Consider the following 144,179-nt stretch of genomic DNA (forward strand, 5'->3'; position numbering starts at 1 on the left):
TACATACCCTAATATCACGTTTCTCAATTAATTAGGTAATATTTGTATAAAAATTAATAAAGATAATTTTAGTAAATAAAATGAAAAATTGGTTAAAATTTGTATATATAAATGAAAATATATTAATTAGTTTTAATATAGTAATTAAAAATAATATTATAATGAATTATGTAAAAACCCCTAATATTTATTTAAATAAAAAATTTGTTCTTAATTTTAACAATGCAACCGAAAAGATATTACTCTTATTATTATATATTAGAAAAGAACTTACTTTAATATATTTGACTTTTCTTCTTCTTCTTCCATGGGAGAGAGCAAGTTTTATTGTACGGAGCAACATTACATTGAATTAACCCATATTTTTTTTAATATTTTGAAGAACTATATAATTAATAACATTGCAAGCAAATTAATAGTGGTAAAAGTGTATTTTATCAAATAAAAAATTTGCATTTTTTTCTTTTACTTTCTCCTTCATTCAACACATCTTTATTGTTGGAAAATTCTATAATGGAGCAAGTAGTTTTTTTTGTTGGCTAAATGTTCATTTGGTACCCTGTGTTTGATCGAAATACAAATTTTGTATCATCTGTTTATGATAATTATCAATCGATATCATTTATTTGAAAAAACTGCATAGTTTGGTACCCTCCGTGTGTTTACATTTTTAATATTCCAATAGTATACCTCATTTTAGTGATTTATTTGATTTATTATTTTTAAATGATTTTAATATATTTTCAAAATTCATGAAATAATATAAATGTTTAATTAAAACTTTAAAATAATTTTAATAAAAAACTATTTTAAAAATAAATTTAATTAATTAAAAAATTAATTAAATAAAATCTTATTAATTAACTTTAAACAAATCTAAATTTTAATTTAATTAATGAAAAAAATCCTTATTTTACCCAATCTCCCCCTCACCATCTCAGTTCCCCACCCTCACAATCTCACTCTAATTTTAATGATCTATTTGATTTTCATTTGTTTTATTATTTTTAAATTATTTAAATATATTTTCAGAGTTTATAAAATAAAATAAATGTTTAATTAAAAATTTAAAATAATTTTAATAAAAAAAATTATTTTAAAAATAAATTTAATTAATTAAAATATTGGAATTAAAAAACTAATTAAAATCTTATTAATTAACTTTAAACAAATATATATTTCACCCAATTTTACCATCACCATCTCAGTTCCTCACCCTCCCAATCTCACTCATAATTTTTTGTTTCAAAGTTAGATTGATTTGTTAATTAAATTAAATTTTAAGTTTATTTAATGTTAATTAATAAGATTTTAGTTAGTTTTTAATTTTTTTTAATTAATTAAAATAATTTTAAAAATAATTTTGTTTATTAAAATTATTTTAATGTTTTAATTAACTATTTATTTTATTTTATGAATTCTGAAAAATATATTTAAATCATTTAAAAATAATAAAACAATTGAAATCAAGTAAATCATTAAAATAAGGGGTAATATGGGAATATCAAAATTTTAAACGCACAGAGGGTACCAAACTATGTAGTTTTTGCAAACAGAATGTATCAATTACTAATTATCATAAATAAATGATACCAAATTTGTATTTCGATGAAACACAAAATACTAAATAAGCATTTAACAAATCAACATGTACTAAATATATTACATATGTCTTTTACCAATAAAAATATGGAACTTTTTGCCGAAGGTATTCTAATTTGATTGAGTGCATTTTTCATTGAAAAAAATTATCCTTTGTTTTTGAGACCTCTCAACAAAGAAGCTTAGATATATATTAATAACAAAAGCTAACAAGAGCTTAGACCAAACAAATAGACAACCAAACGTAAACAAATAAAAACAAAACACTTGCTACTGAACAATCATAAGCAGGACTTAGAGAAAGACCAAAGCCAATAACACAATAAAAATCTTCATAAAGGCTTTTTAACTCGAATAAATTAATCACAAAATTAAATAAGAAGCCAAAAGAAAGATAGAAGGTTGACTTCATGAAAAAATTGCATTTAATTTTTCCTTTTACTTTCTTGTTCGTTACAAGAAGATTATAAATTTTTTGTATTATGTAGAAAAATTTGAGAATAAAGCAAAATGAAATAATTTTGCTTTCTAAAAGACGATAAATAAAGTGGTTAGCTTTTAGGTTCTGATAAAAAACGATTTATTTGTGCATTTCTTATTTTTTTTAAAATAAAAACTTAGGGAATTTGAGGGTTGAAGACGATGCTGACAGGTAAAGTTGAAATTTACAAGAGATTTCTTTCTTTAATAAAATATTTTAATTTAAATTCCCTACTAAGAGTGGGACCCATACACTGATATGTTTTATTTTAAAATAAAATGCTCCACCTGGCCCGAGATAAAATTCAATCACCTGGGTCGGGATGTTTAGCATTTTTCTATACTATAATATGTTATAGTGATTACGTTTTTTTTATATGTGTTATTAACATCTGTAATTAAATATCAAAATTCTTGTAGTGGTCCCGTATATTTATGGAGTTAGATATGTTAAGTCACAACTCAAATATAGAAAAATCTAAGAAAAATATGATTTTTACCCTAAGCTATGGAAAATTTAGTTTTCATCACCCCATCTAGATTTTATTTACACATACACCTCATCAATCACCATCTCAAGTTTATAACAGATTAAAAATCTCAGATTCCTTTTAAAAAAAATATTACAGACAACTTAACAACATATCACTTTTCTAATAAAAACTCAAATTCCTCAAAATTATACCCTTTTGAAAGTCTTAAGCTTGGATGGGTATCTTTAGAACCTAATAGTCCTTATTTGATCAATTTCAATTCTTCCACATACAAGCTAAAGCTAGTTCTACATCGTAGCTTAACCAAGAAGAAAGAGTAAATGAAAGAAAAGAGTTGAGAGAAACAATACTGAATTCATTACTCTTGCATATGTTCTTACATTACTTCTAATACTTAGATATCTGAAATATCAAGAAATTCAAGAGATTCTCCTATGAAGAAAAAATTGGAGTAGATGATTGTTGGGTGTTCGGCCCACAGGTGGAAGAGAGTCCTAAGAGAATTCTTCTTGCCCATCTTTCTATTCCTCTCTTACTTATTCCTATAAAGTTCTGTAAAGAAAATAAGATGAAGAAGAAATATGTATTGTATTATATATCTCCTTAGAGGAAACATTTTACAAAAGAATGGTTATATAGTACAATATTGGTAAGCAAAACTAACCCTAAACGATTACACAAAGGACAAACTAATCTAATAGAATATAAGTACAGAATTAGCTAAAAACTAAATATACAGGTGTACAAATTAATCAAGGATTAGTTGGCTTAACATCCCCCCTCAAGCACATTGTTCTGGTGAGAACAGTGAGCTCAGTTCAAAGAGAAATGAAAAGTTGAGTAGGCAGGGGTTTAGTTAAGTAGTCCGCAAGTTGATCGTCTGAAGGAAGGAACTGAACTAGGAGAGTCTTCTTCACCACACGTTCACGCACAAAATGAAAATCAATCTCAACATGCTTGGTACGAGCATGAATGATGGGATTAGCTGTAAGGTAGGTGGTACTCAGGTTGTCACATAAGAGCAAGGGAGCACGAGAGGGCAGAACACGTAATTCAGAGAGAAAATATTCAAGCCACGTTAACTCAGATGTTCCATTTGCAATACTTCGATATTCAGCCTCTGTTGAAGAGCAAGAAACCACCTTTTGTTTAGAAGAAGACCATGAAACAAGACTGCTGCCAAGAAAGATACAATAGGCACTGGTGCTGCGACGATCATCGGGGCAGGAGGCCCAATCAGCATCAGTATAAGTAGTAAGGGTCAGATTTGTCGAAGCAGTAAGCAGTGAACCAAAGTGTAATGTGCCTTTTAAATAACGAAGAACACGTTTGACAATATTCCAATGGACATCAATGGGGCTGTGCATAAATTGACACAACTTATTGACAACAAATGACAAATCAGGCCTAGTGAGGGTGCATTATTGCAAAGCACCAACCACACTGCTATATTCAGTATTGTAATGACCCAACTATTTCTAAGACCTTGGACCGTTAAAACTACTAGACATAACTACTATTTTGGGAAACATACATTATAAATAACATAACTTTATTTAAAACCCAAAATATTGTACCAATAAAAAATAAGGTAAAAATATAAAATAAAATGTGATATGGTATGGGATTTCATTGTTTATAAAACATAAAACATAAACTTTAATTGTTTAAATACTAATTGCAGAAATAAATCAAAACATAATTTAAAAGACTAAAAATAAACATCATCCTCGATCGTCACGCAGTCCATTCAATCCATTCATCCTTAACACACAAGCCAAGCTGGCATAAATCTTTCCGCCTTCCATATTCATTTTTTTGCATCAAGCTAAAAATAAAGGAATGGGCACAATGCCTAGCAAGGAAAATCTACTAACAACATATGTCATAAATCATAAACATAAGACTATATCATAAATATATACTATAAACCATATAACTATAAAAATGTATATCATATAGGACTACAATATTAATAGCCATTAACTCATTAACATGGCATGTGATAAAAACATCTATGTCCTCTGTCTACTAATCGAGGTAGGTTAGATCACATGGTAGTAATGATAACCCATCTAGGTCCTCTGTCTATTAATCAAGGTAGGGTAAATCATAACTCTAAGTCATGAAAATGATAAAAATTCTTGGGGCTTGCTATCTAAGCACGTCATATGCCTAAGCGACTATAAAACATATTCTTGGGGCTTGTTATCTAAACAAGTCATATGCCCAAGGACTATAAAACATATATATACATATACATATTATAGCATAAAACATATCATAACATAAACATAAAAGCACATATAATCTATCCTATTTTCCTTACCAAAAACTGCTATATGGAGACAAGAACGGGATTGGAACACTCCTAAAAACCAATAGCAAAACCATGAGTATTTCTAAAGAATGAAGATGAAAATAGAACTAAACTATCAAGAAGAAAGTTACCGAAAAGAACCTTAAGTTTCAAGAAACTTAAACACCTAACCAAGAATCATAAACAAGAGTTAGGATCTAAAAGAAAGAAAATAAAGAAAACTAAATAACCATGAAGATCTGAACTTAAGGATAAGAATACCTTGAATGATCTTATGAATTGATCTAAACATCGATATTGAAATCTCTCTATATCTCACTTCCTAAGTGTTTAGAAAAGCTTAGAATGATAAATCTTTTAAACCAAAACCCAAGTGTTTCTCTCTATAGTAACCTTAGCAACTTAGAGGCTCTGAAGTCTGCTTGAAGAATGAAGAAAATGGCTGAGTACTAGGTCTTGTTTATAGAGTTCAAGGAGTAAAACTAACCCATTTTAATTTGAATAAATAAATGAATATAAAATGAAATAGATTTGAATTTTCGTTCAACAAACACCCAGAACTCGGTCAAAATCGTTCAAAGGCAGGTCTAAGTGGTTAAGGCTATTTTTAAAATTAAAATCACAAACTTTCAAAAAAATGAGAGTTGGAGCCGATATATCCCCCCCCCCCCCCCCCCTATAGGCGATATATCGCCTCCCCCATATTCTCGAGCCCCGTTCAATCGTTCGTGCAAAGTCAATGTGTTTTCCGTATCTTCTGTAGGCAATATATCGTCCCCTATAGTTGCGATCTATCAACATACGTTGATATATCAAACACGTATTTGCACTTTTTCAGCATATTTTGAATTGATAAAACAGCTTTGACTAATTCTAAACGTGATCCTAACAGTTTCTGGAAGGTTCTAGAGCTTCTAGATCTTTCTTTTAATTAAACTATTCATCAAAAATACTTAAATCCTTAATAAACATGATTATGACAAGTGTCATGCCCTTATTAATTCAATCTAAACCTTGGGTTAAAATTACTAATATTTCTAGAACCAGCAATATTAATCAATATTGTTACAAACTACTACTAACTACGACTACTTTTACCTAGCTAAGTAAAATTCTGGGACACTACAACTACCATCCTCAAGAGGCACCCCATCATGGATAGAAAGAAGTGAACCAGAGCACATAGGTGTGGCAAAAGGTTTACTATCAGACATGGAAACATGATCTAAGAGGTTAGTAATAGCAAATAGTTTGACTCAAATGAAAATCGGACATGGTGTGGGTGACTTCGATGCCTAAGAAGTAATGAAGGAGACCAAGATCAATAATAGCAAATAGTGTGTGCTGAGCTGGGAAATGAGGGAAGTGATATGTGAGGAATGAGACACAGTGACAATAATGTCATCTGCATGGACAAGGACAATAAGAGTAGGGTGAGTGGGATGCAAAGTATACATAGAGGTGTCTGCCTGAGAAGAATGAAAACTAAGCGAAATCAAGGCAGAACTAAGCTTATGTAACCAAGCACGGGGAGATTGCTTGAGACCATACAATGCCTTTTTGAGTAAAAACACACGAGAAGGACACGAGGGATCCTCAAAGCCTTGAGGTTTGGACATGTAGACACACTTAGAAAGATCTCCATGAAGAAAGGAATTTTAAACACCAAGTTGATGAATCGGCCAAGAATAAGAAAGATCAAGAGTGAGAACAACCCGAATGATGGCAGCCTTAACCACAAGGCTGAATGTCTCAAAATAGTCAAGGCTAGGAGTTTGATGAAAACCCTCCGTAACTAGCCGGTCTTTGTATCGATTAATGGATCCATCGGGGTGAAGTTTAAGGCAAAAAACCTACTTACAGCCAATAACTTTAGCATAAGAAGGAGCAGGGACAATAATCTACATCTTTTTTTTTTTTTTTTGTAAGGCAGTGAATTTAGAAGACATGGGTTGCTTCCATTCAGCAGAGGTAGCAACTTGTTTGTAAGAATGTGGTTCAGCATGGGTATCGTGGAAGGCACTAAGATAGGGTTTAGGCTTAAAGATGCTAGCCTTAGAACGAGTAGTCATAGGATATATATTAAGTGTGGAAGGAGGGGAAATAGAAGGAGTAGGGGTGAGAGGCAAGTGAAATAATGGAGCAGGTGGAGAGGATGAGGAAGAAGGAGAGGAAAGGGAAGGAGAAGGAGGTAAGGGAGAAGGGGAAGAAGAGGAAGGTTGAGAAGATATAGGAGAAGAAAGAGAATGAGGTTGCGGAAGAAAAGAAAGAACTAGGAGGAGGTGGGCAGAATGGAGGTAGGGAGAAAGACACTAGAGGGAGGTGGATTAGAGGAATAAGATGAAAGGGTGGCAAAGGAAAATTACGTTCATTGAACACAACATGACAAGAAATGTAAACTTTGTTGGATTGAGGATCAAGACAGAGATAGCCTTTGTGGCTAGAAGAGTAACTAAGAAAGACACACTCCTTAGGACGAAATCGGAGTTTGTGTTTAGTGTAAGGACGTAGGAAAGGAAAAGCAGAGCAACAAAAGACGTGAAGGTGGTCATAGGAGGGAAGTTTTTCATAGAGAATAGTGTAGGGTACCTTGTGAGCGAGCAAAGGAGAGGGCATACGGTTAATAAGATGCAATGTAGTTTGTCAAGCAAAGGACCAAAAAGTTAGCGGCATGGAAGAGTGAGCAAGGAGAGCAAGGGTTGTTTCAATAACATGTCTGTTTTTGCATTCAACTCGCCCATTTTGTGGGGTTATGTAAGGATAAGAGAATTGGTGGTGATTACCATTGTTAAGCAAAAAGGTTTTGAGAGGTAAAAATTTAGTACCATGGTCAGTTTGAACTTTTTTAATAGATGTATGGAATTGAGTTTTAACCATGGCATAAAACTGAGGAAAATTATTAGCACATTCATCCTTAGATTTTAACAATTACATCTAAGAAAAATGAGAGAACCATCAATGAGAAAAAGAAAGTATTTGTAACCATTAATCGAAACCACGGGAGAAGCCCCCTAAAGGTCTATGTTTACAAGGTGGAAAGGTTTTACACCATGAGACCAAGAAATAGAAAAAGGAAGGCGACTTGGCCATTTGACAGTGAGTACAGAAATGTAAATGAGAATTTGAAACAAGGGAAATGTGGCAGCTACGCAGCACTTGATTTGTGATGAGTGGTGAAGGGTGACCGAGACGAGTGTGCCAAATAGACACATCATTGGTTCGAGCAAGAAACTACTGAGGAGTGACAGAACTGGAAAGTGGTGGAGAGGAGACTGGTGAGGTAGGGAGAGACACTCGATAAATACCATCAACTAGGTGGTCGTGAAGAAGAACCTGCTGTGTATCCTGATGTTTGGCACGAAAAAAGGAAGGATAAAACTCAACGAAAGCATGATTATCTTTGCATAAATGAGCAACACTAATGATATTATGGGAAATAGAAAGAGCATGTAAGAAATTGGACAATGTAGAAAAGGAATGAAAACTATGTATGATGACTGTTGAATACAAATTTGGCCAATGACGAGTAGACTTCAAAACTACAATAAACCTTTAAGAGAAAAATACGACACAGATAATTTTATAGTGGTTCAACCCCAATCCACTTGGTAATAGCCTAATCCACTTGGAGTTGTGATATATATCTTATACTTAAGATCAGATGAACTTGAGCCAACTGAATTTCTTAAGTGCAAGTAGAAAAATACAGAGTTTTTCTCTCAGAAAATGCCCCAAGAATGCCCCAAGTAACAGTCCCAAAGTCTCCAAACTAGAGAGTTTTTCTCAGTCTAGAAAGATCAGATCCCCCCAAATGATGCCATGAACCCTTTATTTATAGGCTCATGGATCGTACATTAAATATCTCCCTTTTACCGGGTCCTTAGTTCTTCCAACAGACTTTAATAAAATATAAATGAACTTAAATTACAATAATATAGCTATTATTCCGGGATATTTGAGAGATTCCCGCGGCAGTTGAGAATGATTCGGGTTGAAGCTGTTACTGAGGACATAGGCAAGCACTTCTCGTCGGTAAAGCACACCTCTAGCACACCTCTGGTCAGTATAGGCAAAGCACTCCTCTAGCACACCTCTGGTCTAGCAAAACACTTTACTGGTCGGGCAAAACAAATGACTTGTCGGACAAAACAACTGACTGGTCGGCCATGCACTCCACCGGTTGGCCAAATACTTCACTGGTCGGCCAAACACTTCACTGGTCGGGCAAACACCTCACTGATCGGCCAAACACTCCACTGGTCGGCCAAGATAGGTGACTGGTCTAGCAAAACACTTCTCTGGTCTAACATGACACATCTCTGGTCTAGCATGACACTTCTCTGGTCTAGCAAAACATTTGACTGCCCCAGTCAAAAATCTTTACCGGTCGGACAGAAATTCTATCAGGTCGGTCAGATCACGTTATCACAACTCCGAAGAGCCAATACATTTATTGACTATCAATGTGTCATTTATTGACCATGAATTGCCACTTGTCACTTCTGATTGCCACGTCATCGAACTGAAATTTTAGGGATAACATTTGCCCCCCAAGTTTATTATATGATTTACTTGTATGATAAACTTTTTCTCTAACAAAATGTTTTTGAGGTCATCCAAAAGCTTCCATCCGGTCAGTAACCTTCACTTTTGTAGTAAACCCACGTCTTGACTTTTCTGTCCATAAAAACGGTAGTTATCAGTTTCCCATTTCCATTGCTCTTTCGGGCTCATGGGTATAGGATAATCATTGATATTATCTTGAAGTTTGTTGAACCCTTGAAATTCAACTTTTTTATCTTGTTTGCATAGTTCAAAATTAAGAAAATAGGTTCCCCTTTTAGCCCATCAAACCCATAACCTTGGCCATTCCTAGCCGATCGGACTATTCGACTGCATGCCCTTGCTCCTCAGACATCACTACTCGGTCATGCCAGCCTCTCGGACGTGCTGCTCCTCGGACACACCATCTCCTCGGACGCCCTGCCCAGCAGCTTATTTGGACACGCTACTTCTCGAATGCACTTGCCCCTCGGATGCCCAGCTATTCGGACACCCAGCCCTTCAAATGCGCATCTCCTTGGATGGCCAACTCTTCAGACACGAATCCCCCAGGCGTGCCCCTCGAGCCACTCGGACACGCGGTTCCTCCAGCCGTTCGGCCATGCACCCCAATTTCTCCGGCGTGCATCTCCTCGGATGCGCATCCCCTCGGATGCGCATCCCCTCGGATGCACACATGCCAGCCTCAGCTGCTCGGACGCAGTCCACACCCACTCGTACGCAGTCCCAGATGCTCGGACACAGCCCACACCCGATCGGACGCAGCCCCAGCTGCTTAGACACAACCCACACCCGCTCGGACACAGCCTCGGCTGCTCGGACACCAACCTTCGGACGTGCGCGCGGGCCTGCTCGGGCACACTCGGCATCCGTTCAGCCTGCTTGGGCATATGGCATAGCTATTTAAGCACATGCCTAAAACTTATCCCTCCAACCACCATCAAAACACCTTGTTCGAATATCTCAAAAGTGTTTTGAGAGATTGATTTCTCTCAATCAATCTTGGGGAAAATTGACTTCTCTTCTCAAAAACATTTTTCCACTATGTAGTATTTACTTTGCAATCATTTGTTCGTGTTTGTTTGATTCACTCCAGGGACCCATCGCTGTTAGTCATGCTTAACAACAGAGTTTCCTACTCGACCAATGATATATGCTCAACCGACCAGGGAAGTTGTATCTGCTCTCCTAACCAGGAAAACTTTGCACCTGATCAGCTAAACTTTGTACCTGGCTAGTAGTTTACTCTTTTTTCTTGTGAAGACAATTGTTGCTTAGCAGCTTTGATATTTTTCTCGTACAGCCGAGCTGTTGGCATTTATACTTTACTTTTCTTTACTAACTTGAAACATTCTAAGTCTTTTTAGACTTAAAAAGTTATAAGTTTTTTGCGAATAGTAAAGTCACTCTGATGTATGCCTTATATTTTCGCATGAGTACTTAGTTTTCTAACTTAGAAATTCTAGACATTTCATAAGTCCATACTAAGTATATTTTCTCACACTCTTATTGCTCTAACATTTTATGAGCATAATGCTTATTGTCGCACGAATATTTGCTTTTAACTTGAAATTTTGAAAAATTCTAAGTTACTTAAGCTTTGTCAAACAAGTTAGCTTAATGGCCTTTTTTTACTTCAAAATTTTACAAGTCAGCCTAAAAACAAATATGTTTACTCATGCTCTTATTGCCTGTGTTAAATTATATACCAGTATATCCCATGTGCCCCCCAAGTTTTCGAGGGTTGAAAGATCCTTAGTCACTTGCTACTTGACCGCATCTGTTCGAGCAGTTAATTACTCGTGAAACACATAGAATATATGGAAAATATTCGAGCAGTTGAATACTGCTTGAATGTATCAACCAATTGAAAAGTGTCCGATTTTACCGACCAGTTGAATACTATTCAGATAATTAACACACATGCATAGAATCGACCACACTGCACAGTCTATTTTATTACTCGTAAAAAAGAAGGACAAAACGAGTCTTAAACAACAAAAATTGTTCAAAAATAAAATGACTGGTTAGCAAATAACCAACTCATAAACCAAACTTAAATAACAAGTCAAACAACTTGAAATCAAGCTACCACTCTGAAAGCGGTATTTAGAAATAATATATCCACAGACGCTCGCCACTCTAGTGGTCCCTGATCAGGCTCCGTTCACCAAATCTGATCCTAGCACTCTCGCTCATGTCGAAGTGTCTAGGCATACCTCTCCCTTGGTTTGCTACTATCCTCAGCCAAGTGTGGACCTCCACATATAGTGTCTAAGGTAAAGTCCACAGGCCCGGGTTGCAAGGGTGGAGATCTCTGTCGTTTGAACCCAGGATTGATGCTGCCTCCTTTTCCTTAGGGTGTCTCTGCCCGGTACTTCCTCAACTTGCCCGACTTGAGAAGAAATTCTATCTCGTCCTTGAATTTCCCAACATGTCTAATGGGATCTGCCTTTTCTGTATATATTGGCAGAACCGGTGCTTTATATTTTTTCGGCGACTGGGCTACTCTAATTCGGGCATAAAATGGGCTGCCACTCCGGTGGTCTATTGCCTCCATCTCGGAAGGCCGTTTTGACAAACCTTGCACTACAGCCATTAGTATGTCAAGCTGGGCTTGGATGGATGGTGCAACTGACGAAGTTCCAAGGTCGTGACCGCCTAGTCGGGCATTACCATCTGGTGCACTGTCGTCAAGTATTTCTACTTGACTGGCAGGGCAGTTCAGATTTTGCCCTTCGACTGGGACAGTCCTCCTCTTGTTGGTGATAACGTCCCTTAGATCCTTTTGATAAGCATGCTCTCCTGCCCAATCGAACACCGTCTTTTCGATTTTTCAGAGGGCTTACTACGCGGGACTAGCTCTTTCCCACTCGTTGCTGGCCGGGGTGCAGTGGAGGCTTTTCGGTACGTCCCGGGTAATCTTTTCCTCCTTGTTGGTCATTGCCCTCCTTTTCCTTTGACTGGTCATTGTGCTAACTATCAGCCTCATCATAACCATGCCCATCTTTGAATTGTGAAGTCCTCTTATCTCGAGGAGTCTTGGTCTGATCCTGTCTGGGTAGAGTCTTTTTACTGCCCGATCGATGACTCTCTGATCTAGAAGTTTCTAATCGGTGGCTCCTCGAGGGGGTTCTAGAGTGCTCCCTTTGTGTTGATGTAGTTCTAGAGCAGACTCCGTCATCTACCCGGCCAATTTGATTGCTTTGACTCCGGTCAGGTCCCCGAGAGTCTATCCTTCCAGCAGGGGACTTCCGACTAGCGTTTTCCTTTCGTGTTCTTTGTATGGCTACTTGTGCCGCAGCTTAAGCATTGTATTGGGCCAGTTGGGTGGCCCCTTCTAGAGAAAGTGCTGCTTCACGATGTCTCCGGTCGACTTCCTCCTGTCGTTGTCTGAGCTCTTCGCTTCTGGCCTCCATATCGCGCCTTTGCTGCTCTAATGCAGCTCTCTGGCTGGCCATCTCTTCAGCGAAAGACTTCTGGCGAGCATTGAATTGCATCATCTCCTCTTGGAAAGTGCCTATTGCTTCCCGAAGTTGTTCAACTACTGGAGTGGTCTCCTCGAGAAAGACCCTGGGCTCAGTCTCTGGGTTCTGCGGTCCAGGACCTTCTGATCTAGTAGGCTCTTTTGACGTGCCTGAATTTTTGGAGGCCGCATTGGTGTTCTTGGGCGCCATAACAATATGGTACTCGCGTGACTTTCTCTTCAGGCTCTCAACGAAAACACCAAAATGTTGACCACGAATTTGGCCTATGACGAGTAGACGTCAAAACTACACTAAACCTTTAAGAGAAAAATACGACACAGATAATTTTATAGTGGTTCAGCCCCAATTTATTGGTAATAGCCTAATCCACTTAGAGTTGTGATATATATCCTACACTTAAGATCAGATGAACTTGAGCCAACTGAGTTTCTTAAGTGCAAGTACAAAAATACAAAGTTTCTCTCTCTAAACTCTCTCAGAAAATGCCCCAAGAATGCCCTAAGTAATAACAGTCCCAAAGTCTCCAAACTAGAGAGTTTTTCTTAGTCTAAAAAGATCAGATCCCCCCAAATGATGCCACGAGCCCTTTATTTATAGGCTCATGGATCGTACATTAAATATCTCCTTTTTACTGGGTCCTTAGTTCTTCCAACAGACTTTAATAAAATATAAATGAACTTAAATTACAATAATATAGCTATTATTCTGGGATATCTGAGAGATTCCCACGGCAGTTGAGAATGATTCGGGTTGAAGCTGTTACTTAGGACATAGGCAAGCACTTCTCGTCGGTAAAGCACACCTCTAGCACACCTCTGGTCAGTATAGGCAAAGCACTCCTCTAGCACACCTCTGGTCTAGCAAAACACTTTACTGGTCGGGCAAAACAAATGACTTGTCGGACAAAACAGCTGACTGGTCGGCCATGCACTCCACCGGTTGGCCAAATACTTCACTGGTCGGCCAAACACTTCACTGGTCGGGCAAACACCTCACTGATCGGCCAAACACTCCACTGGTCGGCCAAGATAGGTGACTGGTCTAGCAAAACACTTCTTTGGTCTAACATGACACATCTCTGGTCTAGCATGACACTTCTCTGGTCTAGCAAAACATTTGACTAATCAGTCAAAAATCTTTACCGGTCAGACAGAAATTCTATCAAGTTGATCATATCACTTTATCACAACTCCGAAGAGCCAATACATTTATTGACTATTAATGTGCCATTTACTGACCATGATTTGCCACTTGTCACTTCTGATTTCCACGTCATCGAACTGAAATTTTGGGGATAACAATGACCAACATGAAAATTAGGGAGAGACTTACCATCACCTACATACACTTATTCCTGTCCATAATAGGGAGCGTGAGAATCCAATTGAGAACTTTTAGGCGTGAAGTGGTGTGTAGCACCATTATCCATGTACGAACTGGGGTCAGCAACTGTGCTAGGAGTGACAGTAGTAGTATATGCCATAGGAGGAGGTAGATTATAATCCACCGAGGGAGGAGCAGAGGTGTTCGAGTTACTTGGAGGAAGTGGTTGATAGTGCAAATTTGCATGGTGATAGCACAAGGCAGCAATGTGACTAAGTTTGCCACAAATTTGGCATTGGGATTTGGCACCAGGTGGAAGAGTCACAAAAGAGGGAAGCCAAGGTGTGAAAGCTGGTTTTCCTGGTGGTTTACCAAGGGCTCCAAATTGGGTATTGGTGGGAAAACAGTTTGGTGCTGGAGGAGGTTGGGGTCAATTATTGTTGTAAGGTTTTCTGGTTTTGGGGTAAGGCAGCTGGGCTAGCTTAGCTTGAAGAAAGGAAATATGACCGACAGCATTTTGTCACTCAAGATGAAAGTTATAGGTTAAGAGGATACTATCAATCTCCTCAGGGGTAGGTTTATCAGGTCAACTAAGTAGGGAAAATACTAAGGCATTATAGTCACAATTGAGTCCACCAAGCAAATAGATAAGATGATCTTTGTTAGAAATTGGCTCACATGTAGCGGCAAGTTGATTGCAGAGGCCTTTGAATCGTTGAAGATACTCCAACATGCTTAGTCCACCCTTCTTGAAGTTCTGAATAGAGGTACGAAGCTTTGAAATTCTTGACATTGTAGAGGAGGAATAGTGTCTCAAGCACTGTCCAGATCTCGTGAGCAGTAGTGTACGAGACAATTTGTGTGAGCATTCCACCCATAAGAGATGCATAAAACCAACTCATGAGTAGTCGATTGTAACGTCGCGAGAGAGTATAATTTGAGTTTGGTAAAGTGGAGTCAAGGAGAAATCAAGTGGGATAGGGTTTTGTACCGTCGAGGTACTCGTCAAGGCCATTGGTGACAATAACGTTTAGAAGCTGGTTTTTCCATATGAGGTAGTTGGTGATGTCTAGTTTAATAGTGAGGGTTTGGGTTACAAAGGGTATGATCGGAAAAGAGGATGAAGAATTGGGGGTCTGAGGTTGAACCAAAGTAGGATTGGGATTGAAGGGAGCTGGGGTGGTTGAGGTAGATGAGGAGTCATTGGTGGCCACCATGGGCTCAGATACCATGTAAAGAAAAGAAAATGAAGAAAAAATTTATATTGTATTATATTTCTCCTTAGAGGAAACACTGTACAAAAGAATGGTTGTATAGTACAATATTGGTAAGCAAAACTAACCCTAAACGGTTACACGAAGGACAAACTAATTTAATAGAATATAAGTACAGAATTAACTAAAAATTAAATATACAGGTGTGCAAATTAATCAAGGATTAGTTGGCTTAACAAGTTCCCTAGCCAAGAGGTCACCGACCTCTCAAATATTAATAATTCAGCTAAAAGAAAAATTATGTGGTTAGATGTCACTCCAAAGTCCACCAAAAATATTACTCTTCCATACTAATGGCATTAACTATCCATAATTGGACATCTAAGGCCCTTAGAGCATCTTTAACGGTGGTGGCCAAAGAGAGTGCTCATGTTGAGATGGCTGCCAAAGTCAACAAAAGAGGGTATATTCAACTTAAAATTTTGGCAACGTTGCCCACTGTTGGCAACGTTGCCTTCTTTTTCTTTTGTTAATTTTAATAAACAATTATATTAATTAAATAAAATATTAAAATTTGTATTTTTTTCAATGTAGCCAACCATTTGGGCATTGGAGATGCTCTTAGGTAGCATGCTATACTCAAGTCAAACTGCCCTAATTTCATTCCTTAATAATCATACACTTAATTTCATCATTTCACCTATTTAAAAGATCGGTAGTTTGACTTAATGAATTGACCAATTTAATTTCATCACTTCATCATGATTTTATATTGAATTCATGTATTTTTTTTTTTTTTGCTGAATTAATGTATTTTGAATACATCAAGTCGGGTGGCATTTTTTCACAAAAATAATACCACTTTATACATATTAAGTGTTATATATCCAAAAAGGTAATTGTCTTCCAAATGAAAATTCTCAAATCAAGAATTTCCTTTAAAACTTTTAATTCCTTCATGTTAATCATTTATATTTTAATGCCCAAAATTAAATCTTGCCATAATTTTAAATGTCTTAACAAATTTTGAAATCCTTTCCAATGGGAATTTCAGTTCACACACTTCCTTCCAAATTTCCATTTTATTTTCAGTTAAGAATATTTTACACCCATATTATTGGTATTAATATCTATCCATCACAAATTCCCCATTAAATTAATCTCAGAAAATATTTAATATATTTATTTTAATATTTTGATACTATACAATAAAAGCCTTTTAATTTTTCCGTTGTACTATAATTAAATTGAAAATGGAGGATTAATTAATGCGATCCCCGATTATTTTTATCCTGGGTCATCTACACAATTTTTGACTTTTTTCATGGGTCACCTACACAATTTTTGACTTTTTATTTTTTTAAAGGAAACGCGTCATAGTACATCTCTCTCTCTCAATTGACCTAAGGGAAAAGGAAATAGAAATTTATTATTGCGTTCATTAAAATTGAAATAGTTATATAACGACTCATTCAATTCAAAAGAGAGAAATATTTAATTCTAATTTTCTCTATATATATTTATTCAATTCAAATAACTTGGAAAAACTTGTAATACAAGTAACTAAAATTTTTAAAAAATTAATCATTTCTGGAAGAACGAAGAATAATATTGAAGATAAGCATGCTCAATTTTCTGTCGTATAACAAAAGAAAACAAATAAGTTATAGTTTTTTCTAGACTTTTTTTTAAGAGAAATTGGTGGAAATAGACCCCATTTATAGTGCATTTTGCACAATAACCTACTTTCAAAACATTTTAGCTAAATGACATCTTTTATTAATGAATTTTTTGTATTACCCATCTTACCCTTAAAATAAAATAATAATAAATTAAAATTAAAAACTCTAAACTATCATCTTCCTCCTCTCATCCATCCACCCACACCCATCCACAACCACCCACTATCATCCCCCGCCGCCACCGCCACCACCGGCGACCACCAGCCCTTACCGCCGGCGAACACTGCTCATCACCGGCTGCCACCATTTCTCCACAAATCTGGTCACTGGTTTATAAAGCTTTTTTTTATTTTTATAAAATATGAGATTTTTTATATTGTTTTTGTAGATTTAAAATGCAAAATGATTGTTTTAGTATGTTGAAAGTATAAGTAAGAATTTAGGTTTATTTCTGGAGTTTTATGGAGTTTAAACCTTGAAAATCTGAAAAAATTAATGGTGGTTTCAGTTATTTTCGAGATAGAAAAATCCAGAATTTTTTGACAGCTTGTCTAATTTTTCGACAAGGAGTCTAAATTTTAGACCAGTAGTCGTATTTTTTCGACCACCTGTCTAAATTTTAGATAGGTGGTCGAAAATTTAGACAGGTGGTCGAAAAAATACGACTACTGGTCTAAAATTTAGACAACTGGTCTAAAGTTTAGACTCCTTGTCGAAAAATTAGACAAGCTGTCAAAAAATTCTGGATTTTTCAATCTCGAAAATAACCGAAACCACCATTAATTTTTTCAGATTTTCAAGGTTTAACCTCCATAAAACTCAAGAAATAAACCTAAATTCTTACTTATACTTTCAACATACTAAAACAATCATTTTGCATTTTAAATATACAAAAACAATATAAAAAATCTCATATTTTATAAAAATAAAAAAAGCTTTATAAACCAATATTTTGAATGAGTGGTGGCCGGATTTGCGGAGAAATGGTGGCAGCCGGTGATGAGCGGTGTTCGCTGGCGGTAGGGGGCGGTGGTCGCCGGTGGTGGTGGTGGTGGTGGCGGTGGGGGATGATAGTGGGTAGTTGTGGATGGGTGTGGGTGGATGGGTGAGAGGAAGAAGATGATAGTTATTATTAGGATTTTTGTTTTTAATTTATTATTATTTTATTTTAAGGGTAAAATGGGTAATATAAAAAATTCATTAATAAAAGAGACTATTTAGCTAAAAACTATTGAAACTAGGCCATAGTGCAAATTGCACTATAAAAATAGGCCATTTTGCCAAGGACCCCTTTTTTTAATATAATCACCTCTTAAATTAATATGGTTTTTGAATTTCAAAAACATTAACTACAATTAAGTCATTATAGTTAATATCTTCTATTACAATTCTAAATTTTTAATAGATTTGTTTTTGCATTTTTTTTTTAATATTATACAATTCTAAACATTTTTACACATCATAATGTATAAAAAATATATGCAAAAAAAAGAACATTTAAAAATAAAATAAATTTGTGAAAAATATAATCAATAAAAAACTTAATTGCTAAAAAAAGTATAAATTTCCAAACGAAATAAAATTCAAACTATCTGTATATTTATGGAAGGAAATATTATTGTTATACAAAACTCCTACTTAAAAAGTATTGCCAAGAGCATGTTAAGGAATTAAGACTAACGAATTAATAATAGGGTTGTTTGGTAACTCTTAAAAAAATAGTTATTTATTTAATTAATTAAAAATTTGAAAATCAAATATAAAATGTGTTTGATAATTCTATTTTTATTTATTATTTTTTTAAATTTTAACTAAAATTTATTAAATTTTGAAAATAAAAAATTTTCACTTTCAAAAATTTTTTAAACAGTTTTTTCTTCTCTTCTTCAAATCAACACCTTATTTTGTTAAACAAAAAATAAAAATAAAAGTTATCAAATACGTTTATTATTTTTTGTTTTTAAAAACAAAAATAGTTACCAAACATGTTTTTATTTTTTAAAAATAAAAAAACAAAAATAAAATAATATTTTCATTTTTGTTGTGTTTAAAAATTTCAAAAACAAAAATTTTACTAAACATAACACATTGATACAAATTTAATAATTAGTTTTAAATTAGTATATGTGCGACCGGATTTTAGTTTTCTCCAGTCAAATATGAGTTGTCAAATAGGAATGAACAGGCGGCTACGTACGTGCTCTTAAAGTAAGACGACATTTTTAAAATGAAATTGAGTTTATAATTATTACGAGAGGGAAAAAAACTACTTAAGTACCCCACAGTAACGTTGATTTAGCTTCAAGATTCAATACTCGTTGCAAATTGTATTCAAGAAAACAAACATATATACGTATATATTTTCTATCTCAAAAACAGTGAAATCACAAATGGCGCCATTATTCTTGCTTATACTACTGTCACTAAGTTTTCATCATCAACAACTGCAAGTTCTTGCTCTGGCCAATCGTTCTCAGCATGGTAAGTATATATATCTGAACTCAATCAATATAATATGTTTCCCCTAAAAACTGAACTTGTTGATTTATTGGCAGATTTTGGTTACATGAAATCAGTATATGATGCAAATGAAATGCCATTAAAGGGACAATATGACTATATAGTAATCGGAGGAGGCACAGCAGGGTGCCCTTTAGGGGCGACTTTATCAGAAAAGTACTCAGTCCTTGTCCTTGAAAGGGGCGATGCCCCTAATGCACATCCAAGCGTCTTCACGACAAGTGGATTCTTCGCTAATCTCAACAGAGAAGACGACGGTACTACACCGGCGCAGAGGTTCACGTCTGAGGACGGCGTTCAAAGCTTAAGAGGGAGAGTTCTAGGTGGGTCAAGCATGCTTAACGCCGGCTTCTATTCGAGGGCTGACGACGAATTCCTCGCCCAGTCCGGCATAGAATGGGATGTCGATTTGATGGAGAGAGCGTATGAATGGGTTGAAGAGACTATAGTTTACCGTCCAAGAGTGGATGTTTGGCAATCTTCTGTGAGAGAATCTCTTTTGGAAGTTGGCTTAGTTCCGGACAATGGCTTTACTGTTCGTCACAAGATTGGGACCAAAACCTCTGGCTCCACTTTTGACCCATTTGGGACGAGGCATGGGGCCGTCGAGCTTCTCAATCGAGCAAATTTGGAAAACTTGAGAGTTGCTGTGAATGCCACAGTGAACAGAATCATTTTCTCCACCAAAGCCTCAAGTAAGCTTTACATAACTTATTAAAAATTATTAATACATATATATTGATAGATGTGATGTACCTTAATTAATACATGCCAATTATACTCATTCATACATAAAATTTTATTGGCCTGTAAATTATTATATATAGAAAGTCCAAAGAATTTCAAATCTTATCAATCACATAAAATACGCTTATATGTACTATAAAATGACTTTGAACTATTAACTTTAATGACTTTTCCCCAAAAAAAATTTCTTTCCTATGTAAAAAAATTACTTAAACAACTTAATTAGCTAGCTAGATATATGCACCATCCTAATTAGAGCTGTAAATACGACACGAAAAAGTATGGGCTTGGGCCAGGCACGACACGAATTGAAAATTGGCACAGCACAGCATGACACGACACGGCACGACACGAAAGCACGAACAAACAAGTCTGAAAGCACGACATAATAAAAAGCCCGATATTTTAACATTAATAATAATAATAAATTTTTATTTGTCAATTCTCTATAAATTATAATTATAATAAAAGTCTATTATTTTTCTCAATTTTATATTTTTATAATTATATTAATTTATTTTAAGATTTGTGAGTTAAAATTTTTAGTATTTATTATTAAGTACTTAAATTCTAATAATTATCTTTGATATAATTTTGTGCAAAATATTGTTAAAATGTATATAAAATTATCTAAAATTATAATTTTAATAAAGAAATGTATTTGGATTGGTGGTTAGTTGATTGATTGTGAAAGAGAAAATGGGAAAAGAATCTCACATTTTTATCTATATACCCACCAAATCTATTTAATGACTATGTTACTATATTCGGCCACGCTTTGTGATAACTACTACTTCCCCCAGATCGACATTATTTATTTTAAGCTCAACTAATATTTTGTTTTATTTACAAGTGTTAATATTTTTCTAGAAGAACTTGTCTCTACAGTTATAATATTTGATGAGTTTGATGATTGTATTCGACAGCACCAGCTGCAATTGGAGTCATATACACTGATTCAAAAGGGAAGTCACACGTGGCACTGGTACGCCGGAAAGGGGAAATTATTTTGAGTGCAGGTGCCATTGGGAGCCCTCAACTTTTGCTCCTTAGCGGAATCGGTCCACGTTCTTACTTGTCTTCACTCCATATTAATCCCATACTCCATTCACAGCCCAACGTTGGAAAATTCATGGCCGATAATCCTGGTGTCACCATCAACCTCATACTCCCAAACTCAACGGAGCGTTTACCAACAAAAATTACAGGAATTACTAGTGATTATATAATTCAGACCACAACCTCTTCTGTTCAACCAAATGTCACTACAAATTTGAGTTTAGGTCTCATTTCTGAAAAAATCCCCGGACCCTTGTCAAGTGGCTCCTTGCGATTGGCTTCTTCGAACAACGTAAAAGTTGCACCGCGTGTTCGATTCAACTACTTCGCCAATCCGATTGACCTCTCGCGTTGTGTTATGGCTATGAAAAAAGTTGGTGACATGTTGAAAAGTAATGCATTGGACCGATTTAAGCACAAGGGTAGTGATGGTAAGAGAGAGTTCTTGTTCTATGGACCATCTTTGCCGATGAATAATCATTCAAATGATGATTCGTTAATTGAATCCTTTTGTCGAACAAGAGTGAGTACATTTTGGCATTATCATGGGGGATGTGTTGTGGGGAAGGTTGTTGATAGTGATTTTAGAGTGAAGGGAATTACTTCACTTCGAGTTGTGGATGGTTCAACTTTCAACATCTCTCCTGGGACCAATCCTCAGGCCACTCTTATGATGTTGGGACGGTAAGTTAATTAGTTATACATCATAATGTTTGTATGACGATATATATGTGTACCTTTCATATCCATGCAAACTCTCATTGATTTCGTTTACTTCGATTTAATTACTTATATGCAATATGTGTACCTTTCATTGAGCAGGTATGTAGGGCTTAACATGATGAGAAAAAGGACAGAATCAAGCTAGAGATTGAGCAATGTGTACAAAGAAGTGGCTAAGTGCAAATATTTATATGTATATATACATATATATATATTTGATAAGAATTGTATTAAAACAGGTTAGCTGATTATTTGTAAGTCTCTAATGGTTCTTGTTTCTATTATTGCCGTTAATTATTTGGTTCTCTTGTATCCTTGATTATAAATAAAGCTGAATAAACTCCTGATGAGTTTTGCAAATCCATATCCTTTTGTAGGATATTTAATAATATGTCTTAATATCCTTTTATAAAATAGTATTTTCAACAACACTTAATATATGTTTTTTTGTACTACGTACTGCAAAGATTTCGTTTTCAGAGCTATGAAATGAAAAGAGGTGAAATATATAAAAGGATATCATTCGCTTGTTGAGCTTGAAGGTTATAGGCTCTATCCAATGGAGGAAGTTAGGATGACAATAAAAGTAATCAAAGAAATTACAATTTGTAGAGAGAGTTGAGTAAATGTAAAGAGGAAGAGAGTACAAACCTTGAAAGTTAGTTTACTACTGCTACTCATTCACCCATTTAATTTATCAAACAAAATGCAGATTTGGTTCAAGTTTTAGTGCAAGAAAAAAAAATGACATAATTATTTGTACATGGTTCAGCCATGATTTTTCACAACCTACTACATAGGACATAGTCCGGAGGTAAAGCAAATCTACTAAAATATAATCAGAGTTATTACAAGTATACATAGCTCTAAATGAAATTAAATCTTCCTTTTAAAATGTTTTACAAACAAGCAATTAACTTCCTATTTTGTGAAAATCATCAAGCAACCAGCCTTTCATTGCTTTTGAAATTTGCTGGACTCCCTCGAGTTACTACTCAAGCTCCCCTTGAGACTTAGCTTGAACTTTCTTCAAGCTTTGTACCAAAAATCACAAGAATGGTAAAGAATCACCAAAATGCCATGGGCAATGCACAATGAAGCACTAAATGCTTCAGACCTTTTGTAGAGAATGTTTCTTGGAGAATACAATTTTTAGCTGCTAAAAAATGTAAGGTAAACACGAAAAGAACAGATATATATATATATATATGCTAGGGTAGAAAAGGGGAAAACCAACTAAGTAAGTCATGTGCTGAAATATAAATCGCATACTACTGGATTTCATTGTTATAACATGAAACAATGTTTAAATATTTAGATTATATTATTATATATTTTTTAGAATATGGAAAAGAAGATTTTTTTTTAAAATGAGCATAAGTTAATAAAAAAAATATATTTTTTTAATCTTTTGCTTCTCGTTTTCTTCTATTATTCTTTAAATTTTCTTTTCGTCTCTTCTTCTTTAAAAAATTATTTTTCTTATCATCTAAGCTGCAATTAGGAAACTCTCCTCCTCCTCCTCTTCTTTGCTAAATATAGCTAAAGAAAAAAAATATCTTACTGGAAGGCCCCATTGAAGACAATGACGGTGCTTGAGCAATGGAGTATCACTACAAAAAATAAGGCCTATACCGAGAACAAATGTCGTCGGTATAAGCCAAAATGTTCTCGACAGTAAGTCCTCGGTACAGCCGCGTCGGTAGAGGTAAACTTCTACTGAGGACACTCAATCTGTCCTCAGTATAAGAGGACAATATCATCAGTATAGAGTGGACAATTTTCTCGGCATAACCAGTCTAATTTTGTCATATGGATGGGCTATACTGAGGACACTAAACCGATATTTTTTTTATATTTGTATTTGTAATGTTTATTCACTTATTTATTTATTGATTTAATTTGAATTAAATATAAAATAATAGAATAAAATTAAAACATTTATATTAAACATATAAATAAAAACATAAGAGTACATTTGCTGAATCAAAATAAAGAGTTGTCCTAAACATGAAAATGTAATATACTACAAGAAAAAGGCTCTACAGCGACGACATCTATTGCGACGACTTTAGAGTCGTTGCTGTACGTAGGCAAGATCCATGAAAAATTATTTTCTCTTAATTTATGAAAAAATAAGCTACAGCGATGACATGTCGTCGTTGTAGGGTCGTCAACAACACACGATCTGGTCTCCAAAATTCCTGGTACGCTACAGCGACGACATGTCGTTGCTGTTGGGTTCTAGGAATTTTGGAGGGAACAGGATCCAGGTATTCTTGGGAAAAAAAAAGGGAAATATCATTGTCTATAGCGACGACATGTGGTCGTTGTAGGATGCTCAGGGAACTCAACCGCCAAAAGGTGGCTACCTATTTTGCACAGCCTATAGCGACGACATGTCGTCGCTGTAGAGTCCAATATATCAATTGGTCAGTTATTTTTTAACTCTACAGCGACGACATGTCGTCACAATAGGGTCAAAAAAAAAAACATCGGAATGTAAACCACCAAAAAATTTAAGTCAAATTTCACTTCCTACAGCGATGACATGTCGTCACTATAGAGTGCAAATATAGCACACGAGAGTATTCGTGTACTATTCACTACCCTACAACGACGACATGCCGTCGCTGTAGGATCTCATCATTTGAGTTAAACGGTGCGTTTGATATCAGCGACGATATTCATGTACCCATGTCGTCGCTATCAGATCATGCCATAAATCCCCCAACCCGAGCCTTCTTCTTCATTTTTTCCTCTGAATTTTCTGGAAAACCAGAGCTCCTCCGCCTCCCAACGCCGCCCAACCCCTCCCAGCGCCGCCTAGAGCCATTTTTGGCCCCCTTTTGTTAACGTATTATTAAACCTTAATGCTTTAGTTTTTTCTTTTAAATTTAGTGTTTTTATGATTTTTTATGAGTTTGTTAAATTTTCTATTGTTTTTTTATTTCAGATTGTACTGGAACATCTAGAGCATCTCAAGCTTTTGGGTATTGTTTTTAATTTTAATTTTTTTTTGTTTTGTGATTAATAGTGTGTAGATAATTTTTAAATTAAATTAAATTCTAGTAGTTTTTAAAATAAATTTGTATGTTTTGTTAATTTTATTGTGAATTTGATATTAATTGTATTGTATGAAAAATAGATATGTTAAAAAAAATTGAATTGTATATTTATGTTAGGTTAAATAAAATTAGTGTTTTGAATTATATATATATAAGGTTAAATAATATGTTTTGAATTTGTATGTTTTTTTTGTTTATTTGTGAAGTAAAGATTGTATTAAATTTATGTATGTTATGTGACTGATTTATATGTATTTATGCAGATTTTAAATTTTGGGATAGGCTAGATTACAGCCGTTATGCTGCCGAAATTTTAGTAGATTTAGAAATATTAAATTTTAAAAAATAATTTTAAAGTTAGTGTGATTAAATTTTTTAATTAATTTTAAAGTAACTAATAAAAATTTATAAAAAAAAAATCATAAATTGGAAATTTAAAAAAATTTACAATTATAAAACTTTATTGTTATTTTTGAAAAAATAAAAATTGAAAATTAAAATAATAATTTGATAATTATGAAAGAAATTAATAACAATTATTAATAAATTTATAATTAAATATTTGTATATATAATGAAATTTTATAATAAATTCATAAAATTTGATAATATATGCTGAATCAGAAACTGGATGTGGTGGAGGCTCACATACACAGATATAGGTTTCTGCAGCGATACGTGAAGTGGAACTACCACGATGAAGTTGATATGCCTCCAGTAACGGACGACGGGGCTCCAGTGACTGATGAGATGATTGACATCATCAATGATGTTATTGGTGAACAAGACACTAACGAAGAAGGCATAAATGAAGGAATTTCAGATGGTGGTGGCAATAGTGCGGAGAATCAATTTGATGACCTGTTTCAAGAGGTCGAAACTGAGTTATACCCTGGTTGTACCTGGTTGTCTTCCTTGAATTTCTTGGCGAAGATGATACACATGAAGGTTATGAATAAATGGACAAATAGTTCCTTTGATGAACTTTTGAAGTTTATGAAATTTGCAATCCCGAAGGAGAATAAGATTCCGATTTCATTCTATGAGTCTAAGAAAAAAAATGAGGAAGTTAGGGTTAGGTTATCAATCAATTCATTATTGCAAGTACGACTGTTGTTTGTTCTGGAAGGAGAATTCCCAAAAACAGATTTGTCTTGTATGTAGTGAGAGCTGATGGGTTGACAAAGACACAAAGGGGAAAAAAGTTACCCACAAAGTGTTGCGGTATTTCCCTTTGACTCCTAGAGGAAAAAAATTTACATATAAAAATATTATCATCATATTACAGTACGACTAAAGATACTTAATCACAAGTCACAACAAATCATTAAATATAAAAAGGATAAGATATAGCTTCTCTTTATAGATGTAATGAGAAATTTTTGTGAATATGTGAAGATGAAAATAACATGTAATTTTTTGACATAATAATGTGAAAATGAAATTATTATTTGTATGTATGGGATCGATCCCTTTTTTATTTTGTAATAAACAAAGACATCATCCAAAGTTTTCTATGTATTTATTTTTCAATTATGTGAAAAACCAATCAAAACTTAGCTATATTTCAATCCAATGCCATCATTTTCAACCCATCTTACTAATTAATCCTAAAAGATAATAACATACACATCATTGATTTGTTCTAACTACACTACAAAAAATCTTATATTTAGTCACAACAAAATTTATGATTAAAATAAAAAAAAAAATTGTAGTACATTATCACCGGCATACATATATTATTATTAAAAAGTATGATTAATAGTAATAGTCATAAAAATTATAATTTGTTGTGATTGAATATGTTTTCAGTCACAATAAATTTTATTAATTTATATAATTGATTACGACTAAAAATATATTAGTAAAAACTTGTAACTAAATATTATTTTTTATTCATAAGAAAATTTTCTTATATTAAAAGTCACGGTTAGTCACAAAAAATTATGTATATTAATTTTTGAGATTTTTTCTTAAATACACATTTGTTTTGTTTTTTTATTACTTTTTTAATGTTTCTATAATTTAAAAAAAAGTATGCACTCAAGTTTTCAAAAATACGATTATTAAAGTTTCATATAATTATGAAAATACTGTATTTTGGAAAAACAACTAAAAAATAACATGTAAACAACTCACTGGACCAAAAAAAAACTAAAAAATAACATATATTATAACAACTAAACATCACCAAAAAAAAACTAAAAACAACATGAAAATAACTTGAAAACAACAACAACAACAAAAAGGACAAAACCGTAAAAATGTAAAAAATTCCTTAAAATCATAAAATTTGAAAAAAAAAAATGTTTAACCATAAAAACGAAATATTTTAACGAAAATTAGTATTTTATGTAAAGATCTCTTAATTTTTTGTAGTGCTAAAATGCACGTACGTGAGTATCATATAACGTAAGCGCACAAAAGAAAAATAGATTCAATATAGTCTTTTGGTTCTGAGTTTAATCTTCGTCTTTCTTTTTCTTTTTCATTTTCTAAATAAACTAGAAGAATATAGGTTTAGAATAAATAAAGATATATTGATCTTGTTGCCCAATAATAAAAATTTACATGCATTACTTATCCCTCCTAATTGAATATTAATTTATTTTTCTTTCTTACGGGAGCAATAAAAAAAAGGATTAAATGCGATCCCGGATGACTGTTTTCTTTGGTCACCTACTCGTCATAATAAGACTGATCTAATTCTCTAGTCTATTGACCCAGTGGAAAATAAAATAGAAATTTAATTATTACACATACACATGAATAAAGAGATAGTTATAAAGATTCATTCACTTCTAAAGAGAGAAAAGTCCAAACGGGCAAGCCAAGTTTACTTTTGTTTTCCAAATCAAAATAAGATGAAAAGACTTATTATCATGCAAGTAGTAATTAAGTAAACAGTTTGAAAGAATTATGAATCACAAATTCGGAAAGAAAGAAGATTAAAGTTACGTACTTTTCTCTTTCTTAACGTAAGAAAACAAATAAGTTGTAGTTTTCCTAATGATAGTGTTATCCCAAAAATTTGAAAAGAATGACGTGGCGGTGAAATGGACACGTGGCATGAGTTAGTAGGGTGATCTGGCTTAGTAATGGCCTAATACATTAGTTAAGGAATGGGACAGAGGGTCAAGCCAAATACGCCCAATCGAAGAGAGTATTTAGACTGGGGGTTGCTTGGCTCAGACCTCAGTTTAAAGACCCATATAATTAAATTGGTGCCAAGACCAAGAAAGTGAAAGGGAGGTATGAATTTTGGTTCAAGATATAAAAGCAGTAGGTCCGATCGGACCTAAGCTTAGGAGACCTCTTGTTAAGCTTGGTTCGAATAAGTTCAAAAAGAATAAGGCTCAAGTTTTACTCAAGGGGAAAGCCACATAGTGGCCGATCGGGTATGATATGGAAGAAGTGAACTTGGGCTTGAATGAAGTGAGGAGTAGAAATGGTGGTGTCCGATCGGACATGATGCGTGTGGATACTTTGGACCATTTTGGTCCAAAGGGATGACTATGACCGATCGAACATACACATAGGAGGTACCTTGGACCATTCAGGTCAAGGAGAAGTAGATGGTGGCTCGGACCACCTTGGTCCGAGGAGAAAAGCCTAATGCCCGATCGAGCATTTGGTTGAGCGAAGAGGTTCGAACCTTGTTGGCCCAAGGAGAAGGATGTGTGCCCGATCGGACGTGGTACTTATGAGTACCTTGGACCATTTTGATAAAGGAAAGGTGGTGGCTCAGACCACCTAGGTCCGAAGAGAGAGGACCAAGGTCCGATCGGACCTTGGTTAAGCAAAGGAAGCTTGGACCATTTAGGTCCAAGGGGCATTATGCCCGATCGCATAAGACCTCCCCCGATCGCACATGACCTCCCCCGATCGCGCAAGACACCTGCAGGAGCGCTTGGACCATGTTGGTCCGAGGATATGCTAGGAAGAAGATGGCTCGGACCATGTTGGTCCGAGGAGCAAAGTGTAAGGTCATATTGGACCTTGATTGAAGGAGTCAAATAAGGTGGTTTGAACCACCTTAAGCCAAAGAAGACAACCATTGTGTCCGATCGGACACAATGGAGGAGTATACCTCGAGTGTAGTTGGCCTTTGGTCCAAGGATAGCCATGCGTATGCCACCTTTGACCTACGTAAAGCTTGAAGAATAGCCAACATGCATGAGAAGTTACGTCAAACTGCCCAAAACTACTTCAGTGAGAATCGGTCCAAGCATCCGGGAATCACTCAATCCTCACTCGAAATTAGGGATCAGTTATATTTTGAATGTTTATTTTGTAATATAAATATTAGGTAAATAATAGAATATCCCTATCAAAAGGGGATATCAGTTGAGAACCCAGGTCTATAAATAGGGACTTGGGACGATCGTAAAAGGACTTTTGGCAAAATCAAGAGTGAATCTGCATTCTAGAGAGAGAAAGTGTGTTGTTCTTGAGATAAACCCATTTTTGCGTTCTAGAATATCTCACACTGAAGAAACTCAGTTGACACGGTTCATCTGATCTTGAGTGCGAATACAGTAATAAAATCTCTAAGTGGATTAGGCTATTACCGATCATCGGGGCTGAACCACTATAAAAACCTCGTGTTATTTACTTTCGTTCATAAAAAACTGTCTGTTGTCGTTTATAATTCTCTTGAAGGTTGTCGTAGTTGACGTTCTCACGTCGTTGGCTAAATTCACAGTCAACATTTTGGTGCTTTCATTGAGAGCCTGAAGAGAAAACAGACAGTCCCTAAAGCGATATGGCGCCTAAGAACACCACCGCGGCCTCCAAGAGGGCAAGCACCTCCAGGGAGCATGCTAGATCGGAAAATCCTAACGTTCAAGATCGTGAGAATGAGCCTAGGGTCGTGCTTGAGGATGTAGCTCCTGAAGTTGAGGAGCTCCAGGAGACCATGAGCGCGTTCCAGGATGAGTTGGCCCAGTTCAATGCTAGGCAGGAGGCCTTTGCTGAGGAAATGGCCAAGCAGAGACAAGAGATGGACGCTAGGAGCGAGGAGATCCGTCGACAGCAGGAAGAGGCCGACAGGCGACACCGCGAAGCTGCACTTGCTCTGGAGGCAGCTGCGCAGTTGACCCGAGCCAATGCTCAAGCTATGCCTGGGGTGATACCCACTCAAGAAGCAAGGACCATAGAGGCTGGTCAAAAGAAAGCTGATAGACCAGCAAGAGGTGGTGGTAACCCGCCTGGTCATGAGGAGGAGGGAGTACGATCACGCACTGCCTCTACCCAAAGGGGGAATTCTAAGACCCCCTCAAGGAGCCATAGATCAGAGACTTCCAGGTCAGGAAGTCATAAGTCTGGCAGTAAGAAAACACCTTCTGAGCAGGGGCATAACAAAGCCCCTCGTGGCAAGGAAACTTCACACTTCAAAGATGGACATGGGCGTGATGAAGGTGACAGTTACCACACCAACCAGTCGAAAGAGAAGAATAATAACCGACGAGGGGGAGATAATCAACCAGCTCAAACGGGGAAGCCACCACGACATCCCAACCAGCGTAATGGCAAGGAGCACGCTCCACCTAATAGACCCTCCGAAAAGACTCGGAGTACGGTGTTCGACCGGTTGGGAAAGAACACTGCTCAGAAGGACCTAAGGGACATCATTGATGACAGAAGGAGGACCGCTCCGGTCGAAGGGCATGAGCCAATCCGTCCTACTAGTCGAGTAGAAATACTTGACGTGGATACGCTGGATAGGAGTGCCCGACCTAGCGGTCCCGAAAGTGCATCCCCAGCAGTGGCCCCAGCCATCCAAGCCCAGCTTGATGCTTTGACGGCGGCAGTACAAGGTTTATCCAAACAACCAGTTATTGATCCAGTAGACCACAGAAGTGGTAGCCCTTTTTGTGCTAGAATAAGAGCAGCCCAACCACCAAGGAAATACAAGGCGCCGGTATTGCCAGTTTATACAGAAAAGGCAGACCCGGTGAGACACGTTGGAAAGTTCGAAGATCAGATGGAGCTGCTTGGGGTGAGTGACGATTACCGCTGTAGAGTCTTCCCCACCACCTTGTCAGACACTGCCCAAGAGTGGTACTGGAAGTTCAAACCCGACTCCATCACCTCTTGGGAGAGCTTTAGGAAGGAGTTCTGCAGGCAGTTTAGCACTGCCCGAACCCCTCCAGTTTATGCCAACCACTTGGTGGATATTAGGCAAGGCAAAGATGAATCTCTCAAGAACTACATACAGAGGTTTATGAGAGAAGCCAATCGGGCTACCGCTGTTGGAGATGAAGGGAAGATGGTTGCGATCTCCTCGGGTATTATTTATCGAAGTCCTTTGTGGGACAGCATTCACCGCCATCCAATTTCAACTTTACAACAGTTCTTGGACCGTGCAGATAAGTACATGAAGTTGGACGATGCCATTGAGAAAGGAGAGAACGGGTTGAACAACCCAAGTGGATCGGGGGATACTCCAAAGGATAGCGGAAATGATCAAGGCGGTAGTAAGAAACGTGGGAATAACGGGTCTGACCACCGCAGTGAGAAGAAAGCTAAGTCTGGGTCGAATGACAAACCTACGAAGTATGAACCTCGATTCACCAACTACACTACTCTTTCGGCAACCCGAGCGGAGATCTATCTAGCCAGCCATCAGGAGGTCCCTTACCGAAGGCCCCCTCCAATCAAGAAGGAAATGAGTAAGAGGGATAAGAACAAGTTCTGTCGTTTCCATGGAGACTATGGTCATGACACGAACGAGTGTAACCACCTTAAGGATGAGATAGAGTTTCTCCTCCGTTCGGGGAAACTAAAAAAATATAAGGCAGAGAAAACCCAGGGAGAGGGAAGCAACAATAATCCTGGGTTCAAGCGACAACGGTCCCCACCTTTGCAACCTGAACCTGTGGACTTCACACTAGATACAATATGTGGAGGACCACATCTTGCGGGTGATAGCAGCAAGGCGAGGGAAAGATATGCTCGCACCCTTCGTCATGAGTTGGAGGCAGCGTCCACATCCGAGGTTATGACGATGGAGGAGAGACCATCAAAGAACCCAAGGTATGAAAGTGAGTCCCTCACCTTCACTGAGGAGGATGCCAAACACGTGAGGTATCCTCACAATGACCCTCTCGTAGTGACAGTTCAAATAGCTAACATGAAGGTGAAAAGATGTCTGGTTGATACGGGAAGTTCCGTAAACATTATTTATAAGTCCTCTTTTGAAAAAATGAAGCTATCCATCAATGACTTGAAACCATGCTCTCACGTCATTTACGGGTTTACTGGAGAGGGACTATCACCAGCTGGAACAATAAAGTTACCAGTCACCACAGGGGAAGCTCCCAAGCATGAAACCGTGATGACTGAATTTTTGATTGTTAACTGCCCGTCTGCCTACAATGTGGTTATTGGTCGACCACTACTCACCAACTTGCATGCGGTAGTTTCAATTTGGCACCTTTCTATGAAGTTCCCGACCAGCGCTGGCGTAGGCTACGTCCAAGGAGACCAAAGGGAAGCTAGAGAGTGTTATAATGCCTCCATAGCTAAGGCAAAGAAAGGTGCCAAGGAAAACAACATGATTGTGTGTGTTGAAGGAGGGGAAGTGGATGAGATGGACGTAGACCAGAGTCTTGTCGTAGTAAACGATGAAGAGGTGTTGAAGGAGTGTGACCAGGAGAGCACTCCCAGTTTGAAAGAGCAGAAGACCCCATCAGGTGATGAAGTCACCAAATAGGGCGTTGCCCAAAGCGAGGAAAGAGATATTGATCCTCGCTTTGGGGATTATGAGAGTGATGTGGGACCGTCCGAGGAGTTAGAGGAGGTCCTTATAGATGAGAATGACCCGACAAGAGGGGTCAAGATTGGGAAGAAATTGAAAGCTGAGGTGAGAGCACAGCTGATAGAGTTCTTGCGAAGGAATCAGGATGTCTTCGCCTGGTCTCACAAGGATATGGTGGGTATCTCACCAACTGTGATCAGCCATGTGCTCAACGTAGATGAAAGGTATCCAGCGGTACAGCAGAAGAGGAGGTTACTTGACAAGGATCGAGCAAAGGCTCTTAAGGAGGAAGTAGAGCGGTTGAAGGAGAACGGGTTTATTAGAGAGGCATACTACCCAGCTTGGGTTTCAAACCCAGTCTTGGTGCCTAAACCCAATGGAAAGTGGAGGACTTGTGTAGATTTTACTGATCTAAACAAAGCATGCCCGAAGGATTGTTTCCCTTTACCGAGAATAGACCAGTTGGTGGATGCAACCTCTGGTCACGAGACCTTGTCCTTCATGGACGCATATTCGGGATACAACCAAATCAGCATGCATCCTCCTGATGAAGAACATACCAGCTTCCGAACGGATATAGGGCTCTATTGCTATAGAGTGATGCCCTTCGGGTTAAAGAATGCAGGAGCTACCTACCAGCGCCTGGTGAATGGCATGTTTCGTGACTTAATCGGCAAAAGCATGGAGGTATACGTAGATGATATGCTGGTGAAGTCGAAAGAAGCTGGGGGGCACGTGGGAGACTTAGAGGATTGCTTTGCAATCTTGAGGAAGTATAACATGAAATTAAACCCCCTCAAATGTTCGTTTGGAGTGGGTTCTGGGAAATTCCTTGGGTTTATTGTCAACTCCCGAGGAAGAGAAGCAAACCCTGAAAAGATCAAGGCTCTCATAGAGATGAAGTCTCCCACAAGAATAAAGGATGTGCAAAGCTTGACTGGGCGGATTGCGGCTCTAAGCAGGTTCGTCTCAAAATCAACGGACAAGTGCGTCCCGTTTTTTAACCTGCTTAAAGGAGGCAAGAAGTTCGAGTGGACCGCAGAGTGTGAACAAGCTTTCCAGGCGATAAAGGAACATTTGGCTCAACCTCCTGTTCTTTCTAAACCAGTTGATGGAGAGGACCTACTTGTATATCTAGCAGTCACGGAACACGCTGTTAGCGCTGCTTTAGTACGTGAGGAGGATAAGGTGCAGCACCCAGTGTATTACGTTAGCAAGCGTTTGATAGGAGCGGAGTCCCGATACCCCATGATTGAGAAGTTGGCTTACTGCTTGGTACTTGCATCACGAAAGTTGAGGCCGTATTTCCAAGCACACCCCATCAAGGTCCTCACTGACCAGCCTCTTCGCCAAGTTTTGCAAAAACCGGAGTCGTCTGGTCGGCTACTTAAATGGGCGGTCGAGCTAGGCCAGTTTGAAATCAAGTACCAACCAAGGACTGCTATTAAGGGTCAAGCCTTGGCGGATTTCATCGCTGAGTGTACCGGAATCGTTGAGGTCCCTAACCAACAGGAGAGTGTTACTGGGTTAAAAGAAGAAGTTCCTGCTTGGCAACTTTTCGTTGATGGATCGTCGAACGAGCACCATTCAGGAGCTGGGATTATACTAGTCACACCAGAGAAGCACCGAATTCATTGTGCACTGAGGTTCGGATTCAATGCTTCTAATAACGAAGCAGAGTATGAGGCCCTCTTAGCAGGCTTGCGACTGGCTAGAGATGTACGTGCCCGGTCGGTGGAGATAAACAGTGATTCCCAATTGGTGGTTTATCAAGTATTAGGGGAGTACCAGGCGAGGGGCCTACGCATGGTGGCATACTTAAACAAAACTAAAGATTTACTAGCCCAGTTCGAGGAGTATACCATTAAGCTAGTACCAAGGGAGCAGAATTCCAATGCTGATGCTCTGGCAAAGCTTGCAAGTGCGAAAGATGCCGAAACACTGAATATAGTTCCAGTAGAGTACTTGGCAGAGCCAAGTATTGATAGAGAAGAGGCCATGCCGATTACGATAGTCGACACCTGGATGACTCCCATCATTGCTTACCTTGAACATGGGACGCTCCCAGATGGTCGTAATGAAGCAAGGAAAGTTATGAGGCAAGCTGCTAGGTACACCATGGTGGATGGAGTGTTATATAGGAGAGGATACTCCTTACCTCTCCTCAGGTGCATAACCCCCGACCAGTCAAAGAACTTATTAGCTGAAGTGCATGAGGGGTTTTGTGGAGATCATGCTGGGGGGCAGAGTCTATCTAAAAAAATCTTGAGGCAAGGATTTTTCTGGCCTACTATGAACGAAGACTCTATGGAATATGTGAAAAGGTGTGACAAGTGCCAAAGATTTTCTAAGGTACCCAGAGCACCACCAAATCTTTTGAGGCAAATGCAAAGTCCGTGGCCTTTTGCAGTATGGGGCATTGATTTGATCGGGAAGTTACCCAAAGGAAAGGGAGGAGTGCAATTCGCTGTGGTCGCAGTAGATTATTTTACTAAATGGACTGAGGCCGAACCATTAGCCACGATTACATCGAAGAAAGTGTTGGACTTTGTTGTTAAAAATATAATATGTCGCTATGGTCTACCTAAAAAGATAGTGTCTGACAATGGCACCCAGTTTGACAGCGACATATTTACCGATTTTTGCACTCGGCATGGCATCACCAAAAGTTTCTCCTCGGTGGCCCATCCTCAGGCCAATGGGCAGGTTGAAGCAGTGAACAAAACATTGAAGGACACTTTGAAGAAGCGCCTGGAACAAGCTAAGGGTGCTTGGGCAGATAAGTTACCAGAAGTCCTTTGGTCGTATAGGACTACCGCTCGGACGGCAACTGGCCATACCCCATTCTCTTTAGCATATGGGTATGAAGCCATGTTACCTGTGGAGATAGATCCACCCTCTCATAGAAGGACCGTTTACAACCAAGAGGAGAACCATCAGTTGTTGGCAGAATCATTGGACTTCCTCGAAGAGAGAAGAGAGGAGGCAAGCCTCAGAGTAGCAGCTCATCAGCAAAAAGTGGCACGCTACTTCAATTCCAGAGTGCGAGATCGAAAGTTCCAGGTCGGAGATTTAGTCCTAAGGAAGGTGTTTGTTAGAGACCCAGCAGCTGGTGTGCTAGGACCGAACTGGGAAGGACCATATCAAATTGAACAGGTCTTACCGCCCGGCACTTACAAGCTTGCTCGATTGAATGGGGAGCTGATCAGAAACTACTGGAATGGCGAGCACTTGAGAAAATATTATCAATAAATACTACTTGCAGAGTAGTAGCTTTGTATCAAGTGCTTAACTTGTTATTTAAGTTTTTTGTTTGTGAACTGGTTATTTGCTACCCAGTCGCATTATTTTGAACAATGTTATTTTGTTTGGAACTCGTTGTTAGACACGTTTTGTCATTTATTATTACGAGTAATAAAAGAGACCACACGCATTGTGGTCGTACCTTGCTACAAACTTTGCATATGTGTTGATTATTTTTGTTGGGCAGTGTTCAACTGTCATAATAATTTAAACAAAACAGGTCTTTTAAAAACTAATGTACTGGACAGTGTTCAACTGGTCGGTATCATAATATGGAGGACCAACGTTTAGATAATATTTATGTAGTGGTCAACTACTGATATATTTTCGTATATTTCATGTGTTTCACGAGTAGTAACTACTCGAACAAATCCGATCAAGTAGTAAGTGATCAAGGATTTATCCACCCTCAATCACTTGGGGGGCACATAGGGTATACTGGTATGTATTTCAACACAGGCAATAAGAGCACGAGCAAATATGTTTGTTTTTGGGCTGACTTGTAAGTTTAGGAGTCTAAAATAGCCGTTAAGCTAACTTGTTTTACAAAGCCCGTTAAGCTAACTTGTTTTACAAAGCTTAAGTAACTTAGAATTTTTCAAATTCTAAGTTAAAAACTGATATTCGTGTAACAAGACATTTACGCTCATAAAAAGTTAGAGCAATAAGAGCATGAGGAAGTATATTTGGTGTGAACTTATGGAATGGTAAAAATTTCTAAGTTAAAAAACTAAATTCTCATGTGAAATTAAAGGCATCCAAAAACTTTGCTATGCACAATAAAAACTTAGAAGTTTGAAATTGTCAGCAAGGAAAGAGTAAAGTGCTAAATGTCAAAATAGCTCACTAGTTCGAGCAACAAAATACAAAGTAAAGTAGACTGTGATGAACTATGAGAGGGAGTCACAGGCGAGCTCCTCTAGAGGGTTGATCGACTCCCTCCTCTGCATCAGCTGCTCCTCTCGCTCGAAATGATATAGCAGAGCAGGTTGGGGCGAGTGCAGGAGGGTTGGCAGCTTCTTCAGCGGCTCTTGCTTCACATCTGGCAAGATCCTCTGCTTGGGCCTCCTTGGGGAAACAATCAAGATTAAGAGGCTTGTTCAGCTTCCAGACCTTATAGAAGCAGTCAAAACTGGCCTCCTCAAAGCGAATCAAGTCAAGCTCTTTTTCTTGCTTCAGCTCTTCGTTCTCGCTAATCAACCTCTCATTGTCTCGAACTAACTCTTTAATATCAAGGGATTGCTTCTCCAATTGAGTTGTCAAGGAAGCATTGTTTTGAGCCTGCTTTTTGAGAGACTCGTCCCGTTCAGCTATAGTTCTCTCTGCTTGCTCCAGCTTGGACCTGGCCTCCACCAGTTGATCGTCCTGCACCTTGATCAGCTCCTTGTAATCTACGGCTCGAAGCTGAGCATGACCAATGGTGACAAGTGACTGCATGGAAGACAAAAAGTTAATACAAGTAAAAATACTAATAACAAAGTATCTCGAGGAAAAATGCTTACCTTCATCAATTGAGCGAGTCCTCTCTTCAAGACAACTTCGACACTAAGTCGAGGGTAGGAGTCTAGGCTTTGAAGCGTCGATGCATCACGGCCAATATCCTCAAGAAGCCCCTTGCCCAGGTCGCTAACAGCACGAAAGAGCTCACTCGAACTACCCTGGTGAGTAGGAGTTAGGCTCGCAGAAGGAGGAAGGGAAGAGGGGGTCAATGGCGGAAGTGTAGTCGGTCCCCCAGGTTGCCTCCCTTGACTTGGCGGTACTACCTTCTGAATCTTCTGTGGAGGCATAGAGCCACTTCCATCACCAGTTTTCCTCTTTGAAGCAACGCAATCTCTGAACATGTCTGAATCTGCCAAGGATGAAAAAACAAGATTGTTAAAGAAATAAACATAATGAAATATATGCAAGTGTATACTACAATTGTGATACTCTCTAATTACCAATTATAAAAAATATGCCTATTTTCACTAAGCATGTGTTACCTGCGTTGAAGATCTGATCAAGGAACTCATCCTCGTCGTCCGAGGATGAGCTAAGTTCCCCTTCAACCTGGATAGCTTTTCCTTTCCCAGGTTGAGCGGGAATAGTAGATCTACGCTGAGGATCAGGCTCTCTAATGACTAAGTCGCCAGGTCTACGGGAAAGCGGAGAAGGCCCAGGAGAATGCCGATCAGTCATTTGCTCTGTGCCCTCGGTAGACTGACCAGGCGTGTCGTTCTCCCCGGTGGTACTTTCCACCACCAGATCCTGCTCACATGGCACCAGACTCACCATCTGAAGAAGGTCCAGCGTGACCAACTTTTTTACATCCTTCTCTTTAAGACTCATGTTAGCCAATTTCTTGGCCCGCCTAAACATCCCTTCAGTAGGCAATGGTCGCTCAAACGGACCCGAGCGCGTAAAAGCCAAGTTGTTGGCCTCAATATCCAATGTGAGGAAGTATTCCTTATGATATTTCCCGGCGTTTGACTTATGGGAGATGCCATTGAGATATGTAACCCCCCTATGCCTGTGATAGAAATGGAAGAAACCTGAGTTGTTGTGAGAAGGGTTGGTCCGAAGATCAAACAGGTAATGCACCTCATGAGGGGTGGGCTCGTCCCAACCATTCAGAAAATAAAGAATATACAGCGCAGAGAGTGCCTGTATCCCATTCGGCGTGATCTGAAATGGGGAGATGTTGAAGTAGTCTGCTACGGACCGGAAATAGATGTGCAGCGGGAGTGTTGCTCCAGCTTGTACATGGTGCCTGGACCAGGCACAGTACCTTCCACCGGGCCTATTGGCTCTTTGATGCGAGCCCGGACACGTCACGTTTGCCCCACTCAAGCCTAAAGCTTCAATGTGTTTCTGGAATAGAGCGGGATTAAGTTTTGAGGCTTCGGCAACGAACCAGGAGGGTTCTTCTTCTCCCTCATCACGTGGCTTCTGAACAGCCAAATCCTGGATCGCAGTAGCAAATTTCAGAGAAGGCTTTCTTGAAGCTGTGGTAGTGCAGGTTTGATTGCGCTTTACCACCTTCTGTACTGCTCTGCGGGCAACCTGCGGATCGTGTTCCTGAGGGAGCCTGTTAGATTGCTTCACCCTCATCGTCGACTGAGAAGCCTGTCGAAGAAATTGTTCCTCGTGAAGAAGATATAAGGCTGAGCGAGGGAGGATCTGCTTGAAGCGGCGAAGACGATCCTCTGGAGTGTAACCAGTAGACGAGCCTGGTGAGGAATCGCTATTCAAGGGAGTCTCGATTGTTTGCGGGGCGGATGATTCGGAGTTCGTATGATTGTCACCTCCCCTATAGTCAGAGCGATTCATCTACAAAAATGAATAAAAAATGGGGAGGTGAGTAACCATACAGAAAAAATTCATCAAAAATAAGAATTATTTATATACTTGGAAAATTTTGTCCAAGTTATAAAAATATAACACATATGGAAAATATAATTTTAATGCTCAAAAGTGCCTAAAAGTACTTAAAGTATTGAACTTATTAAAGCTTATAAAAGGAGGCATTTTTGGGGTTTTCCTATAAGGCTAAGTTCCTTATGTGTGTAGTAACATACAGAGGTTGGTTATACATTTGGAAGGAAAAGAAGCCAAGGTCTAAGGAGTTAGGTGTGGTCCGATCGGACCACATTTTAGGCTCAAAGGAATGGTTTTATACCTCCGATCGGATGCCTAGAGGCACTAAGTGGACATGACCACAAAGGTGTATAAACCAAGGAAAATTGAAAATGGTCTGATCGGACCGTGTGCTTACTCTAGGGGATAACTTAGCATATTGCAATCGATCGACTGCCAAAATGTGTTGGATACTCATTACCAAAGGGGTGTTCAGAGCAGATGGGAAATGACGTGGCGGTGAAATGGACACGTGGCATGAGTTAGTAGGGTGATCTGGCTTAGTAATGGCCTAATACATTAGTTAAGGAATGGGACAGAGGGTCAAGCCAAATACGCCCAATCGAAGAGAGTATTTAGACTGGGGGTTGCTTGGCTCAGACCTCAGTTTAAAGACCCATATAATTAAATTGGTGCCAAGACCAAGAAAGTGAAAGGGAGGTATGAATTTTGGTTCAAGATATAAAAGCAGTAGGTCCGATCGGACCTAAGCTTAGGAGACCTCTTGTTAAGCTTGGTTCGAATAAGTTCAAAAAGAATAAGGCTCAAGTTTTACTCAAGGGGAAAGCCACATAGTGGCCGATCGGGTATGATATGGAAGAAGTGAACTTGGGCTTGAATGAAGTGAGGAGTAGAAATGGTGGTGTCCGATCGGACATGATGCGTGTGGATACTTTGGACCATTTTGGTCCAAAGGGATGACTATGACCGATCGAACATACACATAGGAGGTACCTTGGACCATTCAGGTCAAGGAGAAGTAGATGGTGGCTCGGACCACCTTGGTCCGAGGAGAAAAGCCTAATGCCCGATCGAGCATTTGGTTGAGCGAAGAGGTTCGAACCTTGTTGGCCCAAGGAGAAGGATGTGTGCCCGATCGGACGTGGTACTTATGAGTACCTTGGACCATTTTGATAAAGGAAAGGTGGTGGCTCAGACCACCTAGGTCCGAAGAGAGAGGACCAAGGTCCGATCGGACCTTGGTTAAGCAAAGGAAGCTTGGACCATTTAGGTCCAAGGGGCATTATGCCCGATCGCATAAGACCTCCCCCGATCGCACATGACCTCCCCCGATCGCGCAAGACACCTGCAGGAGCGCTTGGACCATGTTGGTCCGAGGATATGCTAGGAAGAAGATGGCTCGGACCATGTTGGTCCGAGGAGCAAAGTGTAAGGTCATATTGGACCTTGATTGAAGGAGTCAAATAAGGTGGTTTGAACCACCTTAAGCCAAAGAAGACAACCATTGTGTCCGATCGGACACAATGGAGGAGTATACCTCGAGTGTAGTTGGCCTTTGGTCCAAGGATAGCCATGCGTATGCCACCTTTGACCTACGTAAAGCTTGAAGAATAGCCAACATGCATGAGAAGTTACGTCAAACTGCCCAAAACTACTTCAGTGAGAATCGGTCCAAGCATCCGGGAATCACTCAATCCTCACTCGAAATTAGGGATCAGTTATATTTTGAATGTTTATTTTGTAATATAAATATTAGGTAAATAATAGAATATCCCTATCAAAAGGGGATATCAGTTGAGAACCCAGGTCTATAAATAGGGACTTGGGACGATCGTAAAAGGACTTTTGGCAAAATCAAGAGTGAATCTGCATTCTAGAGAGAGAAAGTGTGTTGTTCTTGAGATAAACCCATTTTTGCGTTCTAGAATATCTCACACTGAAGAAACTCAGTTGACACGGTTCATCTGATCTTGAGTGCGAATACAGTAATAAAATCTCTAAGTGGATTAGGCTATTACCGATCATCGGGGCTGAACCACTATAAAAACCTCGTGTTATTTACTTTCGTTCATAAAAAACTGTCTGTTGTCGTTTATAATTCTCTTGAAGGTTGTCGTAGTTGACGTTCTCACGTCGTTGGCTAAATTCACAGTCAACAGATAGTATATTGAGTTTATACTTTTTTGGACCCGTATTTTTTCCCATTATTTATTTGGACGTTGTGTTTTGACAAATTACTTTTTGGACCATATATTTTGTAAAATGGTTAAAATAAAATCCTAAACCCGATTTTGATCAATGTTTTTTCAACTAAAATCACAAATAATTTACCAAACTAATAATTCAGAACAAAAATAAAATTATTCTGCTTAAAAAATGTGTTGTTATATTTAAATTTTTTCTTCATCAAAATTGAGTTTAGGGTTCTATTTTAATCATTTTATAAAACATAGGGTCCAAAAAATAATTTGTCAAAACACAGGGTCCAAACAGGTAATGAGACAAAACACAGGGTCCAAAAAAGTATAAACCCTAGTATATTTACATAAACGGGTTTCTACTTATTTATGGTACAATATGACCCTGCTAACTAAAAGAATAAATAACATTTTTGCCCCAGAACTATAATCACTATATGTCATACCCTCCAAATAATTCGCAATGTTAAAAATTTCTCTCGAATTATGCACGGTACTGAAATATGAGACTAATGTTAGATTTCACTCCAGGTGCCTAATAAATTGATGATGTGATATTTTTTATGTTGATATGACACTGTCATGTAGAAAAGTTAGCAATTCCCCCATTTTTGTTCTAAAATTAATAATTCAATCCTTAATAAATTAAAATTTTAATTAATACCAAATAAATCTTCTTCTACTTTTATTTTTTCTTTCCTTTAACAATATAAAATAAATCTATTTTATAATGAAATTTTAAAATAAATATTAAAACAAAGAAAAAAAAACATTTAATTAAAGAGGATGATGAATGATGAAAGACTTAAATAAAAAAAAAAACTTTTAATTTAAAAGAAGGAGGAAGAAAGGGAACAAACTTTGTTCTAGGATTTATTTTCAATTTTTATTTTAAGAGATATTTATTTTATATTGTAAAAGAAAAGAAAAAGTAAAAAAAAAGTATTTGTTATTAATTAGATTTTTAATTTTTGAGTATTTGAAAATTTATTTAGTTAATTTGAAACTTTTAATATTGTTTATTTTCTTAATATTTTAAAATGTTTTTTTTTAATTTTTAAGGACATAATTATTATTTTTAAGAAAAAAATTAAATTAGTTTTAATAAAAATCGCACAATATGGTAATAGTCAAAGTTTGCGTAGCGATAGGCAAAATTGTTAATTATTCTACATATTACAATGTTACATCAACAGAAAAAATGTCACATTAATAATATTTGTTAGCCACTTACAACAAAATCTAACAGAAGTGTCATATTTCAGTAATGTGCATAGTTTAGAAAGAATTTTGAATATCGCGAATCATTCAGATGGCACAATCATATAATTGTCATAATTCAAGGCCAAAAATGCTATTTATTCTAATTAAAAACATGCATGCGATTTTCTGTGAGGAAAGTTAAGTCCCTACGGAAACAAAAGCTGCCTACTATTGGAATTAAGATAACCTTTTCTAAATGAAATTGAGTTTATAAATATATTTATTACGAGAGAAGATATACTTAATAAGTATAACGTTGAGTTAGGTTCAAGATTCATTTTTCTATAAAGCTCACTGCAAATTGTGTATTTGTATTCGTTCAAGAAAAACAGACACTCATAGCTCAAACACAGTGACATTATAAATGGCGCCATTCTTGCTTATGCTATTGTCATTAAGTTTTCATCACCAACTGCAAGTTCTTGCTCTGCCTAATCGTTTTCAAGATGGTAAGTGTGTATATATATATATATTATAATTAAAGGAAATTTGAAATATATCCATAAATTAATTATATATATATAAGTATTGGGTAGAGGAATTCAATATTTTTACCCTAATGATATTAAGATTATTACCCTAAAAATTTAAAAGTCGCCATGTTGATTTTACTAGCTAATTAGTAATTAATTGTAACATGAGATGTAAGTAAATAAAAAAAATTGTGTGTCTGGTTTAGTTTTCATTATTAATAAATTTATGTGTATATATTTATAAATTTGTGATTGTATATGTAATGCAAGTTTGCTTAATTATATATTTAGAATTATATATTATACATGCATGGTAATTCTAGTTTTAAAATTAAATATTTTCTCTAATTTTCTTTTAAAAACATTTTTCAATATAATAAAAAAATTTGAATTAAAATTTGCATTTAAAAAGTTTATTTGATCAAATTTTACTCATTTAATTTATAAAAAGTTAAAGTCAACAAAAAATTATATATATATATATATTATATAATTAATAGTTTGTAAAATTAAAATAAGTATCTCATTAAAAAAAAACTAAACAACAAAATAAAAAATATGTATATTTATGTCGTATGACACAATTACATATATGTTTGGATAAACAAAACCCATTAAATGACAAATAAATAATTAATAAAATAAATAAAAGAATAATTTTAAGCACATAAATATTTTTTTATTATAGTTTTGAAAACATAATTAATATACTTTAATATTAAATTTTAAAATATATAATGAGAAATTATTATTACTCATTTATTACATGTATAATATATATATATAAGATTAACCAACCTATTTCTATTATTTTTCACTCTATGTAAAATAACCACTGCTTTCCCTAGCCATAATTTTTTTTCCAAAAACAATTACTAATAATTAATAAACATATGCAAAATATTAAGACAGTCAAATTAACATTTTGTATTCAATGTTCTAATTAATATAGTTAAGGTAATCATCATAATTTAGCTAGGAAGCATAATTATAATTAATGATGATGAAAAATAAAATTTTAAAAATTCTAAAAATGGAGGGTGCTATATTAATTTGTTTCTTAAAAGCATTTGACTATATATCAAAAATAAAATCTTTTGTGCTGAAATACTTCATTTATTGACAGATTTTAGGTACATGAAATCAGTATACAATGCAACTGAAATGCCACCAAAGGAAGAGTATGACTATATAGTTATCGGAGGAGGCACAGCAGGCTGCCCAATAGCGGCGACTTTATCAGAAAAGTACTCCGTCCTCGTCCTCGAAAGGGGTGATGCCCCTAATGCACATCCAAGCGTCTTCACCGCAAGTGGATTCTTCGCTAATATCATGCAAGAGGACGACGGTGCCACACCGGCACAGAGGTTCACGTCGGAAGACGGAGTTGAAAACTTAAGAGGACGAGTTCTAGGTGGCTCAAGCATGATTAACGGCGGCTTCTATTCGAGAGCCGACGACGAATTCCTCGCCAACTCCGGCGTAGAATGGGATGTGGATTTGATGGAGAGATCATATGAGTGGGTTGAAGAGAGCATAGTTTACCGTCCAAGATTGGATGTTTGGCAATCTTCTACGAGAGAAGCTCTTTTGGAAGCTGGTGTAGTCCCAGACAACGGCTTTACTTTGACTCACAAGGTTGGTACCAAATCGTCTGGCTCAATTTTTGACCAATCTGGGAGAAGGCATGGAGCTGTGGAGCTTCTCAACCGAGGAAACTTGGAAAACTTGCGAGTTGTTGTGCAGGCCACTGTTCAGAGAATCATCTTTTCTACCAAAGCCTCAAGTATGTATTATATAGCTAAAAAATTTATATTTATATATATGTGTGTGATTAATGTTCGAAAGTACTTAATATGGTTGATTTAATCAAGCTCCAACTACTATTGGACATCATCACCACAAATAAAAAAAAATACTCACCAGCTTAAAGTTATATATCTTCTTACACGATAGTTACTCATTCATACATAAAATTTTGTCGGAAAAATTTGTACCTATAAAATTAAATTTGGTGCATATATACACTTCTTCATCTTATAATTCATCTAGGTTCTAATACCTTCATGTGTACTTTGATAAGATTGTTGTCCAAACATGTCCTAGTAAAATTTCATTATCTCAAAAACAGTTTCTACGAGTTTATGATTTATTCTCATAATGCTCACAAACATGCAACACTTAACCTTATTATTAGAATACATCCACACGTCATATTTATTCCAAATATTTTTCGGAGCATTAGCAAATTTATAGTTCTAATAGATTAACATCAAACTTAGGATTCGATTTTCACTTTATAAAATTATTGCCATTAAAGTAAAACAGTAATAGGATTGTCACCGTTCAACATTATTAAAAGAAATAAAATACAAAAATATTATAATTTGAAAATATTAATTATTTGGAAATTTTAAACTATTATATAAAGTCTTATTTCACGATCTTCTAGTCAAATTTAAATATATATATAACTTTTCACTATTTAATTTTTTTTTACATGAACTATTAAAGCTAACAACAGATGATGAATAGTATTAATATATATATACATGTAAGCAAGTGGAAATTTTATTAATTTTTTGAAAAATTTAACCAGAGTTACTGTGATCAGTAATTTTATTATTAACAAATTAAGCTTGTTATTAATTTTCTTAATTAATAGAACTTTTGTCTAGTCTATATATTGATAGATTAATTTGATGTGATTGTATCTGACAGCACCCTCTGCAATTGGAGTCATATACACCGATTCAAAAGGAAAGTCTCACAAGGCATTGGTACGCCATGAAGGGGAAATTATATTGAGTGCAGGTGCTATTGGAAGCCCTCAACTTTTGCTACTTAGCGGAATCGGTCCACATTCACACCCCAACGTTGGAAAATTCATGGCTGACAATCCTGGCGCAACCATCAACCTCATATTGCCAAATCCAATGGAGCTTTCCACAGTAAAAGTTGTGGGAATTACTAGTGATTATATCATAGAGACCGCTGTCTCTTACATTCAACCAAATACGTCTACAAATTTGAGTTTAGGTCTCATTTTTGAAAAAATCCCAGGGCCTTTGTCAAGAGGCTCCTTGTGGTTGGCTTCTTCGACTGATGTAAGAGCCACACCACGCGTTCGATTCAACTACTTTTCCGACCCGATTGACCTCTCACGTTGCGTTATGGCAATAAAAAAAATTGGTGATATGTTGAAAACTGATGTAATGGATCGATTTAAGCACAAGGGTAGTGATGGTGAGAGAGAGTTCTTGTTCTATGGACCATCTTTGCCGATGAATAATCATTCAAATGATGATTCGTTAATTGAATCCTTTTGTCGAACAAGAGTGAGTACATTTTGGCATTATCATGGCGGATGTGTTGTGGGGAAGGTGGTTGACAGTGATTTTAAAGTGATGGGAATTACTTCACTTCGAGTTGTGGATGGTTCGACTTTCAATATCTCTCCTGGGACCAATCCTCAGGCCACTCTTATGATGTTAGGCCGGTAAGTTAGTTAATGCATTATTCAAGAATTCTTTAGCGTTAGCTTTCCATGCATGCATTATTTTCATTAAATTCTTTAGTTTGGATTTGATTAATAATACTATGTCTCCTTTAATTGAGCAGGTACGTCGGGCTTAAGATGTTGGAAAAAAGAAGAGGACAATCAAGCTAGAGATATGTATAGTAAATATATATTCCCTATAGGAAAATTAAAATAAAATAAAATATTTAAATGGGAACATAATACTATATATGTAATATCCTAATAAAATTGGCATCTTTTTGAGAAAATAGATTCAAGAATTATCGACCTGCTGATTAAGCAACTTGAAACGCACGCATCTTCATTTTTCCTAAATCTAGGATTTGTTAAGTGATTAGTCCTGTACTGTACGCCAGTCATTATCATTAAATGCAGATCTGATTCTAGTATCTCTTTGATAATAAACCTGAATGGATTTCTGTTCTAAGTTCAGTATCTGGTTTGATTAAGCTGATCAGATAGACTGATATTTCGAGCTAACAAGATCATTCTTAATAATGTGGAAGTTTTGTCATGCGTATCTATCTTAGTTATAGGAGTAATTAACCAGCTGTGGACATTTCAAGTATCTCAGAACTCTTTGACTAGTGTTGGAGCCTTAAGAAACTATCACTTCTATAAATATATGTTTTTTCTACACTTTTTTTCGACTTTAAAGAAAAAACGCAAAAAAAAATGTTTGAAAGAGTTTAAAGTATTACATTTAATTTAATACTTGCGCCTTATTTTATTACATTTAATACGGATCTCTAGAATATTGGAAAAATAATTATATATAATTGTGTCCAGTGGCAGATCCAAAAACTTTGTTTATTGGGGGCAAAAAAATTTAAAAATATTTTAGAGTTGCATAAATATCAAAATATAATAAAAAAAAATTGTAAAATTTAGAAGACATAAATATCAAAATTTACATAAAAGTACTAAATTTTCAAGTTTAGAAAAATTTTATATAAAATGACTAAATTGTAAAAGGATAATTATGTAAACCCTCAGTTAATATTGAAGAATGCAAAACCTCAAATGCATGTGAGCCCTTGGATTTGTGGAGAAATTACATTTTTGGTATCCAACGGTGGGTACATGTATATATATCTAAAAGCAAGGGTAGGATATTTCCTTTAAACTAGTAACCATTTTACATTAAAATAATGGATTAAAGAATTGGTAAGGTAAAATGTACATTTCTTCCATAAATTGAAGAAGAGTTGGGTTGGCCTATAGTTTCGACGACAACGTGTAAATAATTTATAAAAAGGTTGTGGAGGGAGAAAGTGTCAATACAAAGGTTGTTTATAGCTGTAAAATTTCTCAAAAAATTGTGTGAAAAAATATAAAATTAAAAAGAAAGAAGGTGAATCGATTTTTGGTAGTTGTTGGATTGATGGAGAGAGTAGATTATTGGGAGATAGAATAGAGTTGCTGAAGAGTAAATAAGAAGCTTTCCAGTAAAAGCGAGAAAAGCGAGAAGAAAATGAACATTCATCAAATTAACACATAAGAGCAAATTAACACATAAGAGCATGAGTAGTGCAAGTAACTTTGAGTGTTGCCAAATGTACATAAATATTATTAATTTTCCAAAAAAAAAAACAAAAAAAAAAAAAAAGACAACGTTATCTGACAGCAACTTTTCTGACTACAACAAGTGAAAATCTCACTTAGCAATGACAATATGGCATTTTGTCGGACAAATATAGTCAAATCACCTCCGAGGCTACAAGCTTTGGGATGCTCTAATAATCCACCTACACAATACACTAATAATAACAGTCTTACAGCTTTTAAAGACCAGTAGTCTATAGTGTAGATGTACAGCCACATTTCTTATAGCACCAAACCCATACTACCAACTTATACAGAAAATGAAACACCAGCAAGTGATGGACAAAATACTTCATCACACCAACCAATGTCGATATACAAACCATGATATTTCTTATTCTGTATTACAAAATAAAAAATGAAGGGCCAATATCTCACCATGACTTCAGTGGAGCTTTGTCTTCTTTCCCTCTTCTTGGGTACCCACGCCACGATAGATGCTTCGAATGCATGTGACACCATTATTTATTATATGAAAATTCTGCATAAAACCGATTATGGGAACAACTAAGTAAGACCAAAAAATTATGGATATCTTTATTTCAAAAGGCTGATTCAACAAGATCGATTAAAATCAAAATTAATGCAACAACTCTAGATTTACCACATATGCGTTTTTTATTCCACAATATTTCTAGTCAAATAAAGATGATTTAATAAGTAAAATATTGCACACTCCACCTCTTACCTATTCTAAACTCCCTCATATGTTAACTCAGAGCACACACTACAAGAAAAAGCATTTTTAGAGGCGGAAATATTACAGGGTATTAGCGGTGGAGTACTGGGTCCGCCACTAATAATGGGGAAATCAAAATAAAAAATTAATTTTTTTTATTAGCGGCGGACTTGCCCATTATTAGTGACAGATTGTCCGCCGCTAATACAATGCCTGGGAACAGTTTCAAATTTATTAGCAGCAGGTATTTTTCATAATTATCGGTGGAATACCCACCGCTAATAACATTAACGGCGGGTCTATATCTGCCGGTAATGACATTAGCAGCGGAGATATTACCGGCGGGTTATGGTGAAAGTGTATTACCGGCATGTGAATATTAATACCGGTGGATCCCTGCCGGTAACAATGTTATATAATGGTTTTTATTCTTATAGACGGAGTAAAAAATTCGATTGGGATACGAGTCCCTTAGCCGCAGACGTTGAATGGAAACAAATTGCAGAACCTGTGATGAAATTGTATACAAAAGCAACTGAAGGATCTTATATAGAGCCCAAGGAGAGTGCCTTGGTATGGCACCATCAAGATGGTGATCCTTATTTTGGATCTTGCCAGGCTATGGAACTGTTAGATCATCTCGAAAATGTCCTTGCAAATGAACCTGTAGTTGTTAAGAGGGGACAGCAGATAGTTGAAGTAAAGCCACAGGTTCGAACGAGCTCTTTCTCATCATATTTTTCTCTTTGAGTACTTCTTTATTCCATGGCCATGGGGGTCTTACTTCTCTCTCTTTATGAAAATGCAGGGAATTACTAAAGGACTCGTTGCAGACAAAGTTCTTTCTACGATGATCAATGAAGGGAAGCCAGTAGACTTTGTGATGTGCATTGGTGATGATAGATCCGATGAGGACATGTTCGAAAGCATATCAAGCATAGCTTCCAACTCATCTCTCCCTGTAGTTCCCGAGGTATTTGCCTGCACTGTTGGCCAAAAACAGTAAATGAAAAAAAGCCCCAAGCCCATAAATGAAAAATAACCCTATCATCTTTCTCTTGATCTCAAAGCTGACGACCCTTCTATTGTTTATTTCTCAATCCCTCTCGCTCAATCATGCTCAATATGTACATAAAAGTTACCATGTCCACCTGAAGCCAATGAATTAATAATAAGCAGCCATACTGTATTTATTGGAAAATATTGTCTATACAAGCAACCCTGTCCATTAAAGTAATTAGAATATTAATACTTCATCCAATTCCTCAATAACTAAATACTAATTCACATTAAACTATTTACAACCAAAAAACAAGATTTCAAACGTTAAATGACCCCTCCAACAGCACCTAACAAATATTATAAGATTCATTCAAATAAATAATCAAACACACAGTGCTCAATAAAAAAAGATCCAATATACACTCAAAACACTACAAACCCATCAAACAAATCTTATAACAATTAATCAAACACTTAGTGCTCAATAAAGAAATACAGATACACTCAAAACACTACACAACCTTTATTTTCCTCACCAAACATTAACAGAATAAAGATACAAAATAAGGCTGAAATCAATCATTTATATACTCTTCTACCACCACCTATCCCAACACTAAATTAAACTTAAAAATTACATTAATAAAACTGTAATAAACCACTTACGTACCATAATCACACGAAAAACATCCAACGACTACCACCGTCGATCCCAACCCATCACAGCCTCAATGTATTAACATCGATTTTAATTGATTCACCTGCTTTTCTCTGTGCTCTAAAATAGATCATCAAAATACTATTTTATTTATTTTACTTCTGATTTTTACATTACACCATACATCAATTTCTCTATTTTTTCTCTATATGATTTAAATATATATTTTTTAATATTTTTTTATTCATTTTAAAAAAATTTGTCTCATTATCAATAGTATATTTATTAACGAGAAACGAGAGAAAGATTGAAGAATTGAAAACTTTCTTTATTATTGAATATGATGAAAACCAAAACTAATTTACAAGGTCGTATATATAGCTAAAGCTAATTAACCGAAACTAACAACTAACCCAGATTGCCAATCTAACTTTGAATAAAATAACAAACTTAATATAAAGCTGAACAAACAAACAGAAAGCTAAGACAAATAACCAGTAAACAGAAGCCTAATATAACTACCCTTTAATACCCCCCCACCCCCCCCCCCCCCCCCTCTCAAGATGGAGTGTAGATGTTGTATACACACATCTTGCTAATATGTGATTGGAGGACTGGAGAAGTCAGAGGCTTTGTGAATGCATCTGCTAACTGGAGTGAGCTGGGAACATGAGCAAGTCTGACAATAGAACTGTTGATTTTGTCCCTGACAAAATGGCAATCAAGTTCTATGTGTTTGGTGCGTTCATGGAATGTGGGATTGTTAGCGATGTGGATGGCTGATTGGTTGTCACAGTAAATGAAGGATGGAGTTGTTTGTGGAATTTGAAGATCAAGAAGAAGGTATCTAATCCAAGTTATCTCACTGGTGGTGGCTGCCAATGCTCTATACTCAGCTTCAGCTGAACCTTTGGATATGGTTGGCTGCTTTTTGGTGCGCCAAGAGATGAGAGAATCGCCTAAAAATATGCAGAAAGCAGTGATTGATCGACGAGAGATGGGACATGATGCCCAATCTGAGTCCAAGAAGCCCCTCAAGTTCAATCTTGATTTTGATGAATAAAGGAGTCCTTGTCCAGGATTGCCCTTGAGATAGCGTAGGAGGTGGTGTGCAGCTTGTAAATGGGGTGTCCAAGGAGAAGCCATGAATTGACTCAAAGTGTTGACAGCAAAGGTTATGTCTGGTCTGGAATGTGTCAAATAAAGTAAGCGGCCAACTAGTTGTCTGTAGGCAGATGGATTGTCGACTGGTTCTCCTTGTTCATTGTCGAGCCTTAGCTTAGGATCCATAGGCGTCTTGATGGGTTTGCTGCCTAGGAAACCAGTGTCTTCCAGTAGTTCAAGAGTGTATTTGCGCTGAGATAGGAAAATGCCATATGTGGCTCGTGCTAGCTCAAAGCCGAGGAAGTATTTGAGGGTACCAAGCGCCTTGAGTTTGAATTGTTGGTGCAGAGAGGATTGAAGGTCATGTAGAATGGAGATGGTGGGGCCTGTTATGATTATGTCGTCGACATAAACAAGCAGAGCAATGAAGGTGTCGTTGGTTCCTCTTGTGAATAGGGTGTAGTCAGCTTGAGATTGATGGAATCCTTCTCTTAAGAGAGCATCAGAAAGTTTCCTGTACCATTGCCTAGATGACTGCTTTAGACCATATATTGACTTGCGTAATCTGCAAACAAGGTTAGGTTCTGCAGAAAGAGAGGAAGGAAGTGTTAGTCCTTTTGGTAGGGTCATGTAGACCTCTTCATTGAGGTCTCCATTTAGAAAAGCATTATTAATATCTATTTGTAAAGTATGCCAATTGTTAATAGATGAAACAGCCAATAATAATTTAAAGGTAACCATTTTAGCAACGGGAGAAAAAGTGTCAAAGAAATCAAGCCCTTCTTGTTGCGTGTACCCTTGAGCAACAAGACGAGCTTTGTACCGTTCAATAGTGCCATCACTATTGTATTTAATCTTGTATACCCAACGACATCCTATGGCATGTTTGTTGGGTGGTAGGGGTACAATAGTCCATGTTCTATTTGTGATGAGAGCTTGGAGTTCATTCTGCATAGCATTGTTCCAATCTTTGTTTTGAATGGCATGCTGATAGCTTGGAGGTTCTTTGTTAGAGGAAACTGCAAGAACAAAAGCTTCGTGAGTGTCCGAAAGAGATGAATAAGAAATGAATTTATTGAGGGAATGTGGAGTAGAGGATGAATCCTGTATTGCAGAGTAACATTCGAAATCTTTTAAATGGCTGGGAGGTCTTGAAATTCTTGTAGATCTTCGTGGAACAATAGAAGGAGGTTCATGTAGTTGAGAATCATCGACATGAACTGGTTCCTGTACATCATCTATGTCAGGAACAATTTCTTGTACCTGTGAGTCAGTAAGAGGAGTACAAATATTGTCTGATGGATAATCAGAGACATTAGTATGAGTAACAATATGATTTGGAAATACAATATGAGAAAAAGGGTCAATATTAGACTGTTCTGTGTTCAGATTATGAAAAGGAAAGACATTCTCATGGAATATAACATTTCTTGAATTGAAAAACTGATGACTATTAAGATCATAAAGACGATAACCTTTGACACCGTTTAGGAATCCCATGAGTACACAAGGTCGTGCTCGGGTGAGAATTTAGTCCTGTGAGCAGTTAAAGTAGTAGCAAAAACAAGGCATCCAAATGATCGCAAGTGATCATACTGAGGTATTTTATTGAACAGCAGTTCATATGGAGACTTATTATGTAAAAGTGGTGTTGGAATCCTATTAATTAAATATGTAGCTGTTAAAATACACTCAGTCCAAAACTTAATAGGGGTTTTAGCCTGAAAAAATAGTGCCCGAGCCACATTTAATAAATGCTGGTGTTTTCTCTCAGCCACAGCATTTTGTGGTGGTGTTTCAACACAAGAAAAATCATGCAGAATACCATGCTTAGCAAACAGATTTTTAAAAACTAATTCTGGTGCATTATCAGACCTGAATTTTCGAAAAATACAGCCAAATTGGATTTGGATATAAGCAAGAAATTGAGGTATAATCATAAGAGCATCAGATTTATGGTGAAGTAAATAAATCTAGGTAAATCTGGAATGATCATCAACAAGGGTCAAAAAATATTTGTGATTGGAGTGTGAAGCAATATGGTATGGCCCCCAAATGTCACAGTGAATAAGATCAAAATTATGTTCAGAAAAAGTAGTATTATTAGGAAAAGGGAGTTTCCTTTGTTTAGCCAAAGGACAAACATAACAAGGAATATTATGTAAAGAAGAAGTTTTACAATGTAAGACATCTTTGAGTAAAGCTAATCGGGTATGTGAAAGGCGTCCTAGCTGTGAATGCCATGTCTCAGCAGTGACATTACCAATGTGAGGAGGATCAGGTGTGGTGTCCAGAATGTAAAGGTCATTAATGGTTCGGCCTCTTCCAATCGTCCTCTTGGTGGTATTGTCCTGGATTGTAAAAACATCAGAGTTAAAGATTATAGAAACAGATGCTTGCTGAGATAGAGAACTTACTGAGATTATATTATACTTGAAGTTTGGTGCATATAGGACATCATTTATAACAATGTTGTTATTAACTTTAACAGTTCCACTTTGATGCACAAAAAGATGGTCATTATTTGGTAAAATGAGTTTGGTTGGGGGTATCTTACATATACATTGGAATAAGTTGATGTTAGAACATATGTGTCGAGTCGCTCCAGAGTCAATGATCCAGGAATCATTCAAAGGAAAACTAGAGAAATGAGAGAGAATGATACCTGCATTACCTATCGAGGTGCTAGGTTCTGAAGGTGGCATACCAGAATGTTGGGAAGCAAGTAGATTGAGCAGTTGTTGATACTGTAAGGTTGTCAGTTGGGGAAGCGTGGCATGATTGTCATCTGTGTTACAATTCCCTTCTTCACTGGCTTGGACATGATATGTACTGACATCCTTAGGTTTGTTGTTTTTGATAAAACCAGGAGGATAACCATGGATTTTAAAACATTTTTCAACTGTATGTCCTAAGACATTACAGTGAGTACAAAATGGTCTGTTTCGTTTTGGAAAATGGGTTCGTGGGGGCTGGCTGTCATTCTTCTGATTGGTGTGTCTATCACCTTGGAAAGAAAATGCCATAGCTGGAGTGGAATCATTGCTGAATGAGGCTGAGCTCCTTTGATTTTCTTCCTGTGTTACTAGGTGAAAGACACGGCTAATTTCAGGTAAAGGGTCCATAAGCAGAATGTTACACGGATTGGGGAATATGAGTCAGAGAGACCCATAAGAAAAGAGATAATATACTCCATATGGTAGTGATCTTGGAGTTTCTTGACTCCTCCACAGGTGCATCCATTGCACGTACATGAGGGTCTATAGGTGTTCAATTCTTCCCAAATAGTTTTCAGTTTAGTGAAATACAGGCTAATGGATTGATTTTCTTGTTTAAGGTTCATGAGATCTTTCCTAAGATTGAAAATGTATGGGCCATTTCTTTGATGAAAACGGGTTTTAAGGTCATTCCATATAGCAGAAGCAGATTCATCATAAAGAATGCTAGATGAAATTTCTTTGGAAACAGAGTTCAAAATCCACGATATAACAATGTTATTATTTCTTAGCCAGACATTATAAAGAATCGAATCAGAAGGGGAAGGTTTAGAAATTGAACAGTCTAGAAATCCAAGCTTGTTCTTGACTGAAATCGCAAGCTGCATCGCCCTGCTCCATGTGATATAGTTATCCTGTCCAGTGAGAAGTTGAGAGACAAGAGTGTTGCCTGGGTTGTCACCGTGATGAAGATAATATGGGTTTTATGGGTCTTCGATTGGGCTTCTTGATGCCAGAACTTGCATGTGTTGATCGGTTCGAGTAGATGAGATCTGTGGTTCGTCAATGGCAGTCGGAATTGACGATTGGGTCTGTGTTTCGCGCTCTTGATCGTCTGAAGACATCGCAGTTTCTTACAAGAATTTTGGGAAAGAAAAAGCGAGAAGAAGAGGATCACGAGGAAGAGAAGAACGATATGCGGAAGTCGAGAGTTGCACAACCTTGTCTGGAGAACAAAGACAGGTTGGAAAGAAAAACCAGAATCAAACAGGAAAGCTCAACTTTCCTGCTCTGATACCATAACGAGAAACGAGAGAAAGATTGAAGAATTGAAAACTTTCTTTATTATTGAATCTGATGAAAACCAAAACTAATTTACAAGGTCGTATATATAGCTAAAGGTAATTAACCGAAACTAACAACTAACCCAACTAACAATAACAACTAACCCAGATTGCCAAACTAACTTTGAATAAAATAACAAACTTAATATAAAGCTGAACAAACAAACAGAAAGCTAAGACAAATAACCAGTAAACAGAAGCCTAATATAACTACCCTTTAATATTTATATCTTTTAATATTTATGATATTTATCCATATATATAATATCAAAATATAATTATACTTTATTTAAATTATTTCAAAATAAATAAAATATAAATTAATACAGAATTTAAAAATAATTTTCAATATAATTATTATAACATTATATAAAATGATAATATGTATATAAGTTTAAAAAAATTACTAAAACTATATAATATTATTCCTAATATCAAACATATATAGAAAAGTTAGAAAAAAATAAAAAATATTTATAAATGAGTGAATAGTTGTCTCTACATATAAATAGTGAATAGTGTATTAAGTTAAAAAAAAATTAGAGTAGCTAATTTTATGGAGAACCATTTTATCACATTTGAGCTATAATTGTAGAATATAGCTATTTTAAAGGAGTCATTCGGAATGCTCTAACATGACTGGGTTCCCCAACAATTGCATCAAAAGGTTATGTACAAGGGATTTTTGTTGGGTTTCTTTTTAATAATTAGGGTTTATACTTTTTTAACATTTATTTTATCTCATTATTTGTTTTGACTTTATATTTTAACAAATTATTTTTTGAACTCTGTTTTATAATATAGTTCAAATAAAATCCTAAATCTAATTTTGATCAAAATTTTCTCAACTAAAATTACCAATAATTCACCAAACTAACAAATTCAAAACAAAAATAAAATCATTTTGCTTAAAAATTGTATTGTTATATTTAATTTTTTATTCATCAAAATTAAATTTAATTGCCTATGAAACTATTTTATAAAATATAAGATTCAAAAATATTTTTTTTAAGAATCCATATAATAATGGTAATCAGAAAAAACTCTGAATTCAAAAAATTATAAAACCTAATAAATATTGTACAATATAAATTGCAACTGTTTAAAATCTGCCATGCCCATATTAAAGTTAAAACACCTATAAAAGTACTGACACGTTTTTTTTTGTTACAAAAGTAAGTTTTGAAATATAAATATATTATTAAAAATCTCTTCTGAGGCACTTGTACTGCGCCTGCGAAAGTACGTTGGCTATTATTTTAATTTTATAAATAATAATTTCATATTAATATATATATATAGTGCCTTGAAATTATAATTTAATAAATATTACAGTTAGATAAAATTGTAGATAAAAAATTCATATAATTTTACAAATATTAATTTAAAGATCCATACACCAAATACTACACCAACTAAAAATGTTACCACAACACTTGGGGTATTTAACTCAATAAAAAAAATGGACTAAAAGGTCTTCACTTTCCCTTATGTACAAGTATCTCGTACATTTTGGATCAAGAATGATTGCCTTTTGTAAAATCTCCAAATGTGTTTAAATATACCTCTGCAATAACAAGTTCAAGTTAAGCTTTAGGAGAAATAAACTAACAAAACTTCATGCAGTGTTTAATTTATAAACCAAATAGTTGAGGAAGAAAATAATGGCTTACCTCACACTCGGTATTGAAAGGGCTTGGAATCTCAAAGATTCTTAATTAGTTCATTCCTAAAAACAGCAAGCATATGAATAATAATGTTTTGAGTGACTAGAGAAATCAAACATAATGCTAACATAAGGCATATTATTTCTCAAGTTCATAGTATAAAAATGATGACAATTTAAGAATACATTCCTACTAAATCCCTTAAAGCAGGGTGATAATAAACAAAATCATCTACAATTAACAGACAGCAGAAAGATCTTTCCTGCAACTTGGCTAATGTGAGAAACACACAGATTCTTAATTCCAATGTAAGTGCAAACGTATTGTGTTGTGTTAATATCCCCTGCAAAATCAGATTAGAGACACACAGAACATAACAAACAATATCAAATGACAAGGCAGCTAATAGGAATTTATTCAAACACCAGAAAACACTAGTTTACTTGGTTCGGACTTAACCAAATCGTGTTAATCCTACATCCATTGACAAAGATGAGATTACATACTCAAGACACTCAAGAAAGTCTCTTCAACCTCTACCTCAGTCACTTACAATACAAGCACATACAATGATGAGAAGTTTTCTATCAACCCTACAATGATCAGGCCTAAAGGTATATAGAGAGACTTAGGCAGAACTGACCTAATTACTTCAGGAAAACAGAACAAAAAGTTGACTTGGCAATTGCAATCATATTCCACATATTACATTTGGTTTAAATAGAAATTATAACATTAAAGCTCTTACATTTGACAATGAGTAATTAATAATTGCAATGCCACTGCAAGAAAGTAGAAACCATCAACATACCTCTTCATTCAACATGATTGTATTGTCTCTTCATTCCTTTTTCTAAAATCACAGCTAGCTGCAAACCAACCAAAAAGAAAAACTTTAGTTAATATATAAATTTAATTATAGAAACTAAAGCAGAAAGTCAATCCTCAAATTAATACATGATGATACAACAACTAAAAATAGAAAAAACCTCTTGCCCCTAGCATTGACCAAAAGATAATCATTTTTCTCATAGTAGTCAATTGAACTCAGTCAAGTTTCCTAGTTCAAATGATAGGAAAACACGCCATTCTCTAAGATTAAACAAAGACTAATCGTTGTTCATTTTATACATTACTCTTATAGATAAAAGAAATGTATAATGACTCTTTTGTATCAAACAAAATGCAGAGCAATATACAATGACTGAAAGAAACATTCTACCCGTATAAATGATTAACAACATTGCATAGCCAATCCTCAAAATGATAAACAAGTAATCAATTTAAACAACAAAAAAAAAAGATAAAAAGACTGTCTAGACATACCGCAAAGAGACTGTGTGAGAGAAAAGGACGAATCCTGCAAGAAAGAAATGGTTGCGAAAGAGAGAAGGTCAGTCATGGAGGCAAAATCTAGATTTCCTCCTAAAACTAAAACCCCAAATTACAACATTAAATACCTAGAAAATATTTTTATGAAATGAATTAAGAAATTGGAAAGATTACTAGAAGATTCAAAGGAATGGACCTTACAAGGACTTGGAAGCAAGAGCAAAACAGAATTCACCCAAAAAAACGAACACCACGGAGGAGATCGGAGAAAGCGGAGGAGAGGAGACGCCGGCGGAGCAAGGGCGAGATTCAGAGAGAGACGAAAATGAGATGTTATCTCTGTGTGAGGTTCTGGATCTCTCTTGCAAAGCTTTTATCAAATTAAAAATGATTTTAGTTTTTGGAAACTTGTTGGACTACGCGCCCATTAATGGTGCTGCTATTTTTTTTTCCTTCCAAATACATAATTAACAACTTAACTTTTTTTTATTTTATATCAAATTTTTACATTACTCCAAATATAAATATTTAGCTATATATTTTTTTCCATCATTCAACATTTTATTATTTAAAATAAATAAAAAACTAATAAATTTGGAAAAAAAATAAAGAAAAGTAAACAAAAAAAAATCGAAAAAATACTTAAAGGAGATCTAAAAAATTCTATAAATGTAAAGAAAGATATAAAGAAATTCTATTTTAGATCTTAAGTTTAAAGGAGCTGCTGCAATGCTGTAAGAATATTTAATTCTAATTTTTCAAATTTTTAAAGAAGCAGGTCCTTTAAAGGAATAAAAATCTACTGTCACCAAACTTTGTTTTTTCATTAAAAAATAATGAAAAATGAAAAAAGAAGAAGAGAAAGGGCAAATGGTTTGTAACGGAAAAGTTAACAATAGTTTTTAATCTTAATCCATGTTAGTTAATAATAGTTTTTAATCTTAGACCTTTATTAGTTAACGTGTCAAACTAAGTGATGTGTCAATATTTAAGTAGTGGGACAGGATTGGGCCATAGAAACAGGAACAGGAGATTTTTGTTCCCTTTAAAAGTGCTCTGAGTGCTCTAACTCTTTTTTCGGTTTCTTTAATTAATTAGACATAATTATATGAGAATTGCTAAGTGAGAGAGCAATTCTCAAAATTGATTACACATAATTACCCGAGAATTACTAAGGGGCACATAGGTGCCAAGTGGCATACTATTATCTCTTTAACCAATTAGAGGGTAACACCTCTTGTGGTGTTAGAGACCTTAAGATGTCAAATAACAATATTATATTGAGTAATTTTTTACGTACTTAATCAAACTTTCAAAGCATATATTATTATAAAAATCACGTAAAAGTGAAAAATTAATAAACTTGTAAATATTGGGTCCCTCACTCTCCTTTCATTGTTTTAAAATCAACACATCTTATCTTATCTGAATATATATATATATATATAGTAGGTGTGGGTCTGCTATATTTTAATATTTAATACAGTAGAATTATTGGTGGTGGGACTAGGAGTCTCTTTCTTTGTTTGTCAAAATATAGTAAAGAAATCATCCATTATTGCATTTATTTTGGACTTGTGAGGATTTAATAGTGAAATATGATTAAATTAACAAAACAAAAAAGTGAGAAAACAAATCGGGTCTCATTCACTTTTCAGCAAATAACTCAATCCAATCGAAGTAGGTTATCCAAAACCAATGGATTCCATTTGGATGGCTATACATGAATAAGAGTTAAGAAAATTAGATAAAATGCCAAAGAATCAAATTTAACCTTAAATCATTTTCGTGGTGACTTTTTATTTTTATATATTTTATGTGTCCTAGGGTGTTGAATTGCCTAATTGCTTACGAAAGAAGGTAAATTATTATACTAAAAGCGTTCTTTGAAAAAAATAAAATAGATAACAATAATGTGATAGCTTTCCTATATATGTGTGGTATATGTATACATCCCGAATTACAAATAATTCAAGGAAACAAATTATATTTTGTAACCTTTGCTTACAAAAATGGAACCTATTGCTTATATATTAACCCTGTTTTTAATTTTATTTGTTTATAATTTTCATCACCAACTGCAGGTTCTCGCATTGGCTACCTCTGGATCCGATCATGGTATGTATTTAGGTCTTAATTCCAAAATTATTTTCTACTTAATAAGTAATTATAAATGTTACAGTAGTATTTAAAAAAACACACACACACACACACAAAGTTCTTTGCATAAATAGAATTATATGACATTTTTTTTCATACAATTTGGGACTTATTCAGTATCGTAGGGTTGAGTACCATATATATTTAGAAGTTAATATACATGTGCAATCTTAGCCATGAGACATTATATAATTTAATTACAAGAGTGTCGTTGTTTTTAAATGTTAAAGATTTTAGGTACATGGAATCTGTGTACGACGCCACCGAGATGTCGTCGGAGGAAGAATATTACGACTACATCATAATCGGAGGTGGCACAGCAGGGTGTCCCTTGGCCGCAACCCTTTCCCAAAACTACTCAGTTCTTGTCCTTGAGAGAGGCAGTGTCCCCAAATCTCACCCAAACGTCTTGCACCTAAGCGGCTTTTTCGCCAATCTCATGGAAGAAGAGGGAGACGACAACGGCGGCGTTACGCCGGCGCAGAGGTTCACGTCGGAGGATGGGGTTGAGAACGTGAGAGGTAGGGTTTTGGGAGGAACAAGCATGCTTAACGCCGGCTTCTTTTCGCGAGGTGACGAGGGCTTCTTTTCTCAGTCCGGCGTGAAATGGGAAATGGATATAGTTGAGAAGGCGTATGAGTGGGTGGAAGAGAGCATAGTGTTCCGGCCAAGGTTGCCCGTTTGGCAATCTGCAGTGAAAGATGGTTTGTTAGAGGCTGGTGTGGGTCCTGACAATGAGTTTCTATTGAAGCATCAGCTTGGCACCAAAGCTTCTGGTTCCACTTTTGATGAAGTTGGGAGAAGGCATGGTGCTGTGGAGCTTCTTAATAAGGCAAACTTGAAGAACTTGCGAGTCGCTGTTCGTGCCACTGTGGAGAGAATCATCTTCTCCACGAAAGAATCAAGTAATAATATATTTGTTTATTATTACTCATAGACAGTCTTATTTTTTAATGAGATTTCTTGGATTTTACTTAATGGGTTTTCTCTATTTTTTTTGTTTTTGTTTTGCTAAATTATAAACTAACACATGACTTCTTCTGAGACAGGAAATTATCAATCTGGCGATGACAGTGATAGCTCTCCACGTACGTAAGCAAGTTTAATTAATTTTAACTTTTTGGAAGCAACAAAGAAATGTCATTTAGTTTTGCATTTTAAGCTCTTCTTTTCTATTTTGACTAATAATATCTATTTTTTTTTATATATATTTCCTCAGAACCGAATGCAATTGGAGCCATATACAGTGATTCAAATGGAAAGTCTCACACAGTATTAATTCGACACAAAGGAGAAGTTATTCTAAGTGCAGGTGCAATTGGAACCCCTCAGCTTTTGCTACTTAGTGGAATCGGACCACATTCCTACCTCTCATCACTTAGTATCCCCATAGTCCACTCCCAACCTAACGTAGGAGATTTTCTAGCCGATAATCCTCGTAACAACGTTAATCTCATAATCCCATCTCCAACTGAGCCTTCCTCAGTCCAAGTCGTAGGAATCACAAGCCATTATTTCATCGAAACTATCTCTGCCAATCTTCCTATTGCCCCAACTCCGCCAGCTTTCGGCCTTTACCCAAAGTCCTCTACTGCGGATTTGAGTATGACCATCATTTGCGAAAAGCTAAGGCAACCCTTGTCAAGTGGCTCACTATGGTTGGCTTCGCCAACCGACGTGAGAGTCAGTCCACATGTGCGCTTCAACTACTTTGCTCACCCGGAAGACCTTTCCCATTGTGTTACTGCAATGAGGAAGATTGGGGAGGTGTTAAAGGCCAAGTCCCTGGAACGATTTAAGATGGTGGATTCTGAAGGAGAAAGAGATTTTATGTATTTTGGACCATCTTTGCCAGCGAATCAGTCGGATGAGTCGGCGATGGAAGAGTTTTGTCGAAGCACGGTGACCACCATTTGGCATTACCACGGCGGAAGCGCTGTTGGGAAAGTTGTTAACGGTAATTTTCAGGTTATGGGGGTTAGCTCGCTTCGTGTTGTGGATGGTTCAACTTTTCGTCTCTCTCCCGGGACCAATCCTCAGGCCACTGTCATGATGTTAGGCCGGTGAGTTAGTTAAATTATATTTATAAGTGATTTTGTATTTTGTTGTGCGTTTTGATAATTTTTTTCAAAATTGATTCTGTTTAAAATTCGAGCATATTTTAAATAGATGTCTAAAATTTTTGACTGATTTGTTTGAATTTTTTTTTTACTATTTATCTAAATTTTTTATTAAGTGACTAAATTATAAAAGATAATTTTAAAAAAAAAATTATTAAGACTAGGGGTAAGTTTATAAAAAATGCTATTAATATGCAAAACTAACAATATCTATATATTTATAAAAAAGAAAGAGTTTTTAATAGTCATGGTGATAATTAATTATTATTATTTTGTAAATAAACTATTAAATTGATCACGATAATTTAATAATGATTTAATAATTAAAATCCTATCTATGTATGATTTATATATAAAAAAAGCAATTAATAAAAAGATATTTTTTTAAAAAAAATTATAAATTCTTTTTATTTTGAGTTGGGATTCGATGAAATAATTTTAGTTTGTGCTTCTATTAAATAGGCTTGGCCTAAAACAAGTTTTACATATATTTCGACAATCTTGACATAACAAAACATTCATTTTCTTCATAATTATTGTCTTTTTGTTTGCTTACTTTGAGCAGGTATGTGGGGCTTAAGATGTTGCAGGAAAGAGAAGCTGAAGCAAATGCAGAGTATTATTAGATCATTAAATTGTAGCATCGAAGTTTTATATATCTAAAAACAATCTTATATATATATATATATAAATAAATAGAATAAATAGCGTTTTTGTCCTCCGAACTATGACCATTGTATGATCGTGCTCCCTGAATAATTCGCGATGTTAAAAATTTGCCCAAACTATGCACGTTACTAAAATATGAGACTTCTGTTAGATTTCGTCTTATGTGGCTAACAGATTGATGACATAGCATATTATCTGTTGATGTGGCAGTGCCATGTGTAGAATAATTATCAATTTTGCCCCCCAACTTTGAACATTACCAAATTATATCTCTTTTATAAAAAATATATATATATGTTTTTCTTCAAAATAATAATTAATTCCTTAATAAATAAAAAAATTTAATTATCAACAAATAACTTTTTTTTACTTTTTCTTAAACAATATTAATTAAAACTATTTTAGAATGAATATTTAAAATAAATACTAAAATAAAGAAAAAACTTTTAATTAAAGAGGTGGACAAAAGACTTAAATAAATAAATACAAATTTTAATTTAAGTGGAGGACAAAGGAAAAAAAACTTAAAAGAAAAGAAAAAGTAAAAAAAATTTGCTATTAATTAGATTTTTATTTTTTGAGTATTTGAATTTTATTTAATTAATTTGAAACTTTTAGTATTGATTATTTTCTTAAATCTTTTAAAATGTTTTTTTAAATTTTTAAGGATTTAATTATCAATTTTTTTAAAAATAAATTAGTCTTAATAAAAATGGCACAATTTGGTAGTGGTCACATTCGGAGAGCAAAATTTCTAATTATTCTACACATGGCACTGCCACATCAAGAGACAAATGTTACATCATCAATCCGTTAGCCACCTAAGACGAAATCTAACAGAAGTCTCATATTTCAGTAACGTGCATAGTTCGGGAAAAAATTTTAACATCGCAAATTATTCGAGGGGCACAATCATACCGTGATCATAGTTCGGGGACAAAAATCCTATTTATTCAAATAAATATATTGTAAATCATTGATCATTATTGAACTATCTTCATCGATTAATTTAATTTGTCTCTTATGTCAAGTTACATAATTACATCCTAACACAGCACATGTTAAACGAAATAATGACAACTTTGTTATAAATTTTTTAATATATCTACATTCTAATATTATATAATTAACAAATAACAATCTTTTAGTGGAGAGAAGGAGGTATTACATCAAGCAATATAGCCCCCTGATGCCCACAAGGGATGTAATATGCACCATTGACTTTAAAAAGAAAAAGGACAAAAAAATCTCAACAAGAAAATTATACATGCCACACACATGCACGCGAAAAAAATAATAAATGATAAAAAAAAATTAAAAATGAATAATTATAAATATCTATGTTTTGGTATAATTTGGTGCAACTATTTATTCTGCTATTAAGTTCGCTCATGTGTGTAGACATTACTTAATGGTCGAAATACACAATTAAATCAAACTGAACAAAAACATCACTACCAAAAAAATAATTTAATTAGTTAAGTGTTACAAACGTAATAACTCGATATTTTTACCAGAAATATCCTTATTTTATTTGAGAAAAATTGGTAACAAAATTTCATATTCTTTTTGTGTGGACAATATCCCAATAAGAATCTTTGGCGGCTAAAAAGACCCTACTATTTATGTTTTTGTAAAGTTGTTGTTGTTTAACCATTAAGTTTGACAAACAATACTATATATGTCTTGTCTACTATTTGTTATAATTAACACTCAAACATATTCTACTGCATCAAATGTTACATTTTAATACCTAATTTTTTTTGGTAATAATACTTAAATTTTCAATTTTTGTATGTTAGTACTCACCTTTAATGGTCTATTAAGTATCCACGTAACACATTTTTATACTCGTAAATTTAGGTAATAAAGTGTAACTTTTGAAACGATTTGGATATTATCACTGCCAATATCCCTAAATTCTTTAAATACCATAAAAATTATTTAAAAATCAATTTAAATTTTAAAAATCTAAAAAATTATTAAAATCTAATTAATAAAGCTAAAATTTAAAAATTCGAAACAACCCAAATTAAAATTTAAACTTAAAATCATCTCAAAATCCATATTATTAATTAGTTTTTAATAATATTTTAGATTTTTTAAATTTTAAAATGATTCTTATAATATTTTTAAAAAAATTAATAATTTAGTCTAAAATCATCCCCAATATATATGTATCACGTAGATACTTAAAGAGCAATTAAGGGTGAGTGCTAATAATTACACCAATATTGTAGATTTAGGTAATACCACAAAAAAAAATTGGGTATTAAAATGTAACCTGTGAAAAAATATGGGTATTGTTATCCAAAAAACAGACATGGATGACATGGCGGACATTTAATACACGTAGCTGACATCTGGCAGAATTCATGCTCGACCATCGACCAGGAAGATATCTATTGGTGCAACGTTCAATCCATACATACGACTAGCCTGGTCGTATACTCGCTATATTTGGAAAATATCTTATGCAGTTATAACCATATCCGAAATTATCTCCCATGATTTCCTGAGTATCCGATTATTTAGGAAAGAATATATGAAACAAATTAATGTAAATCTTCCTTGAGCCTATAAATAGAGAAAGATAACTCAAGGAATGGGGACTTTTTGGCTTTCTAAAGAACTGAGATTAGAGTTATTCTATTTGATATATTGTTTTGTTCTTCAGAGGTTGGTGAAACTCATTGAACCCTAGTTCTTTGATCACTCCTTTGGATCCTATATCAATAACAGTTTAAGTGGACGTAGGTTGTTACCAGATTCTGGGGCCGAACCACTATAAACTCTTGTGTTCTCTATTGTTTTTGTCATCACATTCATTTCAACGCATTTGTCCACATTAAGCATATTTGACTCCATGTCAGTTGGCTAAAATCAGGGTCAACATTCTGGTGCTTTCATTGAGAGCTTGATACAGTATCGTTGAAAGATCAATGGCGAAAACTACCAGGAAAACTGGACAGGTGGCCGGCGTTGCACCATCTCACCCGCTTCATCCTCCTCCAAACGTGACTAAGGATGAGCCACATTTGGAATTTGATGAGGAAGAAATGGATTCTGAGATGCTGAAGAATACCCTAGGGGTATTGCAAGATGAATTGGCCAATCTGAGGGCCAGCCAGGAAAGTGTTGCCGAGGTTATGGCGCGACAACAGCAAGAGATTGAACAACAACGCCTAGAACTGAGTGAGAGGCAGGCGGAGATGGACCGCCGTCAGAGGGAGGCCATGGCAGCCCTCGAAGCAGCTTTACAGTTGGCTAGGAGTCAGGCTGTACCTGTTTCACAACCTGATCAGGCTACAAATGGACCGCCCTAAAGGGGTCCTAATCCTAGCCCGCCTATCCAGCCCTCGAGCCCACAAAGGCCCGAGCAGCCTACAATGCCTCAGGATGATCTCCCACCAAGGGATCCTGAAGCACAGCCTATTTCCCAGGCTGGTCGCGGTAATCCCCCGCGGTCAAGGCAGAATAGGGTCAGGCAGCAGCCCCGCAGTCCTAGACGCCATAGGGGCGAAGAACCAAATCCACCGAGCAGAGGGCAACGTCCTTCTGAAAACAGAAGGAACTCAGAGACAGGCTCCGCGGTCTGGGGCCCCCACGGCATGATAATGCACGGGGACCTACCGACCAACGCAGGCCACCCTCTAACGCTCGGGAAGTTCCAGCCCGGGAAGGCAACCGGGGGAACAGTCGATCCCATCGTAGCCAATCGAGGTTTAGAAATGGCCACGATTATAATGAAGCCGACTCAGGCAGAGGTAACGCCGGTTGGAGGAATGAAGAGAGAGGTGGGGGTAGAAGCCCATCACCTAGGGACGACCACCCTGAAAGACGCGATGCTGGGGGCAGCCCAGACATAATAACGTCTTTGACCGGCTCGAAGCTAGCGAGCAAAGGAAAAGAGACGAAGATTTACGAGATGTACTCAACGATCGTCGGGAGCGGCACGATGAGTACATTCCCCCAGCAACAGCGGAGGCCCCGACAGTTCCTAGCGTCGTGCAAGCCCAAATAGATGCCATCAACCATGCAGTGCAACAACTGGTCGAGGGAAGAACATCTTATATCGACCACGATAGGAGAAAGGGCACTCCTTTCATCCAGAGGATAGCCATGGCAGAAACTCCTAGCAAGTTCAAAATGCCTACGCTTTCGAACTTTGACGGGTATGGTGACCCGGTATCTCACGTCAACAAATTTGAGATACAAATGGACATTTAGAAAGTGTCCAAAGACGCTCGGTGCATGATCTTCCCTGCAACATTTTCTGATGCTGTACAGGAGTGGTTTTTCAAATTCCCTCCTACAAGTATAGTTTCCTGGGAAATGTTCGTGAAGGAATTCTACGGACAATTCTATACGGGTCGTGTGCACCCTACTGAGGCAAATCAGCTGGTCGAAATACGCCAGCAAGACAGAGAATCACTGAAAGATTACGTCCAGCGTTTCATGCGAGCAGCTGCTGGAGCGAAAACAGTGGGAGATGAAGGCAAAGTGATGGCCATAACAGCAAGAGTTAAGCGCCACACGCCTCTCTGGGGGAGCCTCAGAAAGCATGGGGTTAGAACAACCCAGGAATTTTTAGATCGAGCTGATCGCTATATCAAGCTCGAGGACGCCATTGCCAATGAGGGGAAGCCCCCAGGTAAAGATAAGGGGACAGCCGAGCCCGCCAAAGCCGCCAATGGGTTAAAACCCAACGGCAAAGGCAACGGGAACGGCAATGGCAATGGCAAGAATGGTGGGAAAGAGCCACACAATGAGCCTTCCACCTCTGGCAATAAAAGAACCAAGGGTAATCGTTGTGAACCTCGGTTCACTAACTATACTGCCCTTATTGAGTCTCGGGGAGAGGTGTATCAGCCCACGAGTTCCAGTGTGCCTTATAAGAAACCTGCCCCCATTCGAAAGGATATTTCGAGAAGAGACACTACCAAGTTCTGTCGTTATCATAATGATTACGGACATGATACCAATGAATGCAACCAGCTGAAGGATGAGATCGAGTTCCTTATTAGACAAGGACACTTGAGAAGGTATATACGGGCCTCGGGAAATTCCCAACAAGAAGCTCCAGGTGGCAATGAGCAAGCGCCCACGCGCCAACGCTCGCCACCTTTGCAGCCTGATCTCGTAACTGACACATTATTAACCATCTGTGGAGGTCCGCACCTCGCGGGAAACAGTGGAAAGGCCAGGGAACGATACGCTCGGACTCTGCGCCACGACCAGGACATCGAGATGATGACTGTGGAGGACCGCACACCGAAAAAGGCTCGGTCAGAGGAGGGTGAAATAACCTTCTCTGATGGCGACGCTCAGCATGTCCGGTTCTCACATTCCGACCCGCTAGTCGTAGATATCCAAATGGCCAATATGATGGTGAAAAGAGTGCTAGTCGACACAAGAAGGTCAGTGAACATCCTGTATAAATCTTCTCTGGAACGCATGAATTTGTCCGTTAAGGACTTAGAGCCCTGCAACCAAACAATATACGGCTTCTCTGGTGAGGGACTCGCCCCAGCAGGGTCAATCAGACTTCCAGTGACAGCAGGTACATCACCTGCTGCCAGGACATTACTCGCTACTTTCATAGTAGTCGATTGTCCCTCGGCGTACAATGCGGTCATTGGAAGGCCTATACTAGTTAACCTTCAAGCCGTCACCTCAGTATGGCACTTAGCCATGAAATTCCCAACAGACGCAGGGGTAGGACGCGTGTTGGGAAATCAAAGGGAAGCCAGGGAGTGCTACAACGCCTCAGCCACGAAGGCGAGGAAGGGAACGTCAAAGAGCACCCCCCCCAGATAGGTTGCAGATGGCTATTGATGTACAAGCCCAATCCGGTGATGGAGTCACCAAATAGGGTGTTGCCCAAAGTGAGGATAGGGATTTAGATCCTTGCTTTGGGGATTTTGAGGAAAATGTGGGACCCGTCGAGGACCTGGAAGAGGTCCAACTTGACGAAAAAGACCCGACCAGAGTCGTGAAGGTCGGGAAAAACTTAGAACCAACCACGAAGGATGCACTGGTGGAGTTCTTGCGGATGAACTAGGAAGTCTTTGCCTGGTTGCACAAAGACATGGTTGGGATAGATCCTGCAGTTATCAGCCATGTTCTGAATATAGACAAGAGTTTTCCTCCTGTGCAGCAAAAAAGAAGGCTGCTCGATAAGGATCGGTCAAGAGCCTTAAAAGAAGAAGTTGAAAGATTAAAGGAGAATGGGTTCATCAAAGTGGCGTTTTATCCGTTGTGGGTCTCTAATCCACTGCTGGTTCCCAAGCCCAATGGCAAATGGTAAACCTGTGTGGATTTCACAGACCTCAATAAAGTCTGCCCGAAAGATTGCTTCCCACTCCCGAGGATCGACCAGCTGGTCGATGCGACTGCAGGACATGAGATCCTCTCCTTCATGGATGCATACTCAGGTTACAATCATATTAGTATGCATCCCCCTAACGAAGATCACACCAGCTTTCGGACCGATACGGGATTATACTATTATAAAGTGATGCCCTTCGGACTGAAGAACGCAGGTGCGACTTACCAGCGATTGGTTAACCACATGTTTAAGGAGTTGATCGGAGTAAACATGGAGGTATACGTAGACGATATGCTGGTAAAGTCGCAAAAAGCAGAAGGACATGTGAAGGATTTACAAGAATGTTTCGATGTATTGAACAAGTATCGGATGAAGCTAAATCCTCTCAAATGTTCCTTCGGAGTCGGGTCAAGCAAATTTTTGGGGTTCATCGTTAATTCAAGAGGAATCGAGGCCAACCCCGACAAGATAAAGGCCCTGATCGACATGAAATCTCCAGAAAAGATCAAGGATGTACAAAATTTAACTGGAAGAATTGCCGCCCTAAGCAGATTCATTTCCAAGTCGACGGATAAGTGCGTCCCTTTCTTCAATCTACTTAGGGGCAACAAGAAGTTTGAATGGAAAAGAGACTGCGAGCAGGCTTTTCAAGCCTTAAAAACCCGAATGGCACAACCTCCTATTTTTTCAAAGCCTATCGAAGGAGAAACTTTGTTCATCTACCTGGTAATCACCAAAGTTGCTGCTAGCGCGGTACTTGTACGAGAGGAAGAAGGCGTACAAAAGGCGGTGTACTATGTAAGCAAGAGGCTAATCGGAGCAGAGTTGAGATACCCTCCCATTGAAAGGTTAGCTTATTGTTTAATCTTGGCCTCGAGGAAGCTACGTCCTTACTTCCAAGCCCATCCTATTACAGTCTTAACTGACCGGCCCCTTCAGCAAGTCCTCCAAAAGCCAGAGGCGGCTGGGCGTTTATTGAAATAGGCAGTCGAACTAGGGCAGTTCGATATCACATATTCACCGCGAGTAACAGTAAAGGGACAAATCTTGGCTGATCTTATTGCAGAATTCACTGAGCTCCCAGATGACGAGCAGTGCGAAAAACCTAGTGCGCCTGAGCCCCAAGATGAAGCTCCTTCATGGAAATTATTCACAGATGGATCGTCTAACAAATTTCACGCAGGAGCGGGAGTGATTTTGGTAACGCCAGAAGGGCATCGATTTCACTGCGCCATTAGGTTCGACTTTGTAGCGTCGAATAATGAAGCTGAATACGAAACACTCCTCGCTGGATTGAGATTGGCAAAAGACATGAGTATAAAGGTGCTCGATATTTATAGTGATTCACAGCTGGTAGTGAATCAAGTTCTAGGGGAATATCAAGCACGGGGCCTCAAAATGGTGGCCTACTTGAACAAAACTAGAGACTTGTTGGCTCAGTTCAAGAAGTATACCCGCCAGCAAATACCTCGGGATCAGAATTCGAACGCAGATGCTTTAGCCAAACTCGCAAGCGTGAAAGATGCTGACACTCTGAATATTGTGCCCGTAGAAAGATTGTACGAGCCAAGCATATGAGCAGATGAAACCAGTATGGAAATCCGGATGGGGGATACGTGGATGGCACCTTACTTGGAATACCTTACAAATGGTGTATTACCAGCAGATAGAAGTAAAGTCAGAACCCTCCAAAGGCAGGCTGCTAGGTACATACTGGTCGATGGTGCTCTTTACCGAAGAAGATTTTCCATGCCACTGCTCAGATGTATTACACGGGAAAAAGCTAAGGAGTTGATGAAGGAGGTACATGAAGGCTTCTGCGGGGACCATGCTGGGGGGCAGAGCTTGTCAAAAAAGATTCTGAGGCAAGGATATTTCTGGCCGACTATGAATGAAGACTCAATGGAGTTTGTGCGAAAGTGCGATAAGTGTCAGAGATTTTCCAAAATCCCACGAGCAGCTCCAAATGAGTTAAAACAGATGCAGAGTCCTTGGCCTTTCGCAGTATGGGGTATAGACTTGATTGGATCCCTGCCAACGGGAAGAGGTGGAGTAAAGTATGCAGTTGTAGCGATCGACTACTTCACCAAATGGGCCGAAGCTGAGCCACTCGCTACCATAACGACCAAGAAAGTTCTTGACTTTGTCATCAAGAACATTATTTGCCGATATGGTTTGCCTCAAAAGATTGTCTCAGACAACGGCACCCAGTTTGACAGTGACTTATTCGCAGACTTCTGCGAAAGACATGGAATCGTCAAAAGCTTTTCTTCAGTTGCACATCCACAAGCAAATGGGAAAGTTGAAGCGGTGAATAAAATGCTTAAGGACACCCTGAAGAAAAGACTTGAAGATGCTAAAGGAGTATGGCCAGAATAGTTGCCCGAAGTACTCTGGTCATATAGAACTTCTCATCGAACTGCGACAAGTCATACCCCTTTTTCCTTAACATACGGATATGAAGCTATGTTACCTGTCGAGTTAGATCCGCCTCGCACCGACGCATTACGTACGACCAGGACCAAAACAGCCAACTAATAATGGAGTCCCTAGACTCAATTGAGGAGAGGCGAGAAAGAGCCCAACTCCGAGTGGCTGCGTACCAGCAAAAGGTCGCCCGGTATTTTAACTCAAAAGTGAAAGAAAGAAAATTCAACGTCGGAGATCTAGTACTACGACGAGTTTTCTTAAACACCCGCGACCCAACTGTTGGAGTGCTCGGTCCAAACTGGGAAGGACCTTACCAGATTGAAGAAGTCCTTCATCCAGGCATCTACAAGCTTGCATGCTTAAATGGAGATCTCGTTCCACGCTACTGGAACGAAGAACACCTACGCAAGTATTACCAATGAACAGCCCTTTTTAAAGGACTGGCTTGTATTAATTTTACTTTTTACAAGTTTTGAAAAAGGGTTAGCCACGTTGTATGGCTAATCGCTTATAAGTGTAAGATCTTTTTAAGATCACTCGTAAAGACATGTTTAGTCCATTTTTAATATGAGATTATAAGGGACTGTGCGCAGCCAGTCATTCTTGCCAACCTTTGTAAATTTATTTTTACAATTATTTGTTCATTGCGTGTGTTGTTTTGCTGTACTATAAGTGTTGAATTTCCTAACGAGCAGTAATGTTCGCACAAGTCGTGGTCAAGGCAAGTGACCAAGGACCTAAAGCTCCTCGATCACTTGGGGGGCATATAAGGTACATCGATAGCAAAGCATACCAGGAGGTATGTAAACACAAGAACAAAATGAGTGAAAGCATGCTACGGTACTTAGAGTATTTTTCAAAATTTATATTTTGCTAAATCAAGCCAAAGAACTATGCTAAGTTTGGTCATGCGAACAGATGTTATAATAGACAAAAATATTATAATATCAAAAAGAATTCTTTTACACCGCGAGCAGCACTGCTCGGATGTAATTGTTTAATTAAAAGTAAAAAAGTTGCCCTTGTAGCAATAAAAACAAATTGTCTTTACAACACGACCCGTGGGCCATGAAAACGAAATAAAAAGAAAAAGAAAATTATTGAGGCGCCGGAGGGTCTTGAGGATTAGGAGGAGTGCCTTGGTCGGCCGGAGGACCAGCTGCAGCATCACCAGCAGGCACCTTGGCCTTCTCTTCTTCTTCCAGACGAATAGCGCACTGCGCCATTAGAGTCCTCTTCAACTTCTCGGAAAGGTAGTTGAAGTTGGCCTCCCGGTTGTGCTTCCAGAAGTCGTAAAAGCAGAGGTGAGTGGCCTCCTTATACTTCTTCAAATTCTTGGCCCCGTCCTCCTCGAGCTCCTGCACTCGCTTCTCAAGCTCCCTCGTCTCCTGTCTGCTGGCTGTCAAGTCAAGTTTAAGCTACTTGCATTCTTGGGTGACAAGCTTAGCACTCTCCCTGAATTTTTCCCGAGCTTCGTTGGCTTTCTTCAAGGCATCTTGGGCATCCAGAAGCTCCTTGGTGAGAGTGGCTTGGTCCTCGCACAATTGTTCATTCAGCTTGGACAGCTCCTTGTTCTCCTCGAGCAGCTTATCCTTATCAGCCTCAAAGGCTTCCTTTGTCTGGGCGAGCCTGGAGTCGAAGTTTTTGCCCCGAGAAACTAACGCCCCAATACGGCGCCAGCCAGCAGTTAGAGTTAGCAGCCCCTGAAAGACAAAGTGAAATAAAATAAGGAAAAGAAATTAGACATAGATGTTAAAGCAGTAGGAGATAACTTACGCTAGCTATCTCGTTCAGCCCTCTATTGACTACTTAATCAGCCTCCATTGAAGCGGCTTCGGTGATGGCGGCCTGACTACGTCTGTGCTTTGAGAGTTTGTATATCCTCTCTCTGGCCGATCCGACCACGACGCTGGGCAGGGAGCCTTCGAGCAAGTTGTCCAATGCTTCCTTGTCCGTGGCCTTAGAGGAAGGCTGTGGATTAGCAGGCATGGGAGTCATCTGCTCGGTGGGGGGTGGAGGTGTTATGTTCTCCTTGGAAGGGGCGGTGGCTGGAGCATCGCCTGTTCGAGCTTTCTTCGAGGGGGTCTTGCTGCTTTCCCCTCAAGTCCTCTTGCTATCCTTCTTTGGGACAGAAGAGGCAGCGGCAACCTCATATTGCTCGAAGACGTCCTCGGAGTCCATACCTACATAAAAGGAAGCAACTCAAGCAATAAGACTAAATGGTCATGCAGGGAACAAGGATAAAAGAAGAAGGATTACAAGTAAAATACCCGGGCTACAACTACTGGTCGTAGCATTATTTACTGAACTACCTAGTTCCTGGAAGAAATCTGAGTTTAAAGATGGAGCATTCCTAAAGTTGTCGTCCCCATCAAATAGATGAGAAGGAATTGGAAAATGATTTAAAAGCGAGAATATTGTACCATTTACATCCGACGAATCGTCAGAAAGTTCAGTAGGCTCGGCAGCCTTTTGTTTTCCTTTGCCCACGGGGACCGAGGTTTTCTCCACTCGGTGGGGGACGGCAGGTTCCCTGATCATAACCCTAGTTGGCCTCCTCCGCGGAGGAGATGCCTGGGGTTGCTGCTCAGGTTCCTGCTTGGGTCCCACTTCGGCTTGAACACTGCCCGTCGAAGGTTCACTCGTCGTGGGTTGGGAACTCCAGAGGCCAACCAGCCTAAGGTTAGCCTCGATAACTAAGTTTTTGACACTCTTATCAGCATTTGGCATGCTGGCTAAGAGTGTTGCCCTTGAATCCATCCCTGGAGTGGGGATTGGGCGTAACCATGGGCCTGGAACACAGTGGAATGTCAAGACATTATGACAGGAAAACATTGTGTAGAAGCTACTAGCGTAAGAATTTTTACCTCCTCGAGTAAAGGCCAGGTTGTCTGTAGCTAGGTTAGGCGTAAGGAAGTATTCGTGGTGATACCTCCCCACGTTAAAGATATGAGTAGTATCGGACAAAAAAGTGCGCCCGATTTCTTGGTGGTAGAGATGAAAAAACCTCGTGCCATCTTGGTTGGGGTTGGACTTAAGGTCGAAAAGAAAATTAACCTCGTGGGGAGAAGGTACTGGCCATTTTTTGAGTTTATAAAGGATATAAAGTGCGGCCAGCATTCTATATCCGTTTGGGGTGATTTGAAAGGGGGCTACTCCAAAGTAATTGGCCACCCCTTGAAAAAATGAGTGAAAAGGCAGGGTGGCACCTGCCTCAATGTGAAACCTCGACCAGGCGCTATAAGCTCCGGCTGGTCGATTGGCCCGCTGGTCGATAGAAGGTTTGACTAAGGTCACCCCCGTCAGATTGTATTTATTTAAATAGTTGGCAATCATCCGTATCGTCACCGTACTCTGAGGAACGACGTGCCACTCAACATCCGGCTGATTAGCATGTCGAGGGTGGGCACGCCTTTGGACATTGGTGTTAGGAGCAAATTCACCTCGACCACTGGTCGAGGGAGCATCAGCAGAAGGCTGGACTGAGGAGTTGGGGGTTTTCCTTTTTCGAGCTTTTGTTTTTGTTCGGGCCATTCTCTGGGTTGGGACTGGAGGACGGTTTGAGCTAGGGTGAGAAAAAGGGATTTCTGGTATCAAAGTAGATGGGTTTTCTTTGCCTTCAAGTAGTTGAGCCAAGAGTTCGTCTTCAATGGGTCTTTCTCCTCCCCAAGGCTCTTGCATATGAACTGCAAACAGACAATGGAGGAGATAAGACACATAGTCTGCGAAGTAGCATGGGAGATTGGGATAACGTTGCTCGCGTCTAAATAACTAGCAGCATCCTACCCCTACGCTAAGTTCGACGCTAGTGGTTTGAAAAACGGATCAAAATGGAAATAAACTGTTTTCTGAAAAAGAACTTTTTCGACTCCTGAAGGGCAGGAAAAAACCCAGTTTTTTTCATCTAGCTTAAAGATTGAATTTTTACATTGATCTTACACCCTAAGCCTGTGATCCTTACAATCAAACTAAATCCTAACTAATACAAAGCAGAAAGACGTCCTCTTACCAAGCATTGGAGGGTTTATACAAAAATCCTCATAAAACCCTACTCAAGAACAGGGAAATCACAGAGCATAGAAACGGTATGCATGACATAATGAAAAGTTTAAAAGACAAAGTGATTACCTGGGCAAAGGTGGAGATTCAGAAAAAAGTAGAAATTTCGAGTCAGAAAGACCTTCGGCTAGACGTCTGACTGGTTTCGAAGCTCTGTATTCTGGGAGCAAAGTTCTTGAGGTTCTTGGCAAAGATGGTGAGTAAAAAATTATAAGGAAGAAAAAGAGGTCACTTATAGTGGCCGAGGTATGGCAAAAAGGTAGCAATCATTACTTTCCATTTTCGAAGTGTGGGGAAGTATATAAGCCGTCAAATTGTTTTCTTGAAAACTGAAAAGGCTTGATTAAACATAATTATGTCATGGCTTTCAAAAACGCACGAGGATCCTGACAGATTTCGTGGGGATATGAACGGTTGTTTCCCTAAAGTTTCTTTATTGCTGGTCGCACTAAACAAACTTGGGGGGCAAATGTTATCCAAAAAAACAGACATGGATGACATGGCGGACATTTAATACACGTGGCTGACATCTAGAAGAATTCATGCTCGACCATCGACCAGGAAGATATCTATTGGTGCAACGTTCAATCCCTACATACAACCAGCCTGGTCGTATACTCGCTATATTTGGAAAAGATCTTCTGCAGTTATAACCATATCTGAAATTATCTCCCATGATTTCCTGAGTATCTGATTATTTAGGAAAGAATATTTGTAACAAATTAATGTAAATCTTCCTTGAGCCTATAAATAGAGAAAGACAGGTCAAGGAAAGGGGACTTTTTGGCTTTCTAAAGAACTGAGATTAGAGTTATTCTATTTGATATATTGTTTTGTTCTTCAGAGGTTGGTGAAACTCATTGAACCCTAGTTCTTTGATCACTCACTTGGATCCTATATCAATAACAGTTTAAGTGGACGTAGGTTGTCACCAGATTATGGGGCCGAACCACTATAAACTCTTGTGTTCTCTATTGTTTTTGTCATCACATTCATTTCAACGCATTTGTCCACATTAAGCATATTTGACTCCGTGTCAGTTGGCTAAAATTAGGGTCAACAGGTATTATCGCCAATAATTAGACTCATAAAAATGTGTCACATGATTATTTATTAGGAAGTTAATATAGAGTACAAATAGTTGCACAAAAACGGTAGATTTAGGTATTATTATCGACAAAAAAAATTTGAGTATTAAAGTGTAACTTTTGAAAAAAATTAAGTATTATTATCGTCAATATCCCTATAAATAATAAATACTTTAGCTGCCATTTTTTTTATTGAAATATTATCCACACCATTTTCAAAATATTAAAATTTGTCGTCAATATTTATTAATTTAATTATTATATGATATATTTGTAGTAGTACTACATAATTAAAAAATAGAAAATATGTGCACATATACTAAGCACCTTTTGGTTACTGACAGTAATGAAGAAAATTAGTCTATTTGATTATATTCTACTGATAGTAAGTTAAACCTTTCAATTAATTCCAATCCGATCACTACAAAACAGAAATCTTCAACCAATTTTTGAACAATTGTACACCTCCATTAATATCATAAATTAGAAGTAATAATTAGAGAGAGTATTATCCCCATTATAAACTAGGATTCAAATGTTGTGTCTAACCAATTACACTTTAACATTTGTAAAATTTAACTATATTAATATATTTGACCTTTTTAAACAAGTGTATACCAGCTATTAATGTAGAACTATAAAACGAATTTAAATGCATCTACTTCTAATTTTTTTTAAATGTCGTCATAAATTTGGTCACACATTAAATTTTTTTTTTTGGACAAAGTTAAAAAAAAATATTGACGATAGATTTTTTTTATTTAAAAAAATAAAAATAAAAAATTAGTTTAAGAGAATAAGCTAAATGCAACATAAATGTATAAATTTATTTACTGTAAATGTAACTAAAAAACCAATTTCTTATGTGTGTGTATACTGTCGAAAAAAAAGTTATTTAAAAAAACTATAAAATATATATTTACTGATGGGAATATAATATATATAACTATTCTAATAAATATATATTATATATGTGACATAAAAAATATATTTTAAATAATTATCACAAATGGCATGAATAATTGTGTAATCTTATATCTCTTTAATATATATATATATACTAGATACAAATTTATTTAGTTTTATTCCTAGAATTTATTAATTATTTTTATTAAATTTATATTAATATTAAATAAATTTTATATTTTAATTAAATAATTTATTTATTTTTGTTTAAGTTTATATTTGTTCTAATTTTTTAATTTAGGAGTAACAACAAAAGATTATATATTATATGTTTAATGTAATATTAAATATTATACTTGAATTTTAAATTTAAGTTTATTGCTAATTTTTTTTTTAAAAAAAAATAATTTATTGCTAAGTTTATTGTTTTTCTCTTGATTGAAGATAATATTTCAAATAAATTTTGAAATATTTCTCAAATATCCATTTAACAAATGACAACCTAAAAAATACAACAACCACACATAAAAAGAACTAAAAATATCAAATAATAATAATAAAACTACGACTAAAAAGTATTAAAAATCGATCCTATCATTACTATGTTACAAACTAAAGTTGATGAATTGAGAATGTTAGAATCTGAAACTTTATTTGAGTTTTATGAAAAATTGTCCGACATTACTAACAAATTTTTTGCTTTGGGTGAGAAACTTGATGAATATGTTTTAGTTCAAAAAATAGTTCGTGTGCTTCCAAAAAGATTTGACACAAAGCTTCTGGCAATGGAAGAAGCAGAGGATTTCGGAAAAATGAAGGTTGAAGAGCTAATGGGCTCTTTGAGAACGTTTGAACTAAACCAACAGATCAAGCAAAAAGATAAGCCAAAATCTTTAGGTGAGAAAAATAAAGGCATTGCTTTTAAAGCTTCTGAAAATTTTTATGATAATGAGGAGGTAGAAGAAATGGCCTTGTTGACAAGAAATTTCCAAACATTCATGAAAAAGGTTAGCAACAAAAATAATCTCTCAAAATTTCCTAAAGGTAACACATCTTCTAAAAATTTTGGTTCTACTAACAAAAAAAGTATCCAATGCGGAGAATGTGAAAGTTTTGGTCATATTCAATCAGAATGTGTCAATACTTTGACAAGGAATAAAAATGGGTTTAATGTCACTTGGAGTGATGATGAGACCGAAAGCGGTGAAGAAGATGAGAGAAATGTTGCTTTAACCTCTGTTTTGTCTAGTATTTTTCAGGAAAAACTTGTGTGTTTGAACAATACTATCACTGAAAGCAATATTGATGGTGTAGTCTCAGATTCTGATGAGTCAGAAATCAATGAGGATTCATTGGCTGAATCTTTACAAGGTAATGTATGGTAAGTGGGTACAAGTTTATGCTGAAAATCATTTTTTGAGAAAAATTAATAAAAGTTTGTCTCATAACATCAAGGAACTTAAGATGAAAAACAAAAGTTATGAATTTGAATTGTGTTAAAAAAAAGGACTGAAATTAATTATTTAACAAAAGAACTTGAAAATCTGAAAAGAAATGTTAATATGTTAAATCCAGGTTCATCTATTTTTGAAGAAATTTAGAACACTGGGCAAAGAAGTCATGCTGGTTTGGGATTTGTTGAATCTCAAATCAAAATGGACACACAATTTGTTAATTATGAGAAAATTTGTATTGGGTGTTCTGATCTAACATTGCAGATTATCTAATACTGCAAGTGGGTCTATTGTACTTGCAAAGGAGAAGCGATCAAGTAAAGATGATAGATTTCGTGAACAATTTAGAAAATTTGTTCCCATTTGTCATTTTTGTGGTGTAAGAGGTCACATTCGACCTAAATGCTTTACTTTGCACAATATGTTCGGGTTCAATTATTTTGGAAAAACTAATAAAAAGAAAAATAAACATTTTTCACCAAAACAAATATGGGTAAGGAAAGAAAAATGTCTTGCTGGTTTTTCTTGCTTTAAAACTGTAGCTTCTGAAATATGGTATTTTGACAGTGATTGTTCTAGACACATGACAGGAAACAGAGACTTTCTTGTCAATATTCGACCTATGCAATGTGGTGGAGTGACTTTTGGAAATGGATTAGCTGGAAATGTTATTGGGATGGGAATCCTGAATTTTGAAGGCTTACCAAAGCTTAAAAATGTGATGTTAGTTGAAGGACTAAAAGCTAATTTACTTAGCGTTAGTCAAATCTGTGATCAAGGATGTACTTTCAATTTTGATAGCGATCATTGTTATGTTCTCAACAGTGATAAACAATGTATTTTACAAGATTTTAGATATACTGATAATTGTTATACTCTCACTCATGTACTTACATGCCACTCAGCCATAGATAACACCACTGATCTATGGCATTAAAAACTTGGTCACATAAACTATAAAAATTTGAAGAAATTGTCAAATGCAGGGATTGTTCGAGGGTTACCTAAATTAGGTAAAGAATATGTGAGTAAATGTGAACCTTGCCAGCTTGGTAAGCAATTGAAAGTTACCCACAAAGGTATTTCTGATGTTAATACCTCCAAGGTTCTTGAATTACTACATATGGATCTGATGGGTCCAATTCAGGTTGAAAGTTTGAATGGTAAGAGATATATTTTCGTATGTGTTGATGATTTTTCTCATTTCACATGGGTTGATTTTTTAAGAGAAAAATATAACACTTTTGATGCTTTTAAGTCTCTTTATTTGAAACTAAAAGTTTAAAAAGACTGCAATATTGGCAAAATAGTTCGAATTAAGAGTGATCATGGGAAAGAATTTGAAAATGATGTTTATGATGAGTTTTGTAAGTCTACAAGTATTTCTCATGAATTCTCTGCTCCTAAAACTCCTTAGCAAAATGGAGTTGTGGAAAGAAAGAACCGCACCTTGCAGGAGATGGCTAGGGTGATGTTAAATAGCAAAAAAACTTTCCAAGCGATTATGGGCGGAAGCTATCAACACAACTTATTATACCATAAACAGAGTGTTTCTTCGTCCAGGTAGTCTTAAGACCCCTTATGAGATCTGGAAAGGTAAAAAACTCAATGTATGTCATTTTCATGTGTTTGGTTATGATTGCTATATTCTAAGAGATCGTGAAAACACTGGAAAGTTTGATGCTAAGAGTGATGTTAGTGTTTTTATTGTATATTTTGTTAACAGCATGGCATGTCGAGTGTATAACATGAGAACCCAAACTATAATGGAGTCTGCTACTGTTGTTGTTGATGATTTCAAGGATTTTTCTGAGTTTTCTATAGAAATTCAAATAGAAGACTTGCTAGAAAAATCTCCTACATTGATAGAAGATTTGATTGTGCTATCTAAATTTGCATCTGATGCATCAATTTCGGATTCTGTAGCTACAACTGATGATTTTCCAGATTCTACATCAGGAAATGAAACAAATCAAACACAAAACATCATCATAGATCCAGTTCAGAAAGAACCATCTTCCAGAGTAAAAAAAAGAATCACCCTACTAGCCTCATTCTTGGAAATGTGGAAGAAAGCATGGTTACTCGAAGAAGGTATGCAAATTTGGTTCAATTTTCGTGTTTTACTTCATCTTTTGAGCCTAAAAATGTGAAGGAAGCTTTGACAGATGAATCATGGATTCATGCAATGCAAGAGGAGTTGGATCAGTTTTCTCGCAATGAAGTTTGGACTCTTGTTCTTAGACCAAGCCATGCCAATGTCATTGGAACAAAATGGATATTAAAAAACAAGAGTGATCAATTTGGCACCATTATGAGGAACAAAGCAAGATTGGTGGCTCAAGGATACACACAAGGTGAAGGTATTGATTTTGATGAAACATTTGCACCAGTGGCAAGACTTGAATTCTTAAGGTTACTTCTATCTATTGCTTGTGTTATTGGATTTAAATTGCACCAAATGGATGTTAAGTCTGCTTTTTTAAATGACATTTTGAATGAAGAAGCTTTTGTTGAGCATTGAGCAACCTAAAGGGTTTGAGGACTCTCATTTTCCTAACCATGTTTACAAATTAGACAAAGCATTATATGGTATAAAACAAGCTCCACGAGCTTGGTATGAGTGTTTCACTCATTTTCTAATTTCACATGGTTATCGAAGAGGTAGTGTAGACAAGACATTGTTTATCAAAAACATGAATTTCGATGTTATTGTTGCTCAAATTTATGTTGATGATATTGTTCTACTTGGGTTTGCATGTTCTTTCTCAATCTTTTTTAAGTCTTTGTCAATCCAAATTTTGTGTAGATTCTATTTCTTAAGGTGGTGTTATCTCACTCTCCCCCAACATTCTAATACCCTATAATCTGAGATAGCATATCATGGAAGAATCTAACTCTCTTTCATCATTGAGATTCATTACTCAAGATTTTGTTGGATTAGATAGATTTGATGGGACTAACTTTGTTCATTGGCAAGACAAGATTAGATTTTTGCTCACTACTCTGAAAGTTTTCTATGTATTGGATAAAGACCTAAATGTAACGCCATACACTCCAAGGACTGTTACGGTGTGCATTTTAAACAGTGCTAAACTTGCTAATCGAGTCATTTGGACATAATCGTGTAACTAAGTATGATTAGTGGTTTAGGGTTAAAAATTTTGGTTAAGATATAACGTTTCACTAAAACGTTTAACGTATACATTGGGATCCCAAAAATATAATTTAAAGGTCAATTACAATAAAATATTTACAACCAGCCGACCTAAGCGGAAAAATAGGCTTTAACCCTAGTTCCTCTTTCAACCATCGGCCGTGGCAGTCGAGCAGCCGCATATGTACACATCGTCACCTAAGCTCTCCAACTCAAGGATGGTCCAGCTTTCTTTTGCCTTTACCTGCACCAGATAGCACCCATGAGCTGAAGCCCAGCAAGAAAACTAAATATGCTCATAAACAATAATAACATGTTACTAAATCATAATGTGCATGCCTAGCAATAGTAGCCCTGTTCATGCATGCAATAAGTCCAAACAATGATGGTTGTGGGCCACGCCCTCCTGTAAGGATGACTATAAGTCAATCCTAAACAGATGAGTGATTTAACACTTGAGGTTGTGTTAACCATGATGGGGCTTATAACCCTAATCAGATGAGTGACAGAGGAGCAAGTCACTAACATGGGTTTCGCACCCTCAGATGAGTGACTGATAAGCAAGTCACTAACTTAAACTAGATGAGTGACTAATGAGCAAGTCACTAACATGGGTTCCGTGCCCTTAGATGAGTGACTGATGAAGGAGTCACTACGTAAACCAAATGAGTGACCAGGGAGTCACTAGTGTGGGTTCCTGTTGCAAAATTTTAAAGCTACGCAAGTATACGTAGTCGTGTCAAGTAGTAAATTCCGTAAGAACGGATATCGTCCCACAGAGACTATCTCCCAAGTACCACTAATTGATTTTTTATTCTATTTGGCTAATCAAAATTTAAATGAACAATTAACTAGGAATCAAAATTAAAGAATTAGAACCAAAGCAATAAATTACCACTTAAAATTCAATAATAAAAACAATCTAGGAATTAATTTCATCAACTGGTTTTTCTATTAATTTTAATGATGAACTCTAAATCTCTTCTCTCTATTCTAATAGCAGGTTAATATAATCAAATCCTATTCTTTTTCAAGATATAAGATCTCAATTTATATGCAAGTCTTCTACATTTCTGTGATAAACCTGAACATATAAAAGGCATTAAACATAGAAACCTAATTACTACTCAAGTCATATAGGTACTTTCGTCCAATATGAATCCTATGTTTATATAATGATAGCATATTTAATCCTCATCTTTCGAATTTTGAATTAAAAACATTAAATCAAGCAAATAGTGATCAAGTATTTACTAGCATTAAACACACATCATATAGATTAGAATAGAGAAGAAGTATCAATAGACATTCATTATAAAATTAAATAGAATCTTAGTGACTACATTAATTCCTAGATAAAAAGAAATTAGTTCATAAACACCATGATGAAAATGAACTGTAAATAATTATTCATAAAAGTAACCTCCAAATCCAGATGAACAAAAACAGAGAAGATCAATACAGCAGCCTCTTGTTAATCTAGGGTTTTTTTAAAATCTGAAAAACTACTAAATTCGCAACATCATGTATCTTAAATATCCCTCCAAAGTTCCAAGTGAAAAGACCAAATTGCCCTTCAAAAAGTGATCAGAAATGTGAAAATCGCGTAACCAACGCTATAGCGCTGTGTTCTTGGCGCTGTAGCGCTATAGTCAGAAACACCTCGATCAGAAATCTGGGCACCAGCGCTGTAGCGCTCTTATCGTAGCATTGTAGCGCTACTTCCAGAACCGACCTCCTAAAAAACTTCTTCCAAGCGTTGTAGCGCTGTTGTTGTGGCGCTATAGCGCTAAAGTCAGGAGCATCACTTCTTCAAAAATCCTTCCTAGCGCTACGGCGCTCCTTTAGTAGCGTTGTAGCGCTACTTACAGTACCCAAAACTCCACAAATCTGTCCCGATTTTGTTCCACTTTCACTCATTTTCACTATTTGTATCACTTTAGCATTAATCACCCTGAAACATGAACAAACGAACATAATTCCGAAATAAAATAATCCTAACTAATGAAAAATACCCTAAAAACTTAGACCATAAACGAGCCTAAAACTCGTTTATCAAACTCCCCCAATCTAAACATTTACTCGCCCTCGAGTAAATACTCTAACTAGACTCAAACTTAACAAACCAAGTTGACATAACTAACCAATTCAAACACTCAAGACTGTTATGCATATATAATTCGCAGGAAAAACAATCATGCAATTTAAACTTTAATCTAGATTTTCAGTCTTAACCACTTCACAATTCACTGCAATTTCTCAACATCAAAGATCATTTACTCATAACTTGCAAATAAAATAATTGAACTACTTTATGCATATCAAATTCTCACCAACTAACCACAAACTCAAGTATTTCATATGCATGCATTACTTACTATTCTCCATTAATATAAACAAATGCACAAATAAGAATCAATAGGACTTTATATGGGTTGTAATAGAAGGCTCAGGTATAGGTGGACAAAGAGACAGTTTTAGGCTTAATCATACCACAAGAATTCCACTAAACAAGCTTTCCCAACATTTTCACACCACTCATCCCTTGTTACCCCTTTTTCTGTGCAATGATTGAGAATATATATATATTTTTTCTATAAACTCCCCCAAACTTTGATTTTTCAATAAATAATTGTTTGGGAGCATAATCATTTTTCACTTTCTTTTCCTTTTCTTTCTTTAATTTTTCTTTTTTTTTTCTTTTTTTTCTCAATCAAAAGTAATTTTCTAAATAATACATATTACTAACATCCCCTTACACATTCACTCCCCTCATATAATAATTTTCATGCTCATGGTATGGGTCAAAAAGAGTAAATGGTATTTCATTTTACAGTTAGGCTCAAAAGAATGTGTTAATCAAGAAAATGGTTATAAGGCTCGAAAGGGCTGACTAAGGATAAAATTTAATAGGGTTAGCTTGAAAGGCACAACCAATCCAAAAAAAATTGCCTATATCATTTTCCTAAATGTGCACTGTTTCAAATTTCATCTCAAAAAGTAAGCAAACAGGTTCTAGAATTTTTCAAACTTTTCAATCCACAATCCAAATTTGATATGCATAAAATAACTCAAGTATAACATAACAGGTTCTAGAATTTTTCAAACTTTTCAATCCACAATCCAAATTTGACATGCATAAAATAACTCAAGTATAACATTTGCAATGTATGAACAATAGATCTCTGATGTCAACAAATCACAGTGAAAAACAAAGTAATCTAACCAAGCACACAGATTATTTTTAGAAGCACATCAATTTTTCCTTTGGATTATACTACAAAACAGTCAATCAGATTGAAATGGCCATTATTGTCAACTTAATTTATACTCTAAAACATGACGCCAAATGAACAACTGATTAAAATTAAAAACAAACAAACAAACCAAAAACGCATCAAAGAAAACCAGAAATAAATCTCTCCCCCAAACTTAAAACCGAACATTGTCCCCAATGTGAAGTATAGAAAGAATGAGAATAGAGACTTACCTGACCAGCCACATCAGTATGGCGGTGGTGGTGGTTGGAACGAAGGTCCTTCAAAAGGCTGAGACTGCGGAGGCGGAGGCTCAGGAAAACCAGCAAATGACGGGGGTGGAGGCGGAGAGTAAAATGGAGAATATGGTGGATAGGGCGGTGGTGGAGCAAAATAAGTTCGATCTGATTCATCTAACGACCAGCGGCTCACCAAATTGTTTAACTGAGCCACATGATTCACCTCATAGTCGTATCGATGGCCCAAATACTGATTCATCATATGCTGTTGTTGAACCACATATTGATTTTGTTGGATTAGATAATCCAACTTAGCATTGACTTGCTGCATACTTGAATTACTACTGCCACCCAACAATACTGGTTTAGCTTCTTCCTCCACATCAATTTCCACACGGCGCTTACCCTTTTTCCTTGTCTGTGGCACATACAGAGCAGGCTCAGGATAATCATTCATCAAATTGATGGACAACGATTGTTGCAACGACTGATAAATATCAGTAACGAAATTCGGAACACCAGCCTTACAGCACAACATCGTGATGACAAATCCATGACCCAAGCCTCTAGTGGTATGGCCCTTTTCAATAAAATTAATGTTGGCCTTAATCCATATACCCGGATTAATGCTCATTCCCATCATCAACGCATACATCAATAAGACTCGATCTTTAGTCATATCAGACACATGACTAACCGGCATAAATCGAGCACAAACAAAAAACGCCCAAAATCTCGCCTCAATGTTTAGCTGGCAGGATGCTATACTTTTAGGTAAACTGCCAGATAAATTCCAAGGAGCACCTTCAAAGCATAATTTATCAGCCACAGCAGTAAAATCTATAGATCCATTCAAAAACTTAGCATATTCCTCCTCCTGTTTTATGTGCGGGACGTTGAACACCTTATTAATAGCTTCCGCAGTGAAAGGCACACATTTGCCTCGAACAAAAACTGTATCATTGTGTTTATCTCGTAAATTCGCATAAAACTCATATACTAATGATACATTAGCTTGTGCCAATTTAGTCACAAAATTTCCCCACTTCCTATTCATAAAATTAGCTCGAACCAGTTCAAAAATCTGATGAGTAAAAGGATCAGATTGATATTCCACTTCACGCTCACGAATCAAAGGTTTTCTAACAAATTTCTCATAGCGCTCTTGAGCCTTAAAATTGATAAACCTAGTTTCATCGTACTCGTGCTCTGAATTATCATCCCTTGGTTGAGAAGCAGATGCTTGTCCTTTCCCTTTATCCTTATTTCTACCCACTCTACTCTTAGGAGCCATTATCCACACTCTCACCAACCCACAAGACAAAATTTTTACAGCACCTCCCCTTCAAGTGAACCCTTTCCTCTTCACAACCTCTCAAAATATTCAATCTTTCAAACAAATGAACTAAAGATCCCAAATCCAAACCACAAATGGAATCCACCCTCAACAATCAATCAAAGCAATCCAATCCCAAATACAACAAAAATATGAGGATAAAAGGGAAAGGAACCACTTACCAAACCTTGCAATGGACTCCTTTAAGCTTGAATTAGAGCATCCCCTTGAAAATTTCCATCTTCATCAAGAAATTAAATCAATGAATTTCTAGGGTTTCAAAAATGATTGGAAAAAATTGGAATGAGTTTGAGAAGAAAGCAAAGAAAGGAGAGAAATAAAAGAAGAAATGAATGAGAGAGGGAGAATGTGTGGTGAAATTTCTGGGGAATAGGCTCAAAGGGAAAATCTATGGGGGCTATGAAGGAGATGGAGGAGAGAACACGGAAATGAGGGGAAAAATGTAAAGGGAATGAGGGGAAAAATCGAAACCCCTCTGTTTTTAAAAAAAATCTGGACAGAGCGTTGTAGCGCTATATGTATAGTGTTGTAGCGCTATTAACCGTTCTGAGTTTTTTCCCTCTGGAACCAGCGCTGTAGCACTGGTAACCTCCAAAAAAAAATTTCTTCTCTGAGATGAGCGCCATAGCGCTACAAATACAGCGATGTAGCGCTATTGCACCTCCAATCACCATATTTCCAACCTTTTTCTTAAAAATTCTTGCGTTTTTTCACGATTTTCACGGTTCATACAATACATTAAAATAAAAATAACAACTAAAACAAATTTCCTAAATATTGTTCCAAACCAAAAAAATATAAAAATAAAAAATAATACTGAGAAATGCCTCCTCAAAGCGTTGTCATTAACGTCTTTTAGCCGGACGCTTCGTTTCTTTTAACAATCCACCAGTGTGATATTTGTTAGGAGTGTGTCCTAAAAGCATGTAAAGACATTTGTTTTTTCTGTGAATAAATAAATACAATGGTTTAATTATTATTGTTATATTTAGATTGTTAAATTATTGTTTGAATAATTTTGTAAATATCAGAAAAATTCCATATTCATTATTGAGGATGTGATCTTGTATTAGTACGAGAGAATTAAGATCACATGAATGAATAAAAATAGTCAACAACAACAAATTAAAGTTATGGGATTCTTTAATTGGAGTTGTAAGTATGGTTTACTGAGTATCATAATGATACAAATAATCTAGATTCGGATTATTGATGTGGTAAGACATCTCGGTAAATGTGCTTTATATAATATGATTATATATGACATGGACCGATATGAATTAAAGTCTTTATCCAAAAACCATTTAATAATAAAGACTTGTAATTCATATCATAACTGATGATCATTTATAGATCAACCTAAATCCTGAGTGTTCATGAACTCCTGTTCATGTTTATTAAATCTTTTGATTCATTCGTTAAGGTCTCTTCAAAGAATGAGGCTAATGACTTTTGTTTTGGAGATTTAATATCATGGATGGCTGGGAACATGTATCAACAATACGGAATCTAATATTTCCTAACGGATCGTATATTAGTTCCCTTAAGGGTTAATTCTGGAACTGAATAATTTTGAGCTCAAATCTATAATTAGATTATAGATTAATTATTCACTAGTGAATTAATGGTACTTAAGGAATAAGAAGTAAATTAGAAAGGTTAAATGGTAATTCTCCCATTCTAATTTATGAACTAATTAATTAGAGGGTTGAACTATTGTAAGATGGTTATATCAATGGACGACTTAGGAAAAATATTTCTGTAAAAGTATATCTATAACATAAAGAGTGCAATTCTGAATTTATAGTGAAATAATATCAGAATTAATAAATTAACTATTATAATTAAAGAGTTTAATTATTTAGTTTCAATTTATTGGAGCTTAATGTTATAGGTCCATGGTCCCCGAAATGGCTCAAACAATCACTGTCAAAGGCAAATACAAAAAATGGGCAAAAATGACTTATGTGATAAGTAAAATATTTTTCTATGTATCAAACATAATTATTGTTTAATTATGTGTAATTAATTAATTAAGAATTAATTAATTATTTGATTTATCAAAAATATAATCAATTTTGAATTAATTTATTTTTGGGATTTTTTGGTATTTAAATAATAATAAAAATTGGGAAAAATCACATGCCTGCACAGGCATGTGGTACACGTGTGGCACAGTGCACAGGCACTGTGCTACACGCATAAGAGATGGACTTAGTCTCTTGATTCCACAATTTTAGTTATTTAAATATTAAATAAATAATGAGATATTTTAATATGATTAAAATATTATTATTTAAACAAAAATCTGATAACTGATCAGTTATTTTGAATTTGTTTAAAATAACAAATATTTTAATATATTGGATATATTAAATATAGGATATCAGTTTTCACAGAACGTAAGTTTTCAGGGATAGAAAAATATCTAGGATTCTCTTAGAGAAAAGAGAACAGTGACAAAAACAAAGGTCATTGTTCTTCACAAAACCTAGGTCCAAACTTTATCAGATCTCATGTGTTGCGAACATCTGATAAATAGTTATTGCCTATTATTTTTATAGCGAGCCCACACTCGTTCTTTGTGTGACTGAGAACATTTTGGAAGATCTTGGTGTGAGATCTCAAGGATTTTTCCATAGGAAAAGATAGCAGCAAGGAAGGACCTGAGGTAATTTTTCTATTCTTGTCCTTGATTCAATATATATATGAGTGTGAAGAAGTAGATCTAGAAATCTTATGGGATTAATCTGACAATATGATTGTTGTTCCGCTGCGCATAATCTCTTATTTGATCAATAAAAACCAACAATATTAACCTTCTTCTGAAGCTCTCCTCCAAAATAATGCTTCACCCGCTGCCCATTAACCTTAAACGGCGAAGAATCACCTTGTTGAATCTCCAAATCCCCGTATGGAAAAACCTTTGTAACAGTGAATGGCCTCGACCATCGAGACTTTAATTTTCTTGGAAATAACTTGAGACGAGAATTAAATAACAGCACCTTATCACCCACTTGAAAAGTCCGATTGACAATATTATTGTCATACCATTTCTTTGTCTTCTCTTTGTAGATCCTTGCATTCTCATAGGAATCATGACGCAATTCATCTAACTCATTCAGTTGAGCTAGCCTTAATGCTTTCGAAGCAACCGTATTGAAATTCAACTTTTTTAATGCCCACTGTGTCCTATGCTCCAGTTCAAATGGCAAATGACAAGCTTGACCATATACAAGACGGTAGGGAGCGTACCAATTGGCATTTTAAAAGCTGTACGATAAGCCCATAATGCATCATCGAGCTTAATCGACCAATCCTTTCTATTAACTTGCACCGTCTTCTCTATAATCAACTTAATCTCATGATTTGACACTTCCGCTTGCCCATTTGACTGCGGATGATATCCCAATGCCATCTTGTGTTTAATACCATACTTCTCCAGTAAAGAATTAAAGATCTTATTGGCAAAATGAGTTCCTTCATCACTTATAATCGCTCGAGGTGTGCCAAAACGAGAGAATATGTTCTTCTTCAGAAACTTGACTACCACCTGAGCATCGTTAGTTGCAGTAGCTACTGCTTCAACCCACTTACTTACATAATCCACCGCCAACAAAATATACAAATTACCAAACGATGGTGTGTAGGGTCCCATGAAATCAACACCCCAAACGTCAAATAATTCAACCTCTAATATGCTAGTGAGAGGCATTTCATGACGTCTTGAGATATTACCTACCCTTTGACCACGATCACAGCATTTCACAAAGTCATAGCTGTCTTTATACAGCGTAGGCCAATAGAATCCACATTCCAAGACCTTTGCAGCAGTCCTTGTTCCCCCAAAATGACCGCCGGTAGGTGAGGCATGGCAATGAAACAAAATTTCCTTCATTTCTCTTTCTGGGACGCATCTCCTGATAATCAAATCCGGACACTGTTTGAATAAGAAAGGATCATCCCAGTAGTAATGCTTCACATCATGATAAAACTTTTTCAATCTTTGTCCTATAAATTCTGGTGGCACAACGTTGGCTGCCAGATAGTTCATATAGTCGGCAAACCATGGCACGAACTCATCTTCCACTGTAAATAATTGCTCATCTGGGAAACTCTCATTTATTTCCCCAGCAGCAAGTTCAAATTCATCCCCCAACTCTAGTCTTGATAAATGATCCGCTACCAAATTCTCTGTACCCTTCTTATCCCGAACCTCCATATCGAACTCTTGTAGAAGAAGTACCCAATGAATAAGTCTGGGTTTAGCATCTTTCTTAGCAATAAGATGCCTGATTGCTGAGTGGTCCGTATACACAATAACTTTGTTCCCCATCAAATAAGGCCTCAATTTATCAAATGCATACACAATGGCGAGAAGTTCTTTCTCAGTGGTGGCATAATTCAACTGAGCACCATTTAGTGTTCTGCTGGCATAATAAATAGTCTGAAATACTTTGTCAACACGCTGCCCCAGAACCGCACCCACTGCAAAATCACTTGCATCGCACATTAATTCAAATGGCAGGTTCCAATCCGGTGAAATTAGTATAGGTGCTAACACCAATTTCTGCTTTAGTATCATGAAAGCTTCAAGACACTTCTCATCGAACTCAAATGGCACCCCATTCATCAACAATGCCGAGAGTGGCTTAGAAATCTTAGAGATGTCCTTTATAAATCGTCTGTAGAACCCCGCATGACCAAGGAAACTTTTCACCCCTTTCACTGAAATTGGAGGTGGCAAGTTCTCAATAGTAGCAATCTTAGCCCTATCAACCTCAATACCATTCTTAGACTCCTTGTGCCCAAGTACTATGCCTTCATTTACCATGAAATGGCATTTTTCCCAATTCAAGACTAAATTCGCCTCTTCACATCTTCTCAGCACAGCCTCCAAATTCCTTAGACAATCATCAAAAGAAGACCCCATAACAGAGAAATCATCCATAAAGATCTCAATGCTTCGTTCCACCATATCAGAGAAAATCGCCATCATACACCTTTGAAAAGTGGCTGAGGAATTGCACAGACCAAACGGCATACGACTGAATGCAATTGTACCATATGGACAGGTGAAAGTCGTCTTTTCTTGATCCTCAGGAGCAATGGCTATTTGATGGTACCCTGAATAGCCATCCAGAAAACAGTAATACTGGTGTCCAGCCAACCTGTCTAACATCTGATCAATGAAAGGCAGTGGGAAATGATCTTTTCTGGTTGCCTTGTTCAGCTTGCGATAATCAATACAAATCCTCCAACCAGTTACTGTACGCGTTGGGATCAGTTCATTATTGTCATTCTTCACTAATGTAATCCCTCCTTTCTTAGGGACTACCTGAACTGGACTTACCCAACTAATATCCGAAATAGGGTAGATCACACCAGCATCTAACCACTTCAAGATCTCCTTCCTTACCACCTCTTTCATTGCTGGATTCAATCGACGTTGGGCTTCAATGGAGGGCTTACTGTCATCTTCCATCAAGATCTTGTGCATAACTGTGGATGGACTTATTCCCTGAATATATGCCAACGTCCATCCAATTGCCAACTTATGGGTTCTCAACACCCTTAATAGTTTTTCCATCTCCTCATTAGAAAGAGAAGAAGACACAATGACTGGTAAAGTCTCCTTCTCACCTAGAAAAGCATAGCGAAGATGTGCAGGCAATGATTTCAATTCCAACTCTAGAGGTTTTTGAACTGATGGTAATGGTCTTTCAGGTCCTTGGCCCAATTCTTCATATTTTCGATTATAAATTGGCCCTTTAGAATTCATCCACTGTACACACTCTTGTACCTCGTTGTCTAACTCAACATCTATATCCTCAATTGTCAAGCTTTTCTGAAGTGAATCCTCTGTAAGATTAATTTCTGCCACTGCTTTCTCTACCATGTCAACTCTGAAACAACTATCATTTACATTTGCAAACTTTAATGCCTTAAACACATTGAATACCACTTCTTCACCCTGGACTCGAAGTGTCAGTTCACCTTTTTGAACATCAATTAAAGCCTACCCAGTAGCTAAAAATGGCCTGCCCAAAATGATAGATACATCCATATCCTCCTCCATGTCCAGAACGATAAAATCAGCAGGAAATATAAACTTATCCACCTTCACAAGAACATCTTCAATAATTCCCCATGGATGTTTCACCGATCGATCTGCTAGTTGTAGAGTGACGGTTGTCGGTCTTGCCTCACCCAAACCCAGTTGTCTGAATACAGTTAAGGGCATCAGATTAATACTTGCCCCCGGATCACATAAAGCGTGCTTACATTCAAATTTGCCAATGGTGCAAGGTATGGTAAAGCTCCCCGGATCTCTCAACTTTTGGGGAAATTTCCTCTGTAATATTTCACTGCACTCTTCAGTGAATGCCACCGTCTCATACTCCTCCATCTTCCTTTTCTTTGACAGAATCTCCTTCATGAATTTCACATAGCTGGGCATTTGCTCTAAAGCCTCAGCAAAAGGAATATTGATATGCACCTTTTTAAACACCTCTAAAAACTTAGAAAACTGTTTGTCGAGTGTAGTTTTTCTAAGCCTCTGAGGATATGGAACTCGAATTGGTTGGTTATCAACAACTGGCGGACCCTTCTCTGAACTCTAGTGGTCTTCAGTAACTCCTTGTTCGGCTGGATCAGACTGTTCACCCATTTCCCCGTTCTGAACCACTGCTTGCGGAGATCTAGACTGCTCAATCTGCTTCCCACTCCTCAGAGTAATTGCCTGAACTTGCTCCTTTGGATTGACTTCAGTGTTACTAGGCAAATTCCCCTACTATTTGTTATTAAGCATATTAGCCAACTGTCCCACTTGTGTCTCAAGGTTTCGAATAGAAGATCGGTTCTCAGTCATGAATTGAGTCTCAGTATTAGTAAGAGTCAACAAAGCTGCTTGCAATTCATTGGGCTTTTCTGGTTGAATCTGTGATCTGAGCTGGTGTGACGATGAGGCTTGATTCATAGGACGTTGTGACATATTCTGCTGGTATTGGCCTTGAAACTGTGATTGTTGACCCTGATTGTTTCACCATGAGAAATTTGGGTGATTTCTCCACCCAGGATTATAAGAGTTGGAGATCGGGTTTTGATATGGCCTCTGAAAATTACCAACTGCTTGTACCTAAGCCTGATCAACTGGCATATTACCATACATGCTGGTTGATGTACACTGTTCATACAAATGAGGCCCTCCACATAATTCACACCCTGCTTGCATCTGTATAGACTGGGCTTGAGTTGAGATCTTGTTTTGTTGCAACTGCTTTGTCAATGAAGCAACTTGAGCAGTTAAAGCAGTGATAGCATCCAATTCATATACCCCAGCTACTTTTCTCTGTGAAGTGTCACATTCGACAGGCCACTGATAATTGTTCATAGCCATCTCCTCTAACAATTCATATGCCTCATCAGCCCCTTTCCTCATGAAAGCTCCACCTGCTGCTGCATCAATTATTGTGCGAGTAGTACCGCACAATCCGTTATAAAAGTTGTGAAATAACATTCACTTCTCAATACCATGATGAGGGCATTTCCTTAACAAGTCTTTGAATCGTTCCCAAGCATCGTACAATGACTCTCCCTCATTCTGATAAAAGTTATTGATTTCTCCCCTCAACTTGGCAGCTTTTGCAGGAGGAAAGAACTTGGAGAGAAACTTCTGAGGTAACTCCTCCCATGTATTAATTGAGTTGGCCTGCAGAGAAATAAGCCAACTTTTTTCCATGTCCCTGAGTGAGAAAGGGTACAATCTCAATCTTATCGCGTCATCACTTACTCCATTAAACTTGAACGTTGCACATAGCTCAAGGAAGTTCACTATGTGCAAGTTAGGATCCTCATTGGGAAGACCACCAAACTGGACAGAAGTCTGGACCATTTGTATCATTGCCGGCTTAATTTCAAAGTTATTGGCAGTAACAGTCGGTGGCCTAATGCACGAGTGCACTCCTGTGACAGCAGAGAGGACATAGTCTCTTAATGCTCTTGCTCCTTGCACATTTGGGACTTCTGCAGCTCCTTGCACATTGTTGGCACCATTTCCCAAGTTGTCAGCCATGGTGAAGTCTAATTTCCTCTTTGTTTTCCGGTTCTTTTTGCACGTTCTTTCAATTTCCAGATCGATTGGTATAATCTCCTTTTGTTTATTGCTACACATATACCAATCAGTCCTGCAACACAATAGAACCTTGATACAAATAAAGGTTAACCGAAATTAATTAAAATAAGATAACCAAATTAGAACAAATAACAATAACTGTGATATTGGAATTCAAGTCCCCAGCAACGGCGCCAAAAAATTGTTGCAAAATTTTAAAGCTACGCAAGTATACGTAGTCGTGTCAAGTAGTAAATTCCGTAAGAACGGATATCGTCCCATAGAGACTATCTCCCAAGTACCACTAATTGATTTTTTATTCTATTTGGCTATTCAAAATTTAAATGAACAATTAACTAGGAATCAAAATTAAAGAATTAGAACCAAAGCAATAAATTACCACTTAAAATTCAATAATAAAAACAATCTAGGAATTAATTTCATCAACTAATTTTTCTATTAATTTTAATGATGAACTCTAAATCTCTTCTCTCTATTCTAATAGCAGGTTAATATAATCAAATCCTATTCTTTTTCAAGATATAAGATCTCAATTTATATGCAAGTCTTCTACATTTCTGTGATAAACCTGAACATATAAAAGGCATTAAACATAGAAACCTAATTACTACACAAGTCATATAGGTACTTTCGTCCAATATGAATCCTATGTCTATATAATGATAGCATATTTAATCCTCATCTTTCGAATTTTGAATTAAAAACATTAAATCAAGCAAATAGTGATCAAGTATTTACTAGAATTAAACACACATCATATAGATTAGAATAGAGAAGAAGTATCAATAGACATTCATAATAAAATTAAATAGAAACTCAGTGACTACATTAATTCCTAGATAAAAAGAAATTAGTTCATAAACACCATGATGAAAATGAACTGTAAATAATTATTCATAAAAGTAACCTCCAAATCCAAATGAACAAAAACAGAGAAGATCAATGCAGCTGCCTCTTGTTAATCTAGGGTTTTTTTAAAATCTGAAAAACTACTAAATTCGCAACATCATGTATCTTAAATATCCCTCCAAAGTTCCAAGTGAAAAGACCAAATTGCCCTTCAAAAAGTGATCAGAAATGTGAAAATCGCGTCACCAGCGCTATAGCACTGTGTTCTTGGCGCTGTAGCGCTATAGTCAGAAACACCTCGATCAGAAATCTGGGCACCAGCGTTGTAGCGCTCTTATCGTAGCACTGTATCGCTACTTCCAGAACTGACCTCCTAAAAAACTTCTTCCAAGCACTGTAGCACTATTGTTGTGGCACTATAACGCTAAAGTCAGGAGCATCACTTCTTCAAAAATCCTTCCTAGTGCTACGGCGCTCCTTTAGTAGTGTTGTAGCGCTACTTATAGTACCCAAAATTCCAAAAATCTGTCCCAATTTTGTTCCACTTTCACTCCTTTTCACTATTTGTATCACTTTAGCATTAATCACCCTGAAACATGAACAAACGAACATAATTCCAAAATAAAATAATCCTAACTAATGAAAAATACCCTAAAAACTTAGACCATAAATGAGCCTAAAACTTGTTTATCAGTTCCGTACCATTAGTCATGTGACGATGTGGTCACCTGGGCCTTCTGGCCCTGGCTCTGAGTGACTAGTCATAGAACCAGACAAGCACTTTTAGTTTTCATCGAACTTGAGGTCGGTCTAGCATTAATGCTCATGATGAGTCATTTAATGAAGATGTCGATTAGATCTAATCTTTTCGGCTCTGCGTTCATGACACTTATGCCTCTCCTGACTCATAGGTCAATAACATACGACCAGTGCTCAATACTACTGTCGAACTTGACTAGTAAGTCTGTAACACCCCAAATTTGCTAATAAGGTTCAGGACCTTGATTAGCGTGCCTGGAGGTCAATAAGTGAATTAGCATGTCAATATATGAGTTTAAATTAATATGTGATTAGAATGCATGTTTAGGTGGAATAAATATGCATGTAGGCCCCGTTTGTACGTTAGGGGTAAAATGGTAACTTTAGCTCGCTGAGGGCATAAAATGTGATAATTGTGTTATATGATTAGTACCACGTGTGAGTGGTGATATTATTGTGATGCACGTGCCGAGACAGTCCTAGGGAGCTAATTAGTTTAAAATTCACAACAGGATTAAATACTCGGCTCGGGAGGAGCCTAGGGGTATTTTGGGAATTTTGCAAGAGTGAGTTTGAGAATTAATGGTTAATGATTAGTGGTAATTGAGTAACTTGAGTGACCATTGGTAACTACTGATAGTAACAATTTTGGGTGAGGAAAGTGGTAGATTTGTAAGGAATGTGAAATGTCTAGGATGTCCTTGAGGTTTAGTTAGAAGGGGAATTAGATGGAAGGGCAAAATGGTATTTTGGCAGGGATTTAGATAACTTCAGCTGAGAGAAATATCATTCATGTTTTATGCTTGTCCATATACTACTCTTGCTGAAATTGGGAAGAAAAACCTAGAAGGAAAGGAAGAAAGGAAGGGAGTTGGGAATTTTGAGACTTAGGGGAAGAATCAAGGTGGTTCGAGCCAATTGAAGCCAAACAGAAATCAAGATTGGTCAGAGGTAAGTTTCATCTCTGAAATCTCTGTGTTTTTGCAAGTTGTTATAGAATTTAGGTTGGAAATTGAAAGATGATTTGTGGCTGGTTTGTTTGAGAATTCAGTTTGAGAAACCAGATGGTTTAGCATGAAGCTGGAGTCAAGGAAGCTTAAGTTTGAATTCTCCACTTGAGGTAAGGATTCTATGCAACTTTGAGGTTTGTTTCTGTTGTGGTTTAAGAAATTTGAAGCATGGTTTAAGTTTTATAATCTTTGGTTTAAGTTTCTGGTTTACTGGTTTAAACTTCTGAGATTTGAAACCAAAGTGTGATTTATGGGAGTGATTATGTGTTTATGCTTGTTGTTGGTGTTTATAGGTTGTTAGATGGTTTATTTGAGGTTTTGGATTGATTTTGAGGTTTAGGTATGCATTGGGGTTGAATTGTGAGTGTTTTGGCTCGGGGAAAATGCAGGGGAAAACCTAGAAATCTGGGTTCGCGAAGGGGCGCCGCAGCCCTGTTCTTTTGCGCCGGGGTGCTAGGCTGCAGCAGGGGGCAGATTATTCTGGGCGCCGCGGCCCTCATTGGTGGGTGCCGCGGCGCTAGGCCATTTTGGGCAGGGGGAAAATTTCCATTTTAGGGTTTTTTCCCAGGGGTCTCGGGGGATGTTTCTGTTGTATTGTTTTGGGAAATTAGAGGTCTCTAAAGTACGGGATTGGTCCCAGGAAGTGGTTTTGGATTGGTTAGTATTAAAAAATGTTTTATATGTGTTGTGACTAGGTTTTCGGAGAGGCTCGGGTTAGAGGACCGTGCTCGTGACTTTGGTGCATTGTGAAGCTCGGGATACAGGTAAGAAAACTGTAGTACCCGTAGAGCAGAGCGTGGGCCCATAGTGTTGTTGCGGGGCACGGCCCTAGATTGTATTACATTTTAGGGTGTAACCTTGATTGAATTACTATATGCTTGAATGTTGTTTGAGTTATGCTATGTGTGGTTATAGTGGAACAAACGGCAAAGGATCCGGGAACGGCAAGGAGCCGAGAACGACGAAGGGCCGAGAACGGCAGTGGGACCGGGAATAATACTTAGCACATGGAGTTCTTATTGTTAGGGTGAGACCCCAATGGATACATGGGATATCCTTGCGGTGAGAACCGAGACCCCAGGCTTTGGTAACGCTTTTGGGACGGCATGGCCGTATTTGCTTAGTCTGATGGACTAACTGTTAATCTGTGGATTATCTAATGTGTTGTTTATATAATCTGCATATGTTATGTGATGTATGAGTTTTCTTGCTAGGCTTCGGCTCACGGGTGCTCTGTGTTGCAGGTAAGGGCAAAGAGAAAGTCAACTAGCCATGAGTACGGAGAGCGTGAAGCGGCGCGTACATGTTTGGCCTGCTCGACTGCTTTGGTTTGGGGCGTTTTGAGAAATGGCTGTATTAAATCGTGATTTTGATAGTTAATTATCTGTAAACCTATTTTGAGTTGTAAATATTTTATAAACCTTCTTTTGGGATCCCAAATGTTAGACACTTGGAATTTTAAATGAAATAGAGTATTTTCAAAGATTACAGCCTTGTCTTTTTGTTTAATCACACTTTTGTTCTAAAAACCTCGTTTAGCGAGTTAATTGCACATTTTAAACTCACATAGTAACGGCTCTAAGGTGGTAGGGCATTACAACTTGGTATCAGAGCGAGCCAAGGTTTATTGGTTCTAGAGATTGACCGAACATGTACGCTCGCTGTCATTGAAAGCTCGACTCAGGGTTGATTGGTATGGTTGATTATTATGCTTGCATATGTGCTTGAATGTCCTATTTGCCTACTTAGTTTATAAAGAGCGTGATGAATGAAATAACATATGCGTGATGCCAGGGCAAGGCCCGTTATGTGCTATATGCTATCTGTATGTTATATGGATTGTTGATCTTGGTTGGTTGTTGAGAATGGGAGGTGAAATTGGATTTTGTTATCATGCCTGATGAGTGGTGTCACTGATTGCAGGCATATAGTTGTGATGCCTCGGCAATCATCTAGACTCCGCGGCAATCGGGCCGAGGATGACAATCAGGGTCAGGACCCTCCACCTGCCCCACAGAACTGGCAACAGATATTAGCCGAAATGGAGGCTAGATTGCAGAATACAGAAGAGGAACTTCATCAGTTGAGGCAGCAGGCCTCTTCACAGGTCACAGGGTTACCAATTCAGCATAATGTAGCGCCAGTGCCGGTTTAGCCTGTGGTTGAGAACAGGTGGGAACCTCTGTACGAAAGATTCAGGAAGCAATAACCTCATACCTTTGAAGGTGGATCAGACCCACTGCAGGGCAAGTAGTGGATGAATATGGTTTCCTTAATCTTAGATTTCATGAAGGTCGAAGGAAATGAGAGGGTATCTTGTGCTAGCTACATGCTTAGAGAGGATGCCCGCATCTGGTGGGATGTAGTGAGCCAACAGAGGAATGTTACAATTATGACTTGGGAGGAATTTAAGAGTATCTTTAATGAGAAATACTATAGCGTAGCAGTTCGAGCTGCGAAGGTTGAAGAGTTTATAAATTTGACTCAGAACAGGTTATCAGTTACTGAGTACGCCCTGAGATTTGATAAATTGGCGAAGTTTGCGCCAGACTTAGTGCCGACAGATGTGGCCAGGAGAGACAGGTTTATACGGGGGTTGAATGTGATGATCACTCGTGATGTGAATATTACGTTAAATTCAGAGACTACTACCTATGCTCAAGCAGTGGATAAGGCCCTTACTGCAGAGAGGGCCGAAGACCAGATATGGAAGGATAGCACTGTTAGGCGCAATGCCAGGAGGACGGTGCCTCCTTTTACTGGGCCTAGTCGATATCAACGTTGAATGGCTCTAAGGCATTAACGCTGGACCGACCCTAAGGTCGATGAACTTATAAGCGCTTGGCTAGATTAAGACTAGTTATTGAGAGCGAGGGCCTAAGGCCCAGGTGACCGTTTGCCACATGCCTAGGGAACGACATTCTAGGGTTATGGCTCTATGGTCATGAGGAGGGTTATGTTGGTGACTAGTCACCATGCACCTATCCTGTTTAAGCTAGTGAAAAGCTCACGTATCTGTTAAGCCTTGGTGACCCTATCGTCACATGGCTAAAGGGGGTTGAACCCACATTAGTGACTTTTGCGACTGTCACCTATCTGTTTTGGACTGATAGTCCTGAATGATTATTATGATCATTGTTGATATTATATTATGCTATATTGTGTTTTCTTGCTAGGCCTTGGCTCATGGGTGCTATGTGGTGCAGGTAAAGGGAAAGAAAAGCTCACCCAGCCTTGAGTGGAGAGCTTAGGTGGTGATGTGTACATATGCGGCCACTTGACCACCACGGCCAAGGAGTTCTCAGAGGAACTAGGGGGTTTACCTTATTTTGCCGCTTAGGTCGGCGGGTTTGTAAATTTGAAACAGTAGTAGCCATTTTGAGTTGTAAATAACTTGTAAATGTTTTGATGAGCTCATGAACAGTTTATAAACTTAATAAAGCATATCCTTTCCTTTTCATTGATTTTCCACCTTAACCTGTTAATAACACTTAGAGCACGTTTTTAACCAAAGGACTCAGGTAGCGGGTCAAATTTCCGATTCACCAATCACCGTAACTGCTCTGGGGTAACCAGGGCATTACAAAATGTGCCCAAAAAGATCTAAAAGATGTCAAAATGACCTCTAAAGTGCCACTAATTCAAAATCCTAAGCATGCAGTTAAAACCCTCAACGAAATTTGAAAGTAAACACGGAACCAAACAAGAGACAGAAGTAAAACTTACCCAAGATGAAGCGGTTGTACGTGCTAGAACGAGTCTTGACTCTGAAAAATTGTATGCCGCCTGACCAGAAGTACGTTGATTCTCGCCAACCGTCCACAGTGTTGAGAACTCAAAAATGAGGAAAATTTGGGAAGCAATGAGGTGAAGAAGAATAGAGGGTTTGAGGGTTTTGAATTTTGAATGCTAAAAGTGATTTCTGAGAGGCGGTTCTTATACTCGAATAGCTTGGGGTGGAAGTAGCTCCACCCCGACCGTTGATTACCTACTACATAGGCACTTGAGAGTAATCCAACGATCATAATCAAGGAGGCGTGAATCGTGATCATTAGCATAGGAAAAGGACACCTCAGATATGGAGCGAAAGGACACCTAGGGTACGGATTAGACATTTTGGGTAGTGGAGTAGACTCCTCATTAATGGCACAGATTAATGGGCCCATCAATAGGGAGTCGACACGTGGCACTACCTTTTCCAGGAGTGACACCATGAAGAGCCCAAGCTTCTCCTCCCAAAGACCTTTCGAATTACTCCTCTCAATCTAAGTCTCCACTTTCCGAAGAGAAGTGAAGACTTGGGGGGCAAATGTTGTCCGTGTTTTCACTAGAGGACACGTGACATTCGTTAGATAAGTAATTAAGCTCCTCGAGCACTAATGAGGTTTCGTATTATGATCTGGCCAGACACGGATGTCTCAAAGTGAGGCCATGCCCCGAGGTCTGTCCTCGAGGCGTGGGTGTCTCAAGGCGAGGCCACATTTGGTGACCCATCTCCAAGGTATGGATGTCTCCAAGTGAGGCCACGCCCCGAGGTCTGTCCTCGAGACGCAAATGTCTTAAGGCAAGGCCACGTCCGGTGATCCATCTCCAAGGTATGGATGTCTCCAAGTGAGGCCATGCCTCGAGGCGTGGATGTCGCAAGGCGAGGCCATGTCCGGTGACCATCTCAATGGTATGGATGTCTCCAAGAGAGGCAACGCCTCGAGGACCATTCAGATGGTCATCACTATCTTCATTCGCCAATCTCCCGGTCTAGGATTCTTGTCCTCAGACCTAGAGTGGCTACCAGATGTCAGACGCTGCAGCTATGGCTCACCAGATCATCTAACAACTTTTGGTGAGCCTTGATTAGTAGTGTCAAGTTCGTACCATCGACAATCGGCATTTCCCACAACACCGACTGACATGGGCGAACATGTGTCATACCCTGACATGGTCAAATACTTGTTCCCCATGAAGTTTGTGGGCAGCTTTTTGCAAATGGGTCTCGTGCAATCCGCCTGGGCCCATGGTCTTTATTAGTGCATCCATATGTAATTAATTAGCAGTCTACTCCCCAAATAGTGAGGGAATATGTATGAAATGTTCATTAAGGGCATTAATGACTCAGGTCTCTATAAATAGGCCTGGGGTATCTCTTTGTAAAAGGTTCAAAATTTTAGCTAGTTAAAGTATTGTAAACTCAGAGCAATATATACGCTGTCTGAGTCTCCATTGAAGTTTGCTCAAACATGATTCTATCTCACAAATATCAAAAACTCGTGGACTAGAGCTCTTTTATAGCCTAAATCACATAAAATTTACATGTCATTTTCTTCTAATTTCTGTCGAGTTCTTAGATTAAGTTGATAGCGAAAAAATTAATCAACAATGTTCATTTTCTTCTTTGATTTAGCAAAGATTCTATAGAAACGTGTTTTAAGGTTTTCTCATTTATGCACCTACAATAAATAGATTTGTCTATTGGAATATTATTTTTTATTCATATTGTTTGAGTGTATTAAAAATAATAATAATTTATAGATTAATTTTTGACATTTTTTGTCAAAAATAAATTAATTTTCTTGATCTTATGTCAAACAATGAAAAATTAATTATAAAGCCGTTGCATCGGATTTTAAGAACTGACATTGTGTATAATTTAATTTTTAAATATAAAGAAAGGTATCTATGATACATACAATATGATAATGGATTAATTCTCTGCCTTGTAAATCAGCACGTGATTCCGCATAGCCTAGGGTATATACTCTTTATTTCTTTCTCTTTTTTTTGAGTTTCTTAATTGTGACGGTTTTGTTCCCTTTCTATAATTCACTCTAAAAAAACAAAAGAAGCTCATTTTTCAACGAATCCAAAATAATCCAATGGAAATGGGTCATCCAAACCAGAACAAAATCATTTTGTCATGTGTATATTTATTATTATCACTACTTGTTTGTTGTTTTTTACTTCATATTAGACAGCTAAAATATGTACTCAAACCCCACTCCCACCGCCCAGGCCAATCAATCATTACGATCGAAAAGTACAAATCATCATATATCACATATACGAATATGTTTATGTGAGCAGTCTCAATGGAAGATGTATACAGTACTTCTAAATTTAAAATTTAGCTAGAAAAAAGATCAAAAATAAATTTTCAATGAATGATGTAAAGCATGAGCTAAAATAACTCAAGCCAATCTTGATATGGAAAATTCTCAACATCCAGAGACAACTCTCCGAGGTGTTAATAATATGGAAAAATAATTTAATATTTTTTTTACAGACTATTGGTGACTACCGCATTTATATTTAAATAAATATTATATGTAATATAATATCTTATTAATTTGTTTATTATAAATGTATTAAAAGTTATTATTTAAATAATATAGAGAAAAATATAAAAAGACTGTTATATATAGTATAATGTAAAAGTGTGAGATAAAATAGAAAAAATAGTATTTTAATGAAGTATTTTGAAGTATTGAATAAAACACGGGAGTGCTCTAATTGATATGAACCTTTAACATGATATGTTATAGGATAGTTAGCATTTTTCTCTCCGGAATGAATTATATCATTTACAAAAACGTATTCATTTCGTTAGATTCTGTTCTATTTGACTGTTTAAACGCTGATATTTGATATTGTAAATTCTTATACAGTATTATCATAGGTAGAATAATTAATATTTTTGCCTCTCAAACTTTGACCATTACTAAATTGTACTCTTTTTTATTAGAAAAATTAATTTAAAAAATATATATTTTTGTATTAAATCTTTAAAAATTAATTCAAACGTAAAAATTAAAAAAAAAAATCAAAAATTAAAATCAAGATAGAATTAAAACAATAACATTAAAAATAATTTACATATTTGAAAATAATATTAGTATTAGTTCAAATTTATAATAATTTTATATATAAAAGTTCAAATTTAAATAAAACTAAAACCTAAATCACAAACTAAATATATATTCTTTGTAAAATAAACTAAAAATACATTCAAATTCAAATCAAACTATAAGTATATTTTTAATTTATAACAAAAAATAAATAGGTTGTTGATATGGGCTTATTGAATTAACTAAGATTTTATTTATATTTAATTTGTTTATTTAATTCATATTTGATTTTATAATATCTAGAATGGATTTTAATTTGATATTTAATTTTTTATTTCATTCATATTTGGTAGATATTTAATTTTTTTTAATGTTTTGAATGAATTTTAAAGATTTAATTAGAGTTTAAATGAATTTTATTTAATTTTTAAGATTTAAGTTAGTTAATAAGAATTGATAAAAAAAAAAATCATTTTTTTATTTTAAATTATTTTTTTTGAAAAACAGGGTTAATAAAACTAATTATTTTACACATGAGATTGACGTGTCAATGTCACATTAGCGTCTAAACGGAAGCTAACAGAATGATTATATTTCTGTAAATGAAAAAGTTCAAGGTATTTTTTAACATGTCGTACATTTTAGAGGGCACAATCTGGTAGTATACAAGTTCGGGAGGGCAAAAATGTTAATTATTCTATATTATATATAGGCTTATTTGTAGTTAAAATCCCTAATATTTTCTATCTTTAGCCCTTAAGTCCCTTAACTTATACTTTTGGCATTTAAATCCCTAAGGTGAAAAAGAAAAAAAAAAGGCAGACTCAGAAACGATGAACAACCAAAATGAAGAAAACAAGAGAGCGAGAGAGCAGAGAAGATGAGCAGTCATGGGTCGAGCTTCCCGTCGGTGGAAGTTTTCTAGGTCACCCTCTATGGTTGTCGGCGTCGGGGAGATATAGAGAGAGATCGGGAAGTTATAGTCGGGGAGAGAGATCGATTGAAAAGAAAATAAAGAAGAGAAATAAATGAAGTTGGGAGGGAGAAGACATTCACATGGGTTCAAACAGAACAATTGGAAGGAATAACATAAAAGATGAGCGGAAGCAAACGATTGATCCCACACCTTAGGAATTTAAATGCCAAAAATATAACATTAAAGACTTAAGTGTCAAAGATTGAAAAAGTTATTGGGAATTTTAACTGCACATAATAAGTCTATCGTATATAATAGGGTGTTATAGATATAATATTTTGCTCCAGAACATTGCTATAAATACAATCCTCATGTCAATTTATATTATTTTAAAACAACAATAGAAATGTGAATTAATTTTGGCCAAATCAGTTCGCCCAAAAAATTTAATCGGATTCCATATGATTTTTCTTTGCTCCAATATTTAAAAAATCATGTGCTACTGTCACTCAGCGTCATTTTTTCAATAAATGATGTAAAATAGCTTATTATATCTTGAAATCGAAATTATTGGCTTATTATAAATATATATATTTATTTTGAAGGTATATCATGCTCAACATCTAAACTAAATAGATTTCTCCAGATCAATTTAATTATCAAAATTGAATTTAAAAAATTAAATCTTTATTAGATTGGATCCGTTATAGCCTATCAAATTTTAAATATATAAACCTATCGGATTCAACTTACAATATAATATTATATAATTATATATACTTTAAAAAAATATTTAACTTATGTGGTAAATGATAATGTTTATTCCTTACTATATTTAATTAACACCTATCTATTATAACTATCTATTTTATAATGTTTAACTGTTTTTTAAAATGTTCTTTAATATTAATATCCAAGTTATTAAAGTATAAAAATCAATTAAAATAAATAATATAAGCAATCTAATTACTAATTAAATTGGGTTGAATACTCATGATGGATTGGATTAGATAATTTCTAACATCCTATATATCTTAAGTGGTGGATTGGATTAGTTAAGTGCAAAAAATTTAAATTGGATCAAATTAGCCACTCTTACTACTACAAACAAAAAAAATCATTTAAATTTAAGTCTCTTTTTAAATAACATGAAAGACTTTTTCACGTCCTTCAAGCGCGGATTATACAATTTAGGGACGTGAATTTTTTTTTCAGATTTTATATAAAGCATGCTTTAATTAAATTATTTAATCAATAATTTCTTTTATATAAAATAATTATTATTAAAAATTTAAATTGGGTCCAATTAGCAACTTGCGCCTGTTTGGCATTGTTTTCTATTTTTTGTTTTCAAAGTTGTGTTCTCATAAATGAGAACAGAAAATTGTTTTTGTAGTTTTCAAAAAACAAGAAGTATTTGGTTAATGTTTTCTAAAAACTATTTTTTAGTTTTATTTTTTTTAAATCTTAAATAAAATATTAACAAATATATTTACAAAGAGAAAAATATTTTAAAAGTTTGTAATAAATAATGAGATAAAATAATTTGAAAAAAATGATGAAAAATAAGAAGTGAGAAAGTAAGGAGAGAAAATTTAAAGAAATAGAAATTGAGAAGAGAGAAATTGATCCGAGAAAAAATGAGAGAGAATGTGATGAGAAAGAAAGTGAAGAGAGAAAAGTGAGTAGAGAAAAAGTGATGAGAGTGGAAATGACGAGAGAGAAAAAATGATGAGAGAGAAAATAGTGATATATTAAGTGATGAGAGAGAAATTGATGTGAGAGAAACTGAGGAGAGAAAAAAATTATGTGACAATAAATAATGTTAGATAATAATAAATAAATAAATGATGTGAGAAAAAAAAAGATAGACAAAATTTTTTTGAGAACATCATAAAACAATTTTTCGTTGTTCTCAAAATTTTCTAGTTTTTGTAATTTTGTTTTTAAAAATTGTTTTCTGAAAACAACGTCAAACACCCCAACTTATTTTCAAAAAATAATTTTTAACTTTTAAAAATAAAAAACAATTTTTTAATTAAAATGTCAAACACCCTCATTTCTCGAGTTTTGCACTACCTGAATTCTATAATGGGTCACTTAGTTGAAAGAAAAAAAATATATCAAAGCTTTCCTTGAATAAATGAAAAAGAACTTTCCCTCTTTATTGTGAAAATTTACGAAAGAAATTAATCATTACATTTACAATTTACAATCATTACATCGTAGTGGCCATATACGATGTCTGGACAAAACATAAACCTGTCAAGAAAAATGCCAAAGTCAAATCAAACCCTAAATCATTTTCGTATGGTACTCTTCAGTTGCCTTTAGCATACGGAAGAAGGCAAATATTTACTCAAATTTATCTTTGAAAAAAATTAAATTTAATAATCCCAAAGTTTTCCTATATATATACAGCTTCAATTACAAATTATTCAAGGAAACATATATCTTAGCTTGTGAAAAATTGAGAGAAAAAATAAAATTCAAAAATGGAACCCATTGCTTATATTAATTTATCCCTGTTTTTAATTTTATTTGTTAATAATTTTCATCACCAACTGCAGGTTCTCGCATTGGCTACCTCTGGATCAGACCATGGTATGTATTTTATTTGTTAATTCCAAAATTATTTTCTAATTATAATGTTAAAGATAGTATATATTATTATATATACAAAGAAATTTGTGGTTTTTCTTTTTTTTTTCTTTGTATATAATTTGGGTCCTTTTCAGTTAAAGATCCTAATCGTAGGCCTCACACACATTTGGGTCCTTTTCTTTGTATATATTAATTAGAAGCTACGACAAGAAACTTTGGTAAAAAAATACTATCTTAAAAGTATATAATTAAAGCTTAAACACATGATTTTACAGATTTTAGGTACATGGAATCTGTGTACGACGCCACCGAGATGTCGTCGGAGGAAGAATATTACGACTACATCATAATCGGAGGTGGCACAGCAGGGTGTCCCTTAGCCGCAACCCTATCCCAAAACTACTCAGTTCTTGTCCTTGAGAGAGGCAGTGACCCCACATCTCACCCAAACGTCTTGCACCTAAGCGGCTTTTTCGCCAATCTCATGCAAGAAGAGGCAGACGACAACGGCGGTGTTGCGCCGGCGCAGAGGTTCACGTCGGAGGATGGGGTTGAGAACGTGAGAGGTAGGGTTTTGGGAGGAACAAGCATGATTAACGCCGGCTTCTTTTCGCGAGCGGACGAGGGCTTCTTTTCACAGTCCGGCGTGAAATGGGAAATGGATATAGTTGAGAAGGCGTTTGAGTGGGTGGAAAAGAGCATAGTGTTCCGGCCAAGGTTGCCCGTTTGGCAATCTGCAGTGAAAGATGGTTTGTTAGAAGCTGGTGTGGGTCCTGACAATGAGTTTCTTTTGAAGCACGAGCTTGGCACCAAAGTCTCTGGTTCAACCTTCGATGAAGTTGGGAGAAGGCATGGAGCTGTGGAGCTTCTTAATAAGGCAAACTTGAAGAACTTGCGAGTTGCTGTTCGTGCCACTGTTGAGAGAATCATCTTCTCCACGAAAGAATCAAGTAATAATATATTTGTTTATTATTACTCATCGATATAAATTGTTTGTGTTTTACTAAATTTTAAACTAACACATGACTTCTTATGGGACAGGAAATTATCACTCTATTGATGACATTGATGACTGTCCACGTACGTAAGAAAGTTTAGCATGTGAATTATTTTTCCAATGAGCAAATATTTCATATAAAATAAAGCAAATTTTACATTTTAAGCTCTTTTCTCTTTAATGGTTATCTAAAATGGAAGTTTAGATCGTAGTAAGAATATAAGTTTATAGAGTAGGAGAACATTATGTTACATTGTATAGAATAAAAGGTATAGTAAAACATATTGAGTTATATCTAAAAACCAATTAATTATAGGGGAAGTAACCTAATAATTATGAAATTGGTGGTTTGTGTTGTGAAATAAACATTTTGATAATACATAATAAAGTCAATATTTCAACAGAACCGTCTGCAATTGGAGTGATATATAGTGATTCAAATGGCAAGTCTCACACAGTATTACTTAGACACAAAGGAGAAGTTATATTAAGTGCAGGCGCAATCGGAAGCCCTCAACTTCTACTACTCAGTGGAATTGGCCCACATTCATACCTTTCATCACTTCATATCCCCGTAGTCCACTCCCAACCCAATGTAGGAGATTCTATAACTGATAACCCTCGTAACAACGTTAATCTAGTTATCCCATCTCCAACCGAGCCTTCCCCAGTCCAAGTCGTAGGAATCACAAACCATTATTTCATCGAAACCATCTCTGCTAATCTTCCCTCTTCTCTCACTCCATCACCTTTCAGCCTTTACCCTAAGTCCTCCACCACACACCATTTGAGTATGGCCATCATCGGCGAAAAGCTAAGACAACCCTTGTCGAGTGGCTCGCTGTGGTTGGCTTCGTCAACCGACGTGAGAGTCGCTCCACATGTGCGCTTCAACTACTTTGCTCACCCGAAAGACCTTTCCCATTGTGTTACTGGAATGAGGAAGATTGGGGAGGTGTTAAAGGCCAAGTCCCTGGAACGATTTAAGATGGTGGATTCTGAAGGAGAAAGAAGATTTATGTATTTTGGTCCATCTTTGCCGACGAACCAGTCGGACGAGTCGGCGATGGAAGAGTTTTGCCGAAGCACGGTGACCACCATTTGGCATTACCACGGCGGAAGTGCAGTTGGGAAAGTTGTTAATGGTGATTTTCAGGTTATGGGGGTTAGCTCTCTTCGCGTTGTCGATGGTTCAACTTTTCGTCTCTCTCCCGGGACCAATCCTCAGGCCACTCTCATGATGTTGGGCCGGTAAGTTGGTTAAATTATATTTATTAACTATACACGCATCCAAACAACTCAAATCAGTACCTGAAATAAAAGAGTTAATAGTATGCAAAAGTAATAATAATTGACTTATATTTATTAATCAAGATTATCTATGTGTCAAACCAATCTAATTGTGACACCTTATATTGAAACTTAACTTGTTAAGAGATAGTTTTTTTTATAAATGAAATATTAAATATAAAGTGTGACAAGTTAGACACAATATGAGACACACTAATTTGACCTGGGATCTTGATTTTATATTTACATCTAAAACTATTATATATCCAGTCGCTAACCTACTATTACATGAGAAATTTGTGAAAATGAATTTTTTTTAAATGATTTTGTACTCTGACATTCTTTTGATAATTTTTTGCAAAATGACATATTTTTAAAATTTGACCCGTTATTTAAATTTTTCGACCAGCTTTCTAAAATGTTTGACTTCCTATTTGAATTTTTCGACCACCTGTCTAAATTTTCAACTAATTGTTTAAATTACAAAAAATTATTTTACAAAGAATTATTAAAACTAGACTAGAGTACAAAATAATTTTAAAAAATAGGCTATTTTACCGAAAGACGCTTATTATAAAAGCATTACATGATTCATGACAACTACTTAAATTTCAAAATCATTATATTTGTTAAGTGCAATAAAAAAAATATGATACTTTCCTAATTAATACTTACAAAAATAATAACTTTCTAAATTGTGAGACTTTTTATATATAAAATAAAACAAAAGATTTTTTTTTATTTAGAGCCTCTTTATATTTGGAATTGGGCTTGATATTTTATTTTGAACTTATTGTATTATATTTGCTTGGCCCAAAACAAGTTGTATTAGTTCATAAAATTCTAGCATGGAAATCTTTATCATAACTCTTTTGCAATTTTGTTTGATTAATTTGAGCAGGTATGTGGGGCTTAAGATGCTGCAGGAAAGAGAAGCTGAAATAAATGCAAAGTATTAGTTCATAAAATTCTAGCATGCAAATCTTTTAATAATAATAATAAATCTAAATAAACTCATTTACGTACCTCTATTATTAATTGTAAGTTATCATTTCAAAACTATCTTCAATTAATTTAATCTGTCAAGTGACTATAAATTCATTTCAGAAATAGATGGTCAGTATTAGAGTGAAAAGTCTCTAAATAGAATCAGTGATTAATTTCTTTGCATTAATCAACTAACCAATAAGTAAAGCAAATGTGAAAAAAAATCACAAATCCCCAAATTTTCTGTCTCTTCCGTATCCCACCAATTATTTAAAGATACTTTATTTATTTATTTAATATATATTTAAATTATTTACAATTTTTTTTAATTATACATAAATATAGTGTCTTAAAATAATTGGTGAGACATGAAGGACATAAAGAATTAAGAACAGGTGATTTTTTTTCGGTAAATGTATACAAATGAATGTCCACGTAACCAAATGTAACAAATTGTAGTGAGCAAATACAACTAGCATAACAGAATACAACGGACCTCAACTAACTATTATTATTTTGGAGATAACAATGATAATTGTCCACGTACGTAAGAATGTTTAGCATATATTTTTAATTTCTCTGGGGTATGTAATGTAGAATAATTATGCTAATTTCACATTTGAAGATCCTTTTTCTTTAATGACTAATATGATATCCAAAACGGAAGTAAAGATAGTAGAACAGTAGGAGAACAATTGGTTACATTGTACAGTAAAATCTCTATATAAAAATAACTTTTATTTTATTATAAAAAAATTTGATCCTAATTTGAGCGAATTATAAATAAAAATAACATCTATATATGTAATTAGATATTGGTTTTTTAAGTCCAAAATTAAGAAAGTATACATTTATATAATAATAATTATGTATATATTCAAATAAATATATATAATGTCATTTATTTGTACTCAAACGAGAAAATTAAATATTTATTCTACATTTCAATTACTTGAATTAGTTTTAAATATGTAATAATTATTAGTTAGTGGTTATTATTATAGTTGTTAAAGTTGATAATTCAGGTGTATGGAAATCATGGTGTATCAATACTTCTATTTAGTTATAGCGTCTCAATTAAAATATAATTAGATTGATCTCAAAGCTATTTTTATATGTTTTACTGTATATATAATTCAAAAGTATAATAAAAACTTGTTGAATTGCATCTCAAAACCAATTAAAATACAAATATATAGTAATTTCAAGGAATGGAAATACCTTCAAAACCAAATTGTGACTAGAAAATTGAACGGATTAAGTCCCTCAGTACAAAGTGAGGGATGAAGTCCCTCGATCACATCCAACCGTCGAACTTAAAAATTGATCATATATCATCTTGGAGTCTACATGAGTTTGCCCTTTCCCAATGGAAATGACCTTTATGCTCAAATACAAGAATAAAGTATTTGTATTTTGTTTCATCAAGATTAATACAATACTACTAGTAAGATAGTAAGAGCAACCTTGTTTAGTTACAGTTTGTTATATTAGAGCTGTAAGTTGTAGCAGTTATTTGTGAGCTGGTGGCATGCATGGTTCGGCAGAGATCGTGAAAGTTGTGTGAATAATTCATTGATATTTAAATTGCAAATTCACTTAATTTTCTTCTTCTTTTTCTTAATTTTTATAGTTGTTTTATAACAATAATTTTGTCCAAAATTTTCAAGAGATATAATGTTTATAGTATAAAGAGAAACTATGGATGAGTGATTCAACTTAAGGTACTGCAATTATGCTAATGTTGTGATATGCGCTTTGAATGTCGAAACATTGAGCGTCATTTTTTCTATAGCTGTCACTACTACAAAAATGGTCATTTGTGATTAGAGCTGTAAATGTGGGCGGCTCGGCCCACATTTTTCGTGCCTCCGAATAATTCGGACTAGTCCTGTATTCAATTCGTGCCGGGGCGGGCCGGCCCATATTTGAAAGAGTAAGCCCAGCACGGCCCATGGGCCCGGCCCATGTCATGCTGTGCTCGTGCCATGTTGGGCCGGCCCACTTTCATTATTTGGGCCCATTTTATTATTGCCAAAAAGTGTGAGGATGGGAAATTGAACCATCCACCACCTCTTTAACAATCAATTGACTCACTACCAATCCAAATATATTTCTTTTTTCAAATTGTAGTTTTCGATATTTTTATATACTTTTTAACAATACTTTGCACAAAATTATATCAAAGATAATTATTAGAATTTGAATACATAATAATAAATAATGTTGACCCTCGAATTGGCCAACGACGCGGAGTCAAATATACGACAAAAAGATGGAATGACACTTGAAAAGATAATCTAATGGAAAGGAAAAAACACCAAGGAATTATAGTGGTTCGGCCCCAAAGGATGGTAATGACCTACGTCCACTTATTGTATTGTTATTATTGAACTTCAAAGTCGTGATCAAAGAACTAGGGTTCTTTGAGTTTCACAAACCTTGAAAGGATTACAATAGAATGATGAACAATCACTATAGCTCTTTCTCTCTCAATATTAAACAAAAAAGCTCATCCATCCAAAAGTCTCTTCCTTGAGCTATTTCATGCATATTTATAGGCTCAAGGAGGGTTACACATGCTAACGTGTCCTATCTTTCCTTAACAACCGTGTATCAAGGATAATTATGAAGAAATATTCAAATGCAGTTAATATTAAATTACAACTTAAGAAGGAAATAACTCGGGCTTCACAATCAGCCTGGTCGTGTCAAAAATTAATACTGGCGATGAGGCGCTCTTCTGGTCGATAGCCGAACAGCACCTTTACCCTTCAATTCCACCACGTGTCAATCCACGTGCGAAAAATCTTTGCCACGTCATCAATAGCCATTTTTGGGTAAACATTTGTCTCACAAGTTTATTTATTGCGACCAACAATAAGTAAACTTAGGAAACTGACTCTTTGAATACCCCACGAAATCTATCAGAACCGCTCATGCTTTCTCGAAAAAGGTGACTAATCATGCATTTTCGGTTTCCCAAGAATGTGTCCGACAGCTATCACGCTTCCCCATTCCTTGAAAAATCACCCTTTATGATTACCTTGGTAACCGCTCCTCGGCTAGTATAAATGACCCTTCAGAATCACTTTTTACTTTTTACCTACTTTTTCCTTCTTGAAGAACATTGAAGAACTCGTGCTCCAGAGCCCAGAAATTTTCAAGCGTCTATGCTCGGACGTTCAAAAGCTCTCACCTTCGGACTTCAATCTTTATCTAAGTAAGTTTCATGAACTTTCTTGTCTTTTGAGTTACCATACGAAACTGCTTTATGCTTGCTTTCGTCTCTGAACCCTTTTGTGTTCTTGGCTAAAAACATATGGGGATTGTTTGCATGTTGACAGATGATTGATAGGGCAGTGAAATATTGTTCCGTAGGAGTTAGGAGCTAGTTTGGTAGTTGAGATTGTAGATTTAGGGCGTAAAATCGAAGTAAAAATTCAATTTTTAAGCTGGTGAACAACTGGGTTTTTCCCGCCCTTTCGGAGTTGAAAAAGTTTTTCCTGAAAAAAATTTTACTTCCGCTTTTCAATCTGTTTTTCAAACTGTTCGTATAGAACTTAGTGTTTTTGTTAGAATGTTGCTGGTCGTATAAAGACATAATTTTTATACGCGAGCAACGTTATCCCAACTTTCAACACAAGCCTCTAAGCTTTACGTCTTATCCCCCCTTTTTTTTGCTCGCAGCTTTCATGCAAGATCCGTGGGGAGGAGAAATACCCATCTACGACGGCCTATTGGCTCAGCTGCTTGAGGACGAGGAGCAACCGTTGATAGACCCAAAACGGGTATGTTTTAAATATTTATACTCGCAAGCGCACGAATCTTATTTATAGAATAGTTTTCGTGTAAGCACGAGATCGAACCCAAAGGAGTTGACTAAAATCGAAAAAGAGAAACTATTTTAAACCAAAATTAATAAATTCTAACCTAGTTCCAAAGATTGATGAGATTTTTGTATAATAAAAATAAAATATAAGATACTAATAAAGAAATTAAAGACAATATATATAACATAAATTAATAATAGAAATGAAGATGGTAAAATAAGATTATTAAGGATTAGAATCCACAAAATATAAGTTCAATAATATTTATAAGTACATTGATTCCCAAGTTTTAGTGATAGTTAAAATAAATCAAACTATCATTTTCTAAATAAATTTATAATTTTAAGCACAAATTATTTATAAAAAGATTGGATTTTTCTTCACTTTTCAAAGTTATAATTTCAAAGCATTTAGTGTAAATCAATCTAATGAAATAACAAATAAATCAATGAGCATTATTTATAAGGCAAAACATAATATTTTTGTTCTAAGCATGGATGTGTACAATTTAATGACACATCTTACACAAAGAATATTATGTATTTGCACTAATGAAGAACAAAGTTTAAATATGTGCTAACAATCCAAAATACATGATATTTAAGATGAAAGAAGATATTTGAAGAAGAAAATTCCATAAACTTTATTGCACAAAATGGGAAATCAACATACAAAATAAATACTATCGAGTTACATAATGTTTCATCATCACCTTAATAATATTAAAAAGATTAGAAACACATAACTAGAATAGCAAATACAAACTAAAAATTACAAACATAAATAGGAAAATTTGGAGGAGAAACCCCCAAAATTTTCTCTAAAAATACATAGAAAATAACAAAAAAGAATAAGAAGAAGAAGAGAATAGAGAGGTTTTGAAATGTGTAGAATTTGGTATAGTAACCTCCCCTTCAAAATTGGACACCCTAAATGGTCTTCAAAACTCCATATTTATAGCCACAATTGAGGTATTAAAATAATCAATTCAAATTAATTAAATTGATTAAATTAATTTAATTAATTATAATATGGTAAATATTGGTAAATTATAGAGTATAATAATTATGTTTTGGGGTAAAATGTGTAGAAAGTAGGGTAAAAAGTGGTATTTTTGTCATAGGAGACAAAGTTGCTTTTGGACAATTTATGGGCTCAAGATAAATGAAGGGGCTGGTGTTGTGCCAGGCGTGTGGGTGGCAGGGGCGCTGGGCTTTATGGGCCTGAGTGGAAGCACTTGACTTGATCTTGGCTTGATCTTGAGGTGGCAGGTGCAATTGGCGTGAGGTGGCAGGAGCTTCATATGTGATTGCTGAAGGAGTTGGGGGAAATGGTCATGGTAAGTTGGGGAGAAGGAGGCAAGTGCTGAAGGAGAATTGGGCTTGGGCCATGGGGCCTGATGTGGTGTGGAGTGTTGGGCCATGGCTCCTTTGGTATTTCAATAATACCACTTTGTTCTCTTGTTTCCCTTGAAAATGCCACCTTTCTCTTCATTTTCTTACTTTTTCAAGAGCAAAAAAAATACACAACTTCTCTACAAAAATAAACATAAATTAAATTAAAACAAAATATTTTCAATAATAAAATATACAACATAAGTTCCATGAAAATATTAATTAAAACTTAATTTACTTAAACATTTAAGCACAAAATTGCATCTTTTTATTCCTAACTTAACAATATAAATTTCAAATAATTAAACTACAACATTTTACAACAAAATAACTATAAAAACACACAAAATTATATAAAATCAAAAATAGACTAATAAATTCAAAATTACTTAAAAACTTAATAAATTACTTAAAAACTCAAGAATTGAGCAACAATTAGCACATAAAAAGTGGTAAAATAACTCTTTTTTGTAGAGTTATCAACCGTCATCGCTAATACCTGACATTCCCTTTTCTCGTGCCACTTCAAACACTCCATCTATCCTTATTCAAAATATGGCTCAAGCAAAAACTACAGCCCAGAAAAAGAAAATTCCCAATCCTTCAAATTAGCCTGCTCATCGGGCTTAAATTCCCTCGACTAGTGGTCGAGCAGAAAATATTCCTGACCCCAATATCCAAACTGATGCTCAGCCCTGAAATGCCATTCAACCAGATGTTGAATGGTATGTTGTACCTGAAAGCTGGGTGACGATCAGGATGATCGCCAACTATATTAGAAAATATGGTCTCCCGGGGGTGACATTAGTTCGACCCAATCAAGACCAACAGGCAAACTTGCCCGGAGGCGCCTTTAGCGCCTGGTCGAGATACCATATTTAGGCAGGGGCTACCTTGCCTCTTCATCCATTCTTCCAAGGGGTGGCCAACTACTTCGGGGTCGCCCTTTTCCAAATAACTCCCAATGGGTATATAATGCTTGTAGCACTCTATATCCTATATAGCCACAAAAAATGGCATGTGCCAACACCCCATGAGGTTAATTATCTGTTTGACCTCAAGTCTAACCCCAACCAAGAAGGTACGGGGTTTTTTCACTTTTGTCATCAGGAAACTGGGCTCACCTTCCTGACCGACACCACTCACACATCGAACGTGGGGAGGTACTACCAGGAGTATTTCCTTACGACTAACATGGTTGCGAACAATCTGGGCTTTACTCAAGGAGGTAACACCTTTATACTACTAGTCGTTAATCTTTCTTCAATTTTTCCTCTACACTTTCTTAGACTTTTAATGCCTTTCAGGCCCATGGATGCGACCAGAGCCCACTCCTGACATGGAGTTACGATCAACCCTCTTGGCCAGTATGACTGGCGTGGAGAAAATCGTCAAGCATCTGGTCACAGAGGCTAACCTTAGGCTGGTTGGCCTTTTGGCCCCTCATCAGGACATGAGGGAGTCAACAGCGGGGAGTGCTACTGGCGGAGAAGTTCCCGAGCAGTACCCGGACGTGGAGCAAACCCCTCCGAGGAGGGCCACTAGAGTAACAATCATGGAACCTTCCAGCACCTCGCAGGCTGCTGCTCCCCCCGCCCCAAAGGGAAAAGGGAAAAAGAAGGCCACCGAACCTCTCGAGCCCCTCAACGAATCTTTGGACGAGAACGGTACTGATCTCTCGCTCTTAGATAGCTTTCCAATTCCCTGTCACTTATTTGACGAGGACAGCAATTTTAAGTACACTCCAAATTTAGATTCAGCCTTTTTCATGCCAGAGAGTGAGTGTAAGACTAGTAGAGTATATAATGTAGCGACCAGTAATGATAGCTCGGGTATCTTACTTACAAATTTCTTTGTTTCTTTTCCTGACATAACATACTTAATTGTTTATGCTATCTCACTGTTCGAATATTTGCTTCTTTTCCAGACACGGACTCTGAGAACGTGTTCGACATATACAGTGCCCCCGAGGCTCCCGAAGCTCCCTCGAGCAAGAAGAAAACAAGCAAGTGGCATCCCGGGGAAAGCAGCAAAACGCCTCAGGCCAAGAAAGCCTGTACTGCAGGCCCTCTGGCTGACGGACCCTCAACCAATGTAACACCACCCCCTTCCCCTCACGAGCAGCAAACTCCCCCTGCTCCTGTTGGGTCGACACCATCTCCACCAGCCCCAACCGACCAGACTCAGCAGGCTGGTCCTGCTTCCACAGGCGGCGACATATCGAGTCGTGCCTTAAGATTGGTCAAAGACAAAGTGGCCAAGATTTTGAAGCACAAATGATGTCGAGAGGAAATGGCTGGGACGGAGACGATGGACGTCGACCAGTTTTAAACCGCGCCTTGAATGAGTTTGCCAGTGTAAGTCATCTTTCTCTGTGGAGACAACCCTTCTATATTCTACAGTTAGTCTAACCTTTGCTCTAATCGCAGGCAATGCTGACCCTTACTATCGGCCGTCTCCGCTCAGGTGCTGTTACCGAGCAGGCCAAATCTTTGGAGCAACGGCATGCTGACGAACTCAAGGCTGCCGAAGCGAAACACGCTGAACAACTTGAGGCGGTGCTTGGGGAGAAGAACAAGCTGGCTGAGGAGTTGAAGGAGAAGCAAAATTCTCTGGATAAGGCCATCGAGCAAAGAGATCAATTCAAGGACTCTAACCGCATTAACTACCTCGAGGCTAAAAAGCTCGAGCAGGAGTTGGTTGCGAGTAGACAAGAGACTACAACCTTGGAGGGTCGGATCGAGGAGCTTGAAAAATCCAATGCCAGCAATTTGGAAAGGTACAAGAACGCCACGAGTAAGTGTTTTTATGACTTCTAGAAACACAACCAAGGGGCGGACTTCAACTACCTTCCCAAGCGTGCAAGGCAAGCCGAGATAGCCCATTGTGTTGCTCGACTGGCAGAAGAGGAGAGGTCAAGGGTACCTGCCTCACCTGAAATCTCCTTGGCAACTGGCATGGATGGGGCGGACAATGACGCTACACATGTCGTCGACCAGGACACCCCTCAGGATCCCCCAACCTCTTAGTATTTTCCCTTGTTTATCTTTGAATCTTTTAATTACACAACTTACTGGTCGTGATGTAAAGACTAATTTGTATTGCTGCATGGGCAACTATTTTCCTTTTAATCAGACAATTACATCCGAGCAGTACTGCTCGCGGTGTAAAGTAATTCATTTTTTTTATATTATAACACATTTTTATTTTATTATAATATATGTTCGCATGAGCGAACGTAGCATAACACTTTGGTTTGATTTAACAAAATACAAAATTTTGAAAAATACTCTAAGTACCCTAGCATGCTTTCACTTATTTTGCCCATGTGTTTACATACCTTTTAATTATATACTTTGCTTACTTGTACCTTATATGCCCCCCAAGTGATCGAGGAGCTTTAGGTCCTTGGTCACTTGCCTTGACCAAAACCTGTTTGAACAACGCCGCTCGAAGAAAAATAATTGAAATTGTAATACAGCAAAACAACACACATAATGAGCAAATACTTGTAATAAATACAATAATTGGCAAGAAATGACTGGCTGCGCACAGTCCCTTATATTTCTCGTAATAAATGGACGAAACATGTCTATACGAGTGATCAATAAGATCTTACACTTATAAGCGATCGGCCACGTAAAATGACCAACCCTTTTTCAAAACTTGTAAAAGTAAAATTAATACAAGCCAATTCTTTAAGAAGAATTGTTTATTGATAGTACTTGCGCAGGTGTTCTCCATTCCAATAGCAAGGAACGAGATCTCCGTTTAAGCGAGCAAGTTTATAGGTGCCTGGGTGAAGGACTTCTTCAATCTGGTATGGCCTTTCCCAATTAGGTCCGAGTACTCCAGCAGTTTGGTCACGGGTGTTTAGAAAAACTCTTCGGAGTACAAGATCTCCAATGTTGAACTTCCTTTCTCTCACTTTAGAGTTGAAATACCAGGCGACCTTTTGCTGGTACGCAGCTACTCGGAGTTGGATTTGCTCCCGTTTCTCATTGATCAAATCGAGGGATTCCATTAATTGCTAGCTGTTTGAGCCTTGGTTGTACGTTATTCTGTGATGCGAAGGTAGATCTAACTCAATAGGCAACATAGCTTCATATCCATAAGCCAAAGAAAATGGAGTATGACCCGTTGCTGTTCAGTGGGAAGTTATGTACGACCAAAGAACTTCAGGCAATTGTTCTGGCCACGCCCCCTTAGCCTCTTCTAGTCTTTTCTTCAGTGTATCCTTCAGCGTTTTGTTGACTGCTTCAACTTGTCCATTTGCTTAGGGATGAGCGACTGAAGATAAGCTCTTAATAATACCATGCCGCTCACAAAAATCTGTGAATAAATCACTATCAAACTGGGTGCCATTATCCGAGACGATCTTCCTTGGCAATCCATAGTGACAAATTGTAACGTCCTACTTCCTTAGAGCTATTACTAAGTGAGTTTAAAAACGTGCTTTTAACTCGCTAATCGAGGTTTAAAATCAAATAGTGTAACTAAACTAAACAAAGAAAAGACTCGAGAAATAGTAGTTTCCATAGATAAATATAAAAAGTTTACACAAGGGATCCCAAAATACAGTTTAGAAACATTTACAACATAAAAACTGTACTAAGTCGGCTAAACGACGAAATCTAAGTTCATTTACAAGCATCTCCCAAAATCCTCTGGCCGTGGCAGCCAAGCTAGCCAAACAAGTACACGCCGCCTCACGCCTGCTATACTCATGGTTGGTTGATCATTTCCTTACCCTTACCTGCACCACAAAGCATCTGTGAGCCGAAGCCCAGCAAGAAAACCCACAAACAGATAACATATGCAACACATAATCAAGCATATAATGAGACCACCAATGGCTAAACACATACGGCCTAGCCATCCCAGGCGTTTACCAAGCCCTGGGTTCGCAGACCATGCCATGAGGATATCCCAGGTATCCTTCTAGGGACTCGCCCTGGCAACTCGCACTCCACGTGCTCAACGCTGCTCTCGGCCTCTTGCCGTTCTCGGTCTACACCGTTCTCGGCTCAAGCCGACCATTCACATCACAATATACATAGCATAACGAGCAAATATAGAATTCTAGCATAATCAAATAAAGGGCTACGCCCCGCAGTTCTAACATATTGGGCTCGGCCCTGCATATCAATTCTATTCAAACACATTGGGCTCAGCCCTGCACACAAGCTCTATGGAAACAAGGGTTCTCTTACCTGAGTTCCGAGCTTTCTGAGCACCGATGCCCCGAGCACAGTCCTCTAACGTGAGCCTCATCGAACCCTAGTCACAAAACATTAACAATTACCATCCATCAAATTCTAATCCAATAAATAACTTAGAGCCATAACCCTAACCTCCAGGTCCTTGAATTCTATCAATCCGGGTGATAAAATCCATCCCGAGCCTTACCCCTTGAGTTCCCAAGCCTAAAATACCCTTAAAACTCAATATGGCACAAAGGGCCGCAGCCCCACCCACAAGAGCCGCGGCTAGCCTCGAAACAAAGGCTAGCACCTCACTGATCCCCACATGAGCCGCGGCGCGCCCACCAGGCGCCGCGGCACGCATGAGCTTCTCGGCCTTCCATGGCCGCGCGCGCACACGGGTCGCGGCGCACCCCTCCTAGGGCCGCGGCTCTCACCTCCGAACCCAGAATTTTCCATCTTCTTCCATACCTTTTCCTCAAGATAACTCATTCAAAACCTACTTAATGAACCCAGATAAATAACACATGAATACCAGCTTAATATCGACACTAAAACCCACCAGAAATCTGCTCCAAAATCCCACTAGAATACCCAAAAACAGATTAAGCTTAGCTAACATGCATGCTCTAGCAAACCAGCAACAATTCTCAACATATTCCTAATAATTAGAGCTTACCTTACTGAACTCAATCCCAGAAGTTGATCCTCAATCCTCAAGCTTTAAACTCCTAAGTTTCCTCAGCCAATTCCTTGCTAAAGCTAGTTTCCACCAAAGTTCCCTTGAGTTTTGCTTAGGGAGTGAAAGAGAAAAAGAAATAAGGTTTATCTTCAGCTGGGAGAAGGTGAGTCGGTTCCTAAGTCTTCTAAAAGATTCCCTCCCTTGTTTTTATTAACTTAAGTCTAAAGGATTACCTCAAGGCTCGGGGTACCAAAACATCCCCGAGGGCAAAAATGGTAAATTTCCCAAATATTCCCGCCTAGATATTATATCCTCAAATATATCTCCAAATATTTATTTTCATGTCCCGATGACCCCATAACTCATCTAATACCCAAGTTACCCCTCGACTCACCCCGAGTCCGAATCTCAACCCCGTTGTGACACTCCGGCTAACCGCTCCCCAGGACTGTCTCGGATCGTGCTGTACAGACATATCACATATATACAACATTTATCTCATTTATCACACTTATGCCCCTAATATCCAGACGGGGCCCACATGCACATTTAACTCAATTAAACATGCATCATAATCATATATACACATAAATTCACATATAAGCATTTTAAACCACTTATTGCCCTCCAGGCACACTAATCAAGGCCCCAAGCCTGATTAGCAAATTCGGGTCGTTACACAAATGATGTTTTTTATCACGAAATCCAGCACTTTCTTGGTTGTTATGGTTGCAAGAGGTTCAGCTTCGGCCCACTTGGTGAAGTAGTCGACGGCAACCACTGCATATTTAACACCGCCTTTTCCCGTGGGCAAAGATCTGATTAGGTCGATACCTCAAACTGTAAATGCCCACGGGCTTTGCATCTTTTTAAGCTCATTAGGGGCTGCTCATGGGATTTTGGAGAATCTCTAGCACTTGTCATATTTCCGCACGAATTCCATCGAGTCTTCATTCATTATGGGCCAGAAGTATCCTTGCCTTAGGATCTTTTTTTACAGACTCTGTCCCCCAGCATGGTCTCCGCAAAAACCCATGTGCACCTCTTTCATCAATTCTTTGGCTTTCTCCTTTACAATACATCTGAGGAGTGGCATTTAGTATCCTCTTCAGTACAAGATTCCATCGACCAGGATATACCCAGCAGCTCGCCGCTGAAGGGTCCTAGCTTTGTTTCTGTCTGTTGGTAACACGCCTTGCGTCAGATACTCTACGTATGGTGCCATCCACGTATCTGCCATCTAGATCACCAAAGTGGTCTCCTCTGCTTGGATGCTTGGTACAGATAGTCGCTCAACTGGCACTATGTTCAGAGTATTAGCATCTTTTGCACTTGCTAGTTTAGCCAAAGCATCAGCGTTCGAATTCTAGTCGCGAGATACCTGCTGAAGGATGTACTTATCAAACTGTGCTGACAAATTATTTGTTTTGTTCAAGTAGGCAACCATCTTTAAACCTCGGGCCTGGTACTCTCCCAAGACTTGATTCACCACCAACTGAGAATCACTGTAAATGTCAAGCACTTTTATATTCATGTCCGTGGCTAACCGCAATCCAGCGAGTAGTGCTTCATACTCAGCCTCATTGTTAGAAGTAGTGAAGTCAAATCTGATTGCGCAGTGAAATCGATGCCCCTCCGGCGTTATCAATATCACTCATGCCCCAACGTGGCACTCGTTAGAAGAACCGTCTATAAATAATTTCCACATGGGGGCTTGGCTTTGACATTCAGGCTCGTTAGGCTCTTCAATCTGCTCACCATCCGTAGGTTCAGTGAATTCTGCAATGAAGTCAGCCAGGGCTTGTCCTTTTATCACTGCTCGCGGCAAGTAAGATATGTCAAACTGCCCAAGTTCGACTGCCCATTTTAGCAATCTACCTGCAGCCTCTAGTTTTTGTAGGACCTGTCGAAGAGGGTAGTCGGTCAAGACCATAATTGGATGAGCTTGGAAGTAAGGCCGCAACTTCCTGGAGGTCAAAACTAGGCAATAGGCTAGCTTCTTGATGGGCAGGTACCGCTACTCTGCTCCAATCAACCTTTTGCTTACATGGTAAACAGTCTTCTACATGCCTTATTCTTCCCTTACTAAAACGGCACTAGCAGCATATTCTGTGATCTCCAGGTAGATGAATAAAGTTTCTTTATCAACCGGCTTTGACAGGATGGGTGGTTGCGCCATATGTGTTTTTAGTGCTTGAAAAGCCTGTTCGCACTCCTCCGTCCATTCAAACTTTTTATTGCCCCTAAGTAGATTAAAGAATGGGATGCACTTATCTGTTGACTTTGAAATGAATCTACTAAGTACGACAATTCTTCCGGTTAAGCTTTGAACATCCTTAATCTTTGCTGGCGATTTCATATCGATCTGGGTTTTAATTTTCTCGGGTTGGCTTCAATTCCTCTCGAGTTAACTATAAATCCCAAGAACTTCCCTGATCTTACTCCGAAGGAGAATTTAAGGGGATTTAGTTTCATCTGATATTTGTTCAAGATGTTGAATCACTCCTGCAAATCGCTTACATGCCCTTCTGCTTTCTTTGATTTGACCAGCATATTTTCGACGTAGACCTCCATGTTTGTGCCGATCAACTCCTTAAACATGTGGTTAACGAGTCGCTGGTAAGTCGCACCAGCGTTTTTCAAACCGAAGGGCATCACTTTGTAATAGTAGAGCCCTGTATCAGTCTGAAAGCTAGTGTGATCTTCATCAGGGGGATGCATACTAATTTGATTATACCCAGAGTACGCATCCATGAATGAGATGATCTCATGTCCTGCAGTGGCATCGACCAGCTGGTCAATCCTTGGGAGTGGGAAACAATCTTTGGGGCAGGCTTTATTTAGGTTTGTAAATCCATGCACGTACACCACTTGCCATTTGGCTTGGGCACTAGTATGGGATTAGAGACCCACGATGGATAAAACGCCACCCTAATGAACCCATTCTTCTTCAGCTTCTCGACTTCCTTTTTCATGGCCCTTGATCTATCTTTGTCAAGCAACCTTCTTTTTTGTTGCACCGGTGGGAAACTCTTATCGATGTTTAGGACATGGATGATGATAGCAGGATCTATACCGACCATGTCTTTGTGCGACCAGGCAAAGACCTCTTGGTTCCTCCTTAAAAACTCCACCAGTGCTTGTTTTTTCATTGTCTCTAAGTTTTTACCAACTTTCACAACTTTGGTCGGATTTTCTTCATCGAGTTAGACCTCTTCAAGGTCCTCGATGGGTCACACTTCTTCTTTAAAATCCCCAAAGCGAGGATCTAATTCCCTATCCTCACTTTGGTTATGCCCTATTTGGTGAAATTATCACCCGAGTGGGCATGAACATCAGTCGCCATTTGCAACTCCTTTCTGGTGGCGTCTCTCGATACACCCTTCTTCGCTTTGGTGATCGAGGCGTTGTAGCACTCCCTCGCTTCCCTCTAGTTTCCCAATACACAACCTACTCCTACGTCTGTTGGGAATTTCATGAGGAGGTGCCATATCGAGGTGACAGCTCGTAGGTCGACCAAAATCGGTCTCCCAATTACAGCATTGTATGCCGAAGGTCAATCAACTACTATAAAAGTAGTGAGTAATGTCCTATTAGCAGGTGCGGTGCCTTCTGTAATTGGGAGTCTAATTGACCCTATTGGGGCGAGCCCTTCTCCGGAGAAACCATAAATGGTTTGGTTGCATGGCTCTAGGTCCTTCATGGACAACTTCATTCTTTCCAGCAAAGACTTGTATAGGATGTTGACCGAACTTCCTGTATCGACCAACATCCTTTTCACCATCATGTTTGCAATCTACACGTCCACGACCAATGGATCAGAGTGTAGGAATCACATGTGCTGGGCGTCGTCGTTAGAAAAGGTTATCAGTTCCTCCTCTATTCGAGCCTTTTTTGGTGCTCGATCCTCGACACTCATCATCTCGATGTCCTGATCGTGGCACAGGGTTTGAGCGTATTGTTCCTTTGCCTTCCCACTATTTCCTGCAAGATGCGGGCCTCCGTAGATGGTGAGTAGTGTCCTGCCACAGGAGCTGGCTGTAAAGGTAGTGAGCGTTGGCGTGCAGGCGCCTGCTCATTGCCACCTTGAGCCTCTCGCTGAGACCCTCCTGCGGCTCACACATATCTTCTTAAATGTCCTTGCCATATCAGGAACTTAATCTTGTCATTCAGCTGGTTACACTCATTGGTGTCGTGCCCGTAGTCATTGTGAAAACGACAGAACTTTGTTGTATCTCTCTTGGAGATATCTTTCCGTATAGGTGCGGGTCGTTTGTAAGGCACACTTGAGTTGGCCGCTTGGTAGACCTCAGCTCAGCTTTCGACAAGGGTTGTATAGTCGGTGAATCTCGGTTCATACTGATTGCCTTTGGGGCACTTACTCTCAGAGGTCGAGGGTTCGTTGTTCGCCCTCTTTCCACCATTTCTACCATTGTCATTCCCGTTTCCTTTATCGTTGCCATTGGGTTTTTCCGACCCGTTGGCAGCTTTGGCGGTATCTTCCTTGGGCCCCTTGTCTTTTGTTGGCGATTTCCCTTTATTGGCAATCGCGTCTTCGAGCTTTATGTACCGAGCAGCTCGATCTAAGAAATCCTGGGTGCTCCTTACCCCATTCTTTCTGAGGCTGCTCTAGAGGGGTGAATGGAGCCTAACCCCAGCAGTTAGGGCCATCATTTTTCCTTTGTTGCCCACAGTCTTGGCTCTAGCTGCAGCTCGCATGAAGCGCTGAACAGACTCCTTCAAGGGCTCTCCCTCTTTCTGGCGTATCTCGACCAGCTGGTTGGCCTCAGTGGGGTGCACGCGACCCGCATAGAACTGTCCGTAAAACTCATTTACGAACATTTCCCATGATACTATACTAGCAGGAGGGAACTTGAAGAACCACTCCTGCGCGGTGTCAAACAGTGTTGCAAGGAAGATGCGGCAGTGGGCATCTTCTGACACCTTTTGTATATCCATTTGTATCTCAAACTTATTAACGTGAGATACCGGGTCTCCATACCCGTCGAAATTTGGCAGTTTTGGCATCTTGAATTTACTGGGGCTTTCAGCCACTGCAATCCTCTGTACAAAGGGGGTGCCTTTCCTCCGATCGTACTGAATGTGGGATGTTCGCCCCCCGACCAGCTGCTGTGCCGCCTGGTTCAGGGCATTGATCTGAGCTTGAACAGCTTCTGGGATTGCTGGGGCCACTAGTGCTGGGGGAACGTACTCATCGTGCCTTTCACAACAGTCGTTAAGTACGTCCCTCAGATCACCGTCTCTTCATCTCTGCTCACTGGCTCCCAGCCGACTAAAGACGTTCTGCTGCCTGAGCTGCCCCCCAGCGTTATGGCTCGCTGGTTGGTCCTCTCTAGGTGGGGGGCTCCTGCCTCCCATTCTTTCTTTGTTTCTCCAACAAGCATGTCTTCTGCCGGAATCGACTTCATTGTAGTCATGGCCATCTCTGAATTGTGGCTGACTATGGTGCGACCGGCTATTTACTTTGGTGCCTCCTCGAGCTAGCATTTCCTGAACGTCAGGGGGAGGCCTGCGCTGGTCGGTGGGTCCCCGTGCGTTGTTATGCCATGGGGGGCCCTAACAGCAGAGCCTGTCTCGGAGTTCCTCCTGTTAGTAGAAGGACGCTACCCCTTGCTCGGTAGATTCGGCTCTTCATCCCCTGGGCGTCTAGGGCTGCGGGGCGGTTGCCCGGCCCTATTCTGCCTCAGGTGTCGGGGATTGCCTCGATCAGCCTGAGACGGAGGCTGCTACTCAGGATCCCTAGGTGGGACATCATCCTGAGCCACAGGTGGCTGCTCTGGCCTTTGAGGTCTTACCGGCTGGAGTGGAAGGCTAGGATTGGGACCCCTTTGAGGCAGCCCGTTTGGTGGATGATCTAGCTGGGAGGCTGGTGTAGCCTGATTCCTAACCAGCTGGATGGCTGCTTCAAGGGCGGCCATGGCATCCCTCTGTCGATGATCCATCTCAGCCTGCCGCTCGCTCAGCTCCTGATGCTGGCGTTCTATTTCTCTTTGCTGCGACGCCATTATCTCTGCAGCATTCTCTTGATTGGCCAACTCATCCTACAACACCCCCAGCGTTGCCTTCAATGTTTCAGAATCTAACTCCTCCTCATCAAACTCCAAATGTGGTTCATCCTCAACCACATTTAGGGGAGGAGGCTGGGATGATGCAGCACCAGCAGCCTGTCTGGTCCTCTTGGATGTTTTTGCCATTAGATTCTTTTACAATCTCTCAATGAAAGCACCAGAATGTTGGCCCTCGAATTGGCCAACGACGCAGAGTCAAATATACGACAAAAAGATGGAATGACACTTGAAAAGATAATCTAATGGAAAGGAAAAAACACCAAGGAATTATAGTGGTTCGGCCCCAAAGGTTGGTAATGACCTATGTCCACTTATTGTATTGTTATTATTGAACTTCAAAGTCATGATCAAAGAACTAGGGTTCTTTGAGTTTCACAAACCTTGAAAGGATTACAATAGAATGATGAACAATCACTATAGCTCTTTCTCTCTCAATATTGAACAAAAAAGCTCATCCATCCAAAAGTCCCTTCCTTGAGTTATTTCATGCATATTTATAGGCTCAATGAGGGTTACACATGCTAACGTGTCCTGTATTTCCTTAATAACCGTGTATCAAAGATAATTATGAAGAAATATTCAAATGCAGTTAATATTAAATTACAACTTAAGAAGGAAATAACTCAGGCTTCACAATCAGCCTGGTCGTATCAAAAATTAACACTGACGATGAGGCGCGCTTCTGGTCGATAGTCGAACAACACCTTTACCCTTCAATTCCACCACGTTTCAATCCACGTGCAAAAAATCTTTGCCATGACATCAATAGCCATTTTTGGGTAAACAAATACTAAAATTTTTAACTCACAAATCTTAAAATAAATTAATATAATTATAAAAATATAAAATTGAGAAAAATAATAGGCTTTTATTATCATTTTAATTTATATATAATTGACAAATAAAAATTTATTATCATTATTAATGTCAAAATATTGGGTTTTTTATCATTTCGTGCTTTCGGGCTAGTTTGTTCGTGCTTTCATGTCATGTCTTCGGGCTTGTCGTGTCGTGCCGTGCTCAGGCCCATGTCGTGCCATGCCAATTTTCAATTCGTGTCGTGCCTAGCCCAAGCCCATATGTTTTCGTGCCGTGTCGTGCTTGTGCCTCCCGGGCTCGTGCCGGTTTCGTGTCGTGCTAGAAAGTCCAGCCTGTATTTACAACTCTATCTGTGATAGTTCATAACTGTCATAATTGATTTTTTGCGTCAGTTTTAAAAGTGACACGAAATCTCATAACTCAAACCTATTTGGCATTTGGTTAGTGGCCAACTGTCACAAACGTGACATTTGTGGCAGATCTCCACTAACGCAAACGTTTTGCATTTGCGTCAGTACCTAACTGCCACAAATGCCACGTTTGTGATAGTTGGGTACTGACGCAAATGATATATTTAAAAAAATATTTTTAAAAACCACTAGCAAACAAAACTATATTTATTTATTTCAAAACCAAACTTATAATATCAAAAATACAATATCAAACTGAAAATTGATTGAATACAAAATACAAAACAAATTTACAATCTCTAAGCAATTGACAATTTATACAAAAATAAGATATTCCCATAGATATTACAAGTCAATACCACAAATTTTTTACATTTTTTTCATATCTCAAGAGTTTACACAAACAAAACAGAAAAATTTATCCACTGATTGCCTCCACCAAGCACCCCCCACCACCACCATAATCATGAGCCATAGCCATGACCACCACCTACAATAGAAAAGAGATTAGAAAGGAAAAAAATGAACATGAGAAAATGAGAGAGAAAGACCCACGAACCCAACTGCCAAGCCCAACCCCATGACGACCCCAACCCCCGTGCGCGCCCAACACCTCATACGCCCAACCCCCGCGCGCACCCAACTCCTGCAAGCACCCAGCCTCGCAACCTCAGCCCCCTTGCGCGCGCACGCACACCCAGCCCCTCGATCCGAGCCTCTATCAGAACCCACCACCACCGAAGCTGAAAAATCAAAGGAAAAAGTGAGAAGAGATGAGAGAAATGAACAAAGAGAGAGACCATGGAGAGAGACCACGAGAGGGAGAGGCTGAGAGAGAGGAAGAGGGGGCGTGAGAGATAGTAGAGATCGAGAGAGTGTGTGAGAATGAGATGGGGGCGGCTGGTAGCGAAAGTGTAACACCCTGCTAATTAAGGTCTGTTACCACGTGTGTTTAAAATTAGTGTTGGAATCGCTAAATGAGCCATTTGGACTAAAACATGTGATTAAGCCACTAAGGGTTCAGGTATTAAAAAAAAAATTCAAGACATAAATATTTCCATTGAACAAAAACTTTAGTCTTTACATGGGATCCCAAAATACAAGTTTAAAAGTTGGTTACCATCCAGAGAATACAAAATAAGCCGGCCTAAGTGGCAAAACAGGGTCCAACCCTAGCCTTCCTATGATATCTCGGCCGAACTGCATATGTACACGTCATCGCTATCACTCTCCAACTCATGGCTGGCTAAGCTTTTCCTTACCCTTACCTGCACCACAAAGCACCCGTGAGCCAAAAGACTCAGCAAGAAAACATATTCAGACAATTCACAAAATATAACAGCATGCTTAACAGTAATAATTGGAACCAAGCATACACTTTGTACAGTCAAGTGACCATAGGGTCACACAAGTGCGTGTCTCACTCCCATTTATTCATATGGCATCCGAGCCAGTCAAGTGCATGAGGCACTCCCGGGGTGGCCTAGCCATAATGGCTTGCACTTAACACACATAATGTCAATCACGACTTATAAGTTGAGCCTTACAGATCCTCGACTGATAAGTCGAGCCTTGGAAACCCTCGACTTATAAGCCGAGACCCCTTTTGACCAAATATACCCTTGACTAGCAGGTCAAGCTTTAATCAAATACAACAGACAAATTCTTGGCTAATAAACCGAGCTTCCTAGTCAGAACAAACATCCACATAATACATTCATCATACATGCAGATATAATCCATTACATTATAATAAGCAGATATGCACGGGCACAACTATAATCAAGCTCATTAGCTAGGCCTGAGCCCTAATCACATTTACATTTAACAAACGGGTCAAGTCCCAATCATACATTTCACGTATCGGGTGTATTTTTCTTACCACGATCTTCATGCAGGTAGTGGAAAGACCCCGAGCATTGATCCTGACCTGAGCCTGGCGAAAACCCTAGTCACAACACAAGTACACGTTCATCAGGACTTAACCCTAGAACCAGAGTTCCAAACCGAACTCTAAATCTTAAAACCATGGTTCTCAGTTAACGGGGCACTAAAAATATCCCTCAAGCCCCCAAGCAGGCTTCCAAATAAAATTCCCGATCCCCCCAGGCCTTGCCCTAAAAATCATAAAACAGGCATTTCGGGGCCCTTGGCGCGGTCGCGCCTACTCGAGGCGTGGTCGCACCCACAGAAAATTTGGGGCTTCTGGACCACTGGCATGGTCGCGCCCCGCAACTCGAGCCCCCTAAACTGAATCGAATCTCCCTCTTTCTAGGACACTAGTGTGGTCGCCCTACAACTTAGCGCAGTCGTGCTAGGTCCCCAAAACATGAAAATAAGCCCAAATTTTGATGTTCTTCCCCAATTTTGACCCAACCAGATGTTTTCAGCATAATTTCAGCCACTGAAACCCTATTCTAAGCCTAAGCAAGAAAACCTACTAATCACATCCTCCAAAACACCCACAAACACACAATTTAGAAATCAAAAACCATAAAACCCAAGGACACAACTTAAATACAAAGATAGAGGAAACCTCACCTCTGATTTCAAATTCCTTGAGGTAGATGACAGCCCTAGTAGTCCCTAGACCAAAACCTTAGCTGCTACTCCACAAGAATTGGCTCCAAATTTCACCAAAAATCCAAAGCTTGATTAAGTCTTAGAGTGCCTTATGTGCTCTTCAAAGGAAAGTGCTCCTAAAGCAAAGAGAAGAGTGTTGTACGTAAGTGAGCTAGGTACCCAGTTGCTGGCCTAGTCAATTGACCCATGTTGTCAAAAGACCATAATGCCCCTTGCCCATTACCCCTAAAGGTTACTCTCAAGGGTAGTTAAGTCATTTGGCATAATTCCCGCTAACCTCAAATTATCTCATACGATCCCAAATAATCTATCAAACCAATGTTCATCAATTAATTCCTGTTACTCAATAATTCCCGGTAATCTACCAAAATACCCCTAAGCTCACCCCGAACCCGGTATTTTACCCCATTGTGACTTTTCCGCTAACTATCTCCCTAGGATCGCCTCATGCCGGGTAATTCAAATATATCCACATAATAATGTGGTCGCAATCATATATCACACATATTTACAATTATATCCTCAACGGGTCAAAATTACGAAAATTCCCTTCTAATAAGAAACAGGCCCACATGCATATTTAATACACCTAAACATGCAAGCATAATCATATCATAATACAATTCACACAATAACATGCTCATAACACATAAGCACTCAATTAATTCAATTATTGCCTCCCAGCCCCCTTAATCCAGGCACTAAGTCATATTAGGGAATTTGGGGCGTTACAATTATCCCCTCCTTACAGTTTTTTCATCCTATAATTTTTTTTTTAACAACTCAGGATACTAGTCCTGCATGGTTGATTCAAACTCCCAGGTCCCCTCCTCGACCTTGTTGTTCCTCCATAATACCTTAACTAAAGGTATGGTTTTATTCCTCAGGACCTTGTCATTCCTGTCTAATATCTAGACTGGTTGCTCCTCAAAGGATAAGTCTGCCTGCAGCTCCAGATCTTCATAGCTCAGCACATAAGTCTTATCATATACATACTTTCGCAACATCAAAATATAGTACACGTTGTGCACAGCCGACAGTGTCGAAGGTAAGGCCAATCTATAGGCCACTTGACCGATCATCTCCAGGATCTCTAAAGGTCCTACAAACCTAGGGCTCAGCTTTCCCTTCTTCCCAAACCTCCCCACCCCCTTCAATGGTGAGACTTTAAGGAAGACACAGTACCTCACTTGGAACTCCACGTTCTTGCACTTCGGATCCGCATAACTCTTCTGTCTACTCTATGATGCGAGCATCCGAGCTCTAATCTTCTCAATAGCCTCATTTGTTATGCCCTACTACCGAGGGACCGTTATGATGTGCATTTTAAAACAGTGTTAAACTCGCTAATCGAGTCATTTGGCCATAATTGTGTAACTAAGTATGATTAACAATTTAGGGTTAAAAACTTTGGTTAAGATACAACATTTCACTAAAATGTTTACTGTATACATTGGAATCCCAAAAATATAATTTAAAGGCTAATTACAATAAAATATTTACAACTAGCTGACCTAAGCAGCAAAATAGGGCTTAACCCTAGTTCCTCTTTAAACTCTCGGCCGTGGCGGTCGAGCAGCCGCATATGTACACATCGTCACCTAAGCTCTTCAACTCAAGGATGGTCCAGCTTTCTTTTGCCTTTACCTGCACCACATAGCACCCATAAGTCGAAGCTCAGCAAGAAAACTCAATATGCTCATGAACAGGTAATAACATGTTACTAAATCATAATAGTCATGCATAGCAATAATAGCCTTACTCATGCATGCAAATAAGTTCAAATAATGATTGTGGGCTCTTCCCTTTGTATAGATGACTTATGGGCCCTGCCCTTTGTATGGATGACTATCAAGTCATAATGAGAATAGATGGCTAATGTGTCCATCTAAAATAAGTGACAATTAAGTCACGCACTTGGGCTCTGCACCCTAATCAAATGAGTGAATAACACTTTATGATTTTGGTAATCATATTGGGGATTGTAGCCCTGATCAGATGAGTGAGTCACACTTTGGGCTCTGCTTCCTAATTAGATAGGTGACTAAGGAGTCACACTTTAGGCTCCGAACCCTAATCAGATAAGTGACTAATGAGTGAGTCATGAACTTGGACTCAGCACCCATAGCCATGTGACGTTTCAGTCACCTAAGCCTTTTGTCCCTAGCTATAAATAACTAGCCTTTAGACTAGACAAGTGCTTTTAATTTTCATCGAACTTGAGGTCAGTCAAGCATTAATGTTCATGATGATTCATTCAATGCTTATGTCGATTAGGTCTAATCATTTCGGCTTGTGTTGAACACACCAATGCCATTCTTGACTCTTAAGCCAATACCATACGACTCGTGCCGATTTCTAACTCATGGGTCAATGCCATACACAAGTAAGCAATGCAACCAGGCATATATCATATGTCAAATATCCAAATGTAGGGCATTCAACATGCTTACTTAACAATCACTAATATAATTATGATCACGAACATTTACAGACACTCAAACTCTAATCAATCTCATATTCAATATTCATGGCATGCCCTAATCACATGTTTCTCATGCATCACATACTGGGTGCAGTTTTCTCACCTTTGGCTCGAGCAAGAAATAATAAAAGAACGACCCTTGAGAACGATCAATCCTTTGATTCTTAGCAGTTACCTAGTCATAATCAAATATGGGATTCCATCAATAAAATAAATCATAAAAAGGTTTATAATCTAAAACTTCGCTCCCGGGACCAATCCTGTGCTCTTGGGACATCCAATCCACCTAAACAGGGTAGTGGAACCATCCCCCGAGCCCCTAAAGTCATCCCGAGCCCTAAAAATAGGTCTTGCTGAAAATGACCTAGCGTTGGGGCGCTGCCCCAAGTTAGAGAGAACCCCATTCTCTCATCTGCCTAGCGATGGGACACCACTGACAGACCAGAAAAATTATGGTCTTTCTCCCCTGCGATCTCCCCTGAATACCAAGCTTCAAAATTAACCAAAACATCATCCAAACCTATAATTTAACCCCAAAACCTCAACAACATCTCAACCTCATCAAAACCCAAGTCCAAACACAATCAAAACACCAACACAAACCCAAATCCAAGACCAAAACCCCAAGCTAAGAACTAACTCAAAAACAGAACAAGAACTAGAAACTTGAACTGAAACCTTACCTCAATCACGAATTAAACCCCTTACATGTGTTGATCACAAGCCTAAACTCTCAAGCTTCAATCTTCAAGCTTGAATCCTCAAATTGTTCTTCAAAATTTCAAAGGGAAGGAGAAGGAAAAGGATGATCGTGGGCGAGGGGAAGGACTCTGTTTTTGGCTGTCTAAAGCTTCCTTCTACAACCATCTATTTTAAACATATCCTAAGGTCAAATGACCTAAATTCCCCCAAGCCTATTTATTTCCTTTTTAAGCCACCAAGGGCAAAATCGTCAATTCCCGACTATCTCGGTAATTATAATCAACGTCCTCAAATTCCTGTTATTCCCAATATTCTCAAATACTAATAAATCATATCCCATTACCGTATAATTCCCGGTAATAAAATAATCATCAAATTACCCAAATCTACATGATAACGTGGCCTCATCCATAATTCAGCAACATGCATGAAAATATACAAATATACCCCCAACAGGCCAAATTACCAAAATGCCCTTAAAATGAAAAGTGGACCCGCATGCATGCATTTATCATCATATAATAATATAACTCACATAATCATGCATATAATCATTTAATTGTATAATAAATAAATTATGGCCCTCCCGGCCTCCTAATCAAGGCCCTAAGCCTTATTAGGAAATTTGGGTCATTACAACTATCCCTTCCTTACAGAAATTTCATCCTTGAAATTTATCTGAACAACCCGGAATATCAATCCCGCATATCTAATTCCAATTCCCAGGTTGCTTCCTCGACCTCACTGTTACCTGTATAATACCTTAACCCAAGGTATAGCTTTATTTCTCAAAACCTTGTTCTTTCTGTTAAAAATCTAAACTAGCTACCCTTTACAGGATAACTTAACTACTAATTCCAGATCCTCATAACTCAACACATGAGTCTCGTCTAACACATTTTTTCTCAACATGGAAATATGAAATACACTATATACGCCCGACAGTGCCAAAACTGAGGCCAACCCAAAGACAATTTGACCGGTCCTATCTAGAATTCAAATGGTCCTACTAATCTAGGGCTCATCTTGCTCTTATCTCCTCGCCCATTTCCATGGTGGTATCCTAAGGAAGATACAGTCTTCCACTTGGAACTCCATGTTCCTGCATCTCAAATCAACATAACTTTTCCATTTACTCTGAGAAGTGAGCCTCCAATCTCTAATCTTTTCAATAGGATCATGAGGCTATTATACCAAGCTCAGGATCCAGATATAATATCTCACTCATCTCATAAGGTGCCCCCCTCCAATAACTTGACAACTCTCTTTCTAATTTATCATCAGTCTGAGAATAATGAATTGTACTAAACTCCAACTGTATACCCATTGCCTTTTGCAACCTTTCTCAAAACTTGGAAGTAATAACAGAGTCCTCATCTAATAAGATAGACCTCGAATTCCATGAAGGCGTACTACCTCTCTCACACAGAGGTCTGAATACTGATCAACTATATTACTCATCCTTACTGATAGAAGTGAACTCACTTTAAATACTGGTCCATAATGACCCAAACCAACTCATGCTGACCCACTAACCTGGGCAGCCCCACCGCGGAACCCATCGTGATGTTTCCTTACTTCTACAATGGAATACTCAAGGCCTACAATAGCCTTACTGGTTTCTGATACTCTGTCTTGACCTGCTAACAAGTTAAGAACTTCGTCATGTATTCTATTGTGTCCCTCTCCATCCCATGCCACTACTATAAAGCTTTCATATTCTGGTACATCTTCATGATTCTTGGATGAAGAGAATAAGAGGTAGTATAAGATTCATCCAGAATCTCCTGTTTATTCTCAGTGTCCATCGGATCCCAAGTCTGATCCATTTTGACCACAATAAACTTATACCTGACACTGCATAATTCTTAGCTAATCCAGCTAAGACATTGCCCATACTCCTTCCCCTCTGTGGGTCACTTAACTGTTTTTCCTTTGATCATCTCTACCAAAGTGCCCACCAGTAACTCTACTCTAGTTCTGGTCATATCATTCGACTATCATAATGCATAGGCAATCACTTTTTCCATGTCACTGAGGTGTTATAACAACCTACAAACTGGTTCTGATCTGTAAGAAGACTCATAACTCTTCCACAAAATACATATAATATCATGCCCGTCCAAGGAAACTCCTACCCTCTGAAGCGCTCCTTGACCTTGGAAAATCTCGAACTAAGAGTACACTACAATACCGTCGATCAAGACAATCAAAAATCCAATTTAGATAGTCCTTGATTACTCTGTTCATTTAATCCATCAAAATAACTCAACATTAATTAAATCCTCAAATCATAACTCAACACTCTCAATGCCCTTGTCTGATATAAAAACAATCATCTACATATCCTTCTTCCTGATCTTCAGCTGGTACTAACCAAATCAAAGATCCAACTTGGAGAATACCATCTTACTCAATAATTGAGCATTTAGTTCTTACAGCTCTGCTGAAGCCATTCAATACAGTGCTCTAGACCTGATTCCGTCCCCAACACCAATCCAATTACCATTCTATCTCTTTGTGTAAATGTAATGTTGACGAATCCCTTGGAAACATATCCAAAAACTTACTTACTAATCCAGTCTATCCTGATCCCACTGGCACAACCTAAGTGGTATCCACCACACTAGCTAGGAATTATATACATCCTTCTACAAGCTCTAAATATAGATGTCATAAACATACAAGATCCATGCACGGTGCCAGCTACCATAAGGGTTTCCCACTTTCAAACCCAAGAGTTACTATCCTTTCCTTGCAATCTAGCATTGCCCCCACATACTTGGCTAACCAATCAATATCCAAGATCATACTGAAGTCATCCGTAACCAACTCTATCAAACTAACTGATGAGTCCCTTCAACAATAATCTAACTCATCTCAACATATCCATGCAATCTACATATCAAATCTATGCCTTTCTATATGCAACAAAGTAAAGAACAACATGGCACCAAACTAGTCAGCACAATACAAGAATCAGAACTAGAAAGTTGACCTACCACCCCTGAGGAACCGGCCTCAGTCTCAATCTCTGATTGCCTCGGAACGAACACTCGAGCTGGAGTCGAGCTGTCCACCCCCTGTGGCTCATTCGTCCTTCACCTTGGGTAATCCTTCTTGAAATGCCCAACCATTCCACAAAAGAAACATGCCTTTGCTCAGCATTCTCCCAGATGGCGCCTCTTACATCGAGTGCATTCTGGGTAAACTTTCCAATCCTTGTCCTTGCTCGTACCAATAAATTGAGGTATCACTGCTTGAGCCCCGTGCTTTCCGGCACTTTCATTCTCAATCTGATTTCATGTGCTCTCAACAGCAAGAGCCTTCCCTACCACTTGAGCATAGGTAGAGATTTCATGCACTGGGGCGACTCTGATGCCCTGAGCTATACTGAGATTCAACCTCAAGATAAACCTTTCCCTCCGAGCTACATCTGCGGGTACCATATCAAAAACAAACTTGACCAACCCAGCAAATCTGTTAACATAATCGGTTAATATTGCATTTCCCTGAACGAGGTTCATAAACTCATTCATTTTAGCAGTCTTGACTGCATCACAGTAATATCTTTTATTGAATAGCTGCCTAAATTCTTTCCAGTCCATCACAGCTGTGTCTCATGTCTGGTATACTACTTCCCACCACGTCCGGGCATCATCCCACAATACATATGTAGCACACGTTACCCTATTGTGACCTACCACCCCCATATTGTCGAGAATGGAACTGATCGTGCACGTCCATTGCTCAGCTTTAAATGGATCTAGGCCTCCCTCAAAGACTAGAGGGTAATACTCCTGGAATCTTCCACAAAGAAATTCCCACCTGTTCTCAACCCTAGGCTAAGCTAAAACTGGTGCCACTCCAGGCATAGCAAAGGAATAGGTGTTCCCTGACAAATTCTATTGTTGTTGCTTCAAACACCTAATCTCTTCCTCTTGCCTCTACAATCTTAATTGCATATCTGTAAACACCTGCTGAAAATTCTTAGGGGCAGGTGAAGAACTCAAACCCTGGCTGTAATTCCCAGCCTCGGCATAACCACCACTAGGTCTCATTATTTGCTTTGGATACATACCTGCTGATTGAATCTGCAGTCAATAACTTGACCCATTAAACATGATGAGCATATTCAAAATCCTTCCCCACGGGAACAATCTCACCACACTACATTCACAAACATTGCAGTGTTAAAAACATGCACATGGCATTCATACATCAACTCATAACCCTTGTTCTTCCAACATACACACCATGCCTCCAACTCCAGCATGAAAACAACACATTCATATATATATTCACATAGGATGTAATCATATAATCATATTAATAGTCATGAGCCAGGCTCTATCAGAATCTCATGCTCCCTAATACAATATGCAGGTAAAGCATTCACATTCTATTTAAGCAGTTAAACACATAACTACAGATATAGTTACCATGCCCTGAGTGAAGCTATCTTTAATGACGAGTGTACATGCCCAGTTTGTCTTCAGGAACCCTTAACCTTGGCTCGCTCCGATACCAAGTTGTAACGCCTTAATACCCAGGGACCGTTACGGTGTGCATTTTAAAACAATGTTAAGCTTACTAATCGATTCATTTGGCCATAATTGTGTAATTAAGTATGATTAACAGTTTAGGGTTAAAATTTTTGGTTAAGATACAACGTTTCACTAAAATGTTTACTATATACATTGGGATCCAAAAAATATAATTTAAAGGTTAATTACAATAAAATATTTACAACCAGCCGACCTAAGCAGCAAAATAGGGTTTAACCCTAGTTCCTCTTTAAACTCTCGGTCGTGGCGATCGAGCAGCCGCATATGTACACATCGTCACCTAAGCTCTTCAACTCAAGGATGGTCCAGCATTATTTTGCCTTTACCTGCACCACATAGCACCCGTGAGCCTAAGCTCGGCAAGAAAACTCAATATGCTCATGAACAGGTAATAACATGTTGCTAAATCATAATAGGCATGCCTAGCAATAATAGCCATATTCATGCATGCAAATAAGTCCAAATAATGATTGTGGGCCCTGCCCTTTGTATAGCTAGCTTATGGGCCTTGCCCGTATAGATGACTTATGGGCCCTACCCTTTGTGTAGATGACTATCAAGTCATAATGAGAATAAATGGCTAATGTGTCCATCTAAAATAAGTGACAATTAAGTCACGCACTTGGGATCTGCACCCTAATCAGATGAGTGAATAACACTTTATGATTTTGGTAATCATATTGGGGCTTGTAGCCCTAATCAGATGAGTGAGTCACACTTTGGGCTCCGCTCCCTAATCAGATAGGTGACAAAAGAGTCACACTTTGGGCTCTACACCTTAATCAGATAAGTTACTGATGAATGAGTCACGAACTTGGGCTCAGCACCCATAGCCATGTGACGTTGCAGTCACCTAAGCCTTTTGGCCCTGGCTATAAATAACTAGCCTTTAGACTAGACAAACGCTTTTAATTTTCATCGAACTTGAGGTCGGTCAAGCATTAATGTTCATGATGATTTATTCAATGCTTATGTCGATTAGATCTAATCATTTCATCTTGTGTTGAACACATCAATGTTGTTCTTGATTCTTAAGCCAATACCATACGACTTGTGTCGATTTCTGACTCATGGGTCAGTGCCATACACAAGTAAGCAATGCAACCAAGCATATATCATATGTCAAATATCCAAATGTAGGGCATTCAACATGCTTACTTAACAATCACTAGCATAATTATGATCACGCACATTTACAGACATTCAAGCTCTGATCAATCTCATATTCAATATTCATGGCATGCCCTAATCACATGTATCTCATGCATCACATACTAGGTGCAGTTTTCTCACCTTTGGTTCGAGCGAGAAATAATAAAAGAACGACCCTTGAGAACAACCAATCCTTTGATTCCTTAGCAATTACCTAGTCATAACCAAATATGGAATTCCATCAATAAAATAAATCATAAAAAGGTTTATAATCTAAAACCTCACTCCCAGGACCAATCCCGTGCTCTCAGGACTTCCAATCCACCCAAACGGGGTAGTGGAACCATCCCCCGAGCCCCCAAAGTCATCCCGAGCCCTAAAAATAGGTCTTGCTGAAAATGACCTAGCACTGGGGCGCTACCCCAAGTTAGAGAAAACCCTATTCTCTCCTCTGCCTAGCGATGGGGTGCCAGAAGTGGCGGTGGGGCGCCACTGACAGACCAGAAAAATTATGGTCTTTCTCCCCTGCGATTTCCCCTGAATACCAAGCTTCAAAATCAACTGAAACATCATCCAAACCTATAATTTAACCCCAAAACCTCAACAACATCTCAACCTCATCAAAACCCAAGTCCAAACACAATCAAAACACCAACATAAACCCAAATCCAAGACCAAAACCCCAAGCTAATAACTAACTCAAAAACATAGCAAGAACCAGAAACTTGAACTGAAACCTTACCTCAGTCATGAATTAAACCCCATTCAGCTGCTGATGACAAGCCTAAACTCTCAAGCTTCAATCCTCAAATTGATCTTCAAAATTTCAAAGGGAAGGAAAAGGAAAAGGATGATCGTGGGAGAGGGGAAGGACTTTTTTTTTGGCTGTCTAAAGCTTCCTTCTACAGCCATCTATTTTAAACATATCCTAAGGTCAAATGACATAAATGCCCCCAAGCCTATTTATTTCCTTTTTAAGGCACCAAGGGCAAAATTGTCAATTCCCGACTATCTGTCCTTAAAATGATTGTTATTCCCAATATCCTCAAATACTAATAAATCATATCATATTACCCTATAATTCTCGATAATAAACTAATCATCAAATTACCCAGAGACTCACCCAGAGCCTGGTAAATAACCTCGTTATGACCAAACTGCTAACTTGCATTCAAAGATCGTCTCATGCCGAATAGCTCGAACAAATCTACATGATAATGTGGCCTCATCCATAATTCACCAACATGCATGAAAATATACAAATATGCCATCAACGGGATAAATTACCAAAATGCCCTTAAAATGAAAAGTGGACTCGCATGCATGCATTTATCTTCATATAATAATATAACTCACA

General features: G+C 37.5%; 7 protein-coding genes, 1 long non-coding RNA gene and 1 other non-coding gene across 12 annotated transcripts; 7 read left to right on the forward strand and 2 right to left on the reverse strand.

Annotated features, from left to right (window-relative positions):
- The first annotated feature begins 19,473 nt into the window (after positions 1–19,473).
- Positions 19,474–22,583, forward strand: LOC133784434 ((R)-mandelonitrile lyase 3-like). The gene is made up of 4 exons (XM_062223782.1): positions 19,474–19,647; positions 19,722–20,381; positions 21,360–22,176; positions 22,315–22,583. Exons 1-4 carry the CDS (start codon positions 19,557–19,559, stop codon positions 22,358–22,360), a joined length of 1,614 nt encoding a protein of 537 aa, XP_062079766.1. The 5' UTR covers positions 19,474–19,556; the 3' UTR covers positions 22,361–22,583.
- Positions 22,584–37,103: 14,520 nt separating this feature from the next.
- On the reverse strand, positions 37,104–38,987 carry LOC133785917 (uncharacterized). The gene is made up of 3 exons (XM_062225131.1): positions 38,333–38,987; positions 37,853–38,199; positions 37,104–37,781 (listed from the first exon to the last, which is right to left on the reverse strand). The coding sequence occupies exons 1-3, from the start codon at positions 38,706–38,708 to the stop codon at positions 37,254–37,256; spliced, it is 1,251 nt and encodes a 416-aa protein (XP_062081115.1). The 5' UTR covers positions 38,709–38,987; the 3' UTR covers positions 37,104–37,253.
- A 4,519-nt stretch (positions 38,988–43,506) lies between these two features.
- Positions 43,507–47,498, forward strand: LOC133784436 ((R)-mandelonitrile lyase 4-like). The gene is made up of 4 exons (XM_062223783.1): positions 43,507–43,617; positions 44,768–45,427; positions 46,363–47,140; positions 47,263–47,498. The coding sequence occupies exons 1-4, from the start codon at positions 43,533–43,535 to the stop codon at positions 47,309–47,311; spliced, it is 1,572 nt and encodes a 523-aa protein (XP_062079767.1). The 5' UTR covers positions 43,507–43,532; the 3' UTR covers positions 47,312–47,498.
- A 2,316-nt stretch (positions 47,499–49,814) lies between these two features.
- Positions 49,815–50,472, forward strand: LOC133785919 (probable alpha,alpha-trehalose-phosphate synthase [UDP-forming] 9). The gene is made up of 2 exons (XM_062225132.1): positions 49,815–50,177; positions 50,275–50,472. The coding sequence occupies exons 1-2, from the start codon at positions 49,815–49,817 to the stop codon at positions 50,470–50,472; spliced, it is 561 nt and encodes a 186-aa protein (XP_062081116.1).
- A 7,103-nt stretch (positions 50,473–57,575) lies between these two features.
- LOC133783055 (uncharacterized) lies at positions 57,576–59,760 on the reverse strand. Of its 4 annotated transcripts, none has more exons than XR_009870757.1 (5): positions 59,486–59,760; positions 59,284–59,317; positions 58,151–58,826; positions 57,964–58,019; positions 57,576–57,857 (listed from the first exon to the last, which is right to left on the reverse strand). It is a non-coding gene; the product is annotated as an uncharacterized LOC133783055 (long non-coding RNA). The 4 variants fall into 4 exon arrangements; XR_009870754.1 differs by having other exon boundaries at positions 59,491–59,759; XR_009870756.1 differs by having other exon boundaries at positions 58,769–58,826; positions 59,486–59,753.
- A 1,485-nt stretch (positions 59,761–61,245) lies between these two features.
- On the forward strand, positions 61,246–64,420 carry LOC133783056 ((R)-mandelonitrile lyase 1-like). Its single transcript, XM_062222586.1, has 5 exons — positions 61,246–61,407; positions 61,680–62,354; positions 62,499–62,537; positions 62,669–63,512; positions 64,135–64,420. The coding sequence occupies exons 1-5, from the start codon at positions 61,302–61,304 to the stop codon at positions 64,193–64,195; spliced, it is 1,725 nt and encodes a 574-aa protein (XP_062078570.1). The 5' UTR covers positions 61,246–61,301; the 3' UTR covers positions 64,196–64,420.
- A 31,625-nt stretch (positions 64,421–96,045) lies between these two features.
- LOC133787522 (small nucleolar RNA R71) lies at positions 96,046–96,152 on the forward strand. The gene has a single exon (XR_009872539.1). It is a non-coding gene; the product is annotated as a small nucleolar RNA R71 (small nucleolar RNA).
- Positions 96,153–109,482: 13,330 nt separating this feature from the next.
- Positions 109,483–112,960, forward strand: LOC133783057 ((R)-mandelonitrile lyase 1-like). Its single transcript, XM_062222587.1, has 4 exons — positions 109,483–109,627; positions 109,903–110,577; positions 111,029–111,875; positions 112,816–112,960. Exons 1-4 carry the CDS (start codon positions 109,519–109,521, stop codon positions 112,871–112,873), a joined length of 1,689 nt encoding a protein of 562 aa, XP_062078571.1. The 5' UTR covers positions 109,483–109,518; the 3' UTR covers positions 112,874–112,960.
- A 6,362-nt stretch (positions 112,961–119,322) lies between these two features.
- LOC133785920 (allergen Asp f 7 homolog) lies at positions 119,323–120,408 on the forward strand. The gene is made up of 2 exons (XM_062225134.1): positions 119,323–119,356; positions 120,056–120,408. Exons 1-2 carry the CDS (start codon positions 119,323–119,325, stop codon positions 120,406–120,408), a joined length of 387 nt encoding a protein of 128 aa, XP_062081118.1.
- The last annotated feature ends 23,771 nt before the right edge of the window (positions 120,409–144,179 follow it).

The sequence above is a fragment of the Humulus lupulus genome, chromosome 6, assembly GCF_963169125.1.
Source record: "Humulus lupulus chromosome 6, drHumLupu1.1, whole genome shotgun sequence".
Classification (NCBI taxonomy): Eukaryota; Viridiplantae; Streptophyta; class Magnoliopsida; order Rosales; family Cannabaceae; genus Humulus; species Humulus lupulus.

Bases quoted from the DNA above. Each gene is read 5' to 3' on its own strand.
- LOC133784434 (XM_062223782.1), top strand. From the start codon at position 19,557: ATGGCGCCATTATTCTTGCTTATACTACTGTCACTAAGTTTTCATCAT. The intron at 19,648-19,721 runs GTAAGTATATAT...ATTTATTGGCAG, and splicing joins GGCCAATCGTTCTCAGCATG to ATTTTGGTTACATGAAATCA. The intron at 20,382-21,359 runs GTAAGCTTTACA...TGTATTCGACAG, and splicing joins TTTCTCCACCAAAGCCTCAA to CACCAGCTGCAATTGGAGTC.
- LOC133783057 (XM_062222587.1), top strand. From the start codon at position 109,519: ATGGAACCCATTGCTTATATTAATTTATCCCTGTTTTTAATTTTATTT. The intron at 110,578-111,028 runs GTAATAATATAT...ATATTTCAACAG, and splicing joins CTTCTCCACGAAAGAATCAA to AACCGTCTGCAATTGGAGTG. The intron at 111,876-112,815 runs GTAAGTTGGTTA...TAATTTGAGCAG, and splicing joins ACTCTCATGATGTTGGGCCG to GTATGTGGGGCTTAAGATGC.
- LOC133785920 (XM_062225134.1), top strand. From the start codon at position 119,323: ATGGTTGCGAACAATCTGGGCTTTACTCAAGGAG. The intron at 119,357-120,055 runs GTAACACCTTTA...CTTCTTTTCCAG, and splicing joins TCTGGGCTTTACTCAAGGAG to ACACGGACTCTGAGAACGTG.
- LOC133785917 (XM_062225131.1), bottom strand. From the start codon at position 38,708: ATGTTTAGGCGGGCCAAGAAATTGGCTAACATGAGTCTTAAAGAGAAG. The intron at 38,200-38,332 runs GTAACACATGCT...CATCCTTGGCAG, and splicing joins TGATCAGATCTTCAACGCAG to ATTCAGACATGTTCAGAGAT. The intron at 37,782-37,852 runs GTAAGCATTTTT...TCTTCCATGCAG, and splicing joins GACTCGCTCAATTGATGAAG to TCACTTGTCACCATTGGTCA.
- LOC133784436 (XM_062223783.1), top strand. From the start codon at position 43,533: ATGGCGCCATTCTTGCTTATGCTATTGTCATTAAGTTTTCATCACCAA. The intron at 43,618-44,767 runs GTAAGTGTGTAT...ATTTATTGACAG, and splicing joins GCCTAATCGTTTTCAAGATG to ATTTTAGGTACATGAAATCA. The intron at 45,428-46,362 runs GTATGTATTATA...TGTATCTGACAG, and splicing joins CTTTTCTACCAAAGCCTCAA to CACCCTCTGCAATTGGAGTC.
- LOC133783056 (XM_062222586.1), top strand. From the start codon at position 61,302: ATGGAACCTATTGCTTATATATTAACCCTGTTTTTAATTTTATTTGTT. The intron at 62,355-62,498 runs GTAATAATATAT...CTTCTGAGACAG, and splicing joins CTTCTCCACGAAAGAATCAA to GAAATTATCAATCTGGCGAT. The intron at 63,513-64,134 runs GTGAGTTAGTTA...TACTTTGAGCAG, and splicing joins ACTGTCATGATGTTAGGCCG to GTATGTGGGGCTTAAGATGT.
- LOC133785919 (XM_062225132.1), top strand. From the start codon at position 49,815: ATGGTGAAAGTGTATTACCGGCATGTGAATATTAATACCGGTGGATCC. The intron at 50,178-50,274 runs GTTCGAACGAGC...ATGAAAATGCAG, and splicing joins TAGTTGAAGTAAAGCCACAG to GGAATTACTAAAGGACTCGT.